At 40.3% G+C, this 144,179-nt stretch overlaps 1 protein-coding gene across 6 annotated transcripts; it reads left to right on the top strand.

Moving 5' to 3' along the window:
- Positions 1-30,830: 30,830 nt before the first annotated feature.
- SATB1 (SATB homeobox 1) lies at positions 30,831-124,499 on the top strand. Of its 6 annotated transcripts, XM_086742640.1 has the most exons (13): positions 49,644-49,929; positions 50,022-50,091; positions 52,846-53,081; positions 56,906-57,082; positions 57,942-58,068; positions 58,797-58,920; positions 76,761-76,872; positions 79,533-79,987; positions 88,473-88,685; positions 97,157-97,312; positions 119,351-119,554; positions 120,050-120,145; positions 122,790-124,499. In XM_086742640.1, exons 3-13 carry the CDS (start codon positions 52,871-52,873, stop codon positions 123,264-123,266), a joined length of 2,352 nt encoding a protein of 783 aa, XP_086598766.1. In that variant the 5' UTR covers positions 49,644-49,929; positions 50,022-50,091; positions 52,846-52,870; the 3' UTR covers positions 123,267-124,499. The 6 variants fall into 6 exon arrangements, with proteins under 6 accessions (XP_086598768.1, XP_086598766.1, XP_086598767.1 ...); XM_086742642.1 differs by lacking the exons at positions 49,644-49,929; positions 50,022-50,091 and adding an exon at positions 30,831-30,925; XM_086742641.1 differs by lacking the exon at positions 50,022-50,091 and having other exon boundaries at positions 49,645-49,929.
- Positions 124,500-144,179: the final 19,680 nt, after the last annotated feature.

Genomic DNA, 144,179 nt, shown 5'->3' with positions numbered 1-144,179 from the left:
GGTAGCTGGCTTTATGGATTTCCACAGTACTGTACTTTAAACAGTGGTTGGGTTGAATACTAGGGTAAGTTGGTGTGATTTATGCTTTCTTCAGCCCCAAACTGTTTTGCACTGTCTTGGCTCTCTTTTCATGTACTTAAAGACATTCAGACTTACTTAATTACCTAGTATCATTTTGATTCACAATCATTGACTAACGTGTGAGATACATTCTTGTCCCTTTACATGAATCATCTGCCCTTAGTCTGGTTTACTATAAAAAGCTTTGACAACATTATGGTGTGATTCACCAGATGTGCTGTTACACTAATGAACTCTTAGTGAATAGTGCAAATATTAAAGCATTGTTACTCTGTTGTAGCAATCAATTATAATTTCTTTTCTTTGCAAGTAGCGGTGGGTTTTGCAGCTCCTTCCGTAACACATTTCTTTCAAAGTGAAGACATACAAAAAACTGCTGGCAGAAAGTTACTTTCCTGTTGAAAGTTATTACAGCTCATCTGTGGCGAGAGAGATTTTCATTTAATCGAAGAAGTCAAAAAGATAAAGAGATATTGTAAATAAACAAAAGAAAACCACTATTTCATTGTAATATCCGTGGCCCTTAACTACAGCTGATCTAAAATTTGGGGAAAACTTTTCTTAACTGGCAAGAACAATGTAAATCAAGCCAGAAGCACAAGCCAGCCAAAACGTACACCAGCCACTGTTTCTAAGTGAAAGGAAAATTAGCACATTGAGAAAGGAAAAACACATCTTTTGTGTCAACCTTTCTGCAGACATCTCTGTAGCTGTAGCAGTTGCTTTCCCTGTTTTACAGAGACTCATGATGGACAACAAGGAATGAGAGAGTGCCTGGAGTAAGTGGTGCGTCTGTTTGAAGCTGCAGGGAGCAGCTGGGCTGGGTTCAAATGAGTTCGTTGATGGTAATTCTTGAAATGACTTATTCTTGGTGGTGTACTTTGATTATCTCTTTGAAAAAAGTTACATTTAGATTTTATGAAGCAGGAACTGACAGTCATTCTGCAATAGCGTGGAAGTTTATAGTTTACTCAGCAAAAGCCTGCATGCTAGTGTGTTTCAGAAATGTTGGTCACCTCAGTACTTGAGAATCCATTCTTGCTGGAATCTCTTAGTTCTCCGGAATGGAAATTAATTGCATAGTTTCAGAGTTTGAATTTCACTTATTATTTGTCGTATTCGTAGAACCATGACCTAAGCAAGGTCTCCACTGTGCAGTTAAGAACAGTTAGAACTCACAACAGGCTGTGTCCCTTGCCCAGCAAACTTGTTTAGTTTCCTGAGCGCTACCAGTGTAAACCGTGCACTGATAAATTCAAAGGATACCATCTTTGTCTTGAGGAACTGGCACAACTGATCCGGAGCCCTCTGATGCCAAGGGAAGACCCTTACTGACCACAGTAGACTGTGGATCAAGCTGTAGTTTCAGACATGCCAGAATAAGAGGGCTATGAAAAACAGGGATGGTCATTAGTACTGTAACCTTAACAGAACATATTAAACCCTTTTAGATGCATGGTGTAAAATCATTAAAAACCCATTTCTACACATACGTGTTCAGGATCAAATTTCAGTCATGGTCACCAAAGAAGTATAACCACTAGAAAAGACACACAGCGTGATCTTGGTCTGCAAGGAATCAAAAAGCTGCTTGCAACAGCATGTGTTAGAGAAGACCTTGTTGGTTTTATGAGGAAGAGAAGTGAAGCACTCTTGGAAATGGCTCAGTCACAGTCAGATTTTTCCTTGACCAGACTGCGTCTATATTCTCATTTCTGCCTGTCTCCTGTGTTATTTGGGCTGTACACATTTTTATTGGTGTTAAACTCACTCTCAAAGGCCTGCTCTGTGCATTGAGGAGCTAAGATTCCTTACGTGTCTTTTCCACTGTCTTTTGTGAATGTAGGAAGTGAACAATATTCTTTCCATGCTATGCCACATGCCCACATCCCTGTGTATGTCAGTTGGTGGTAGACACAGATCATTTAGCGCACCTGCCACAGGAGAACATGAATCCGGTTGAGCCACTTACGTCGCACTATGCTGGAAATGTCAGGCAGTGTATCTATATATATCGTATGTGTATACTATAGCAGTAGGAACCAGAACAGATCTAGCTGGTTTTGTTGCTATTGTGATAATGTTGCTAGCTTGTGAAAGTTACTATGGGAAAAATCTCTTTGAATAATTTTCATGGTGAATCACAACCACTACCTTTGGAAAATGATTAGGTGATGTAGACCAGCATTTCTCAGCATTGCAGTCAGTGGCCAGTAATACCGTTGCAACATTTAATTACCAATATTCATTTCCACTTATGTAAGGAAGGAATCAAACAAAGTAAGAGTAATACAAATAGTAAAGAAATATTCACAGTTAAGTCTAATTTTTATTTGGTTTTAAATGAAATGTGTGGCAGTGGTACAACACAAGGAAGTCCTTGGTTTCACAAAAAAAAAAAAAATGGTTAGGCTCTCTGTTGATTTAAAGAAGCTGAAAAACTCTAGGCTGAAAAATACTTGCAGAAAGTGAAGCAAATGCCTGAATGTTTGCGTATTTGTGAGGAGCTACTTAGTTGTCAAAATTAACTGATAGTCTGCCTTTTGAAAGTAATGAACTGTGTGCATATTTACATGCTCTTTTCATGAGAAACACAGACAGCATCTTGCAGTATTTGCTGCAAGAAGTTTTTAGTGTCATCAGCAATTGATAAAGTTTGTCCAGTGTTTTGCAGCTTCATTTAGAGCCATCCTACAGGATCTTTAAATGCAAACAAGTTTGTTAATTCTTCTACGGGGAGTAAATTTTGTGCTGAAATTCCCTTCTGAAAAGTTCTTTGTCTCCTATGCCTCCTATAAACAGTGGTAGTAAAAGTACTTCAGGTACCCAAAGTCATGTATGCCATTTAAAAGAAACAACCTACCAGGAAAAAAAAGGCAGTGTAACAGCCATCAGTTTGTGCCCACTGTGTGCAAAAACCCGAGATCCATAAGCAGACATTTTCCACTGTTTCACAGGTGGCTTGTTCTGTGATGCTCGTCACTGTTGCCGTACATGTTTTGGTTAAGCCATTCTTATGAGTTTTACTGTAAAATTTCTCCTCCTAATGTCTGTGAAGGACAAATAGTGATTAAATCAGTACCTGGATTAAAATCAGAGCTGGAAACCCTGGGGCCACATCAAAATTAGTCTTGGTGACCAAAACCCGACGACTCAGATTAAACTATGCTTTTCTGAGAACCACATTGCAAAACAACACAAAAGTGAAGGCTTTTCTTTCCTCCTTGTTCTTAGAGCTAAAAGTTATAGAGAAAAAATTATTTACAGTGTGATGAGCTGCCTACCTTGTGATTTGTTCCCAGTAACCAGAAAAAAAAAAAATTATCTGACCTTGTAGATGTGTGGGGAGAGCTGTGAAAAAGCACGTATCACTTGTGCTAGAGACTGCATCCTGACTGCAAATACACTAATGAAAGTAGAGCCCAGGCTCTAACCTGCCCTTCCTGGTTAATCCAGCTGGTTCTAAAAAGGGACCCTTGTTTTGGAGTAAAAGGAGTTTGGTGCAAAAATTTTAGGGAGGGATGCAAGTTGTCATTAATGATACAGAGGAGCTGGCAGTGAAGAAACTTTCTATTTCCTTCTTCCCACTCCCCACTTCACAGTTTGCCTCCTCCTGGCTGTGCCGACACAACTAGATGTTGGGCTGTGAGATAAACCAGATCCCTGAAATGATCCAAGTAAAAATAACCCTTCTGACTCTTATAACTGAAGTATTACTCTCGCACAGCTCTTGGAGACCAATTTTAATGCTATTTTATTTAAAATAAATAAGACAAAAATGACAAATTGTCTTATCAGAAAAACACTACTGTTAAGCATTATAAAGAGGTGCATCATGCCTTCTTCAATTCATTGATTTTTTACAGCCAGAAGGGACTAAAAATTATGAAGATGATTTCAAGTTCATGGAGAATAAATGAATCAAATTTTCAGTGAGAAGTAAAAATTGACACCCTAAACTTACAACTACATTGGCAGGATACCTAAAAATGCAAGATTGCTTGTTTTAAAAAGAGAAAGTGAGCAAGAGCTAACCTTCATAACAAGAAAAGATGCAAGACCAAGTGTAAGTTTTTGAAAGATAAATTTATCTCACTCACATATTACTGCTGCTTGCTAAAGCTGTCTCTACCTAGTTTAAGTAGATTGTTGAAAAAGCCTGCTAAATAATAGAAATGAAAAGTGTGCATTTCATACAAGTGAAGCAGGGAACAAGAGAATAAGCAGATTACCTAATAATCAATGTCTGTCTAAATGCTTTGTAGGGTAACCATAAAAGCCAGCGCTCAATGTCATGCAAAGAGAAGGGATGGAAGGGAGGGAAGGGACATGTCCTTCAGTAAAAAAGCAATGGCATTTTGGTTGCTGAATTATTTGTATAATGTGCACTGTATTGGAATTCAGCTACTTTCACAGAATGCACATTATGCTATTTATGCTAAAATACTTTTAAAAAAAGGTGTCTGCGAAAGAGGAGATCAGATTTTAGCAGAAAAAATCACTAAGGGCTGGCCCTTACCAGTGCCCTGATAGAAAGTGTAGTCTTAGAGGGAGGTTTGGCCCTTAATCTGAATGTTGCAACTTTCTGCTTTCAGTCTAGCATAGTTTCCTGGATCAGAGGGCACAGTTACAACACGCTTATTCAAGAAAATTTCATTTTGATTCCTGCAGCTGAGGAAGCTTCAGCATAATTTTCTCATCTGCTTCTCCATTTCAGTTACTTACTTGGACAACTTTCCTCTTCTTGTGTTGAAGCAACCTTTCACCGGCAACATTCCAACCATCTCTTTCTTTCGCCTTCATCGCTATCAGATGGCATGGTGTAGTACCAGGCTGTTTACATTTTAGAGCCTCTCCTCCCACACGGTAGGTAGCTGGGACTTCTTTGGCTGCAGAAACTTAGAGGTGGCAGAAACTCCACCATTTTCTAGTGAGATTTTAGAAGAAGAGTGAAATGCTCTCTGTCTTTCAAGATAGAAGATAAACCCAGATTTACTGAACCCTTCTAGATTGCAGGAGATTTTGTAAGCCTACCGGAGCTTAGAGTAAAAGAGGAGCAGAGAAGAGCTTATCTACAATGCAATATAGTAGCTAAGATGCTTCACTGTTTAAGATTATGACTGTTCATCCTTTTCTGGAAGAGAAATATAACTTTTGAAAATGTTAGTGCCATTTTAAAATCATTTATTGCTGAGCTATAATAATAACTTTTTCTTTAGAGTGTCATTTTACTCTTTGCATATTCATTAGGGTCTTGTTCTCAGCCATAACTTCTAAGACCTAATCTAATATGAACAAAATAATATTTAAATCTCAAAAAAATTTGAACTGAGATTAGAGCACTTGTGTCTTCTGCAAACTCTTTGCCTCAGTATATTTCTCCTTCTGACGTTAGTATGCACATGGTTTTACTAAGCTCTATGTGGCATATACTTTGGTAGTATTTCTTTCCCACATCCATACTTATCAAAAATCTTTACGAAATGCTAATATAATCTCAAATGTTATGATGGAAACATCAAATAAAGGAACAATTTGCACAGGGTCAATTTTCATTTCAGTTTACTGTTGGACTTTATTTTTTTAAAATGTTCAGTTTTAACACCTGTGATTTTAATCTGCATTCCAAGCCTTTTGTGGCCATTATTACAGTATGGGGAAAGGCAAGAGGACAGTGAAAGACTGGATGAAAAAGAAGATTTACAACACCTTCTCCCTCGTTAGTTACATCCATGTAATTATAGCAACGTGCTGAGTGGGTAGCACTTTGCCATGCACCTGAAGCATTTTTTGCTTGACAGTGCACTAATAGTTTAGTAACACAGCACCTACTGTGACTGACAGTTGGTTTTGGACATAAAATTGAACAGGAGATGGTGGCTATTGGCTAGTTCAGCCAAAGTCTATTTGGCAGAGTATATTAACCTTCATGAAGCTCTGCATTATTGCAGAGCTCCATGCAATGCTTCTGTCTGCAGCACAGGTTTACCCTTATCTTGGCTACTAAGAGTAGCCAAAGGCAGTGCTGTAGAAAAGCAGAGAACCACTGCAGAAGTTTTCTTTAGCTGCAACAAAGATTACATGTGTGACAAGTGCATCAATAGGGCAGATGACCTGACAGAACCAGTAGTTAAAGCAATTCAGTCTTCTTAGGAAAGGTGTTCCTGAAGTAAAAGCTCAAACCTCAGCTCACTCAGAAGAAAATTATTCTGGAGCATTGTTTTTCTCTTTAACATCTTAGGAAGGCAAAATGAGTAAATTAATACTGTTACTTCAACACTTTCCTCTGTTTTATTTAGTATTTTCCAAGAGCCAGTTCAATGCCATCTGAATCTGTAAATTACTGAAATGGAAAGTATTTCTGTTGACTGGAAAAGAAGCAAATACCATATTTCTATTGAAGAAGCCAAATCTGAGGGTGATCCAAGAAATTACATTGATGTGAGCGTCAGCCCAGAATAACAGATGAGACTAATCATCAATCACCAGGGAGAGACGAGAAAATAAAATAGGAGAAGAGTTTGTATGTAAACACGATGTAAGTCCTGCCATTTGACCTCCACCAGCAGTGCCCAGTGTTGAGCTCCTGCATGAGCTTTCCAAACCAAGTTTGTGCTCTTCCCAAGGGTGCCAGGACTGCAAGATTAGGGCTCCAAGCTGATCTACTCAGACCCCAGGGAGAAAGGAGATCGTCATACCACCTATATAGGTGTGCTAGGCATGCTTTACTCAAGGCTTCCCGACCAGTTGCAATTCAAGGTAATTAAAAGTAGGAGCCCAGTATTCAGTTACTTTGTTAAGAATTGAGCATCGAGTGCTTCGAATTATTACAGTAGCCAAGATATCAGCCCAAGGCTGACAGGTATCACACAGGCACTGCAGGAGAATTCTGCCCTTCTGCTGTAGCAGCTGCGGGCCAGTCAGGTGACATGAGGGTATCTCAAATGGCACTAGACTCCTACCTTCAGATAACTGATCCAAGAGCCTAATTTATCTATATAGCCCACAGGAAGATGTAGGCACCTGAAACAGCTAGTTCAGGGCACTGAAGTTAGACAACATGATTACAGCCATCGGAAAGCATTTACAGAGGCAGGCAGCCTTGCCCGTTCACCCTTGCAAATACGCATCCTCTCCTCAGTGTTAGCAGCCCATCACCCCTGCCATCAAGACTAAGATGGGATGGAGTCTACTTTTGGGGAATGGTGCAATCCTTTTCCCTCTGCTATCATCTATCCTTCCCCAGGAGGGAATTTCATTGAAGTCAGGCAGTGACAAAACTTTGCCTGATGCTGAGTCCGCAGCTTCAGACTGTCTTAATCCAGGCTGGTGTCTCCCACCTCTTGTGCTTGGCCTCTCTTCTGACGCCTAAACAATTCTGACAGGGTGGAGGATAGACTTGTGCAGAGAGGTGAGAAAAATCCCACCCTTGAAAAAATGCTAGGATGGTGAAAAGGGGACAGTTGTTGTACATGGCCTCTGGCAGGGTCAAATGTCCAATTTGAATGAAGCAAATCAGGGCTTGCAGCATGGGTCTCTGTCTTCCATGCAAGCATCCTAATAACCTTCCAGGTTACTGGCTTCTCCGGAGTCACCTTAGAACACTTGTTTCATCCTGATACAAAGAGAGAAATTTCTGAATTTTTGGCAGGATAGTAAAACCACCCAGCTACAGTCTCAAGGCATGCACCCTCTCTCCATGGGAGGTGAGCAATCACGCTCCACGCTGTTCCCTCAGGTACTGGCCCTGCTCCATGGGCTGATAAGGAGGGATAATAGGTCTATGGCCCCACCTCCTTCCTTTGCCTTTTTGACATCCTGCTCCCCAAATCCCAGTGACAACAAAGGCTAATGCCATAGTTCTGGGGCTGCCTAGGACACCCACAAGGCAGCTTGTCAGGTCCTGCGTGGATGCCAGGGCTCAGCTGGGAGCAGATCCTCCACAACACAAACAGCTTTGGAGAATCAAAAGCACTCACTTTCATTTCCAGCCACTTGCAACATCACCCTGGGTTACCTGAATTGCTCCAATGCCCAAAGTTTCCTTCCTACCCTGCCATTCCTCTCCTGCGTGACATGTCCCCTACGGGTACTGGCCAAACCTCACCTGTTGGAGGGTTAGGAAGGAGGGGGAAATTAAACGCAGAAGGCTCACGCAAAGCAGAAAGATAATGACTGCTTCAGCCAGTGCTGGCAATCGCTGTGCAAACTTCCCTGCGCGGCGCTGCCAATGTAGCTCGCTCCTGACTGTGACACACCTGCTTGCTGAGAGCTGCGCTCCTGCGTGCCAGGGCTGCCCACTGCACCAACTGCCTGCAACCACCCTGCTCCGCGCTCCAGAACAGTACGTGAGGCGGAGGGGAATCAAACAACCCCATTCACTCCACTTTTACATGCAAAGAGTCAAATTGAGACCTATAGCTCTCAGTCCCGGTACAGTGACCCACCCTTCACATCCTTACGGCGTGTATACGTGCTGTATACCAAACCAGGAAGTCACACTTTTCTGTCCACAGAATCCCCTACGTGATTTGCAGAACATCACTGAGCTCATTTTAGGAGAATTCATTGCTGGAAAATTATGTTCAGTGAATGTTTTATTAATCAACACATGCCAAATCATATCTGCGGGAAAAAAAATACTAAAAGAAATCCAAACAAAAATAATAGAACAATTATTGCTTGAAGATTCTGATTGCCTATAAATTATAACTCTATTCAGCTCCATGACAATTTATGTTTTCATTTATGAAACCATTCTTGTTATTAACTTTCAATCTTGTTTACTGGGGGAAGTAGGAATACACCAAGCAGGCAAATCATTTTAAACCATGTTTTGAAAACCTAGGGTTACAGCACACGGGACACGTTTATTACCACTGTTTTAGAGTGCATGATAAGTTTAAAATGGAGCCCTATTTCAAAAGGCAGGGGTTGGTTAGGACAAGGCAACTTACCATGACCGCAGTTCCTAATGTAAAAGTGTCAGTGTGCTTGGTATATTCATAATGTGTTTATTCTCATTACAGTTTTCAATTTGTCAGTGTTTTACTGGCATGCAACCACAGAGCATAGACTGCTATTGCTGGTTAACCTTGTTATTGCAGACAAGTTACAAGTCCTGACAAGAGTTTGATAACTGTGCCTACTTATTTTAAGCCATACATGAGGAAAGGGTAGGAGGTTCAAAGTAAGTTATGCTTTCCTGTGCGAGTCCCCATATGATCACTCAAAGTTACTGTAAATATAAAAGCAGAAGTGCCTGATTGCCATTTTTTCACTATGACACTAGACAAGAAGGTAATAAAAAAACAGAATCAAGCATGAGGCTGAAGTTACAAAAGCGTAAAACCCTGGAGCCTCAATCCTGTAAAGCAAATGTGTAGATTTAGTCACCTGTACAGGTGTTTGCAGGGTGGAGGACTCATTCACTTGCAAATAATCTTTCCTGGAATCTATATCCCAGAAGAAACAGTGACCAAACAGGTAAAGAGTGGAAATTACTATTTATTATGGAAAAAATATGCTTTTCTCCTCCTCCTCCTTTTTCTCTAGACGTGTTTACTGCCTATTTGTCTGCCTCAGCCCCTTGTTATATCCTGTTGTGGAGTTTGATTATAAACTTCCTGGGTCAGAAAAATCTTTTTTCCTATTAATTTGAAAACAAAACAGCTTGCAAAAAACCCATCAAGCCCTGATCCTTGACTGAGGACACGTATCACTGCTGTAAGTAAATATAATCTTACTATTTGACCAAATTCTCCACAGCAGTTAAATAATAAATATACAGTGGTGGGGAAAAAGAAAGAAATTAAAAGTTTAGGCAGTTCCTAGATGCGATTTCACAGATCATGGTAAATCAGCTAACGCTCTTACAGCTTCCTAAAAAGAGACACCTAAATAAAATTGTTTTGATATTCAGAGACGTTGGCCATGTGCTGTTCTTTAAAGGTGAGGATTGTGGACATGCAGCCCTACAATTAAAAGATTAATTTCCTATTTACATTTTGTTTTCTAAATTAGAAAGCCAACAAAGATTGAAAAAAAAACCAAAAAAAAAAACCCCCAAAAAAACCAAGTTAAAGGACTGAAAACCACGGGAAAAGATAAAAAAAATAAAGCGAAAGTCATCGATCTTTAACAAGCATCTGCCAATGGCCATTTGCACATCAATTTTGATTGTTGTCCTGCTGTGGAGAGGAGTGGTGCTGCCCCGTGCACACCTTTGGTTTGAGCAGAGCTTCCTTATCATTAAGGTCTATTAGTGTTCATTAGTGTCCTAGAACATGAGCAGCCGACATATGGGAAGCAGAGCAGAGAGAGGCAGGATTCTGTTCCCAAACAGCATCTGACGCAGCTTGGAAATCCTGCTTCTTTAGTCTAGGAGCACACTGCCTATGAAAAGAGAGCATCTCACACATTGCTTTATCTCAATGGAGGTCCATTTTACCAGAAAGTTTGTGGGTTTTGTTTTGGTTTTTTTTTTAAAAAAAAAAAGCAGCTAAAGTCAGAGAGCTGTGAAACTGCTGTAGAATTGAGAAAATCCTTTCCTCATTCCTCTTTTAATGTTCCCTCAAATTAGATGTAGAGGAAAGACAGTTACTGGCTTCACCCTCTCCCTTCTCCACCCTATCATTTAACCACAGAGAAGACTGATTTATAACAACAGTAACTTCTGTACTATCAGACATCTACAAGCTTTTCAGTCTGCAATTTTACCTCACATGAATAGATACTGCAAACTTAACACACTTCAAAAACTTAGACCCATTTCAATGAACTACTTCTAATGTGACTACACTTCTGAGAACATGCAGTTCTTTCAAATGTGCTTCCAAGTGAAATAACGCTTCTGAGATTTATTATAACATTTTCAAATGAAAATACAGTAGAATTATGCTTTAATTATTCTTAAGTATTTGAAAGCTGGTTATTTTCTTCTTTGAAATCTGTTTTGACCCAAGCTTAATTTTTGAAAAAAATTAAAACATTGAATGCAAAACTGTCCGTTTCTGTATTTGTCGTTTGCAGTCCTATGGATGTTCTGCTTTAGGATACTCCACCTCAGAGCAGAAATTTCCTACATAATTTCACAGAACTTCAAGGTGGAACACCTATACTTCTGACAAAATGTTTGTTTAGAAAAAAGACTCCTCTTTTAGTACAAGCTCCCTGGTGCCAATTTTGCCACCTTGGTAAAAATTTATAGATGAGTCACAAGCCTCTGAACAAAAGCTTTGGATTGGGAGCCTGATTGAAGGACTAATGGTAATATGCATATTCATGTTTCACTTGCTGACCTTGTATCTGCTACTTTTATGGGAAAATCAAATGCTTTTCATTATTACATTCAATTTCTGTCCTATATTTCAAGCCACATCTGAACTCTGCTTCTTGAGGCTCATGCTGATGTGTAAACAGAACGTTTCTTTATGAATCATACAGAGATGTCAGCACCATAGGTCTTGGGTAAAGTTCACACACTTGATAAACCTAAGCCTTAAGGGACTTTTTGTTGGGTCTGTGAGAGAGAAATGGCACATTTAAATCAATTCTGTTTATATCCAGTGCACAAAGGAGGCTTATTTTTATACTCCGATACACCTCTGTATCAGGAGGTGAAACATCAAGAGTAATAAGGAATAAAGGGGGTCACAGGCATTCCACCAAAACACATATACTTCATTGTACACAAGATGCCATGCCAGGGTTAATCCCATTTTTAGCTCCATGACTGGCAGTCCGTAGGGACTGTGGTGTCTTCACACAGCTATGTTACACAGACCGCCTGCGTAACTGTCATTGGGCCAGTAGATTTACATGGCAACACACTGTTTTGGAAAAACATTGGAGTTTAATTAAGGTTGGTTGTTGCTTTTTATTTTTTTTAATGAAGTCACAAGGAGAACTGACATAATAGCGTGAGACCCATCACCACATGATTCCTGCCCACCTATTTCATTCCGGTCATTCCCCACTTTGAAAGTGCAGACCAAGTCTTAGCCTGTTTCATCTGAGGATCAAAACAGGATTCAGACCAACAAGGTTCTCTGAAAGAAAAAAGTAATATAGTCTCAGTTGCAATCCTCATATTGCTCTTCAGGAGGCCAAGATCATTCCATATACACCAATCCCAATCCTCTCAATGCAACCAGAGAGCCAGAGAGGTCAGGCTGATTGCTTTGCACATCTCTGCAAATGAATGTTGGGGACATGAATCCCAAGAGAAGTTGCATTCACAAAATCAGCCTCCTACAGAAATGCAGGGAATATGCTGGAAAGAAAAAACCTTTCCCTCAATCATGCAACGTAAAACCACAGCAGGTATTATCATGCAGGTCTGTGCACTACCCAGACTCTTCAGGTGTCAGAATGATACACTTCCTTTACTCACAGCAGAACAAAAAGGAACAAGTTATAAAACAAAGAAAAACATTTATTCGATTTTGGTTTTCCAGGTTTTAAATTTGGGAAGATCATAGAATCATAGAATCATAGAATGGTTAGGGTTGGATGTGGCAGAGAAACCCTAAAGTTAGGGGAAGGCAAGGCAAGGGAAATCCTGGCTAAACAATTAATATTCTTATTGTTACAGTCACAATGACTGATGGACAGTGGGCTGGCTCCTCATAGTAAGGTGAGGTATATAGGACATGACAGAGAAGGGTTCGCGTGGACAGTAGTACAAGTGTTGCAGAGTAAAAAAGTGAGTTATATTCCTATCAGTGTGCAACCTGCTGACATGGTTTTAAACAGCACTACTCTTACTTAAAATGTGTTAAAACATGGTAATTAGCCTGGCTTGTAACATAGCTCATTTTCCTTGTGTTTATGATCAGGAATGCAGGAAGAAAAACTATGAAAAACATAAACTAAGTGCAGGCCAATATGGGAATACCTCCACCATTTGTGGACAGACTGCCCCATTTATTGCAGAGGCGTTAACTGTGACATCCTCTCATGGTGTTTGAAAGGGTAACACGATTATCCTTAGCAATATCACAGTTAAGAAAGTGTGCAAGAACAGGCTGATTATCAGAATTAGCATAAATATTTTATTTTCCTGACTGAAAATAGTTGAAAGCAATAGGAACAAGTATCTAGTGCCAAAAAAAAAATAAATAAATAGGAATAATATCACTCCAGCATGGGATTCATCAGCCAGCTCTCAAATTTGAGCCCAAACATTACTGACAATTCTAAAAAAAAAAATTCCAGTAACATGTTTTTTAAAAATTCAAATGCTTATGCAATTACTGTTTGCATCCAGATCACAAAGAAGAAGTATCAGAACGTGAAGGGAAAGGTCTGGCAGTCCTGCTGAGCAAGATGAAAACACAAGAGCTAGAAGACTCACGAAAACAAACAACCCCTCCCAACCCTGTTTTTTGGTGGTTTTTTGTTTTCCACATTTCCCCAAACAAGATCTTAGGAAGTGTTCAAATATTGAGGAGATTATCCCTACAGGATTTGAGAGATTCTTCTCAATACTGATTATTAGAATATTTTTTCTCCCTACTTGCTGAGAGAGTCATCTCAAACTCACTGAAATCAAAGCCACATTAAGGCAAACTTTCCTCCCCCCTGGTTTTCTGGGGCAGTCATGGAAAACTGTAAGAGTCCGTGGCGGCAGGATACACACCAGTCCCCGGTGGTGCCTTGGCCTGCTGTGTGGCTCCAGGGGGCAGCGAGGGTCCCAAGAGGTCGCACAGACATCTCCACCATCCTGGTACAGGGACCACAGAGATGCGGTGGTGTGTGGCTGAGCCCCTGGACTAGCTGGGGTGGACAGGCAGTGGCCCCTCACCGTTGTCCATGGAGAGGAGAGATGGAGGGAGATGCCTGAGCCGTTCCCGGGGCGAGATCTGAGAGTGGAGCAGGGGCTGGGGCTCTGGAGGCAGGCAGAGGCACAGGTGTCCGCAGTCGGAGCGCCGGAGGGAGGGTCACCTCGCCAGCGTGGACCCAGATGGCACTGCACATGGCTCTCGCTTTGACGGAGCCGTGTCCACTGAGGCAGCACCTAAGGTCACGGCAAGGCTTGGCAGAGACCTTACAGAGCTGCCTCTCCCCGCACAGTTCCTTGGATTTGGAAGGCCGGTGGGTTTGCAAACGACAAGCTGCTACCTGGTGACCTTCCAGAAGACAGTGCCCACCAGTCTTTGCCTTGGGATGGGTGACCTGCCTGCTCCAGGCAAAAAAAAAAGAAAAAGCAAAGCAAAACAAAACACAGTGGTGCTCTTCCATTTATCCCAAAATTACAGGCACAAAGTCAGTAGTTGCTTGCCTGGGAGTCCACCGCAGCATCGTTTGGCTTGTGATACGTACCCAGAGCAGCCGAGAAACGTCAGACCTGGGCTTGGAGGCAGCAGCTCTCATCAGCTAGGCGCTGCACACCAGGCATGGAGTTAACGACGGTGCTTGTCAGGGGGCCTTGGCCTGTAAATACGACGCCTGGTCAGCCTGTTTCGATGCTCCCAACAGAACTAGCACTTTCTACTTCATGTTTGAACATTATGTTCCTCCTCCCTGCCTTCCCCAACAGCACAAGTTGCCGCATACTGCAACATGTGTGCGTACTGGTAGGACCCACACATGGGACCAAGTGTTAGAAGGGCTTTGCCAGGGATACCACAGCCACTGTGGGAGTCAGGAGAAGTCCAACAGCACGTCACACAGTATGCCCCAGGTACAAAAACGGGACATTCAGGGATACCATAAGGGTACCTCTGTCACAAGGATATGACAGAATCAGAGCAGATGATCCTGTCTGGGTCACCTATAGTTAAGTAAGCCTTGAGAGTGATATGAAGTGGCAGGATAGTCAAACCCTTGCCCAGGACCACAGACTCCAGGAGTCTTGTGACTTATCTACAGTTGTTGTGTGGATTTTTTACAAGTTCCAAGAGCATGAGAACATGACCCAAATATAGTGAATACAGTTACAACTATACATCACTCAGCCTGAAGCAAGAGAGAGAGAGAGGATTGCACTATGCATCTCAGCAAAGTATTAATATAGTAGGAGGGGTACTAGCTCAGCTAATAAAACATTCCTCGTTCTCGCCCTTGAGTTTAATTTGTTGTTGAGGCACAGACTAAAGGTCGAGCATTTCAGCTCATTTAAGGAGTTATGACCCAGCACTGTACCAGGGCTCCCATATTCCAAAAGACTGAACATCGCTGTTAATCACAGCTTCCCAGCAGATCCAGAGAGGGAGTACCATAAAATTGTTTAGTAAACAACGCATCCATATTGAATAAAGACAAAAGCTCAATTTGAAATATTTGAAGTAACTCTTAAATTAAAAGAAAAGGTGTGAATTCTTATTACACATTTCCACAAAAGCCTTTTCTGCTGCTATTACCATGTACCTTCCTGGGATAAAAGTGAGGTTTACAGCAATCTACATTACAATGTATAACTTCTAGCACTCACACTTTATGCTGTAACACATGCACTCACACATTTTTTTTTCTCCTCGATCTTCTCCTGGCTTGTCTATTTCTTAAGGCTTGTCTACATGGGGGAAGTTAAGCAGCATAGCAATTCTGGGATAACTACTCTGTGATAGCTCCCTGTGGACACTTCATTGCAATAAAAAAAAAAAGACTTTATTCGGGAATAATTACCCTGTATTGTGAGTGGAATAATTATTCTAAAATAAAAATCAGTCTAATTCCAAGATAAAGTGTATACACCCATGCCAGAGTTTTTATCTGTTTGTTTGGGTTTTGGGTTTTTTACCCCAGAACATGAATACTGTACAAGAATAGCTGGAACACTTCTTTTTTTTTTCCCCTTGGAATAGCTATATTAGGTCATTTTTTTTCCTTATAGATAAAGTTATGGTATAAAGTTAAATAAAATGTCTGTCACCTGGATTCTTGTTAGTTTGAAGTGCAGTTTTTCTCAGTCAAAAATATTTTTGTTGGCAGCCAGTAACAGGCTGATGGGCCTTTCCTTGACATGGTTTTTCCATTCCTTGGCAACAGGGGTCTTGTCCTCCTCAGTGTATTCTTCAGGTAGGAAATTTGTAGCTGGAAGCCAAAGTGTTACAGATTTTATTTTGTGGGATCATGCTGGAAAGTATATTGTTTTTGTACATCTCTAGCAAAAGAGAGCAATTGTCTCTGTCCCATAAATCCAGAAGAGTCAAATTGTGACTGGCAAACTCTTATCTAATAGTGTTTTGTCCCTCCTTTCTCCCTAAAGGCCAACTGGCTATTTATATTAATAGTTAGGTAATAGACAAAGATCAGAGAAGGCCATGATGGTTTGCCTGCTAAGCAAAGCTGAAATAGCTCTCCACCTGGTCGAGATGCAGGCCAACCACAGACGTCTCTCCTGGTCTTTTATCACTGATCTTCCTCCAAGTTCACTCAAGCATCCCTTACCTCGGGTATTTATGACCTCTCCTGCCTTTGTATTTTAACTGGCCCTGCTCTCAGGCTGTGGGTGGAGAGAAATGCGTAAAACCACCTGCCTATGATGCTGTGTTTCCATTCAGCTTCAGGAAAAAAAGGTTTATGCAGTAATTAAAAACTCCTTTTTTGCCTTTAGATGTGTCTAAGTGTTTCTAGCAGAAACATAAGTCATGCAAACTAATCTATTCCTCAGTCATCTTGCTGGCCTGCCTTTCCCTTTGAAAGACATGTAATTCTGTTTGAAGGTGATCTTCAGGGTCCTTAGCCCTTCCATAATTTCTTTCTTTCTTTTCAAGATCTGGCAGCAAAGGCTGTTTCAGATACAGAATGTGTTCATGATACTAATAGCATTTAATGCATAGTCCAGTTGAGATATTTAAAGCATCACATGAACCATAAGGAGTTAAATTCAACTGACTTCAGTATGAATCAGCTTTATGTGCAGATAAATTGCCAGGCAAAGAGCAAACTGCAAATGTTGCTCCTGATTCTGTGTACACCAGCATTTTGGGTAATTTCTAAACACTCTATATTATCTTTTAAACAACAGATGGTGTTAATAAAATTATAAACCACACCCCATAAAATGCCAAACAGCAATAGCATTTACCACGGAAATAATACAAGGTATAATATTTCCACATTTATGAAAAGCTGAGCGTGAAAAACATTCACGTTGCAAAAGATAAGACCCAAAATACTCCTTTTCATTTCTTGTTAATGCAGCTTCAGCATTTTAATTAGTATCAATTACTGTGAACAGAGTTTTGGATGTGTTTTAACTTGTTCAAAAGTTTCCAAAAAGAAAGTTTTTATTTGTTTTGTGTTAGTCTGTCTCACTGCAAGTTCAGATGTGCAATGCAAAAAAAAGGATCTGCTTTAAGAAATGGAGTTTGCTTTGAATCAGTTAAAATGAAAGGGATGAATGACATGTTAAGTTTCCTGTGAGCTCTGAGTATTAAATTACTTAATAAAGAAAAGTTAAATTTGGCAACACTGACTAAGTAATCATAAAATCATGAAAACACTCTTAAATAGGTGACAAGTCAAAGCTCTATCTAGGGCCAATTCTTATTCCAGGAAAACTCCCATTAACTTTGATCGAAGTGAGAGCTTTTGGTGCTTCCACAGATGGAAAAGAATACCAACTACTTAACGTAGAGATCTTTATTCCACTGACATTTTTCAAAAGTTTATAAACTAGATGGGAACAGACTGGCTTTCCCTTTCAGACCAAACTTGCAGTCTGAATGTCACTCCACGAGAACACTGCAGTAGTTTCTCAGCTACAGGACAGAGACATGGACAAAACAAGTGCCTTCCATACACACAGGAGAATGCCACCAAGCCTGTCATTGCTTGGGTCATTCAGCACTTCCTCTGCCTCTTTTGAGCCCAGCCTGCTGCCTTATCGCATTGTGCTGGAGGGAGAGTCTGTTTCTTCTCTCCTTTTTGATATTCACAAGGCAGTCCTCTTCTCCCGGAGAAGCCCAACAATCATGGCAGCTCAGCTACTTATCTTAAACAAAGTGTGTTTGTCAAAGAACTGGGCAGAAGTCTGGTATTGAGAATCTGAGCATAGCTAGACTGGAGCACGATGAAGTGTGAACTCAGTCAGACTCTACACTTAATTACGGAAAATAGTGATTACGCAGGATGAAAGTCCCGTCTCAGCCAACTGCTGCCAGGTCTGCCTGTCTTAAGGTGTTCCAGCAAGGTGTGTGGCTACATCTTCATAGCTCCACCCTTCTTTCGCAGCCTCCTGTGGCAAGTGTGCATTTTCATTTTGTAGTCTTCAGGGCTAGTCCTCTGAGCGCAGTTTGTATGAGTCAAGAGACTCACGCTGGCGTTACCGAGATCAGAATCTAGCCATTTGTATGTCTGAGAACATATTCTCCTTGAAACAAGCTTGCGGTAGTACATTCAGGAATGTTTCACACTCGGGTTCAGATCTGGTTCCAGCTGGAGTTCCCTTGTAATGTTCCAAATCTCATTAAGTTAATGAGAGTTGGGTTTTTTTCCAGCAATTTCAACGGGATTCCCTGTTTCTGTGCCCACATGCTCGGCTCAGCCTTGCACACAGGAAGCCACGGCAAGTGTCGGGGACAAGAGGTCATGCTCCATCCCTGCCACACCCTTTGCAGCAGGACACTGAACGGGGCTGTCAGAGCGGACGTGCCAGGGGTAACCGGTAGCCACTCTCGCCTGCGTCCCTCATGCCTTGCCTTTCCCTGTTCCCCAGTTTTCTCTGTGTTCTGGTACGGTCAGAAATTTGGATTTAGGAATTGGAGCTAGGAAACTTGCACAAGTAAAGAAAGGAAAATTAAAGAGGAATTGTGTGTGTTACCAAGTTTGGGGAGTGTACACTGACATTACAGCGATGGGCAACGGTGTGACCCCCCCTCCAGGTCAAGTTCAATCATTTAACACATGCTCTTTTCCTTTCCAAGTGTGTTATTGAATTGACCTGTCACATCTGGCTGCCTTGCTGACCATCCCCACAAAAGAGGTTGCAGACAGAAGAGGTTGCCCTCAGATGAACTGTGGGGTGGCTGGAAACCTTGCACAGATGGTGACAAAGCTGACTTATTTTCATGGAAAGAAGACTGCAGCAATCAGGACAGTCAAACCAGTACCTTTAATGAGAACCAGATTCACCCACACAAACAAGTTGTATGGACTCTGAGATACGTATCTTCTCATATCCAAATCATATACTTCCTATTAGCACTACAATTATTTTACAGGCTCACTAAGAGAAGACAATCTTCCTAAATATTTATTTAGAGTTGATAGAATTGCTTACAAAACCTCTCTCTCATTCTGAGAATCTCTTACAAGACTCCCTTGTTCCCAAGTTCATTATAGCTACTTATATTATTACTGTAAATCTTTCTAATGCCTCAAATGTTTGGCTCTGAAGAACATTTTTATAATGAGGGTGGGGCAATGCAAAACTTTTCCTCTCCTAATTCATTGCTAAATTGTATTTGCAAGTTCAAATGCCAGAGTGATGAAATCACAATATTATTCATTGGATTTTGTTTGATTATTTGGTAGTGTTGTAGGGAACGTATCTGTAAAACAACATGAAAAGCAAAGCAACAGAGCTTTAGGGGTTTTCCGGAACTTCTCTTCCGCACACATCAATTTTACTGTATGACTGTCCTGAAAGATTTATGCTTTGTGTTTTGAGGGCCAGGTTTTAAATGGCTTCACAGAATAAAAATATTAAAATTTAAATGCAACTTTAAAAATGTGTGTTGGACCTTTGGGCCTTCTGAAGAGGTCAAGTTCAAGACACTTATAAAAAGACTATTCCCAGAGAGACTGCATGGGAAAGCCTATTAACATTACTGCCTTCCCTTTATTTCCCCTTTGATCATAAAATAAGGTTATGGGTGGCAAAAGCTGTAATGGTGGGAAGATCCCGCATAGGATAGTATGATTTAATCTAGTGAATACAAAAAAAACCCAAAACCAAACTGAAACACCAACAACAATATGGTAGGTTACCAAGCAAGGCTATGACTATGAAGTTCCTTGCTAAGGCAAAACAAAAACAAAAACAAAAATACAAACTAAAAAAGTCCTGTCAAAATCCACAATAGGAATTAATTTTTTTTTTTAAAAAAAAGGGAAGAAGAAAGACCATTTTCATTCTACTTCTTATTTAATTAAATCTCATTTTGTTCATATGACAACAAACATAACAATTATTACTTTAAAAGTTCCTAAATCCTGAGTAAAAATACAGAAATTCTGCATCTAGCATAATAAATAACAAATGACAATTATCTGTTTATGCTAAGGATATGCCTTAAAATCTCTGTATCCCATATGGAGAATATCAAAGCCCTCCTTTTGCTACTTCTGCAGGCCTGACAGGGACTGACTTAGGGGAAGAGAAGAATACACAAGTCTGCATGAGCACTTCTGGGCTCATTTTGATCCAAACAAACTGGCTTTTGACTTGTTATATATATGTTTTATTCTAAAAGCGGAGGACTTTTTCTTAATTTTAGTGTATGAGGTAAAATTGGGAAAAAATACTATATGAACTGTCTTCCATTCCTGCTAACGCCATTTTTCAATATGTGGGTATCAAAAGGTCCCTAGTGCAAAATAGACTCAAGCTCATTGATTTTAAATACTCTCATAAAAATAAAAGCAAAATTTGGCTCTGAACACCTCTAGCAGAAAACTCTGCTATTGTCATGAATATCTTAAGTGCAATCGTTTTTCTTTTAATTAACATTCTAAAGAGAAGAGGAAGTTGGAAATCCAGATAAATCTGTTATGAGTCAATTAAGAAGCCAGGATTAGCATATGCAATCAAGATGGGTGCAGCAAGATTTCATGGAAGAGTTCATGAGGAAGCAACCAGGATGTATCATTTGCATGGGCAACCTCCTTGGTTTGTGTTCTTCTCAACCTCAGTATTGTTGACCTGACTCACTGCATGAATACTGCCAAGCAGTAGCAAACCACAATTTCATTTTCCTGCTTGCACAGATACAACTTACCTGGACACGCAGTTTTAAAAAAGACAAATCATATGAACAGTAGCAAACAGTAGTGGTACTTTTCTTCCTTCTGCAGGTGTTCTTTTTTATAAAATCTCTTTCTAAACCTCGTTGTATAAGTAACATCAGTAGACACTGCAGACTATCCTACTCTTTCTTGATCAGATAGATCATATTGAATACCCCTCAGGGACTAAAAGTGGGATACTTCACACATAGGTCACCTGAGCAAGTGAAGCTTTTATCAGAGGGCGACTGATTGGTGGAAGATATAAAAGGAGTTGATGAACTCACACAAGTTCCTATCAAGATAAGCATTTAAATTCAAAAGCCAATGTCAAATTCACAAGAAAATGTATCTGTTCTTTTTTTTTTTTTTGCATAGTAAAACAGAAAAAAAATACATGGGCTTTATGGATACAAAGCCTGAAACCTTTAACATTTTTGAGCTGATTATTATAGTCAGGTCATCTTGCAGAATCTAAGTCCACTATCCATGGTGTATCTTTTCTATAGATAAATTGAAGGCCTGAGTCTCCTGGGATGAAAAGCAAATGTTTTCCTAACTTCACGTTTCACAGAAAGAAAAATTCAAGGCTTTTAAAATATGATACTCAATGGAAATTAAAATAATTGAATATATATCTATTATTTCAATTGTCCTGAGAAAAGCTGTCCGTGGCACTGCAGAACAATACAAATTTAGCACAGCTGCTGAAGGACAGTCACTACTGAGCTCATTTCCAACATATATAGTATGATTTTGTGTAGATCTACAGATTGAGGAATTTTGATGAAAACTAAACAATCATTCATAAATCTCAAGCCTCAGTTACCATTGTTTATGTGAAGTCATACACCTAATGCCAGTTAAGAAGGCTTTTAATAGTTTTGTCATTACTAGAACGAGAGTATGGAACGTGAAGAAGTAAGAAAAACTGAATTTCAGACACCAAAGATAAAGCTGTATTAGAAGCTCATGTCTGCTTTTGCTGAACTTCATATTCAGTAGTTACGATAGGCTTTGCAACATCATTTTTCCTCCTATTGACCAAGATTTATATTGATATTAGTTTAACACAAGATGTGATCCCTTCAAATTCAGTAATTATACTACTTCACAAATGTACTTTCCTAATTCAGAGTTTCCTGAAACAAAATACAATACTGGGGGTTTTTTTCTGTTTTTTTTTTTTTTTTTAAACATGCTGAACAACTGGAACGAAAGATAGCACGTCCCTGACATTGCAGTCAAGACTGACCACTATAATCATGGCAATGCTAAGGCCTTATTTTAAGACAGAAACTTCAAGGTATCAAAACAAACACATCTGCTGGACCTTTTTTTTTCCTTAGGGAATCTTGCTCCATTATATTTCTCTACATCTTAGTCAATCTAAAAGGGTAAGGAACCCTGCACATCAGAAATGCTCCACATGGACTACATTTTTAGAGGGTGTAAATACATTAGAATATATCAATGCATATGAACAAATTAGGGTAGAAGGGTGTGTTTCAGAGGCTTTTCAATGTGTGCACACTATTAAAATCTGTCTGAGATCTGTTTGGAGAAAGCAACAATTATATTTCTTATTAAAGAATATGCAATTACAGCCCTCTTTACACTTCCTGCTTCCTTCAACAATGAAGACCTGTCTGCACTGAAGATTATAAAGTCCTGCACTGTTTCACTAGGTCACCAGACTGAACAGGCCAATCCACTTTCATGGCAATTTATTCCAGATTTTCTCTTTTGGGCCAGCTTCTTGTCTAATAAAACTGGTCCTAGCTGGAGATTTACAGCATTGTCACTGCAGGAGAGTTAGCCCTTGTAACATTAAATAGAATGCTGTTTAAACTTAAACACCAAAAACTTTTGTGAGGTCCCTAATGTATTATTCTTGTGTCTATTATCTTTCAAAACTTCATCAGACACTGAAAAATATGTTCTTCAGAATTTCCAATTTTCCACAAAAGTTACCACAGCCATAGCTGGTGGAAATACTTTATGTACTAAACCATTATTTTAGTTCCTTTTTGTTTATGGTATTTGTCTGTCATCAGAAAAAACCAGAAAGTCTACAGTTCAAATTTCTCAGGATCATAAATGGTTTGATTAAACTACAGATGTTAATTAAGACTCAAATCTGTATCTTCATGCATAGCCAGAATAACCAGCTTGTTAGCTAGGGAAAGGCCATGATATTTAGAATATTCCATATTGTAGGATGCAGATCACAAGTGGAAGAGTTCCAGGATAGCTTTGTAACCTCCTCTTCAGTTGTATCAAGCAGGTTTGGGGAAGGAAACAGGCATGGGACAGACTGTCTGAACTGTGCCCATACGTCCTATATGTGACAGAAGTGGTCAGTTACACCATGGCAGCGGAAATCTGTGCACTGGACTGTCGTCATATTGTTAACTTTTTTTTTGAGGAATATATTGTCTCCTGATTTTGGAAGTTTGCAAGTAGGTAAAATGAAATTATTTTTAAAGGAGAAATAAGCATCTTTGAGTATCATTACGCTTTTCCTAAAAAAGGTCAAAATGTTAGTATGTAATTTCATTTTAATTTAGTTAAATTCCATAAAAATATAACCCTAACCTTGTATCCCACAGGACTCAAACCAATATAAGTGTTTAGCCATGCCAGCCATTACAGCTTCTAATGGGAAATACAGTGATAGTTTTAATTATAAATAATATGCAATCCAACAGTTTCCTGTGCCATCCTTTGTGATACAAACCAAAAATGGACCAGAAACTCTATTGAGAGAACAGTTACCAGCAGATACTAAGTATTGGTGTTAATATGAAGCCAACTGTTATTAATAAAGACATACTGATTTATATGGTTTGTGGCCTAATGCTATAAAGGATTCTGGTGCTCCGAAAACTTTGGTCCTCCAACATCTGATTTTTCAGCCCATGGTCCCCTACCCGGTATCCAGAATCATGTTTTAAAAGCGCGGTGGTGTACATGGAGAGACACTTGGGCGGCCTAGAAAACAGTCAGCACAGACTGCCTTGACCTCAACATAAGCTGATTGGAATTAACCAGGGGAAAAAATGAGGTTTGTCCCAAATATAAAACCTTGCCTTCCCTCTAAAGCCAGGCCTCTACCTGAGGGTTACCTCTAAAGACAGGGCTCTACCCAGGGCTGTCTGAGAGATGCCTCCATCCACTATCTACACCCTGACTCTTTTTATGAAAATAGGTTCCTGTGATCTTTCCTTCAAAACTTATGTTTTATTAAAACATAGCTGGAGGAGAAGCTCGCTTCCCATCTACCTCTATGCAACAACTCTGTGATTAGAGCACTCACGCAATCATGGGATTCATCTCTCCTGCCCTGAAAAGCCCCAATTCACAACTCCTCTCACCCCAGGGAGGACTCCGACCATCAGGCTGACGGTTATTTTAGAAAAGGCAGTCTCGACCCTTCTGCTGAAACAGTGCCCTTGAGCACAAACAAATTCAAGATTCCTTAGATCATAATCTAATGTTTAGGTTATTCCCAGGGCTGAGGCACACATTGAGTTTTCTCGGGATTATTTCTGTCTTCACTATGATAAATTGTTGTGGAATACACACAACACCCCCTTCAAAAAAAAAAAAAAAAGTCCTGGGAGTAAGTATAAGTACCATTACCACTGTGACCCTGCTGCATTTTGCCAAGAAGCCTGTCATGTCAGGGAGTCTAGAGCATGCTCCAGGAGTGGCTAGGAGGTTAAAGCCGACGAGGACACTTGGGTGGAGGAATGTCATGGTCCTGAGGTCCAGAGGACTTGGCCATGAGCACTCCTGAAAGGCCGCTCAGGAGTCCCAGGTGGAAAAGGCACTAACTCCAAGGCATGAATCATGAGAGGCAAACATTGTGCTTTGAGGTTTAGGCAACTCCTTAGCAGATGTTTTCTGAATTACACCTGTTTGTTCACATGCTTAAATTCCACCCGAGTCCCACATTTCACACCATTGAGACCCTCTTATTGACCGAAACACAAGTATTGACAGAGACATCTTTGTGCTCACCAAAATATCTTTTTATTTTATTAAAAAAACAGCAGCAGTTGCCGACAACAGTGAAGATTGAAAGCATTGAGTTGTTACCTTCACAGCATAATCCTTGTCATAGTGCAGCTGACAGATTGATTATTCCAGGTATGGTGCACCTATGGCTGGGAATCACATCGCAAGGCTTAGGGCTTTACACTGTTAACTGCTCTGTCTGTAGATAAACCCTGAAGGAATCCTATTTTCATTTCACAATATTCCTGAAGTGAAAATATATTTTTGCAGAAGTAAAAAGCTTATTTTGGCATTGTAACTGATGTCTCCCACTGCATGACAGAAGCATTAGTGGAAGGCCTTACTAACTAGATGCTGTAAACACCAGACCAAAGACACATTGCTTTAAAACTTCGTTATACTGAGCATGTTCTGCTTAGGCCTTTATAAAATCCCTAAGTTTCTAATAAGATATACTTCTGTCTCTCATCAGCTCAGTGGTGAAGTGTTTGTGTTACCACCTATAGCAAGAAAAGCCCCTCCACTGGACTTACCAGGAATGCAAGAAAAAAAAAAAGATTATTTTCTCTCATTTATTCTGTTTTCATAAGCCTATTTACTAAGATCTAGTGGCACACCTTGTAGGTCCTAGTTAGGTATTCAGAATAGCAACATGACTATAAGTTAAATATAATTTGTGAAATATATGCCATATTTGATAAAAAATGCATGTAGTCAGAATCATATGAAGATTTAATTTGCATAGATGTAAAACTTGAATTTATTATACACAACCTATATTTGTAAAAGTAGACAGTCACCTGGTTTCTGTTCACTGGTTTAATCTGGCAGTCCCTCACTAGAGGCAACAGAATTTTTAAAAGCAGCCAAGATGCACCAGACACCAAGGGAAGGAGAAGAGCAGACAACGTGCAGGAAAAGTGGTTCACACAAATAGTAACACATCTCCTTCAATCCTTTGAGAAATTAAAATTTTAGACTGACAGAAGGTGGAGAGGGCAGTCAGGCAAAGAGAAGTCAGTTTGAGATCACTGATGCACCTGCAAGAAGTTGATCTTCTCTTCCATAAAGCTGAAGTTTTAAGAGGAAATCTACAGGATGCAGTTTACTTTTTTAGGTAATCAAAAGATCTGTAACAGAGATGTAGAGCAGAAAATAGTTACCGTCTTGGTATGGACTGAGGTACTGCGTAGCATCAGGGTCTGGAACACCTTCAACAAATGACTGGAGGAAACTTAAGCCATTCTGGAGCCAGTGAGATGGATTTGTTATTATTAACATAATGCCCATTTCGGTGAACAAATTTTCAGGAGAGACATTCAGGTAGTGAGGTGGCATAGGCCTAAGCTCTGGAGATTGGTGTCTAACCAACAAAGAGTAGAATAATCAAAAGACTACAGAAATACACTGAACAGCAGCCACATTCAAAAAAAGTCATCTGAGTGTCTTCCAGTGAGCCACCAGCGAGATGAAACATCAGACAAGGTTATGATACAGCTGATAATGGCCACTTGCATCTAAAATACACACAGGTGGCCACTCCAGCATGGTTGTATTTGTTCACTGCCATTTTCATCTACGACAGGTAACGCTAATAGCGGTTGGAGCATAATTACTCAAACGAAGCCTTAACATTTCATCAAGCTGCTGAGACAGCTACGTGTAGACCATGCTAGTAAGCAGGGGTTTTTTGCTACATTTCACAAGCACTAACATACAAATAAATTACGAAACTTAGGCTGCTGGTTTTGTATGTTAAGAGGGAGAAAAGACTCAAACATTATTTTCAATTTCTGATGTGCTTAGCTTAAAGCAAACCATGAAGAAAGTAAGCAATCATAAGAAGTGCTCGGTGGCATGTGGTGTTTTTCACTGCTATAGCCTTAGCCGTATACCACAAGCTCGAGATAAACCATACCTGATATGGTACATATTACTTGGAAACAGCGAAAGTATCTGAGCATTCTGTTGATCATCTGTAATTTCGGGCAGAAGATGACCTTCTCTATCAACCATGGGTCAACATAACTCTCAAGTATGCACACGTTCATGCAGTATTTCTTCTTAATAATGAACATTTCATTTCAAGCCCCAGCTAACATCAGATACAGAAAAAAAACCGCATGTATTTATTTGGTTTCTGAATCTATGTGGACGCTTTTAACCCCACTCCACTCCTCGCTCTACTTTAGTTCCCACCCCTCTCTACTCATGTCTAAACAGAAAGATATTTACATGTCTGAAAGGAACTGGATGGCATCTGTAATATTTCCCAGAGGATCTGATAGCTCTTCTCACACAAAAGCCTATTTCTACATCATTATGTCACGGTAGCACTTTATAAGGGGCACCTCAGGAAGGACCTCTGACATAGTTTCAATTAGCAGATTTGCCACTTTCACGACCTCACTTGAAAGACTTGAACAGAAATATTTTCACTTAATATTGTCCTTTACTTAAATCAGTTCTGTCTGCAGTCTTTATAGGATGGATCATCAACAAGATGGTCTTGGGATAAATGTACTTTTACACATTGTTCAAAGTCCCTAAAACTCATGCGACTTTGAAATTATGTGGATTTCTGGTGTTCCTTGGCAGGCTCTAAATCCACAAATTCACGAGTGGCTTATTGTGATTCATATGCCACTTTCATTTTTGGCAGGTAATGCTAATGGTAGTGGAGAATGCTTATTTGAATGAGATCTGCACCCACTTCCCTCAAATCAGGACTTTAAAAAAGCTCAGAATGGAGCTGTCAGCATAAATACATAAAAATACATGTGAACACTTATTCTGCATAGAGTTTTGACTGTACAATTCCAGCCATCACGGACGAGCAGGATGAGCAGGACTTTCTACAGTTCCTGTAGAAGGCTGGGCGAGCAAACATCTGGAGGTGGACATTGAGGAAGAGGAAACATCTACGTGTCAGTAATAGGAAAGTTATATTGTACACCTGCTTTTTAGGCATGCCATCTGCGCTCAGTCATAACATCATATAGCTTTGATGACAAGCCACAGCTAAAGGGCAGGCAATATATGTCTTGCTTCATTGACATGAATGACACAACTTGGTAGAACTCACTGCTTAATGACACAAACCTTAACTCTCAAACACACTATATCCTTGTCCTGTCTGTTTTTCAGTGCTTAGACCCATGCTAAGTATTTTGATGCTGAAAGCACCGAAGGAGCATTACGGTGAAAACCAATGCACCCTAGGTAAGCAACAGCCCCTTATCTATACTAACGTCGGACTTCTCATTATATTTTGTTGGCCTGTAACTACACCATAACATCCAGGGAACATTGTTTACAGTAACCTAATAACGAGCAATTCTGTTCCCATTACTGCTCACAATCTCACATTAAACATTTCTTGTTTCCAAAGCAAACTGCCCTACATAGCTGAAAGGTAGCGCTACATTTTTTAAAAAGCTGGATAAATCTTTGGGAAAGGAAATGTGATCTAAGAAGAAGTGTGTGCATTTTGAATTATATATGAAATTGATGAAAAATAAGGTTTATATTGCACTTCTTTTTTAAAGAAGCATTTTCCATAGTGCACTTGAGGATCTTTAAGAGGGAGCTTGTAAATTCAGTTCCAGTCCTGGATCTACTCTTAAATCCATGTGTGGCCTCAGGCAAATGTGTTAATTTTCCTGTTTCAGTTTCCCTGCCTTTAAAGTGGGGATAACGCGACTAACCCAAATAGCTTAGCTGCAAATTATAAGAACAAGTAACTTGATTGTTAGATTTCTGCGACATGAAACACTACTATTATTATTAGGGCTTACTGACCAGCCAGTCAGAAGAGTGTGATACAAATAAAGGAGATGGGTTCTGACAATAGAAGGGTGCTGGTTAGTCAGTCAGTCAGTCTGAGTAGCTGCGTGAGGAGGTAGCTCTAGGGAGCGGAGAGCTGGACTCACAAAAGTGAGCATGCACCTCTTGTACTGACTTTCTATTTATTACCCCGTGGTACCTGAAGATCATAAAAAACTAAGTCCTCTCTGAGAAATGAACAGGCCCAAAGCACCACAACAAATCAGCTGCAGGCAAACAAATTTTTATCTGTATAAAAGAGCTCAATGTTATTTTCTAGGGGAAATGTCAGAATTGATTAAAGACTTAGCATTTCTATTTAAGATGAGAGAGTAGTGGATGATACATTTTAAAGGGAGAAAAAGTCAGAGGCCTGATAACATGAAGATAATGGGGTAAATTAATTTTTTGTGTTGCTGCAGTAATTTGGTACTCAGCATATTGGGTCCAAATTTACACCACTGTAGATAGTATAAATAGCAGCGCCTTTTAATAACGATGACAAAACCACTGTCCCCGCTGGCAAGGTCAATATTATTAATTGTTATTCCTATTATTAACCTTTGGGCTTGTGTATCCTCCACGGATTAATGATTATTCAATAACTGTGCTACAAGGTTGCACTTTCTAATAGCAATTAATAGAAGGGCGTACCACTGGTTAACTAGGAAAGCACCGACGTACCAACTTCACCGTCTGGGTCTTGTTTCTGAGACGTGCAAAGGTCCCTACAGGAGTTGTACCTGTCAGTTCCCACAGCTGAAAGAGGAAATATGCCTTAAAGTCAAAACACATAAAAAAACGGAGATTGGGCTGACATCCAGGGTCCCCTCTCTTCTCAGTCTCCTAGGGAATAAGCAACAGCCTCAGCTTTCCGGGAAACCTGTGCTTATTGCCAGGTTCACTCTCCAGGAACTCCACTTCCAAATCCTTCATCAGCGAAGATGGGGAGGAAGAAGGTCTTAAAAACAAAAGAAGAGAGAAGGAGTCCCTCCCCAAGGAGAAGTGACACGAATAAAGGCAGAGTGCTCAAACCGCGTTCCTGAGGAGCACATGGTGCCAGGTGAAACACCGGGCGGCACAACCGGGGGTGCGGAGCGGCGAGACTCGGCCCCGACGGGGAGCGGGGCTGCCAGGCGGCGACGGGCGGGGGGGCGGGAAGCGACCCCCGGGGACGCCTGCCCGCACCCCGGGGACCCCCCACCGCGGCCCGCGGAGCTGCTGCCTCATCCGCCCTAAATGGTCGCGGCCGTGGGGCGCGGGGAGCGACAGCGGGGCCCGGGGTGGGGATAAAGGAGCGGCGGAAAGTATGGAGGGAGCGGGGGGCGCGGGGAAGGCAACGCGGGAGCGGAGGAGGGGTTCTGGCCTCTCTCGCGGGGCGGGGGGCAGCAGGGATGGACACACATCACACACACGCACGCAGCCGCCGCTCGGTGCCGTGTCCCCGCCACGTCCCCCAGCCGACCCCTGCCGCCGCGCAGGCTGGAGGGCGCGGAGACCTCCCCCCGCTCCCGGCCGTAAGCGGCCCTCCCGCCGCCGCGCCGCCCCGACGGCACCACCGCCCCCTCCCCGCGGGCAGCGCGCACCTCCCCGCCCGAGGGGGCCGTGCGCGGCAGCGGGCGGGGAAGGGGGGGGCACAAGCAGACACCGGCACACGCACACACACAGACACGCGCACAGAGGCAGGGCTGCCCCACGCCGGTACCTCCGCTGCCCTGGTGTTTTCCGTCCGGGCTCCTCCTTGCTGAGGCAGCTCGGGAGCTGAGCCGAGCGGGCGGGAGTGTGTGTGTGCGTGTGCGTGTGTGTGCGCGTGCACGCGTGTGCGTGTGTGTGTGTCTGTGCGAGAGCGAGCCAGCGCGAGAGCGACTCTCCCCCCTCCTTTCCCCCTCCCCCCCATCCTCCTCCTCCTCCTCGCTCTCCTTCCTTTAAACGCCCACTCCTGATGGGTGAAAAGACAACTTGAACTTCAGTGCAATTAACTTCGCCGGCGCCTCGGAAGCCGGAGGTGTCGCCGGCCTCGCCCGCCGCGCTCCCATGAGTGAGTCGGTCCCGCTCCTTCGGCGTCGCTCCTCGGGGACGGGGTGGGGTGGGGGGAGGACAGGGACACACGACACGACGACAAGGGGCCGTGCCGGGGGCACCCGCCGACGTGATTTAGCGAGGCCAGCGGTGCCGACCCGGGAGGGCGGGTGGAGGGGAGACAGACTCGTCGGGGGGTGGAAGGTGGAAGAGCTGCGCTTGGCGCTGCCGGAGCCTCCCGGCCGGCGCGGGCTCGCACCTGCCGCCGCGCCGCTCCCCTGCCCGCCGCCGCCTCGCCCGCCGCCGGCACGGGGGGAGCGGGGAAGGGGGGCGGGCGGGCAGAGGGGGAGGAAAAAAAAAAAACCCAAAACAAACAAAACAAACAAAAAAACCTTCAAAGTTTGGCAAACTTCTTCCCCGGCCCCGCGCGCCTCCCGGCAGCGGCGGGTGCCGGGGCGGCGGTACCTCCGACGGCGGGGGGCGCGGGAACGGGGGTTGAGGTGGGGGGAGGGGGGTCGTGGGGTGGCGCTTCCGCAGACCGCGGGGGTTGCGCGGGCAGGCGGCGTGGATGTCCCCGCCGCCCCGTGGCGCTGGGTGGCCCGGTGGTCCCGGCCCCCTACCCCACCCCCGCACGGCTCGGCGCGGCCGCTGTCACGGGGAGCCGTGCCAAGAACTCGCCTCTGTGCTCCAGGATTTTGTTTTTGATTTTTCCGCTCCTTCTCCAAACCCGCCACCCGAGGTTTTGCCCGAACCGTCCTCCTTTTGTCGCCGATCCGCGCTGGGTCCCCGAGGGGGGGGGGAGCGTTCCTGGCAGGCACCTGCCTGGTCCGGAGTCCCCCCTCTGACAGTCCCCGGGCTCCTCTGACTGCCAGAGAAACTTCGTTAAAATGCAAGTTTGATGAAATACTTTGCGCCGGCTCCTCAGCCGAAGTGAGTTCAAACTGAGGAAAGCTCTCCGCTGGTTTTAGTCAGCCCAACGGAAGGCAGCGCTTCTGTGAAAATACTTCCCAGATTCGGATGCAGAGACTCCCGGGCGCTTGGTCTGGTCGTGCCCTTTCCTGCTGGTCCAGGCTACTTGGGTGGGAGTTAGCAGCCGTCCCTTCTTTCTACTTTATATTATTTTGGTACAGTGCGTTCGTATATTTGTCTGCTGTAGTCTGCTGGCAAACATTAGCATTCAAGCTTACATTTTTGACAAATGTGCAGACAGGAATAGCATGAATAGGCATCTTAAATATTAACAACCTAAGCATCTGTTGTGAAACAAATTTAATATATTTACTCTGTTTTTCTCACATTGTTAGAAAAGGTTACAATAAGTGTAAAATTTCAGCTGTAGTTAGCACAAGGAATGCTTGGATCTTTCACTACCTCTTCAAGCATTTAACACAATCACCAGATAGAAATGTGTCAAATCAGGCGCACTATTCAAAAACAACTTGAAACAGTACGCATAGAGTGTAAAGACATGAATGTAGGATGTTCACTGCAATTTGTGTCTTCTAATTACTCGGCAGCACTATTTGTAGAATTTCAGAGTGCTCTTTTCAGTCCCATATTCCTATATGCTCTTTAATACATTTATAACATACGCTTATTTTCTAATTAATTTTCTACCTGAGATTGTTATTGGTATTGTCTCGCTTTTCAAGTCGAAGCAATGGCTTGCGCAGAAATGCGTAATAACATAGAGTAGGTAGCAAAACGAACAGGCAGAAAATGTAACGTGTTCACGTATAAGCATGTGTCTAAACGGATAGCACGCACACATAGCAAGGCAATAGAAGAGAAATTAAAATCACTGGCTAGTGTGCTGTGTATGCCCACTCTTGAATACAAACAGCTAGTGGAGAAGAAACAACTGACTCCGAGGAATTCCTCCGTCCCTGGAATAAAACTATTCTGAGTAGAACAAGAGAAGTGAAGTCTCCAAAAAGACTGGAGAGTTATTTCAGGAATCAGTGCATTCCTTGCCTTTTTCCCACAAGTTCAAATATGTAATAAATAAGTCCTTTGTATGCAAAAGAGTTTACTGGAACAAAAAATATTTAAATGGAATGCTTCTTGGGCGTACATTTTGAAAAAAATGGCCGTTTCCTTTTTATGTTCTTTGCTCTTAGTACTTTAAATAGGAAAGTAACCCCGGTGGTTGCTCCTCTCCTGTTATTCTAGTGATACGCGTGAATCCTAACCTGCCGCTGCGCACTCCGGAGAAACAGTGTAAAGCAAAGTCCGACTGTGACTCACTGATGGGACGCAATGCTATGGCAGAAGGAGAAGCAGAGGGTCTGCCACGAGAGCCCGGGGTTTGTCCGGGAGCAGGGCATCTTTTTGGTTTGCAGCGCAGGCCCCTTGGGTCAGCTGACAAGCACCTGCCCTCTGTTGCTCTGTTTCCCAAGGCAGCGCCAGCCCTGCCAGCATCCCTGCCTGCAGCCCTGCCTGCAGCCCTGCCAGCATCCCACCGGCACTGCCACGTTCAGTCCTGCGGGGGACACAGGCACATCCACCCCTTCAGCACAAAAACCTCTGTAGGGTAGGAAAGTCCTGAATAAGCACTAACGCATCCTACATTTCAGGTTTGGGATAGAGAGGGGTTTAAATGTGTGCGGCTGCTGTTTAGATGATGAGCAGCTGAAGTCTGTTGTTCTTGAAGAAAAAAAATCCCAAATCTTTTAATTGTATCAACTGCTCGGGTTTTTGTTTTTAAATACTGTCACCTTTTTAGTGTCATCTATTTTTTAATCAAAGCATTGTCAGATAAATTTGAAGTCCCTCTTAAGGTTTCCAGCTGCATTTGAAAAAAAAATCAAGGAGATTATTTTATTAATAGAATAGCTTGCAATATATATAAAAATATATTAAAAGTAGATTTCTGAATTAAAACTGGAGGAAATAAGACTTCTGAAATGTTTTAGTCATATTTCTAGGAACTACACTATTTTAACATAGATACTACGGAAGCATTTTATTGCCTTCTTGTACATAACTGCTGTTGCTCTCTCTAGATATATTGAATATATATGCAGTGAAGCCACAAACTTTCCTTCTACAACAGTTTAAACACATCTGGAACATTTTACTTTCTTATAATTTATGTTAATAGATGTAGAGTGTATATACAATCTTCTCAGAAATCATTGCTTTTTCCAAAGGGGATTTTTTTTACTTTCAGTCAGGGAATATATTTATAAGAACAGAATACCTCAAAGTATAGGCAATTCTATATATCATTTTATTTTCTGTTATATTAGGTTGATTATATAAAGCTTTCATTTAGAGCGATGGGATGATGAAATTACAGAGGAGTGATTGGCTTTTGTTTTTTCAAATGGTTCAAGTTGAGGGCTGCAGGAATGAATGTTTTTGGTAAAGTTCTTTCAGTACGTAATATTTTTCATAGAATTCTGACAAATTAAGTTAATAGAAAAGCCACAAGTCCCTTGGCACGGGAGGATATATTTTCAGGTAAAATGGAAGTTCTGCTTTTGCCATTATAGGCATCAGGCTTCAGTAATCTGCTCCTCTTGTGGAATGAACACTTTCTACTTAAAGCTATCATGCACCTACTGTTTATTTACGCTGCATTAAACTGACAGCACGGCAATCAGAGGAAAAATATGACTTACTTTCCTCAAGTAAACACCGGTTTATAGGTTAGTGCATGTATTTATATTCCTGTCGCCACTAAATAATGGCTGTCTCCATTTTAATATCTACCTGTGGTGTCATCCAGGGCAGCTGACTCTTCCTTGTTTAAAATGAGGGGAAAAGGAAGGTTGAGGTGAGGAAGAAGAGAAAGTTTTGTTATCATTCCATTCCAAGAGGAACTTACTAGAAAAGCGATTCGGTATTCCTTTCTGTGGCACGCAGAAGCCAGTTTTAAAGACATAGTATTCGGTTTTACTTGGTGTATTTGAATTGCATCTCAAACAGGGAAAACAGAATTCCTTAACAGTATTTGTCTATCCAAGTCACTGAAATTGTATATTCAGGCAACGGCAGATTAAGGGCAGAAGCATTTTATTAATAACTGAAAGCACATATGTGTGTGTGATGAAAAATGTTCTGCAAATCTGTCACTATGCAATCAAGTGCATTTTTTAAACTTTAGTTGTCACAAAGTTGCTACTGATTCTAAAAAAAAAAAAAAAAGTAAAACAGTTTGACGGTTAAAGAGTAACTTACGGTTCTTATTGCTTGTTATACTGAAATTTTGCAACTTCATAAAGTCCATGTCAGAAAACCCTATTGATGTTACTTTTAATCTTGGACTAATGCATCCAAGTAGCTGGCATTTGAAGTGAAGATAACTGCAGTCAGAATAACCCACGGTTTGCAGGCTTCCCTAAATTCTCCGTCGGAGGATTCCATTAATAACCTCTACCTGAGAAGTCCATTTTTTCCCTCAGATTGTGAAGTTATCGTATTTAACATTAAGCTAGCTTGTATGTCAGTTCCCATGGGAGCAATATCATGAACTCTCAACAGCCCTGACTGCGACTTTTAACTGTTACTTCAAAAAGGCTATACTCTAATGTTCCCTTCAGAAATGTAGGTGTTTTCGAACATTTGGCATCCTGTGACATCTAAGCTTACCACAGTTCTCACCAGCACTTCATTACTTAATTGATATCCGTTTTATTGCTTTGCACATGTCGACTTCCTGATGGTTTCTGCACTGCATTGCTCTCAGTAGGTGTAAATCTTGATAGAGATTAATTTTAAAGAGACTTGCCCATTCTGATCTTGTTCACAGGTTCTGATCTGGTCCTCGTGCTCTGTATCAGCTCTCATTTACCTTTAATCTGTGTAATCTGATGCAGTGTAGTACGAATGGCATAGTAATAGTAACGTATAGTAGTAGAGTGTAGTAACATACCTCAGGCACTGTCTGAATTGTAAATATCTCCTTTTAAACTCGCTGGGCCTGACTTTCCTCCCATGCACACTGGTGTATCACTGCAGGTAGACCCTCGCTTGCACAGTTCTCGTAGGGGACCAGTGCCAGGGGCTCAGAGGGGCTGAGGGACACACTGACACTTCAGTATTTATGCCAAGGTCACCTTTTAGCTATTTATTTAGAATACCAATATGCAGCGATCCCTTTGGAGATCAATTTTCCTGTGAGACCATGTGTGTTTGGGATTAGGACAGGCTCTTAAGAAGGCTTCCTTTCACCTGAGCATAGGCTGGCTCCTCTCTCCGAGCTGCTGCGAAGCATGGTTGGAAACACGTCTCCGCAGCTGTAGGTTGACAGGAGTTGGCTCTTGCCGCCTCATGCTTTGCTGTTGTGAATGGCAGGTTAGATGGGCAGAAGAGCCTGCTTGCCTGCAGATGGACTTCGGCCACCTCAGGGTGCAGAACATCAGGATGGGCCACGTCTGTCAGCTGCGTTGGCCTTGCGTAACTCCTCACAACTATGTGCTCTATCTCTTTCCCTTGGCACATTATGACACGATATGACCTGAGGAGATGAGGGAGGTGCTTTAAACCTCGAGTGCATCTCATCTTCCCAGGATCCTGCTCTGACAGGATTTATTTGGCCAGCAGCAATCGTTTGTGTGTCGTTCCACTTGCTGCTCACTAGAAGAAGTGGTGATGCGCTCGGCTCATGTATACCTGGAGGATTGTCTTGTGATCTTTTCCAGTGTCTGGAGTCCTGGTTCTGGTTTCAGCCCTGACAAAAATGTGTGATCTTGGGGAAATAACTGACTGTGCCGTGTTTGCAATCCTGAATGCCATAAGCCTGATTTTGAAAATGCTTAGCGCTCGCAACTTCATGTGGAAGAGAAGGAAGCTGCAGCACACAATCCCTCCATAAATGCAGCCTTAATATGCCCCTGGTTTATTTACCCAGCTGTAAAATCAGTAATAAGTATGTTTCATAGAACACGGAAGGATTAATTAATTCTTTATATTTGTAAATCGGTCCTAGACTGGAAAACATTGTACAGCACAAGTGCAAAGAATTGCTGCTCTGAACTCAAACCCACATGCAAAGGTACGACAAAGGTGTTTCCTTTTCAGCAGCTGCACTTAGAGTGTATGTCTGTTTGTAACAGCCAGGTAATTAAAAACATTTGCAATGAACAGGATAAAAATTCTAAATACCATACACGCCCTGTATTCCCAATTCTAACACATGAAATGAAAGACAGAAAGAGAGGAGAGGAGGGAGTGTGAGCGTGCACGCGAACTCACAGAAGGACCAAAGGCAAAAAAAATGAAGTGGAGAAAAATTGCAGAGTGAGTTTTAAAATGTTTATAATCAAAGATTAATATTTTTGTGGAGAGCTGTATTAGAAAGACTTTAAATCATTAATGCTTTTCATCATAGGTGGGCTTCCTTGATAAATGTAAGAAGTTTCAAGAATAATTAAAGGCATCTTAAAACTTAAAAAAAGGACAGTTTCAGCTTCTAAGGATTCATTGTAATATAATAATACTGTATGCTTTTTAGTGTTACTTCTGCACTAGACATTTAATTACAGTCTTTGAGAGACATGCTATCTGTAAAGTAACCAGTGCATAAAAGGAGTGATGTATACTTTTACATACAAGGTCTTGATTGCCAGCTTTCTTCTTAAGATTATAGAGTAAGATCTCCAATCCCGAATGTTCATGTCATGTCTTCAATGAAAACAATTTTACACAATTTTGGGGAGGAATGGGGCATTTATTATAATAGTATTTCTTCTGTAGTTATACTTCTTTTTGCAGTAATACTTGAACTGTTGTTTAGCAAGGTTGGTTGTTTTTTTTTCCGGTCCAAGGGCCCAAGTTCAGTGTTTCTTTGCATGTTGAAAGGATAGATTTTAGAATACCAAATGCAAAAGCATGTTTAATTTGTATATTGAGAAGTAAGATTAGGAAAAAAATCTAAGAGTAGTTTGGTAGATACTTCACACGTACAGCTTAATGTTTAGAGGAAATTTGGAGCTTGCCTTTCCCATGTCGGATATTGAATATTGTCTGAACAAGTGCTGGATAATGTAAATTTATGAGATTTGTAACTTGGTCTGCACATTGCTGTGGAAAAGTGAATACATTTGCAAAGAAGATCAGGAGCATAAAATGTGTTTTTCCTGTGATACATTTGCAGATTCCTATAATTGTGCAGGTTGTGAAAAGTGCTCCTCCACATACTGAACTTCCCACCGTTCCTCCTCATGTTTTGCACCATGGTCATTGCAGGACGAGGCACGATGGGAACTGCATCCAACCATTACAGAGCAGAGCTTTTCCATTGATCATATGTGTGTCCTCTTTCAGGTTTTGTTTCTCGCGTCTTAACTAGTAGTACTGTGCAGGAACGGTACAATGTTGGTGTTGAGTCCCTAGTTTCGGTATGCTTTGTAAGAACATCTCACAGTAAAATCAATCAATCCAAATCAATCTCTATCCCATTGACTGTATTTTATTGACTTTCTTTTTCTGTCTTTTTTTCTTCACTTGACTTGCTGAATACTGTAACCCTTTTTGCCATTCCTGAACAATTTTGTTAGAATCTTTTTAAGATAAAGGATGCAATAATTTTATAATAACATTTTTATATTTGAAACTTGTGATTCCAATACTTTCTTTATTTGGACTGCATGTCCTGCGAGAAGCTGACTTCTGCATTGCCACTTAAAATGACAATTAGGATAGTCATAGGTGTAGTTATTAATTTCTAAGCACTCCAGAAGAATTTTGTAGGTACCATGCAAGAAAGTTGAACCAGTAGAATTTTTTAATATGTGTAGAATAATGACAGATATGCCTTGAGAAGCGTTATGCTGTCTGATACATTGCATTTTCAAGCACTATTTCATATAGGTTCTGTGTCTTTAAAAATGCAGTCTCCTCTATTTGCCCTATTAATTGTTGATATGTTGCCATCCACGAGACAAAAATTAGAGCTGTAATTAAATAATCATGTGATGCTCCTTAGTGCCAGTGAGAGCAAACTCATTTTTCCAGGCCCTGATGGTCACTGATTATTGTATTACTACTGGCTTGCTTTATTTTGTTTTAATGGCTCTATATTGCTGGGTTACCTAACCACTGCCCTTCCTTTCAAAATTAAAGGAATTGAGGAACATTAAGTCACTTAATTGGCTAGTGGTCTACAGGGACACAAAGTAGTCATACCTTCTCTGCTTTTTGGTCACTCAATTGGTTCTACTGGGAGAACTACATCAGTGGTGTGGTTGTGTGCCATTTAATTTACACTGGTGTTTTGGCTGGGACGGATGCATATAGGGAATGCCAGGAGAATTACAAAAGGAGCAGGGTATTAAAATTCAGAAATGATTAAAATTGAAATAAAAGGATGCTGCTTCTTTGCCAGTACCCTGGCAGTCATAATGACACATAGAGATTAGTTTCCACCTTCATCTTTTCCTTCTTTCTCATTTCCTCTTGTTTATTGTTGACACATTTTCCTTATGTCTCTGCTTCTCAGCGCTTTTTTTCACTGTTACATATTCCTACTTTTTCTCTTTCCTTAAGCATGGAGAAGCTTACTTAACCTTATTATAACAATAACAGAATAGGTTATTAATATTTAATATGCACATGATTAAAATTTCTCTCTTAAACATAGGTCAGCTCTATTATTAACTGACATGTTATTTTTCATTAAAAAATTTTTATTCTGCCCTTACGGTTTCTCAAACACCCTTTACTTTGGTGGTGATTTAACACATAATGTTTAGAAAACTGTGTTAGGCTAGTGAAAAAAAAGAACTTACCAGTCATGGATAATCAATTATGCATGAATTCAGATATAACAGATGGAAACTGGTGAGTTAAAGTTTCTCTTTAGCTTCGTGATTTTTTTTGTTTTGTTTTTGTGACACCTGTCTCTTATGTATAGATAAACATCTAACATAGCATACTGCTTTTCATGCATCTTTGTGTTTTTTGCTTTTTGAGTTTGGGCTTTTTTTTCTTTCTTTTTGGTTTTGTCGGTGTGGCATAAACTCATTTTCCCCTGTTTATAACTTACTATTTTTAATTTGTTTGTCTGCTAGCATTTCTATACTGCCGTCCTTTTCTAGGGCTAAATTGTCCTGTGATTAAGCCAGCATTTAATCTTCTAATAAATGACACAATGTCATTTAACCTAAAAATTGTGTCAGCACGATATTTTAAATTGTATGAGCTCACTTCTGCCTTCAGCTCCTCATGGCCTGTAGTGTTAGGACATTAAAGCAACAGGGTAGACTGTGTCTCTGCATATGTATTCTTATATGCATATACGCACATTCTTGTGATTGTGATACTTATATAGGCGTTCCCTCCAAAGGCATTAATTGCATTTCTTTCAATCCTTTGACAATGAAGCAGATTGCTTTACTGTTTTTTTTATTTAAGAGTTCAGTATGGAGTGGGCATTGTATTTCTTTTGGTCATGGAAAGATTTTCACAGACCTAAATCAAGCAAAAAGAGATGATAAACCTTTGCGATATGCCCACAGCAACAACCAATTGGTATAAGTAAAAGAAGAGCTAAAGATGTTTCCTCTTTCTTTACTTACAAAAAAAAAAAAATCTGAAAGACCTTTAAGTAAGCGTGGGCTTGGATATGAGATCATGAGGGGTTTGTGTAGGTCATTCATAGCAGTGTATTCAAGGATTCTTGTATTTGAAGGTGTCCCATGTTTCAGAAACATGAGGGTAAGTTGATTAGGACATTACTTTTCTATGACTGCAATAATTTGGAGCATTTCTTCACCTGGCTCCACCTACCTTTGAAGCTGCACATTTTCAGATGTGGCGCAGAGAGATTTTCCATCTGTATACCTATAAAAGAAAAATCAGTTGAGAAGATGCACTGCATCTTTTTCATGAGTAGAATATTTCAAAATTTCTCATGAGCATCTTACCGCCGTTTCTGAAGAAAAAAAATGTAATACAGGAAGGAGTTTGTAGTATAAGCTGCCAGAAGCAAGTTATATGGAAAAGAGATCCTAAGGAAATGAACACAGACACTGTGAAAATAATTACTTTCAAATGTTATTTCTACTATTGCAGCTGAAGCTGTGCTAGGAAACTTCATGGGCGTGCCTCAGTTTCTTCTTACTCAGCTATTCTTATGTCAACATAAAATACAAACTTTTCCCCCAAATTTTTGTATTTAATGCAGGAACTAATTTTTACACTCTTATTCAGGCATTTCCTTCTAGTGCTTGCATGAGTATAAACGAACTATCATAAATATTAACCTAATTTTGCCCTAAAATTATTGTATTTTAGTGGGTTCCCAACGGCTGCTCTCCATCTCAGTTTGTTTCGATTGTAGCCACTTAGCAGGACATCTAGAAATTCAGTTGTTTTAGCAAACAAATACATTAAATACTTTTGAATATATTGTTGTTAATTTATCCCTTTTTTTTTGCCGTTTTTCTAAATCAGGACAAGTATTTTAAAAATTTACAGGGTACGTGGAGTAACATTTTGAAGTGACTTGATTTTGCCTCGTGTTGTTTGCATTTAAACTCAGCATACTCTGACACGCGTATAAATGACCTTTATCTTAGTGACACTGCATACGCTAAACCTTTTTTATGTTAGCGCCTGAATATTGATGGATACCTTGAATACTGACAGCTAATTGTTCCTGAAAAGAACTGTGAGAAACTCATTCATTTAGTCTTATTGTAGAATCATCTGAGCTTGAGAGTCGAACGAACCCTAGAAGAAAAAACTAATTCGGCCAAAACCACCAACTTTCAATTTGTTTTACACCAAAACCACACATTTTGCATGTATTTTATGCACAATGAATATTGACTCCTGTCAAGTTTGGCCATAATTAGATGCACAGTTTTACTTAAAGAGTTTTGAACCTTAGAAAAAGTGTAGCAGAACCTGGGCAGAGTTCTGAGTTAACAACGAAACTGGAAACAGGACATTTCATGTGGTTTTGGGTTTCATAATGAAAGTTTGACATAGTTCAAGTCATCAATCAGTTCTAACCATTTTCTTAGACTTAAACTCTTCCATGTTTTCAATTTTTGTCAGTAGATTTTATTCATACTACCAGGGCAAAGACAAAGATGATTGCTTTTCCTGTTGATGAAGTATTCCTATGTAACAAGTCGTTGTGGTTTGAGCTCAACAGCGCGAGCATCTAAGCTCTAGCTAATAATGCTTAAATAATCCTTCTGTAGTGCTAACCGCAGTGGTTCAGGCTGCTTTCTGCCATAGTGTGCAGCTTTGCTTGGGCTGTGTGAAATTCATCTTCACTCAGAGCTGTTGGATTAAAACTTCTGTATTCCTAAAAGCCTCCTTTTTTTTTTTTTTTTTTTTTTTTTCTGACTGAGAAAGAAATGCAGTGGTTGGAAGGAATCAGAAAAGGGAAGAGAAGCAGAATCAGTTAATATTGAAAAACACTTTGGAGATAACTTGGTGTGACTTCTCTTTCGACAAGTAAAAATGACTGAAACTAGAGCTTCTATTTGGGCACATCTTCAGAAGTAGCTGCTTGTCACCCAACTCTTCTTTCAGGTTACACACCCGTCTCACACATAGAAGTTACCTAGTGCTGTCGTGATCAGGTTTTTAACAGGAACCACTCCTTTTTCATCTCCCCATGTCCCACATGAAACCATTAAACATCTCCCCATGATAGGCCTAAAAACTATACCTCTGGGGAGAAACCTTGAAATTAGTGACCTGCTGAACATACATTTACGACATAGGTAACTTGGCCGATCCTAAGATGCAGCTTTCTTCCTTTCTTCCAGCTGCCTAATCGCATTAAATATTATCATATAAAGTTCTATGGCATTTGTTTGGTTTTTTTGTTCTTTGTGAAAGTAGTTGGCTGTAGCTGCCACATGGAAATTATGAGCATGACTCATCAAGGATCTAGTCTACTGTTACGGATGGAAGAGGATATGGCCCACAAAATACTTTTTTATTTTAGGTTGAAGCTTTTTACTTGAAGTAGTTCTGTAATTCATAGTCAGAAAAAATGTTGGCTTATATTACATAACGTACAGTTTGTGGAAGTTGCAATGCTGATACACGTAGGAAGTGAACTCGGCTTGTCCCCATAGCATGTAGAGACTGGGCAACTGCAGAGTAAGAGTTATGTGATGAATTCATTCATATTCATTGCTGTGGGCTTTTCTGGGGAAGTGGACAGCTGTCTTACAATTTCAACCAGTTGGGATTTCTTGTGGCAACCAGAGGTGAAAGACTCTCAATTCTCATTAGCTGTCGTGTTCACCCTTCAGTTCCTCCATCGTGCCAAATGCTTCTGTTGGTTTTTGCTCCGTAATTTTCTTCCAGCATTTTGCCTCTCTGTGACTCATCTGGTACTAAGGGGCAAACTGAAATGACTGTCAGGGGCACATCAGCACTTACTTCAGTTGTAAAAGCATCTTAAGTCAAAATAGACATGCAGCTATGAAAGGGACTTACGCAAAATGGTGCAGAAGTTTGGCTAAAAGTAACCTGTTTTATCCAAAACCACATTTTGCATATTCTCATTCGACTCTATTTTTAAAAGAAGATTCCATGATTGAAATACACTGCAGAAAATGTTTGCAGGAGTAAACGAGCCTCGTCACAGAGGCAATCAATAGGGAGATGTCTGTTTGTATATGATTTTACATATCTGCAAGCTAGCTGAAACATCCAGCTACAAAATGCTGCACCATGGGACCCTGTGTAGATATCTAATACTTTCCAAGGGATTTGGGGTCCGTAAACTAATGAGTGCACTACATGTAGCCGTATCTGTAGGTTTTTCACCTCTGACGAATATGTTAAGGATAATTTACTTCACTTAATAAGCAATTAAGTGCAGTTCAATACAGCTGACTATCGTAAGTTAAATATTCATTTTACGTAACTGTTTGAGGACATCGTGTGTGAGAGAACACAAACGAGCAGAAATTGCTCATGCAAAATGTGAGAGGGGACGACAGCTTGTGTGCGATGCCTTTCAGTGCTATGAATTTCATTTCCTAGCACTTTTGCTTTTTGACAGGCATCCTATCCAGGCTGGGGCAGGTTGCAGTCAGAAAAAAAAAATCTAGGTTGGTATGTAACTTTTGAGTTCAGCGTGGGGGATGTCGCAGAATGCTGTGATTCACATCGGCGCGCATCGAATTCTTGGGTCGTATGTAAATCGCGGTTGCCGCAGTCAGGTTGGTTAAAGTGTTTGAGCAGTGTCAGGCAACTGTTGTTGATCAGGGCAAAGCGGAGGGGAAGTCAGTCTGAAAAACAACTTCAATCACAGGTGCAAAACTTACAGGGCTGCCGGACTGCGTCCGCACCGCAGTGGTAGCTGTGCCGAGGCTTGCACAGATGGACGTGGGAAAAGAGAGCAGGGCGCATACTTCCCCTTAACCCACATTTCTGTCCAACTCATGCAGCAACTGGGCGCAAGGCTACTGGGAAGCCATCCGCCTTTTGGCCGTAGATGTTTACCTTCAGAAAGCCACGGATTGGTATTTTCATTGCCTTGCTGTTACCGTTAGCCGTAGACGTGTGCGCATCACTGGGGAAAACGCTATTCAGAGTTTCCTGGCAGTCCCGCTGCCGCTGCACAGCCCTGCATCACCTCCAGCACGGGCTGGTGCTTCCGAGCTACCCAAACGGCTGCAGACTTGTCAGCAGTATGTATGTGTAAAACCCAATCAGCCTGATCTCCCCAAAGAAATCTGATAAAAGAGAACACACAGCCATGCTGGTTTTGCTCTGCTGCCAGGCCATTTCTGTTTGCATTGCACAAGAGCCAAGCCTCAAGATTTGGGCCCGTATTTCCTAATTTATTTTGAACGAGAAAAAATTGGAAGAAAGGCCTTAGGAGGCACCGAGGCAGCATGCCACACTGGAGAATTTGTGGTGTTTTGCAGCTACTGAGACTGCTGCTCATTGTAAAAACGCTGTCCAACTTTTTAAGTATTTCTCTTATTTCAACACAACCTAGTGCAACATGCGCTTATATATCATAAACAGTGCAACAACTTTATTAAGGATTAATAAACTTTATTAAGCATACATTTGTCTGCTCTATGTCGACTAGAAGCTATGAAAAATGTGATGTTACTATTGCTGCGTGTTTAAATGATTGCCTGCGTACGTATCCATGACAATATCTATTCATCTCTTCTTTATATATGTTTTTATTATAAATATCTTTATTCTAGTGGAACATCTGAATATCAAAGTTGACACAGCGAAGTGCAAATTGGAATGGGTCAAATGAAAATCAGACATCTGTATCTTGAATTTATTCCAAGTAGTTTGGTATTGATAAGAGAAATCTGATTGTTGTCTGTGTAGCAGCCCTCAGTAACTCGTGATTTCTAGTCGAAGCGAGGGTTCCACGCTCAGCCTTCCAAGTCTGTAGTAAATACTTCACCAGGCATAAGCGATGTACGGGAATTAGATTAATCCATGTTGTAGGGAGTTTATAAGGTTTACTACATATATGCAGTTTCAAGAAGAGAGTTATTTTCCATAATCATTTATCTCAGGAATAGGAAGCATATGCATGATTATACAATTAACAGAATATTTGTTTGTCAGTGTTTGGTTAGTGTGCATAATAATATCATTATTAGGCCTTCTGTGCTCCTGTATTATCAGATTGTTATCTCCCTGCTCCTTTAATTCACTGTCTCTGCTTTCTAGATTAATCACTTTGTTTTAATCTGAGCATTTTAAGGTTTTTTTGACCATTAAGGGAATGGTTTGTAAACACCAAAGCAAAAGTTATTTTAGAACAGATTTTAACTTTTTTTTTTTTTTTTTGGTGGTTGTTGTCATATCTGGTAATTATTTTTTTAAGGTGGTGTTTTAGTCCCAAATCGTGTTCCAAATTGTATTTTTAAATATCTGCTCTACTCTAATCAGCTCTGCATCTCTCAAATTATCTTCACTGTCCTTTTCCTCCATCATACTGCAGGCAGCACACTGCCAGCTGAAACTCCCTCATCCTTCATGATTTTCTTCTTTAGCGGTCAGTCTTGCTCAGTGCTAAAGTTTACTGTAGCAGGCTTTCCTGAAAAGGATGAAAAATGATACAACATTGATATTTTCCATTGTGCTCGCAAAGTTTGAATTCAACTAGTTAACACCATTTTTCCTCCAGATATTCAAACGTGTTGGGAAATAATAATTCTCTCATTCTTTCACCTTTTGTTTTGTTTTTCTTTTTTAGAGGGACTCAATACTACTCAATCTATCTTATTGGAAAAAGAATGGTTTCTAAATAAACAACCTGCTAGACAGTTATCCCTTGATCATATGTTATGGAAGATGTCATCTACATTTTCCCTTGTTTTTCTTTGTGAAACATGTTGCTTGGTTTTTTTTTTGTTCTTTTCAGCACTCTCAGTAACAATCTTAGTAACCTTTTTCAGGACATGCAACACACATACAACTTTTCATGTTTCCTATGTGTTCCACCTCCACTTGCTCCGCTCTGAGTAACAGCATTATGTAACAGCACGTTCATTTTCGAGCATTGCATTTCTTTGCTTCTGAGATTATCTTTGTGCATTGCTGAATATGATATATATTTCATGTATTTCACCCTGTTACCATGTGCTTTTTCCGGCTATGCCCTGTATGCTTTTTGCGCTTATTTCAGTAAACGTCAGCTTGTTTCTTTACCTAGTCTCTCTTCTTTTATAGTATAGCAGTGTAGTGATAATTTTGCTCATCATAGACTTATTGATTCACTTTTTCTTTATTCAGAGGCCATGCTATTTTGTGTATTCCAGAACTGATATTAGCCTTCCCACTTCCCTACCTTTGCTGCTGTTTCAAGTTTGTACGTGCAGTTCAGTATGGGGATTTTTGTTGGTTGCTTTTTTTTTTTTTTAAAGTTACTACCCTAAACATTTTGGCTAGGAATCTGCCTGTGCAATAATTCACGTTTTCTTTGGTCGATGATGCAACTTTCCCTTTAGACACAGTATATTCAAACATTATGCATTTTATCAATAAATAAGTTTAATTTTTCTCTTATCTCGTAGCTTGTACAAACTTGTTGCTTTCAAGTTTGTCTAGTTGGGTTACTTTTCTCCCCAAGTGCATGACGGGAAAAAAAATTAGGTCTGTCTTGCAGTTATTTATTTTGTCAATAGGTTACCACCACCTTTCAGTTTTCAACTTTTAGGGGTGGCTTTCAGTGCCGGCCTGCCGCCACGATACGGGGACGCTTTTGGAAGGTCCCGCGCGGGGCTGGGGCTGGGGCTGGAGCGTTTCGCCGCTGTGAGCTGGCAGTGATTTCTTACGGGTACGCTGCGTGTGCCGTGGGAGGCCCGCGCGCCCACCGCCCCACCTGCGCCACAGCCACCCGTGGGCTGTTGCGCGGCTGATGCCCTCCACTGAACGGGGGCTCCTTTCCCCAACCTCTGCCGTCTCCCAAAAACATGCCCGCTGCTTTTCTTTCACCTCTGTCGATATTAAGTTGGGCGGCGAGGAAGGGGGGGAAGAGAGGAAAAACTTCTTTCTCCCCACGCGGCTCCCCGGGGGCTGCCCCCACCTGCGGGTGCGCGGGACCGAGCCCCCCCAGCTACCCCGCCTTCTCCCAAACCCCGCTCCCCGGCGCCCGAGCTCCGCTCCGTCTCCGCCGTGCACCTGCCCGGCCCGCGCAGCCTTCGCGCAGAGAGGGGCGTGGGCTGCGCTGGCGCGGCGCGCCCGGCGGCGCCGGCAGGATATTGTTCAGCCTTCACCCCTGCCCCTCCTCCTCTTCCTCTTCCTCGTCCCCCCCCTCCCCTCGCCCCGTTCCCCCCACGTCGAGCTCCCACCGCCTCCCCCCCCCCCCCGCTCCCCGCCGCAGGCCCCCATCTGCCATGTGCGGGCGGGCGCGCAGGGGGCGCGCGGCCTGCGCGGCGCGGCGGGCATTGTGCGCGGCGCAGGCAGGGCCGCCTCACCCGCACCCAGCTGCCTGCAAATTCGTGCGCGCCCGGAAGCCGCACACCCTCTTCCCCCCGGCTCCCCCCCCCCCCCCCCCAACCCCCGCTCACCTACCGCCGGCAGCCCACTCCCAATCCCGTTTTCCCCGGCCTGGCGCCCCCTCCCCGCTCCTCATTGCGGTCCCGCTCTGCTCTTCTCCCGACACCCCCGCCGGCCTCCCCTCCCCCACGCCTCTCTCCTTCACCGCCTCCTCCTCCTCCTCTGCCACTTTCTCTCTCTTTCTCTCTCTCTCTCTCCCAGGACGCGTCGGATGATCCGGGGCCGCCGGGGAAGGGCTCTGGGCAGCAGCAGGGAGGCTGCGTCCTCCTCCCGTCTCGGGCTGTAAAAAAAAAAAAAAAAAAAAAAAAAAAAAAAAGCCAGCCGGTGGCCTCGGTGTTATTTTGTATTAAAATGAGGAGGAGGAAGAAGAAGCAGCGGCAGCGGCAGCAGCGAGCGGTAGCGGAGAGGAGGCTCTGAGCAGGGGACGGCGGCGGCAGCAGCAGGAGGAGGAGGAGTAGTGATGAGTCAACTAATAATTTAATGGGGACAGAAACAGAGAGAGGGGGAGAGAGGGAGAGGAGGGGGGGGAAGAGAGCGAGCAGAGCAAGGCAGCTCCGTCCGGGGACACACACACACAGATATATCCATGTAACGTCCAGCAACAACCACCAAACCGGCCTAAATAACAACCCTACTCAGCCAGCCCGGGGAAACCAGAATTAAAAAAAAAAAAAAAAAAAAAAGGAGAAAAAACCCAAAGCCTACCGTTATTATTGTTTTTTTTTTTTTCAATTATTATTGTCTTTTTGCTGGCTTGGTTTTTGTTGTTGTTGGCTTTTTGCAACCTTTCTATTTTATATTTTTTTACCCCTTCTTGCGAGTAACTCTTCTCGGAGTTCCCAGATTTTTTTTTATCTCCTTTGCAGAAGCAGAACCAGGTTTTTTGTTGCGCTTTTTTTCTTCTTTTTTTTTTTTTTTTTAATAGGGTTGGTTTTTTTTTAATTATAATTTCTCTCGGGTTTGGACTCGGAGGTAGTGAAACCTCGTCACTTTTTGTAGTGGTGGTGGTGTGCCTTGTTGTGTGTGTTTCCTTCCTCCCCTCTGTTCCTTTTCTCTCTCCCCTCCTCTCTCGCTCCCTCTCCCCCCCCCCTCACTCGCACGACAGCCCCCGGTAAATGAGAGGAGACAAGTCCTCTCTGCCTTTTTTTTTTTTTTTTTTTTTTTTCCCTCCCCGGACCGCAAAGGCGAGATTAAAAGTGGCATTTTAGTGCCTTTTCCTGCAATTTTCTCTACACTTTTCTTTTTTGTCTTTTTTTTTTTTTTTTTTTTTTTTTTGTAATCTCCAGTAGCGATCTCTGGGGCTGAGGTTTCCGCAGAAAGTTTGGGGGCTGTTACGGTGTGTATTTTGGCGGAGGGGGAGGGGAGCGGGCTCCTTCTGTGTGTGCTGCTCCTCTGGGTGCCTATTGGAGAATAATAGTGTAAGTGACAACCTAGAAGTAGACTTTCTGCTCTTCACACTGGATAGAAAAGCTGCCTTTTTTTTTTTTCTCTCATTTGCTTTTTTTTTTTTTTAATAACCCCCTTTCTCACTTGCTGCTGTACGCATCGGTTTTATTTTTTTAAAGGATAGCTAGACTTAAGTCACCCTCCACCTCAATTTAAACCTGCTACTTTATATTTTTTTGTTATTATGAATTCCTCGTTTTGAGCGTTACACTTGTCTGATCAATTTGATCTTGAGCTCCTTCTTCCGTTGCTAAACCTCGAAAACAGGCTCTCTCAAAAGACATTTAATCTGTTGGTTTTTGTTTTTTTTTTTTTTGTCCATTGCCGTTTTTTGCTCATGGCTACTCTGTTTCTCGCTATCTATTTTTGCCCCTCCTCGCCTAGGGGAAAATAGCAACAAGGGGAAAAAGAAAAAAAAAGAGAAAATAAGAGAATTATTAGGGGAAGTAGTCCTCAGGTCTGCTGTCCCCCCCTTCCCCCCCAAAAATAGGGGGGGGGGGGCCTAGAAAACACCAGTCTTGAACTTCTTCCTCTTCAAGAGCTCGGGCTGCAAAGGAAACCTCCTTTGTTTTTGTTATTTATATGCTGTCAAGTTTTGAAGTGGTGAGTTTCGGGTCGGTTTTGCTAATTTCACTCAGAAAACTGCAGTGTTTCTGTTTCTAGATAAGTACTTTGCTTCTTTGTCTCTTTAAAAGGTCACAGGGAAAGCTTGGCCTGGATTGTGAGAGCCATATGGAACGGATAAGTGCGGAGCCTCTCTCAAATGTGATTATGGGTTTTTTTTTTTTTTATGGGGGAGGGAGGGAAGAGGAGGGGAAAGGCATGGGGAGGGGGCTGATTCAGGAGGAGAGAAAGAAATAATATAATACCGGCGGCGTTACATCGCGACAAAAGGAGATACCGCACCGACTCTCATTCAGAAATTGCGCGGTGTTGCCCGTACGTGTGCGCTGGCTCTGGGAAACTGTGCCTTGAAATTGTGCTCTTCTCCTCTCAATTGCCTTGTGCTGAAAACTTGTAGTTGTGAGAGATGCTTAAATGCGAAACCCGGGGAAACTCTTGGCCTGGAACCGGCGGAGCGGATGGTTCTTCCCTGCAACCCTCTCTCCCTGGGCAGGCCACGCTGGTTCTTGCTCATCACTATTCCCAAACTGAGGTTTCAGTGAACTTTAGCCTTGGGCATGGAGTTTAAATGAGTAAATTAGGTGTTTTATGTGCATGTAATTTTGCTTTGTAACATAAAGCTTTTTACAAGATGACTAAGCGGTGAAGGGATGCCGATGGGTGGGTATTCTCAGGCCAAGCGAAAATGACCCATTTGGTGTTTTGGTTGTAGTCAGTGTATTAACTAAACTGCGATCTATCACTTTTATTCACTGTACATGATGTACTGCGATTCTGACTCATGATGACTAGATACTTTTTCTAGCAAAGAACCTCGGTGCCTTAGAGTACTTCTGAAGTTGCCAAAAGTGACAAGGATTTTCTTGTTCGAGGCTTTTTTTTTTGTTTTGTTTTACTCTCCCCTCCCTTTTTTTTTCCTTTTTTTTTTTTTTTGTTAATCCTCTTATTCTTGAGAGAGACCGGTCTCAGCAAAGCAGCCGTTATAGTGTGTTAGCATCGTCAGAAGCATCGGAAGATGTTAACGGTTTGAGTCTGTAATTCTTTGCTTAGGCTGCAGTTAACGCAGTAAAAAAAAAAAAAAAAAAAAAAACCAAAGAAAACCAGAAATCTTTTTGAAAAGTGGCTAAAATAGGCACGTTTGCTGTTAATGAGACACATGACCTAAAACAGATGGGATCAAGATGAATGGTAAACCTTAGCCTGTCACCTTACAGCATAAGGAGAAATAATGATTTTCTGAACTTCAGCTATTCAGTGGCATTCTTGAGGTTGCTTGTAAATGTTCAGATTAATATATTGCCTTTCTTCACCGTATCGGGAAAAACAGCGTGGTGTTCAAACAAGAAAAAAATAGTTTGTGGAATTGTCATTGGCATATATACCAGCGGCATGGAAGTATGTAAAAAAAAAAATCCCAAGATGTTTAGGTTTTAATAGCTTTGCTATGAAATGTGCAGAAAATGTATTGAATTACTAGGCAACTGAGAGAAAGTAGCAATTTTCAGATTCGCACCAGTGTTAGTATTTGGACTTGCTAATGTAAATACTGGTTCTTAAATTAATGTCTAGCCACCTGTCCTTAGTGATTGTATTCTATACGTGAGATAATAGTCTGTGACACCTTTCTCAGTCAAAGAAAGGTAGGGTAAAATCCTTAACAATCACAACAGTATTGATGAATGAAATCATAACCAGAAAGATGTGTCTCTTCCCAGCAACTGGTTTTTAATTTTTTTTAAATATACTTGGCAAAACAGATGCTGATGAGTGACAAAATTCTTTGAAACTTACTCGGTTATGTTCTAGGCTTGGGAGATTTTTAATGATTTGTCTGAAACTCTTACTCATGGATGGACGTTTCAAAAGTTTAGAAAAAGGGAAATATAAGCATGCCAACGTATACCTTTTCTTAATTTGCTAATTTGAAATTACTTCTGGTTTTTGGTTTCAAATAGCTGTGCCAGCACGTAATTTAGCATCACCCGGGTTTTAAAAAAATATTTAAGGGCTTCAAAAGTACTGTAGAAATTGGGAGGGTTTTTTCCAGCATTATGTATTGTCAGATGCTACCTTCTCGATTATTTTTCTTAATTCAGTAAACTACTCCATTTAACACTTTAAGCTTAACATCTGAAAAATGTCATATGCATATTTTGAACTTTGTGAAAGTTGATAAACTCTTGGTATAATATTGGTTAGGAAACTCAAAAGCAACCATCTCCCGCCACTGCTTTCCAAAGTTAAATGTTAAATTCTCTTCTAACTTTTATTTTTAAGGGGAGGAGGAAGCATAAGTGGACAATATTCTACATTTCTAATAAATCTGTTGCTCCCTAAACTAAAGTTTTAACAATCTCTCAATTGTTATCTGCTTTTTAAATCACGTAGATCAAGCAATGTTTCACTAGAATCTTTTTTTCTTTCTCTAGCTGTGTGTGTCTCTCTCTCTCTCAACACAATAAAACCACCCAGGATTAATAATAAACCTCTCTGTGAGATTTGTAACAATAGCTGTGTTGGAGCACATACCTTGACAATCATCATCATTTATATGAGTCTTAGTCTCTCTTAGGTTTGGTAGAATATCTCTGAAGTTGTTTTTGGTTTGTTTTTTTTTTTTTTAAAGGGGTACTCTAGTTGACTTTTAAAAAAAAAATTCCACCAGATTATGATGCGATCTCTCTGTAAACTGGGGTATGAGGTCATTTTTGGAGAGTAAGTTTGCTTCTTTTGAAAAAGACGTCTTCTTCCAGTTAAAATAGTTACTTATTCTTCTTTACGAGCTTATGATACATATTTATCTCTCTCTGTACATGTGCAAGCTGTGTACGTATACATATGCGCACACGTGTACAACATATATATATACTTTTTTTTTTTTTTGAATCATGGCAGGTGATCTTTAGAGGCGGGACTGAGTATGGATCATTTGAACGAGGCAACTCAGGGGAAAGAACACTCAGAAATGTCTAACAATGTAAGCGATCCGAAGGGTCCACCAGCCAAAATTGCGCGCTTGGAACAGAATGGGAGCCCATTAGGAAGAGGAAGACTTGGAAGTACAGGAACTAAAATGCAAGGAGTGCCTTTAAAACACTCTGGACACCTGATGAAAACTAATATTAGAAAAGGTAACACTTTTCATAATTCTGCATTAGAGAAATATTATAATATTTGGGGGGGGGGAAGCATACTTCTGCAGACGCTACTTCATTTATATTTCAGAATTAAATCTCCATTGTAAAATACTATATATTCCCAACTCTGATATAAATCACATTTGGGAAATGTAAGCTTCATGCTTGGGTGGAGCATCTTGCTTTACAGGGTGGAGTCTGATTTTTGTTAAGGTAAAGGCTAGCTGCCCTGATTAAAGCAAATTCTTACATTTAAATAGAAGTTATATAATGCATTAATTCTTTGAGTGAGTGTTGGGCTAAGAAACACAAAAATATGTAAGAGTAAATACCGAACCCCCAAAACAAATTCTCGCCTTTCCTCTTAATGATGGTCCAAGATTGGAAGGGCAGGAGTATTTCCATAGCAGTCGCAAGTTAGTTTGAAGGAGAAAGTGTAAATCTTTAGGTATCACATTGGAAAAGTCATTTATGATGTCAATCTTCGCAGTTTATTTTCTTAAGTACAATTCATTATTGAACAATGAACAACTTGGGTGTCATATTTTTCAGTGACTGGTTTGCTGTAATTAGACATTTACACAAGGAAAAGGCACATTTAGAATCATTGATGTTTGTATATGGATGGCTTTTGTTTGCATTGAAAATACTTTTCGTGGACAAAAATCTATACATGTTGCTTATCAAAACGTGTAAGTCTTTTTGACCATGTCCCGCAGGCTTGCTAATTTAAATCAAAATATGCTGCATATAATTTGTCATTTGTTTTAAAACAGCCTCTACTTTTCTCAGTGTAATCGGTGTATATTTATAACCCAGATTTTTGTTGCATTTGCTAAGCAAAGTGCAAAATGCAACCAAGAGTCTTAAATGCACAAAGTTAGAAGGCAGAGGAATTTCATTGTGTCTGATGCATAACATTTATCGTACAATCATTTATTTTTTTCCTCGGTTTGGCGAAAACAAAGAATATATTGATCCTGAAATGAACAGACACAGCAGTCCGTATTGTTAGATCTTTATCTATTAAAAATGGAAAAACAGCACTTCAGCAAATTCTTTGGCCTCTGCTCATGATTACCCTATTTATTGATTGTTTGCCAAGAATGTATGCATCTTAAGAAAGCTAGGGTAAGAGCATTAAAAATATAATTTATTACGGCTTTTCAAGCAGAGTGCATTAATATTGTACAGTGAAGCAGTGGGGCTATATAAAAAGGACTTTCTGACGCCTGCAAACATATAAGTTCCATAAATTCCTAAATAGGAGATTTCAGCTGTCTCTGGTATTATGTGATATTTGCACAGCAAACTTTAATGCCAGGACAGTTTTAGACAAGGATTCTACAGACTTCACTGCTCCTTATGGCAGACGTACTGTTTACACAGACTCGTAAACCTTCAGCAAAAGCTCTAACACTGCCTTCAGGTTTAAATCATGCTGTATTTTTAGCAACGAGCACTGACCAATGCTCTCCCCTTTAATACTAGAAGGTTATGAAGTTGCTGCACTTGGAGGTCTTGCCAAGTACTAGCAGGAGTGATCAGCCAGCTGAGATTGTGCCCTCCTGTGTAACATTTTTCACATTAACAGAAGGACACTTGTGACAGTTTGCTAAAAGATTTAGTGGCTTGATTTGTAGTCAGATGATACCTGTGTCGCGCTACCAGGAGCCACCTCTGATAATGTGCGCTGCACATCAGAATTTGGCCGGGAGGTTCTCTCTCCTGTGTTGTTTAAAGTACCACATTGCCCAGAAGCCTGCAACTCGTGAGACCGTGTACCTGGCAAAAAAGTGTGCTGACATGCAGCAAAGTACCTGTGCGTTGCTAGTTTTTGTGTCTGATCATAGCTCAATTTGTAGGAACTGATGGGGGGGGGGGGGGGGGAACAAATAGGCTTGGCTGTCTTTGAGTGTATCTGCACTGTTTGTTAAAATGAAGCTCTGTTTACGTTTTATCTTCAGGTATTAATGGTGAAACTACTTAAGAATTTCGAGCCCTTACTCTGAGTCAGACGGTAGTAGGTCAAACATCAATTGTGAGAGCCTGGAAAGGAAAACAAACCCACTACCTTTTTGCAGATGAAGCGTGCGTGTGTGTGTGTGTGTGTGTGTTTTAGAAAGCTCTCCACAGCTTAATTAAAACCAACGAAGAAATCGCCAATTTGCATGTACTGCTTTTGCTTTGGTTTTCTCTCCCTTCCTGAACCAGTCTCACTTAGATTTAAAAAAAAACCAAGACCAAAAGGAAAAAAAAAAAAAAAAGGTCCTTCCTGCACTACATAAATATTGGCAAGCTTTTAGTCTTGCCTTTCGTGCTGAGCCTATTGGGCAGACTGGAGTGAGTTTGTGAGCTTTTACCAAGCGAGCCTGGAGGGGTTTGTTTGCCAGAGACTGGCTCTCTGGTGAACAGATGCAGTTTAAATATACGTGCTTAAGAGGTATCTTTTTTATTGTGATTTCTTGCTATACGTTAGAGCAGAAATCAGCAGACACGGTCTTAAAGCGTCTCTCTATTGTCAAGAGTAAATCTTCTTTTTCGACTGCGGTATGTCTGGTGCACCTTAGCAGGTTAGGAGGTTTCTGTAAGTCTAGAGGGCAGTGGTTATAGAGGCATTAACATTGTAGGACTAATTGGAGTTCCTGGGTGCCCTGTTAAAATAACCCTTGTCATCATTTATGCTAAAGATGATACCCCTCTGGCAGGCTGCCATAAGACCGTTCTGTACATCTGCTTTTAACCCTTTTGCTTTCTGTCATTAAGAGATCCTGTACCTGCGCCGCTGGAGACAGCGGGACAGGACGGGGGCCTAAAAGCAGGAGTCCGAGGTCATTGTGTCACCCGCATCCGTCTGGGAGGCCAGGAGGGGTTTTTCACAAAGTGTAGAAATCTGATTGCTGGGAGAGACTTTGTCCCTAAAACAGCTTGAGTCATTTGTTACCTCTCTGTCTGTTGTCAAAAGGGAGAAAAAAATTAATGAAAAAAAAGAGGTAGAAGGAAAGGGAAAAAGGTTGTTTGCTTAATTTTCTGTGCAGGGTTTGTAGTATGATGCTACAAAACTGGAAATTAGTAATTACTTTCAGGCATACCAAAAAAGCAATGAATACCAGAAATCTGGAATTTAAAGTGCAGGAGGCAACAAAAAAAAAAAAAGAAAAAAAGCCCAAACTGCAGGTACACTTCATAAAATAGCATTGAAATCATGATTTGTTTCTTAAAGATGTGAGAGAAAGTAGTGCTCAAGTGCACTCAGGGAATGAAGCACGAATTAATGTTAACTTTTGCCTTGTTTCTCTGTGTACTCCTTTCAGAGCGAACGTATAACGTGCAAGGTGATCTGCTGTTCATGTTGAAGGCAATTAGATATTTTTGGCAGGACTAAGAAAGTTTTAGTGTTAACGAACAAAATTATGTAGCTGGTACTAAAACGGCTTACAGTGAAGACATCTGCAGTGTGTATTTAGGTTCTCATGCTGGCTGCTACTCACAACAAATCAGGCAGGACAGGGAGAATCAACTTCTCTTCAGTCAACCTTGTTATTTCTATAGAAGGTAATTCTTCAATCTGTATCCGATCAAGCGAGGTACATTTGCATTTCTGCTTTTCAGAGAGATGTATGTTTTGTAGAACTTTCTCTTTTTTTGGGGCAGAGTGAGAGGAAAGGACTTGGGGAATATGTTTATCAAATATTTGCGATGATTCTTGATGGCTTCTCTGCCTGTTCGTACAGGTTTTATTTACGTAACGCTGTATAGACCCACCTACTCTACTAGAACTCAAGTTTAATATGTTAAATTTATTTTTTTTTTAATAGGAAGTATGCTTCCAGTTTTCTGTGTAGTGGAACATTATGAAAATGCCATTGAGTACGATTCTAAGGAGGAGCATGCAGAATTTGTATTGGTGAGGAAGGATATGCTTTTCAACCAGCTGATTGAAATGGCATTGCTATCACTTGGATATTCTCACAGCTCTGCTGCCCAAGCAAAAGGTAAATAAGATTATGAAATTGTATGATGAATTATGTTTGTTTGTGGGGTCTTGGGGGAGGGGCAGGATTTCTTTCGGGAGTGTGATGCAGGTTTTACCACTTAAACTTCTTGCAGATTCTGTCTCTGTAGGTTTTTTTTCTTAATATATTTTTGTTTAGTTAGTGCACGTTTTTGTTCGTGGGGAATGTGGAGGTAGATTCTTTCTGTCTTTCTTTTTTTTTTTTTTTTTTTTTTTTTTTTAAGAAAAAAAAAAAGACTTCAACTGAATCATTAGTATGCTTATTGACCTTAATAATCTACTCCACTGAGGATCCACAAGGAAGTGTAAAGCATATTTGAGCAGATGGACTGTTGAGAGTCAACTTGCATTTATGACTGAATATCCAGCTCTGTTTCTTTTATTTTGTTCCTGATGGTTTAATATACTGCAAAGTGTTTTGAGGTTTTTTGTTGCTTTTTTTTTTTTTTTTTTTTTTCCACTCAGTCCTTGCATTGCAGGATCCTTTCTAATTTACTGAGAGGAATGCTAACTATTATTTCATGTCCTGTTGAGTTCATGGGAACTTAGGAAAATACACTTCTATACGTATTAAAAATTCTCTACTGTAATGCATTTGTATAACTTCATAATCTAGATAAAGTATATCCTTAGTGGTGTGTGGGTAAGGTTTTTTTGGGGGGGAGGGGTGTTCTTCTGTTTTGCCAGGTTTAAGAGGCTAGAAACAAAGGTGCTGATCTTGTTAAAATAAAATATTTCTTTTGCCCCTAGGTATTAACAGGTAAATTATTTTCTTTCGTTTTTTTTTTCTTGCCCTTCTTGCCCATTCCCCCTCCCCTCAAAAAATAAAAATCCCACAGGGCTTATCCAGGTTGGGAAGTGGAATCCAGTTCCACTCTCCTATGTGACGGATGCCCCTGATGCTACAGTAGCAGACATGCTGCAAGACGTGTATCATGTGGTCACACTGAAAATCCAGTTACACAGGTACGATGCAGAGCAGTTCTGGGATGTGAACTGTTACTTGTCTGCTCTTACTGTTAATATTGCTTGTATTTAATTCCCACTGTGCTGCGTGCTCAGAGTACAAAGGCTTAGCTAAATTCCTTTTTAGTTACTCTGATTCTTCTTTAACTTACAGTATAGTATTGCAGAAAACTTTTATAGCTCTGATACATAGATTTTTCTTTGGATATCTCATTAAAACTATATTGCATTTTAGTCAATTAAATGATGCATTACAAGAAGGCATTTTACATAAAGTTTACTTAAGAGAAAAATATTTTTGCATATCATGAACAGTACCATCTGTGTGCATTTTGTAAAAGAATGACTTGCTCACACTTATTGTTGCTGTCTAGGTTCTTAAATTTCACGGTAACAAAAAAGAAAAAACCGGTTAATATATTAATGCTTTTCATGATCAGTCGTGAGAAAGCATTACACCTTAAATTGTTTTACCAAGCGCATCAGAGCAGGAAGGTAGAAGTAACATGAAAAAATAGTCGCCACATGCAGCTGATGTATAATTCATGCATCAATACAGCAGATGTGTTGTATAAAGTAATTAACTAATCGGAACAATCAGGAGACCGAGAGCAATCTCCAGATGCATCTGCTTGATGCGCAAAATGAAATCTGTCTGTCTTAAAGGAATGTTCTGCAGCAGGATGCAATCTTGTAATAATCCCTTTTCTAATCTGTGTTTCAAATAGTTGCCCTAAACTAGAAGACTTGCCTCCTGAACAATGGTCTCACACAACAGTAAGAAATGCTCTGAAGGACTTACTGAAGGATATGAACCAGAGTTCATTGGCCAAGGAATGTCCCCTTTCACAGGTACTTAGCATAACATGTAATAAATAATAAAGCACTATAGGCAACGCTGATGTGAGATTTGAGATTTCCACAGACTGTAGCAAGTAGTACGCGTGGAGAGAATCTGCCAAAAATGCAAATTCATTTGACCACTTCATGATCTTTATAAATACGCCTGATTCATTTTGAACATCATCTTACAACATTTCCCATGGGGAGTCGTGAAAGGTTGTTTACACCACAGTAAAATTGTCTCACAGCAAACTGGATTTTAACTGGTTTTTGTCTTCAGTCTTTGAACTGCTTTGATGTATCTACTTTTTTCAAGCACATGTGTTCGAGGTGTTAAAAGGCTCTCTACTTACTGCTGTCAAAAGTACTGTTGAATCTGAATGCTTGTTAGATAACCTACAGTAGTTTTAAATGCTAATTCATAAAATGAGACAGTCTTTGGCATGCTATATGAGAAGGGAATAAAGAATAAAGCTCTTCGGATGATATGTTGTTGTTGCAAACAACCAAAGGAAAATCAGCCGTTTATTAGTTCTAATCAAAATATACCTAAACAAAAATGAAGCCTCAGTTTGTACATTGCTAAGTATTGAACTGATGCTTTCCTCAAGCCTTAGTCGTATTGGTTTTTTTGCCATTCTTTTTGTCATTCTTTTGTCAAATTACTCTGAAGGCGCGACTTATTTGTCTATGCAGTATGATGCCCAGTGATGCTGTGGTGGGAACATCCTGTTTATTTTTACCTTTTAAATTTTAAAATTTATTGTGTTGTGGTGCAGTGGAGACAAATTGAGTATACAAATAAATGATGCTAGTTTTGGTAGGGAGGGGAAAAAGAAAATTAAGGAAGTCAAGGTATTTTTATGGGGTTTTTATTTCTCTTGCTCAGAATATTGGAGTCTCTGAAAGACTTAAGTTAATCTATAGAGGACTGCTCTCTTTCTCTGTCTGTCTTTCCAGCGGATATATTAGCAGGCTGTTTTCCCATCACTTTTTTTTCCCCTATGGTTTGACTGTTTTCAGTGATGTGGCTCCAATATAGGAAGTTTTGAAGTGGAAATAATCAAAATTATCTTCACTGGTTGCAAACCATTCCAGTAATATATCTGCAAAGTTATCTTGTACTTACCTACTGTAAAAGCATGTGAGCTTTTGCATTGCTGGCTTATGCAGGCTGCAGATAACTTGGGATTTTTCTCCATTTTAATCTAATAGTTTTTACTTGATACTGATGGAAAGAAGTGCATTCTATTGAGATGGAATATTTCATTTCTATTTGGACATTGTATTTCACATAGCAGCTTCTGTATATATATGTAGATGATGCAATGATAAAGCAGAAAAAAAGTTTTTAAAAGGAGTGCTTCACTAGAGATGGTATCATGGTACTGCAGAAAATTTAATAATTATACTCTTTTAAAAAGATGTTTTTAAACTATGTTGATTTTTTTATATAATAATTTTAATGGACAAAAACCATCTTGCCTAGTAACAACTCTTGAAGTTAGCGCTTGAAATTACCAAAACCCAAAATTACAGAACCCTTGATTTGGGGCTGTTTGTTTCCCGTTTTGCACTTCGTTATTTGTAAAAGAATATACTTAAAGCCGTAGGCTTCTTTCTGCTGTTAAAAGCATGCTTATTACTTTTGTCACCTTTGTCTTCACCACTGCTGCGGTAGTTGGGTAGCAAGAATTTAAATAGCTTCTGCTTGTCTTTTTTTTTTCTTTAAAGACCAAATCACATTAAGCTGAAAATACATTTATTTATTCTTAACTTTTGGAAAAACAAACCGTTAGAGCGGTTGATTGAGAGCCCATCAGTCAGACTAAATCTTCCCGTTTCCCTCCGGGAGCTTGAGGAGAGGATGCGTTGATTTGATGGTGTCCTTTTCACATGACTAAATCGATCAGAATGCTTCCCATATTTGCCTAATAACTCATTGTATATCACTCCTATGGAAAGGACACTGATTTAAGAGTGTCTGTGTTCTGTTAAACACATTAAATTTGGAGAATTGCCCTGCAGTGGTGTGCTGCTGCAACGGGGGTGAGAAGTAGGAACAAGGCGGAGGTCGGGAGGCAGTGTTTCTTTAGAGGGTCTGTCAAAATGCCAGCATGGGAGACTCTTCCAAGGGCAAAGAAGTGGTCTCTTCTGTTACGTACTTCCACGAGCATAGGTAATGCCATATGAAGCGCTTCATCACAAATGCAAACTAATGCAGTGACACCATACCGTAACTTATTAACACTATTATGGATATAATTTATTAACCGCAGAAAAATGACTCAAAGTGGAAACGAGAGTAGTTATCGTTTTCTGTCACTGTCATTAGCAGTGCTCTGTTTTGTGTAGGTATGGAAGGATTTGTTGTAAAGTGTTTAAGTTGCTGTGTTCAATGCATGGCATCTCCAAAGCCCCATTTAAGCAGGGAAAACTGAGAATCATTCTCCTCACGGAGAATTTACTGTATTTTCTTAATTAATCTTGCCTTTTGTATATTAAAAAAATGCTCATATTTATTCAGAATACTGACATTCTGTGTACTGCAAAAAAAACCTCAAGCAAATTATTTTTATAGTATAGATATATTTAAGGGCTGGAAAGTACGTGAGCAAACAAACTTTGAGATCCAGTTTGTCTTCGTTATAGAGTCTTGTAAACCTAACAACATCATCATTTTTTTTTTCTTTTAATTTTTTTTGCTATTTGCTTTCTTGTCCAACTAAAACCTTGGGGCATATAAGTATGAACTCTTGATGCCTTTCTCAGTGAAATGCCACTGTGACTCTTGCTCTCATTAGGAGAGTTGAATACGTGGTCTTTTTTGGAGCTATTGCAGTTGTCTCACTCTGTGACCGCTGTGGCCGCCCCCAAAGGCCAGGTTTATCAGTTGCTGTAGGAGCCGGCATCACGGGGAATCCCCGTTGGCATGACTTGGAGCCAGGGAATCGCAAGCATCCATCCAGAGGTTTAGGCTCGAATTTTTTTATGTCAAGCAGGCAAGGTAAAAAGACATTGCAAATTTCACATGGAAAAGCGAAATCTTTTCTGAATTACGTGCTGCAGTGTGTATTTTCGTGCTTTACCTCAGGTTTGCAGATCTTATGGCTAGAGACTATCAGCATATGCAGATGCCGGGTGAAAGACTTCTCGCGTTTGATATGCGCGGCTTGCTTCATTTCTGCTTCCTCTCCAGACCTCTTTTGACGGGGAAGGCAACTTGGAATTTAATCTAGGGCTCAATTTTGGGCCATCTAGTGCATTCCATTAAATTGGTGCATCTTGCAAGTGGCCTAGATCTAATATCCCTCCTGTTCTGGCTCTTCAGTCTCCAAAGGGTTGTAAAGAAATTGTTCTACCATCAATTCTTATTTCCAACCCTTTGCACAGAAGCTCTACTCTACCTCAGTCTGTTGGGAGCTGCTCTAAAGTGATGAGGCAGGCAGACAGGCCTGTTGCATTTATTTATTTAATGTTAATCCTTTGGTCTCTCTACTCAGCCTTAGTCCTAGCATTTGCATACTTCACTTTCACAGTTTTGCTCTGTTTTGGTTTTTAGTGCAGAAGTCTCTTATTACTTCCACAGTTGAGATAACGGAAATACTACAGACTGTGTTTATACTGATATTAATTAGGGTTTTTTTGTTTTGTCCCTATTGAATTTCTTTCTCTCTCTCTCTCTCTCTGTGTGTGTGTATATATATATGTGTTTGAGTGTATGTGTATATATATATATATATAGTCACATAGGCTTTTATAAGGGAGAGGAGAGCAACATAGGCTATTGGTTTGAGAAGAGGCTGTAAATTCTTTCGATAATTCTGGAACAAACTCACTGTGTGCTTTTGAACATTTAGATGTACCCCTTATCTTGAGTTCCTGTAACCTTTTCCATGAAAGGAAGATAACAAGTCACCTACCAAACGAAGAGATTGTAGAGATTAATTAATATCTAGGTACTGTTTGAAAACATGTCAGTGATCAAATGACATTGACTTTTCTACTAGTATTATCTCACTTGGTTTGTTTTTTTTTTTTCCTACAAAAAAAGATTTTCTAAATGATTGTTGTTAGTATTCACAAACAGGCTCGAATTTCTTGTTGGCTTTTTTTTTTTTTCTTTCATTTCATCAAACCACTGCAAAAGCACTTCTGAAGGACGTTCATTCTTTCTCTTCCCCCATAGTATAGCTAGCCGAAGTCTCAGGACAACCAATAGCCAGCGCATTATAGATGAGAAAATCCAGGCCTGATGTGTAGTAGAATCTTGAATCTCATGGTTTATTATGTTTTAAAATATTTTGTAGGGGACATGCAATATTTCCATGGAATATATCCAGAGTCTGTGATACTTACGGACATAGTAATTTATGTGCATTTTATTACTATTTTGAATTTTTTTTAAAGATAGTTGTGTGCACCATCCCCTGCCCCCCCCCGCTCCATGTCTGTAATGTCTTTTACATAATTTTACTCTTGACTCTGATTTTTTCAGTTAGAGGCATATACGCTTGCATTCCGTAAAACGTATGCGCACACAGAAAAAATGCTGGTATGATACTGAAATGTGAATAGCTTTGCACTTGCGATAAATATAGCCATCCTGACTGTATTTGGATCAAACTTCCATGCTGTACTGAATGACTGCTTGCGTCTGACATGGGCACAATATAGATCATATACTTCCCTTTTTGTTCAGATACCCTGCCCTGAATTTGCATGCTGTTTTATGCAGGCATCGTGCAGGCTTTATGTGATCTGGCAGAGGCGCCAGACAGAAAGCTTGCTCGGAACATCGGTGTTTCTCAGTTCACCTGATTGAAAGGCACCTGGCCATCGTAGCAAATAAGCAGCACATCCTCAGTTGTCTGGCATTTCCTCACTGCTGTTCTGAACCCCCACTGCTCCAAATCCCAACAAAAAAAAATGGCACTTGCTAAAATTAAAATTTCCAGACCTATAAATAACTGAGGAATGAGCTATTAAGAGTTGCCAAAATGCATACTTTGTATGAGCAATTTAAAATTTGTGCTTTACAGAGCTGAAAGGTGTTTTTTTGCCTTCCCCTTTCAGTTTTACCTGCCTAGACCTGAGATCGAGTCCTTGGATTTCTTTGATTGGGATTCTCTTCTCCCCTCCTCCTCCCCTTCCCCAATAATTGATAACTTGAGTAAGGAATGCAACTCCCTTTTCTACTTAGAAGTTACTCTACTTTAGATTTTAAAGATGTTATTAATTATTCCAGAGAAGTAAATCCTTGAGGGCCTGGGCTCAGGTTTTGGCAGGCAGGGCCTTTCAACCCCACCACTCAGTTGCTCAAGAGCATTCACCCTGATGTCTCTTTGAGCTGACGTGGTACCTGGATTTTTAAAACGTTTTCAATTAACTATTAAAACTTGTGCCCCTGATTTTTAGTCATCCAGATAGAACGGGTGGTACAGAGCCTGTTGCTGGTGGAATGGGGAGGATGAAACGCGCGTGTTGGAAGGGCTGTGAGAGGGCATTTGCAGAATACTCAGATTGCCAGATCTTTTGGTCACCGATTTCTGCACTTTAGATGAGTCTAAACACTCGCAGTGTTAAAGCTATGTCAGACTACAACTGTTTTATCTTGGTAGCACTCTATTAAAGGAGAAAATATATAGCTGTTTTTTTCTGCCTCTTCATTAGAATTAACTATGATGAGGATGTCAAAGTCACTTTCCAAAACAGTTATAGGGCTTGGACTTATTGTGGGGAGGAGGTGGGGAACATACCTTGTTTCTGAAATAAATGCCGTTTCTGATTTCAGAGGACTCTGTAAGGTGTCAGTGTGTCCCTTAGTATCTGTTCTGAGGTCTTGTGTTTCTGCTTCTGAAAAAGTGGAGAATAGTCCAATAGAGGGATGGTGCTAATGTAGATTCCCCCCCCCCCCCCCCACCTCTGAAGTCAGCTGTATGGACTTGTAAGCAGCTGTCTTCTGCCAAGCTCTCCCATGAACAAAGTACAAAATTAATGCTTTTTAAGGGAATAAGATTTCTGGGACTGTCTTCCCCACTTTGTGTGCTAACCACTTGGGTTTTTATCTCAGCAGTTTTGAGAACTTTCATGTGAATTATTATCATATGGACATCAAGTTTTAGGGAAGTGACAGAACAAAAAAGGAACACAGCACATTTTCTTCTGATACGTTTTCCTTCTGAAATGTGCACGTGTTGTAGGACTGAGCACTACTCGACTTCTGTTTTCGCTCAGTGGTCCTGAGAATGGTATACAGCATAACTCACATTTTAAGTATTAGCAGTGATTGGGTTCATGTATAGACAGACAGAGAAAATGCTTTTTTTCCTTTTTACATTTAGTGGGTCAAGAGGCAGTCAAGTAATGCAGTGCTACAAAATTCTGTATTAATTCATTCATGTTTCTCACATACTTCTTAACACAGTCATGGCCAAGTACTAACCCTGATATATTTTTTTTTTTTCCATAACTTTATTAGAGGGTTAACAAGCCACTCCTCCAGTGTTCTTTACAGCGAGATTGCAAATAAGTCTTTTTTTTTTTCTTTCTTTTTTTTTTTTTTTTCCTTCTTATTGGCAAATTGTTGGCTGTGGAGTATTGCACAAGTATAAACAACATGAGAGATCTTTTAACATAACATGAGAGAGCCTTTAGTCGCTTTGCTCCCTAGCTTTGGAACTCATTGCCAATTGAAGTAAGGAAAGCTCTGGCTGTTGGGACTTTTAAATCTAGACTTAAAAGTTATTTGTTCTGTTTAGCATTTTTAAAATTATTCTCTTAGGAATTGTATGTGCTTCAGTTTTAATTTTAACTCATAATGATTGTAAAGCACCCTGGGATGCTTGCATGAAGGGCGCTACAGAAACCCAAGATTGCATTGTACTGTGTTGTAATGTATTGTATTATTACATGGTGCTGGAGTTGGACCACGGACAATTCGTATAGAAAGCATTTGAATACTTAGCTAAAGATAAGGAGTGCGTGTGGGGGGGGTGCTGTCTTTTCTTGCTTCTTTTCCCCCTTTTCTGTCAGTTATTTTATTAAACTAAATTAACATGGCAGTTATTCCCTAAGAAATGCTGGCATAATTTACTGCTGCAAAGGGGCTCAAAATGTAAACCAGATGATAAACTAAAAATAAAAAAGTCCACATTAAGATTTAATTGCACTTCCCTTTCTATATTACGTTCTTATGTAAAATACATTACAAAACAGTACTTTCTTTATCACTTCCTTCACTTTTAACTGAATTTCATTAACAATAAAGAAATATATTGTCTCTGTTTCAGTAATGTCACTTGACAGTTAATCCCTTAACTTGATGTACATGTCTTTAAGAATTTTTTTTTTTTTTTTTTTTTTTTTTTTAATAAAGAACATGATAGCACTGACTGGAGCCAAGTATTGCACAACCATGTGATTTGCAAGTTTCCCAGCTCGCAGCTTTGCCAGTGCAGGTCAATTCACACCTGCCACACTTATGCCATTCTGGTCCTCATGTTGCTTTTCCTCAGTGATTGTCAGAGGTAGAGAGAGTTGTGTGTGCGGCTCCTTCCTTCCCCCCTCCCTCCCCACTCCAAATGTGTGGTAAACCTTGTGCATTGGAAGTGTCTGCTCAGGAATTAAATGGAGTTTAATTTCTGTCCATTAGGAAGCTGCTATCCACATCGCCAATTAAGCCTTCTATTTAAAGGGCGAGGAGATACGTATGTCTACATCTTAATCACTGCTGCGACTGGTTTGCAGAGACCTTCCCTGACTGGTTCAGTTATTACTAGCGGTGGTGGGAGGCACAGAGATCAGCGTGGTTATAAAACCTACCCAAAAGCTGAGCAAATCCTGTAGGTGCGGTAGCGTCACTGTTAGCAGATTTAAAGCTGAGGTGTATGTCTGTGTTAGGGGACGCAGGGGTGTAGGCATAAAGATGTGTCTGGAGAGAATTACTTGAATTGGTAATAATCTTTTACCTGACAGGAATGAAAGCAAAGCAGGACCCACTTACTGAGAGGCAGTGTTAAGAGACCAGCTCCTCTCACCTTTTTCGGAGCAGACTCATTGCAGTTCTTGACTCTAATTGTCACTTAGAAGAAGAGAGATGTGTTTCTCAAACAGACTCCCTTCGCCCTCCATCCCCCTTTTATTCTTTTTTAAATCAATAATTAAGTTCTTCATTTTTATTTCCAAGAAACATGGTAAGAAAACCTAAAGTGAGGGTGAGCTTTGTCTCTCTTTCCTTGGACAGCATACATAGTATCAGACTCTCCGGGTGCCTCACTGCAGTGAGCAGAAGGCAGATTTTTCAGGAGAGCAGCAACCTCAGACCTGCCTCACTCCAAGCCATGGAATAAACTCCTCAAAAGGGAAAACTTCTTTTCCCCAGGGGGGAAGATGGGGGATTCTCCTCATATGCACTTGTTTCTTAATTATTTTTATTTTGTTTTTTAAGTACTAAGACTTCCTACGATGAGAGTTGCAGTTCTTTGGTAAGCTTGCGCCAGAAGAGAGGGGGAAACTGTGCTAAAGCATAACCTGTGCCTGGCTTTGCCGCCTTTCCAAAAGATTTGATACATTTTAGTAAACTCTTATGGAGAAAGGATGTGTTTTGTGATGATGAAAAACAGAGGCACATGTGAAGGATGTTGATGTCAACAGCCTTTCTAGAGGCAGAGAGGAGATTTCAGCTCCCAAATATTTAACAAGTATGTTTGCATTTGAATCAGTGTATCTAGGCTCTCTCAGAATTGTGTTGGGTTTTTTTAAAATATATGTTTATATACATGCATGTATATATATATGTATTGCAATAAAATCCCACCAAAATATACTTACCAGCTAGTATGCCCCCAAGCTCTTAAAGCTCTGCTCCCTGTTCTGCACTTTTTTGTAAGGAGGGGCTTTGTGTGCTTAACCTCATCTAGCTACATTTTATTTATTGATTTGTTTATTTAAATATGAGGGATAACAAAGAACAATTTTTGAATAAATAGACCCTCAAAGTGCATGTGCATATTCCATATGGAAAGCTAGCTGGAACATTTCTCTTTTGAGATACTTTCACTGAGCTTTGCATCTTTTCTTGAATTCTTCAGAGCATCTATACTTTTCACAAACTCTTGTCAGTGAAAGGCAGGAACACAGAGGAGAAACTAGTAACTTGCCTAACATAGCTGCTTAAAATTTTAGCTTCTTAGGATTTTCCTTAGCAGAAGTTAAGAATTCATAGCAAGTGTCATGCTGTAACTCCTTTTTCTGCTAGCAAATTTTAATATTTTTCTTAGGACAGAAAGAAGTTTGTTCATGTGATTTTAGCAGCCTAAATGTCCTAATAGAATCTGGGTCTGTATGATTATTCTTAATCAGAGGTACAGGTGGTACATAAAGAGGCACGTGGCCTGAAACAATAGATCTGACAGAACCATTTTAGCAAAGGATAGGCAGAGGATGTTACATTTGGCACTAGAGTGGTGTTTAAGCAAGCGATCAGAGGCATGAGAGGTGCACTGACTGGGAGCGGAAATCAATGAAGTTCAAACTAAAAGTTTGTCATACAGTTAAAAAAAAAAAAAAGTATCAGAGATTACCATGGGATGTGGTGAAAGATCCAGCACAAGGAGTCTTCAGATCAAGATCAGATGTTTGCTCTAGCTCAGTCACAGGTAACTTGGCTAAGTTCAGAAATTGCTAGGTGAACTTCCAGGATGTCTTTTTATGTAGAGTCCAAACAGATGCTCAAAATTGTCCCTTTTGGTTTAAAAATCTGCAAAAACTTGTGTAGGAAGCGAGATCAAAGAAAGGGTTTATCCTAAACACCAAAAGAAATTCAGCAAGACAACTGTTAGTGCTACTGAGTCTGATGACTTCTTGTCTGGACATTGTGCCTTAGGGCTCAACTTCATGCCAGACATCTGATGCTTTGCCTAGCAGAACAGTGGAATCCGAGAAGAGACTTGCTGAAAATTATGTCCTATTTCCCAGCAAGGAAATCTTCCTTAACGTGGTGGATAATGCTAAGCAATTTTGAAGAGCCTTTTGCAAAAACTGTAGTGGAAAACAACCATTGCAGTTGGATGAAGATAGAACAATTGGCAACATATATACTTCATTCAACGTATGTACTTCATTTATGTGGAAAAGTTTTATGTGCCTGAAGCTGCATTTGTATTAATGCATTAATACATCTAAAGTGTTCCCTCTCACACAGAGCATTTGCATTAGGATAGCATTTGGAAGCATGTGCATTAGGATTAGCATTTCCAGATAAGAAACAAGTTAGAAGCATTCTGACCTGGCTAGAACAGAGTGCTTGAAAATAAAAGCACTCCACCTGTGAGGAAGGCTGAAGGTGTCTCTTATACCAGATTTTCACCAGACCAGTCTGTGAGATCTTCAAGGCCTCACCTACCCCAACCATTTTCCTGTACAAGAAATGCTGGTTTGCCCTGTCCAAATCCATTGTGCATGATCTGGATTGTCCTCCTGGGCTCCAGCTTCCTCTAGTCTTGTTCCTTGTGTCCCAAGGAGAAGAGGTGAGCGTAGGCACACTGGTTTCATATAGTGCGTTGCCTAGCGTAGGAGCAGCAGCCTGGAGAGGGAAATGGTTGGGGCTGAGGACCTTGTCTCTACATTATCGGACTGAGAAGGAGGGATGTAGCTTACCCTGGAGAAGCTCAGCTCTGGTCCCATGGATTTGAAGTCCAGGCACGGGTGGAGCACAGCTTCTGTGTTTGGCTTCATCCAGCAGAAATTCTGCCTGTGTGACCCAAGATGGCTTTGTGATGGGCACTGAAGTAGGAGCGATGAGAGTCCCTGAAAACGTGTATTCCTAATTCAAGCTAAAAAAGCAGTGCAATCTAGTTACTTCCTAACAGCTTTTTCAAGCAGATTCCTAGTTAAAATGGATAGTACCTTCCTTACCTGTGAACCAATCTGGTTTCAGAGCTTTTCTGGCAAAGGCAGTTGCAGAATCAAAATATAGGACAACTTTCATTCCTTGAAGTAAACTAAGAATTAACTTATTAAATATTGGTTATTTTACATTTTATGTTTTATCCAGGTTGACTTTAGGAAGCGTTTAGCCATTACTTATAAGTACCTGCCATTCACAAATAGTGTGTGGTATAAATCAGAATTCTTAAAAAGATTCATGTCGGACATCAGACAATGAAGACAAAAATGTCTTCTGTCTCCTTATCTTTTATAGGCTCAGGTTGTGACTTCTTTTCCTTTCCTTTTTTTTAAGTCTAAGGCACTATGCCATAAAGCTTGTAAAGCAGTTACGAAGTTCTTCAAATCTGAATTAATATTTCCCACCTACCTATCTTTCTCTCTTTTAAGCTTTTAACCTTTGTAGATATAAGACTAGTGTCTTGGGAAGCAGCTTTTTATTTGAGCTTTATTTATATCCATCAGTGGGAGATGCTCGGAAAACATGGAGAGAATGCTGCTCTGTCATGCAGCAACTGGGAATTTACATTACACAATGGTAAAAATAGTGCAAGGATCAGTTCCTTCAGATGCTGAATCCTTATTTCTGATTTTCAAATTCTTCTCATGTGTGGGTATATTTCTATACATATATAAATATATAGAGTTATTTTTGGTTTATATCTTCCCTCGTTACATTCAATGCAGCTTTACGTTAATATGTACCTTTATAATCCTTAAAGACAACATACAGCAGAAAAGGAGGAGTTAATTTAGGCTATAGAGAGACAGGAGAAAGGAGGAAATACATGCTCATATATTGGAAGAAAAGCTTGCACCGTCATTTTAAATCTGCCTTTAGGTGGGTTTAGCTTATATGACCAGCATTTGCCATGCAGATCCGTACTTCTTCTGACCCTGGCAACCGTATGGAGGTCAGATAGCCATCCAAGTGCAATGCCAAAGGCACAAACAAAAGTTTTTTTTTCTTCTCTGTCCATCTGCAGATTTTTTCCCTTATCCTATGTGTTTATAGGGCATATGACGACAAATTCTACTGCATTACTTGCTACAGTTCAAGGTAATGGACCAAGGAATTTAACATAATTCTTCATATGCAATTAAACTGTCCATTTCATGATTCCTTGTCCAAAAAACAGCTAGTGGCTGGATATATTTGGTCTGTTTTTATTCGGAGTGACAGATGATAATTCTCTGCCATACCAGAACACTAGGAACAACATTTTGCCCTGGTTGGGTTTTTGCAGTACGTGGGCTGGCGTAGGCTCAGGCAGGCTAAAATCTTTTGATATGGGGATAATCTTGTGTTATCCGGTTGGGGCTTGAATGTTCTCTTCTCATTTGAAAAATGTTAACGTAGAGCCTCCTGAGAAATAAGCACTTCTAAGAGTTCGGCTTGTATTAAAACTGATGCTTGTGGTTTCTACGCAAACAAAACCCCACTGATAGTGGCTAGGATCAGGGAAACAAAGTTCCTCTGTCCTTTATGAAAAGATCTCTCCCTGCCCCCCACTCCCAAATCTTTAAGTTCTGTTCTATTCCACAACTTTATCACTATTCAAATTAGGTCTAGGGACAAAGGCTCATAGCTTTTCTCTTTTCTTTTTTTTTTTTTTAATTCTTTTTTTTTAAAAGGCATGTTAGAGTTGCAGCATTGGAACATGCTACCCTGTGTCTAGGGGTGTAAAGTGGAGGATTTATGGAAAAGAAAATAGAATAGAGCCTTAAAAGTTTGGCTTTAAAAAATGGAGCCAGTAGTTTGACAGATTGTTCAGTAAATGTTCATTTTATTGAGAATTATAAAAAAGGTGCTTAACGCCTCTGTGCCATTAATATAATACATTAAAAGGTTACTGTCAAGATTAGTGTTTCAGCTCTGAAAATTGACTGTAGGGTTTATGGGCAGCACTGTTCATATTTGCTTGAAGATGAGGTATCTTCTACTTACCACTTGACAAAACCATTATGTTGTTACAAGGCTTTGTACTGAAAATCTTGATAAATAGTAAAACATAAATAAAATCTAATTTGAAAAGGGAGAGAATAGTTCCTATTTAGTCTTATAGCCAGATTTAGCAGATGCGCGTTTGAATGTAAAACAGTTGTGGAAATAGCCAGTGTCAAACTAGTGCAAAATTAAACTTGTGGGGTGTTCTGTTTTCAGTGTCTGTTATTGTTAAAGTACTCCATTTCGAAAGCATGCATTCCTTCCTACAGAAAAAAAAAATAAGATTCCTTAGTTGAAATTAATTAGCATTCAGAAACCAGATAGCATGTTTTTGGGTATTCATGAGATCTCTGTTTGAAAAAATGTTTTTAACTTGTAGAAATGTGTTGCAACACACAGATGGGAAGAAAAAGAAAAAAAAAATCTCTTTAGCAAGCACTGTGTGTAAAAGGAATATTACATTTTGCACGCTCCTGATTACCCTGTGTAAACAGTTTTTGACATCTGTCTTTATAGTTTTCGAGGAGAGGAAGACTTTGTTAAAAGAACCATTTTTATACAGCAGTCACCATTTCAGTCTTGCTTTACCTGTATTATGAAAGCAGATGGTCTGCATGTCTTTTGAATATTTATAACTATCAAAAACAATCTCTTGCTATTCACCCTTAGGCTTATGAGATGTCAGGACTGTTCTGGTTGAAAAAAAATCATCTTGGGTGTTTACAGAAAGAGGATTACATTAAGCTGAAATGACTATACATTTTCCAGTTTAATATTTGTCCATCAGCTGTTTAATCGTATTTAGATAATTGTGTAAATAAGTTGTTGCAGCCCTTGCCCCTTCCACTGAGCAGGCTTGGAGCTTTAAACACCGATGAATGAGTTGCAAAAAGCTTGGATATTTTTTTTTTTTTCCTAGTTAAACAACCTGGAAGGCCCAAATAAGTTTTGGTTACAGTGCTCCTTTTGAGGGAAATGTTTCATTTGCAAAGGAATCCCGGACACCCGATTCAGCAGAGTTGTTTTAGGAAGCTGCTGTGTATGTAGCTCTCTGCTAAGTCTGTTCGTATGTATTTATTCTGTGCAAATACTGCAGCCCAACTGCCCCTTCATGAGGCATGAAAACAACCTCATTCTGCCTATATAAAAATAGTTTTAAGGTTATTTAGGGGAAGTTTTGGGACTGTGGGGGTTAAAAGCTTTTTTGACTGGAAGCTGAGCAATCACTGATAACAGATTTTGCTGTGGTTGGTTGATTTGGCAGAAAAGCATGAACAGTTTTGGTTTAGATGATTGAATTAACCTGATTAACATTGTTTTTGTTGTTTTGCAAAAAGGACAACAGTATACTTTTAACGATGGTCGAACAATACTTCACCTGGTTGGAGAGCAGTGTTTGAGGCGATGACTCAGAAATGCCTCCCTTGTAGCACCTGCAGCGGTGGCATGAAGGGCGCAGGTCCTTCCTGTGTCTTGCAGGACGCACCTCGCATTCGATGCTGGCACAATACGCAATATGTCTGATGCTGCCGTTTTGTCAGGTTTTATTTGATGGGCATATGAAGAGAGTGCTGGTTGAGATTTAAGGTATTTCCCCAGAGAGTTCCCCAACTTCTTTGAGGAATGATGGTGTCTGGTTTTCAAATCTATGGTATTTAATCTTCCTGAGAGAATGGGATTTAGTTCAGACTACACTGGGTGAACCTCAGCTGAACTTCAGAACAAATTCTACCCCTCCCTCCACACAGTTGTTGGATGCCTAATGATAATTAACTTATTTGGCTAAAAAAGAGCACTTGGGCTGCAGCAGATGGTATCATTCCAGAATAGTGGGATTTCTGTGAAGGTGGCACCATTTCAGATGAGATCTTCTGATTCTTGGAACAGGATTGCAGGTGATGTGGTTGAGGGGGGTAGGGATGGAGAGAGAGGAAAAAGGGACATTTGGGATCTAGAAGTCTTGCAATTTACTTTCAAGGACAGGCATCTAGGAGGTAGGTTAAGACTGCGGATCTGTGACTGGTTTTTGCGTTCTATCAATTTTCTTTGTGACACGTGAAAAATAAATCAGATTATGAGTGATGAATGTGATGCATTGAATATGCCTGGTATTTGTATGATATATTTATATTTATTTTCCTTGTACATGGAAAGTATCTGCCTCTGTGCCTCACAGATAAGACATGCCTATGTACCTGAATATGATGTGCTTCAAAGACAAGAATTTTTTTTGTAATTATTATTGATAAGTATAACCCAAGACATTGCAAGCTCCTCACATGTAATGGCCCAGGAAATAAGAAAAACTTTACTATGCTTCCAGTCTAGATCATGGATCTCTGAAGACCACTAACTCATAGGGTTAACCTTCAGTTTTAGGTCCTAAGCGTAGTGGGCATTTGTATTTGTGAATTGCCATTAAAACATATAGGAATTCTACAGCAGTAGGAATTACGTAGGAATTTCTATAGCAAAGTGCATCTCTCTGTGCTGACATGACTGCAGGTTTGATGACAACATAATAAATAAAGCATAGAAACAATGAAATTCAATGTTGTCAAGTTATTTTCTGAGTTAACAAGGTAGTAATATTTTATCTGGCTTGTAAAATTTTGCCTTCAGTGAATTAGTAAATAAATCATTGATTCCTCCTGATGAGGATTCTTAGTGTAGGTAATATCACTTCAATGTTTGCATGAAGTGTTCTTGAAGAAAAAGCAGGATAATTTTCATTTGAAAATGTGTTGATAGTGTCTGTGGGGTTTTCTTATCTGCTTTGAAGAGCTAGAGTAAAATCCCAATATTAGCCATCAGAGCCTGAAATTCACATTGTGTCAAAGAAGCTAACGTTCCTAGCTGTGTTATTTAAACAGACCAGTCCCCTATTTGATTGTAAAATAAATTAACGGCATTAAATTTATTCCAGAAGAAGCAAGGGATGTCACAAACTGCCATGTCATTGGCATATCTTCTTTGTAAAATGACATGGAAAGGAGGACTAGGAAATCCTAGACAAAATCCTCATCAGTAATGGGTGATTTACTAAAAGTATTGTTAACATAGATGTTTTTTCTGCTTACTAAAGTTATTTGGGCAGAAGATATCTGAAAGGTGCAAAGTAAAATGGGAGAAAACTAAGTGACATCCACAAAATATGCACAAGCTAGTATGGGAAAGCGGCCTGTGATGTCTGCAGTTCTCCACTTTGCACATGCAGATCTTCAAGTGTTGCATGTACAGTAACTCTGCATTCGTACAATTTGCCAGTTGAGATTCAGAGGACTTTTTAAACCGCAACTTATCTATCACCTGCCCATATTTAAAATGATTTAATCTGTAAAAGAGCTTAAACAATAATTTTGTAAGTATTAAACATTAGTGGTAGTGCTATTACATCGGAAATTGAAATTGGGTTCAGCTGAGCTTGGTTCGGGTCAGTCAGACTATAGTTGCCGTAGCCTATTAAGATTTCACTCTCCTTTTATATCACTGACAAAAGGCTTCTAGCTAATTTCAGAAATGTGGGATTAGTATCAAGGAGTGGTAAGAATTTGGGTGATTCAGAGAAATATTAAAATAGCTGCCTGGTGAGTAGAGGGTATCCACATTTGGCATAAATAACACTGCCTCGCTCTAGCAGTTCGGAGCCTCCACAAATAGCATGTTACTGAGTAATACGTTGGAAAATGGTTCTAATAAACTTCACTGAGATCAATAATCCAGGTACTTTTACTCAGAACCTGAACCAGCCTGATAAAAGAAGACTTAGAGTAGTATTTATTGCGTTTTTACTCCAAACTCTGTCTTCCAGTGGTTATTGCCGTTTGTGTAACAAAGGGTTGATGCCGTACATCGACTTTATGACAGCACAAATACAGCTAAATCTTACAGGCTGAATAGGGAAGAAACGTAATAATCAGGGCTTTGTCAGCTTGACTGCTGTTGTTTTCTCCATATGCTGGACAATTTCTGTAGTTAAGCTAAACATAACTACTTTCCACATAGAAATCTAAACGGTAACAAGGTTCAGTCTATTGGAATTGCATTTGCTAATTTTGTTGTTCATACATCATATACTGAGTATAATTTTCAAGTTGGAGCATTATCTCATTTTGCAAGTCTTAATTGATTTTGTAAAAGACTGTACTGGAACTGAAAGTTTTATGCATTGTAAATTCCACTATTTTAAAATTGGTCAAAACTGAGCAGAAGGTAAATTTCTCACTGTAGCTATCTGATATCTCGAGAACCTTTGAGAAAAAATAATCTCTATCATCCTTTGGTCTATTTTACAGCTATTATTCAGTTACAGAATTAGACATGGCAATAAGAGCTTTTCATAAGTGTTTCTGTGAGTCACTTAAAACACCTTGTTTAGGAAAAGCAAGTCTGGGTTTGTTTTGTGTTGTTACATACATATTTTGTTCTACTATAAATCTCTGTATTTTATCCTACTAATAGATCATTCAGATAAACTTTCATCCTATGATTTTATGGGGTCTGCCCTGTAAGAAGTGGCACAAAGGGAATGGGCATGGGTAGCTTGAGGTATCACTTGCTTTTCTGGAGTCAGCGTAGGATTTGTGTGCCTGTAAACTTGTGTGGGTACATAAGGGGCAGTCAAATTCAAAGGCAGAAATAGCACGAACAAAATTCACTTCCAAGATTAACATCTTCTATCTAGAGCCCATCCCATTGCCTGATGATTCTTGGTCAATAACTTTGTTCTTCCTTTAGTACATCTGCTTTTTTTGTTCCCATTTACTATATACTTTGATTTGGTTTTATGCTCAATTAATGAGTTTTTTTAAAAGGCTTTGGACAATAGGATTAAAAATGCAATGTGGTTCTCAAACTCTAAAAATATAATGGTTTCAACGATTGAAATAATTTGTACTTTGACTTCTACTGCTCTATATTACAGATTTTTTTTTCTTCTCCCCTTTTCACACAGAGTATGATTTCTTCCATTGTGAACAGCACTTACTATGCAAATGTCTCAGCAGCAAAATGTCAGGAATTTGGAAGGTGGTATAAACATTTCAAGAAGGCAAAAGATATGATGGGTAAGCAAAAAAAAAAAAAGAAAAAAAAGAAAAAAAAAGCCATGATGGTGGATACATACCATGACGTGTCATGCTGAGGTCTGTCACAGTCATATAAGAAGCCAGGTCCCTTCACAGTAAGTTTAGGATGCTTTTGATGAGTAGATGTAGAAAGTACATATATAGTGAAAGAATTCATTTAAATAAATATTTGCTATTGAAACAGCCAAACTGACTTGGGTTGCCAGAGATCTAAAGCTGTCATTCTGTAAATCTAGAGATCTTCTACCACCCAGAATAATTCTTTAAAAAATCTATTCCTGGAACTGTGACGAACGGATTTTTTAAATGTATGTATTTTTTCTTGGTCTAGCTAATGTATATTTAAAGAAACAGGCTTCTATAACTATCACTGCCTTCCAGCAAGAATGCTATGATTTTATAAATTCATATATTTCTCTAACTTTGGGACCATGATGTCAATTCATTTTAACAAATAGTTGTTGTGGCAATTGTTTGCTTGTTATAGTAAGCACAAGTAAATTACTGGAGAAAAAAAATCCAGCGTTGGGACGTATTAACCCTCTAATACCTTTTATCTTTCTGTATTGTCCCATTTAAAAACTATTTCTTAAACTTGTAAGATAATTTTGAACACTTTCTATCAGAAAAATTCTAGATAGTTTTCAACAGAATGAAGAAATGCGACCTCAATTTGGATTGAATTTTGAGCTTGATTTAGCTTTCCGTATTTGAAGCAAAATCATTCATCTACCAAAACGGGTTCCTTGCCTTTTATAGCTTAAGGCTGTAATGAAGACAATGCATCACTTTTGTGATAATTGCTTGAATTACTATTCCAAGTGAATGGCCCACTTGGGTTGATCTCTACTTTCTGCTAGTGATAAAAGGCAGCTTCTTTCCTTTATCTACTTTGTACCTGCTGTACAATGCCAAACCCTTGTTCTGAGACCACTGAAGTCGGCGGTAAGACTTCACTTGGTTTCAGGTGGTCCGTGTGCGAAGCAGCACAGGACCTGCATGAGCGAGTGACCTTTTCGCAGCATCCTCTCCCACCTCCATTGCTGCAGCGCACTTGTGTGGGGCAACCCCTGCAAAATTTACCTTGGATGACCTGCAAAGATAGGTTCACCATCCATTCATTTGGGGACAGTGAAGCCAGTGCATAGGAAACACACGTGTGTGTCTATTCCTGTGTAACCCAGTGTTTGGGGGGAGAGGCAGCATTGCCCCCAAATCCACACGGATGAGGAGCAGTGGGTGCTCTGCTGAGGGACTGATTCAGGCTGTGGGCACCAGACCTCTCTGCAGAGCAACCAGCTTGCTTCATATTTTATAAATTTCTGCCCATGATAGGACAGAGCGGGGAAGGCAGGGCTGCGGGTGGGAATCCATGTGCCAATTTCTTCTTCCAGCTCTCATCCCAGCAGAGGAAAAGGTGGTCTTGTACTGAATGACTGTTAGTGAGGATCATAATTACTATGAAAAGCTGACACTGTCTTTAAAAAAAAAAAAAAAAAAAAAAAAAAAAGCTTTACTAGTGTAACAAAAAAGTGCTATAACACTTCTGTGAAGGTACTGGAGTATTGTTTTTTAAATAAAGTGTATTTTCTTAAGGCTATTTCCAGACCAGCATTGCTAAAGCTCTAGAACTGAGATTATTTAAAATGAAAAAGTGACACACATTGATAAGAAGGAGACTCCTTTGCATCAGCCCATAGTTATTTTCTATTGTCTTATCATGCACGAGAGGGGAGCTGGAAGAACTCTTGTAGTTTAAAAAACTGTGTGGTTAATTAAAAAGGAGGGTGTGTCAAGGCAGATGAGTTAATATACGAAAAAAAATTCAACCATGTTGCAAGTCACTAAAAAAAACCATGCATACATGGTTGCAAGATAAGCAGCCCATCTGTGTAATTTACATAAATTATACTAGTTCCTAGCAGTCCCATACAATTGATGCAGCATCTAGAAATCAGCAGAGCGTGGGGAGGTCCACACCTCACCCTGCTTGTTACAGATTGCCAGTGGCTGGGATCTGCAAATGTCATGGCGGAGACACCATGGGAGGAGCAAAACCAGTCACCGGGGGCTTCTCTCTCTGGTCCGGGTGTGCTTTCCTGTAACAGCCCTCCACACCCTTTGCACAGATGCACTTAGCTTTTCACCCATATCTTCTGCAGTGCAGAAGAGTGGTTTCCCGTCTCTCATCTTTGCCCCCTCTCTAGTTGCTTGCTGCTGTGTCTGAAGTCCCCCGCATCCATTGCTGCAGGGATGCCCCCTGCAGCCACACGCTTATGATTCGGTTGCATTGCACGTTTGCAAAACTCTCAGGAAGTTTGTCATATATGGTTTCCAGCCCGTGGTTTTGCCTCTGGTGTTCTGATGATTCCTCCAAGGGCCCAGTGATGATGATGGGCAGCTTGTTGGATGTTTTTTTAAAGAAATATTCACTATACTGTTATTGCCATGTACATTTTGAAGGCAAATAGCCACAACAGTGATGTTATGGGCCTGCCAATCTAGACTGGAGTGTACAGAAAACTTGAACCTGAATGCACCATTTAACGTTTATTTTTATTAGCACATCTTGTGAGGAGCGTGAGGTTTGTGATTTTCAGTCTGATGTTGGCTTTTTTAATGTTTCTTTTCCACCGTAGTTGAGATGGATAGCCTTTCTGAACTATCGCAGCAAGGTGCCAACCATGTCAACTTCGGTCAGCAGCCGGTCCCAGGGAACACAGCCGAACAGCCTCCATCCCCTGTTCAGCTTTCTCATGGTAGTCAACCATCAGTTCGGACCCCGCTTCCAAACCTGCACCCTGGACTTGTATCTACTCCCATTAGCCCTCAGCTGGTAAATCAGCAGCTGGTAATGGCCCAGTTGCTGAACCAGCAGTATGCAGTGAACAGACTTCTAGCCCAGCAGTCCTTAAACCAACAGTACTTGAACCACCCTCCTCCTGTCAGTAGATCCATGAACAAGCCGTTGGAGCAGCAGGTCTCAACAAACACAGAGGTGTCTTCCGAAATCTACCAGTGGGTCCGTGATGAACTGAAACGAGCAGGAATCTCACAGGCAGTATTTGCACGTGTGGCTTTTAACCGAACTCAGGTCAGTCATCTTTTTTGTCTTTTATTTTAAATCTGTGTGTCCCTTCTTTCTCTCGGTATTTAGTAATTATCACCTTTTAAGTCTCTCTCCTCATTTCTGCCTTGCCACTGTGAAGGAGCCGCTCTTCCTTGCAGGACCAGTGTCCATGTTGATGTGGTACAGAAATCTTCAGTGATTGGTTTGTGGCAATACCACTCTTACAGACGCCTTGGTTCCTCTCCAGTTGCAATGGTTTATCTTAAACCTAAACTTCCCTGGAAAGGACGTGAGCAGCTTTATGCAGAAGCGTTCACAAAGTCACCCAACAGATTGCCTTTTGCGTTGCAAATGTACTGACCACATGCATGCACTGAACAACCTGTCTTCTTTCACAGGTGTACCTGAGATGGTCTTTCATTCTTGTTTGCATTTATTTTTATTATTTTCTAGTGAAAGACATAATAACATCTTTTGAGGTTTTTGAAAAGATTAAAAAAGAAAAGCTTTATTTTTAGGTCATCTAGTCTTTTCATGTATTTTTGTAGTTTGTTTGAAAAACAGTAGTTGTTGAGATTATCGATGTCCACATCAGAACATATACTTCAGCTCTTAAATGCATAAAAAACTAGCCCTAGCAAAGCTGATAAGTAACACTAAAATGTGTTATTTTTTACACCTGTTTTAGAAGCTAACCCTGTTATAATTTATTCTGCTCTATGAATTTAACGTAATGCCATGTTGCATGGAATTTAATCAAGCAGAAATTATGGAAGAAATGTCAGTATATCCAATGCGAATAATAACATCTCAGAATTTTGGAAGTCTGTTTTAATAGAAAATAAAATAGAAATTTTTTTAAAAGGGAATACTTAAAAAAGCCATAGATAAATTTGCTTTGATTCCACATTTTTAAATTTAAGGAACAAGTATTTGTCCATTGTAGAATATAGTAGAAAAAAATAATTTGGACTTCTCTTGAAATGTTGATGTTTCTCCCTGTATAGCTTAGAGAATAAAAATTCTATTTCAAATGCACTGGTACCAGCTTTGAATCAGCATGTCATTTGTAATTGTTCTGAATTATTATTGCCTTAAAAATTTTTACACCCTCCTTTAGCTAAAAGAAAGTAGAATCTTGGTGTGAGTTCTCTGAACAGCTCTGTCTATGTGTGTCTTTCCTCTTAACAGCAGAGATTTTCAAGATCTGGGTCTTCGTACCGATTTCATGGCATACATGAACTCATTCAAGGATTACTTACCTAAGTTAGATTCAGGTAGTGTCAATTGTTATATTGACAAATAAGTGACATAGTGTTTTGTTTGATACAATGTTTAATACTTCAACTATTGATACTATAAAGTATTTAAATAATAACAGTAGCTTCAACTTACTGTGGTTTGCAGCTGTCGTCTTACCTGGGCAAAAAGTCGAGCAAATAATTCAGAAAATAAATAGTTTATTAGAAATTTACTTCTTTCTCAGACTTGCCTAAAAGCAGTTTTCTCTCAGCTTCCCACCCACTCTGAAGTAAGTTCTATTTTTTTATCAGCTAGTTTTGCATATAACTTTTGATTGCTATTGGTTGTGAATGGACAATATTTGTTACCTGAAATACAAGGACAATTGGTTCTGACTGGACATTGAATTTATATGACACAGTATAGGAAGATACTCTTGAGATGTGATGAATGCAACTGTAGAACCAGATTTCTAGTGCAAATACTGATTCCTGATAACTATATATTTTCCTTACTACAAACGTTATTAAATATTTGTTTAAAGTTCAATTCTTCCACAGATGTTGTGGTTAACCAGTTTGGTAAAATGTGTTCAAAGTGACCCAAAACTGGGAGGAAACCCCAAAATGAACGTTGAAAACAAATCTCATGAAGAAATACAAAATATTGTTGACAATTGTTCAACCAAATCTACTTGAAAGAGCACAGAGTAGTATCCCTATATCCTACAAATGGAGTTAGCTAGTCAAATTAATGTTTGCAGTTAGCTATGTAACATTTTGCAGTATTTGGTATGTACTGTGGCAAACGTAGGGAGCAGAAAGGAAAAATACTAGGAGCCTAGGCAATATTAGCCTCAGTGTTGCCAAGAAATATCTCAGCATACTTTTAATATGAAGCAGAGTCCCATTGAAATCCCGAGGAGTTTATTGTAAGCACGTTTCACCTTAGCAAAACTGAAAATTGTTAATTGTACCCGCAGTAACAGCTAATGTCCAAGTATAAATACAGGTACAGATACCTGTGATTCTTACAGGAAAGCGTTTAGATTTGTTTTGCTTGTTGTACTTCAGAATTTATCTCAGGTTATTCAAGGATACAGCAGTTTAATAACTGATGGTATTTAGATATTATTTTCTAATATTTTTGTAATATCTTTTGTGTCTTTTTTTTTTGTGGCTAAAGCAAGTGAAAATGCTTGTTTAAATTAATCTACTGTTTTCTGAGATAAAAAGCTAGCTCAGACTTACCACTGACATTTTTGAAACTGTCATAAGCATATTTGAGTTGTGTCCAGGAACCATATCATGCCATCAGTTTCTAAAGGCAGAAGATCTCACTGAAATGGGTTTAGAAGTTCTGTGTAAAAAAAACCCTAATGTTGAGATACGGTCTCAGATGAGAAGAGAGATTTGTTTTCAGTGTAAAAGTTAAGAAAGGAAGTGAATTATAAACTAAGAGTAATTGAGCTTAATGTTTTGACAACAAAAATGGACTTTGGTGGAATTGGCTGAAGATGTTGGCACCTCTTGTTTTACAGACTTTTACTTTACAATATGAATAGAGAATTTGGTGGCATTTTTGGGTGGGAAGGAGGGATTCTACCAGCTTGGTGTGGTAATTCAACACTTGGCCCTAATTTTCAAGAATTTTTCATTTGGGGGCAAAAATGTTGACTAGAAATATTTCTGCTTCTTCCCAGCTCAAAGGAAAGAATTTGGTAAAATTACTTCTGAAAACTTGGATGTCTTTTTTTATTATTGTCATCTATTTGTAAGTCAGAAAAAAACCCTCAGCCGTACCTAAGAAAATTGAAAGAGTGTTCTTAGTTTCTCCTTGGATAACTTCCCCCTTACCCTTAACTTCAAAATGATAGTTTCAAAAATGTGTCATTCTCAGGAATGTACTTTGCAAAGCTGAATCAAAGAGGAGTCCAAAAAGCTGTAACTTGAATGAAAATTAGCATCTATGTGTCCCCAGTAGGACAGTTGTTACAGGGAGCAGAAGTGGTTTTGGAAGATGGAGCACCTCTCCCCACAAGAAATTTCACAGTGGTCCTTCTAGGAAGGATTCAGAGCTCAGTGGGGTCTGAAGTTTTATTTGTGCTTCACCGGTTGCAATTCCAGCTCCCTGGCTGCCAAGAAACAGATTGAAGCCTGTTAGCACTGCTTTGTACTGCACAGTGGAAAAGTTTCTTGATCAAGATTTGTGCTAGCAGATCCAAGTTTCATCTCAAGTGTGGCTACCAAACACATCTCCTGCTCTCTCTGTTTGCTAGGGTAATTTTGGTAAATCGAATTGCCTATGTTTCAGTTGCCATTTGACCAAATGAATAAACAATATTTTTTCCACCTGATGTCAGAGCACTGCGCAGACACCTCTGCTGTCTTGAAAGAGCAAGTTCAGTATTTTCCTGCACTTTGCTGGTCGGAAAATGGCATTTGCCATCATCTCGCTGGTCCAGGTGGCACCAAGCTGCTGCAGGGTGACGATGCTGATGCATCGGGCCATTGTCCCGAAGTGCGGTGCCCCACGCCAGCCTCTGCTGCAGCCTCCCATCAGCAGAGCACCTCAGCCTGCCCCTGCAAATTTGCAGTTGAACGGGGAGGTTCTCTACTGTGGTTTGTAGAGAGAGAGCTGGAGTGGAGCATCAGGGTTCCTTGGGCTGAACCACCTTCGAGCCCTAAACAAATAAACAGACTCCTCTGCCATGTCTGTCTTGCGTTTGTACATGTAAACATGAGTCAGGAAACGGAAAGCTTGGTTTCCCACAGGCAAAGCTGACATTTGACTTGAAGGCGTAGCTTTAACCTGGTGCACGATAGGGTGATGTGTACGCGCTGCGCGAGCAAGGAATCATGTTAGTCATGGTTGTGGTTGGAACTGTAACTCGGGGCTGCCTGTCTCTGTTTGTGTACACTTTCAAGCATAAAATTTGCTGCGTGAACTCGGGTGCTGCTGAACGGAGGTGACCTCTGGGCTCCATCTTCATGAAAGGAGAGGGAGTGCTTTTTGCTGCTTTTGCCATGTCTCGCTATTGTAATTTTTCTTCTTTCCACCAGTGACAGTTTTTAATCTCAAGGTTTTTGAGTACTTCCCCGTGTTTCTGCCAGATACCTTTTCTCTCCCTCTCCTTTCTCCTTCACCCCCATGCTCGTTTAAAATATTAGCTGCCAGGATTCATTGCCTTTCATTCATATATAATGCCTTTTCTCATACGTGAAAACTTCTGTGTATTTAGGACTGTGCTCATGCTAATTCTGGGCAATTGCTATTTCGAGGGAGAGCACTTGGATGCAGTAAACGACTCCATGTAATTTTAAAACAAAATCTAAGTTTACGCAAACCACTTTCTCAGGCACTTTTTTTTTTCTTCCACTTTGTCTTTGGCACACTTTATTTTCCAGTAAAATGAAAAATGAAGATGGATTATTCAAAATTGATAACAGTAATGGACCATCATGTAATGTTTTATTGAATTTGAGTTCTGTAAATTATGTGGTAGGGAGAAATTTGCCTGCTTAAGTATAACAGAAATTGCCACTGTATTCATATAATTCTTCGTAGTGTAATTTAAGAAAAAGCACACTATCCATATCACTATTGAATAAAAGGTAAAAAGGTGCTATTACACTATCATGACAGCTCTCCTCTTGCTCCTAAGCGACACAGATAAATGTGTCTGCTTATAACTGACTTGGCGGGGATCCAGGCTTGTGGGTGGAGTTTGGGAATCGTCTTCCACCTGGACACGGGATGGGAGCACCCTGCAGTGGAGGGGGATAGCGTTCAGGGATGTGCTGCGTGTTTCGGGGAGGTTTGGGCAAATTGCGTTTTTCTTCTGGGAGCTTTGAAGTTCTATCAGGCTGATAAAATCTGTTTGAATCTGTGATTACGTTCAAAGAGGAGACAAACTGGGGGCCAGACAGGCAGTGTTTTTGTTCATATTGGCAGACACTTTGGTTTATCTCCATTTTAAAGAATTCATAATTAGCTTTTGAAAGCCCTGATAATATTTATTGAACATTTTTGTGCAATTAGTAATGAATTATACTTGTGATTACATGTAAACTTCCTTTAATTCAATGGGACCTGGTAGCATTTTAAGAAAATCCATTTCCAGTACGAAAAGAATACAAGGGAGGAACAGTGAAGAGGACTCTGAGCCTAACAGTGTTTATAATCTCTAGGCAAAACAGCATTTAGCTTTTATGAAACCTGAGGTACGGTACCAGGAGATCACACCAAGACTTGTCTCTTGGCAAACCAGTTCAAGCCTGGTAAAACGAGCAGTAAATCTCTGCGCATCGGCGTGGGGCAGGATGTGAGAGCTGATGTTTTCTTTCTAGGATTTTCCCAGTTTACATCTTGTCTGACAATCTTTAGCTGAAGTTTTGTGCTCAGAAAATTAAGCAGTAGCGATGAAGTAATATTTGAAGGAGGCAAACTGTGTTGTAAGACTTTGCCTGCACCTGGTACTACACCTTATTTTTCATGTTATTTCTTCACATGTTCTGACCTTTAGGTTCAAAGCTCGTAGAAGTAAACACCTTCTTTTTGCCTTCTCCCTGTTCTCTCATCTCCCCTCCTCTCTCTGCATCTGTGTGCTCTGCTCTGCTCCCAGCTCAAGCAAAGAGTAATGGTAGTAATGGGGGAAGGAGAGGGGAATGAATACTTAATGGCATTTCTAATTACCAAGAGGTGTCCTGCAGCAATGGTTGTACTGACAAACACAGGAAAAATAAAAAAAAAAACAGTTTTCTTTGTTTACTTATTTCACTGAAGGAGGGGAAGTTATACAAGAAAAACAACCTTTTCTGCTTTTTTTAGCTGCCCACTGTGTAGCAAGGGCTTATAAGAGCAAATATTTTCTATTATGGGCTAAAGTATTTTTCAAGGACATTTCCTGTGTCTGACAGTGGGCTGGCTGTTACTAAGAAGTCTCCTCACCTGCCAGTGATCATACCACTTGAGTTTAGTTTTTCTTCTTTTTAATCCTGGTGCGGTTGTTTTCAGCACAGTGGCAGTCAGAAATCGCATGTGTTTACACCTCCATTATACATCCTGTGCTCGGCAGACAGATTTGCCTTGTCTCCAGTGACACAAAGTAATTTTTTGCCTCCCTTGGAGGATGGGTTGTGTTACACTACCACTGACAAACAATAGCAACTGCGAGTCTGAGTTCTTAGAAATAGAAAAAAATTGGTAGACAAGAATGTAATTCCCATATTTGCTAATAAGTAAATTTTTTTTAGACTAATCATTAAGAAAAAATTTAAAACTTATAGTCCACCCAGATGCCACTTTTGTCTGTAATTCATTTATTTGCCTTCTGAGTAATTTCTGACTGGATATAAGAAAATAGGAGGGATGAATAATACTGGTAAGAAAGCATCTGCCAGTATTATTAATTTTTTTTAATCCTTGTCCAAAGTATTTTTCATGCTTAGTGCTGGAAACACTGTATTTTCCATCCCATTGCCCTCTTATGTGTGCAGGCACAGACAGGGCCATGAGGACCACACTGGCCCTGGTGTAGAGGTTTTCACCTCCATCCTCATTGTCCCTGAGAGATGGAGGGGCAACGGGGCAGATGTAGAGCTCAGAGCCACACAAGGTGGGCTCTCACTCTGCCTAAGCAGAGTGAGTCTGCTGCAGCACCTTCATAGGGTGCTTTTGCCCAATGGGATAGGACCTTTGGGAGAGGTGACAACTTCTGTAGGTGCTGTGAGTATCAGACTTCCCTACAGAAGTGGCAGGAGCTGGTGCTTGGGCAGTAGCTTTCTGTAGCACTCCCTTAGGAATGGGTAACTTCAGTCAGGATTGCCTCTCTCAGTTTTAACTCTTTTATTGCCTCCCTCCTCCACCACCCTTCACCCCTCCGTTACTCCAAATAACTTATGGCAGTTCTTTAGGAAGAGGAACACTGGGTTTTGTTGCTTCTTTAAAATCACATCCACGTTCCCTCGTTACGCTAGCGATAAAAGCATGTCATACCAACCCTCTCCTTGTCCCAGCATGGCAACAGCATTTATTCTAAAAAGAAGTTCACGTTTGCTTTTGCAAAAGTTAGTTTTCTTATCACCACCTTGTTACTTCAAGACAGTAAAGCATTTTGTATGCCTGACATGTTTAAAAGGAGAATTTGGCATGGGGGGGAGATTTGAAGAACCTGTTGACACTGAAGTTCTAGTTGCACTCTCAGGTTCATAAATATTTCATCTTTCAGAGTAATTAGATGTCCCAGGCCGCCAGGCCTGCTCCATTGCTGAGAACCAAGATGAAGTGATTACGTAGGTAACCTGGTGTGGCCTGTACAAGCTACTCACAGCGTGATATCGTCTGCAGTCTGCCCATCTTTGGCTCACTGCTAGGGATGCCCTGTGCGTTGTTTTCCCTTGTTCCCCAGTGCTCACTTTTATCTGTCCTTGCTGGACTCAAAAAGTGGTCAAAGGATGGCAATGGTAAATGGACTTAGGAAACGGGACCTGCACAGCAGGTGCTCAAATAAATAGCCCAGGCGATGGACTGGGTAAGGGTAGGGTTGTCCTGGTGAGAGGATAGGAGTGGTGGAAGGAGGAGGAGAGGAAGCATCCAACAGTGAGTTTCCTCACTTGTTAAACTCAAATATACAACTCTCAAAATAAAATATTGACTTATACAAAATACAGACCCGAGTCAGTTAAGCAGTACTTAGGAACATTGTGAGTTTATCGTCTCAGACTGGTTGTGAAATATCACTTCCTTTCAAAGAGCTGTTTAAGTTGCTAGAAATGTGGAAAGCCATTTTTTTTTAGGTTGGCTATTGTCGTAGTTCAGCCCCGATCAGGACCAGACTACGCAGTCTCTCTCTCACTCCCCCCACAGTTTTGTCTGGGAAGCCTGAGAACCCCCCAGTGTCATGCCTCTGGATTACCTATATTTCACTTATTCTTAACATCTTTTGATTGTCGACTGAGAAAGATTTCATGGCAAGTTAAGCCAGTAAAAGGAAGGAGAGCTATTAGGCAGATTCAGTTTATGTTGTATATAAAGCAGATGCTCAATGAAATTAAGGGGACAACTGAGGCTTTCTTCTCTGCTACCTAAAATGCCATTAATCTATATGTATGTGGAGTGAATACCGCACTCGCTGCTCTTGTTCTCAGCTCAGTGGAAAGAAGAAACAGGACTTGAGAAGCAGTGGCTTTGCAGGGCACAGTTCTCCAGGCGCTCACTTAGGCTCACTCTCCAGCTTATTTTTTTTTTTTTTTTCCCCTCCCTCCAGGGCTTGCTCTCAGAAATCCTCCGAAAGGAAGAGGATCCCAAGACTGCCTCGCAGTCCTTGCTGGTAAACCTTCGGGCTATGCAGAACTTCTTGCAGCTGCCAGAAGCCGAACGAGATCGAATTTACCAGGACGAAAGGGAAAGGAGCTTGAACGCAGCCTCTGCGATGGGCCCCGCGCCTCTCATAAGCACACCGCCTAGCCGGCCTCCACAAGTAAACTGCTCTCTCTGTCTTTGAGATTTGCTCCTTGTGCCTTCTCACTATCCTGCTGGGTGATACCTTTCTTAAAAAGAGGAAAGCTTTTACTGCTGCGTTTTTCGAACGCTCGTAGAATCATTATTTGCAGTGCATATCGCAAATTAAATTTAAAAAATATAATGGATGATAGTAGCAGTTTATTACTACCTATTTTCTAATTTTGAGATAAATTCTATCCATTATGGCCTGTACAGTGTTTTTGCTCATTTTATTGAGATACAAGCTTTACTTGGCCTGGAAGATGCTGGCTTTTTTTTTTCCTGTAATTCTTGGATGTTGGTTTTAGTGTTAGAGGTTCAAATAGGGATTTTGAAGGATTTGGACTACTAAACTGAGTGGGAATAAAAGCAGAAGTATGAGTACATCGTATTACCTTAAAAACTATCTTCCAGAAAACAAACAGATAAAACTAAAGGGATAGGGGAAAGAGGACTCCATCCCAAAATGCTGGGCACACTTTCACCAGGTCAGGCTACTGACAATTGAATAACATAACAGACTTGCTGTAGCTATCACTCTGAAAGATTTGGATATGTTCATTAAAGCTTCATTCAGTATTTGTTCAAATGAAACTTCTTTTGATTTCTCTAAAATCTAGTGGGGCTATTAGTTTAATTCTCCCCAAATTATGAAGTTTGATAGAGTTGGATCCAGAAATTCAATGGGATAGTCCTTGTGTCTATCAAGGAAACTCTGATGCTGGTTTTAGGGTACGTGAAAAATACAGGTGTAAGCCATAGGAATGCATAGGGTTTCCACAAAGAAGAAACGTGGTCGTGAATGAAACACTCCAAGAAACTGTATCTTTTCTGAAAGACTCTGCATTGCTGTGGCTCAAGGTTGTACCAATGCGAGGACAAAACAAACTGATAGGCAGATATGTGGGAATCATGCTGTATACACAGTCCAGATTTGCTATACAAAGCAAGGCTTTGGGATGGTGGGAATTTTGTGATGGCTGGTTTTATAAACACAGAGCAGTTTTTTGCTAGCTAGGCTTAGATTTGTGTCTATGACTATATTCCATACCCATTCTGAATGCTATAAATTCCTCAAGATTATTTTTCTAATTTTTCTGCAGCTAATGGGTACTAAGTACCCCACTGAAGTAATGAATAACAAAATTGTAGGAAAAGGGAGGACAGAAGATCACTTTGACCTGCTGCAGTACTTTTCACAAGAAGATAAAACATTTTTAGCAGAAAGAACAGACTGTGCTAATGGTCTAGTTTTGTTATCATTAACTGAGTTTAGTCTGTGAAATCCACTATAGATACTCTTCAAGATAAAGGATGAGAACCTATTTACATAGTAATGCTTTAGTGGGAAATAGTTAAATATAGATAACTGTGTTTAAAGTAACATTTGAGTTTGGTTTAATATCTGTACCTGCTCCCACAGCCCAGGTAATTCAGAGCAAAGGGTAACCCTCCTTCTTAACTTATCTCTTTCTGCCAAGGTAATGTCTCACTCTGTCTCAAGTGGTCTTGGGCAATTTCACAGCTAAAGAACAGAGTTAATTACAGGACCTTCCAGAAGGATGTCAAGTCAGAGGTAGTCCTCATATTGGTTTTAATTTACGCTTTAAACTGTATAAATTCCTTGCAGCCAGAAAGAAAGTGAGACTTAGGGATTTTCTTAACCAGCAAAACAAACTGTAAGTCCAAATTTAGGGGTTGGAGGCAGGGGGATCTATCTGTCTCTACTATGCTCTTGTTCATGATTAGATTTCATTTTTTTTAAATGGGAGTCAGGAGTATAGTTAACCTAATGGTGACAGTTCAAAGTGGAAACAGCATGCAGTTTTGTTTTGATCCTTTTCAAAAGGAAAACATGTTAACAGGGAAGCCTTACAGACTAATACTTGAGGTCTACAGAACAAACCAGTTATTTTTCTAGTTGTTATGTTGTTCTTTGTCATTCAGCGAAACATACACACTTTACCTAATGGATGGACCGAGGATGTAGAAACCTCTGAGCTGGGATTCTGTGCGACCTTTTCACGTGTTGCCAGAATTACCCACCTATAAACACATGTAGCACTTTTCAGCTGCTACGAGTGTGCAGGGCCCTAAGTTTGAAAATTGAAATATCTGTGTTGGTAACATAAGTACAATACTTAATGCTAGAAATAATAATGAAATTATTTTAGTTGTTGCACTGGCAAGTATAACTTTACAAATTGTAGCAGAAATAAGTTGTAGTCAGGATACTGAAAATTATTAATGCAAACTACTACTCTGATACCCCCTCAAATGTCCACAGTTTGTCAAATATTTCATGCTGAGGAAATAAAACGACGAGTCTCCTTACTACTAAATTTATTATAAGCAATTATTTAAAGTTCACTATACAGGAATAGAGCATAATATTTTTCTAGCTTAGCTGTGAGCTGCTTGGATAACTATTGAAAGACAAAACAGACCGTTTATCCTGACAACAGAATTTACGCAAGAGCCAACATATTTAATATTAAATCTTTAGACCAGCGTAAGATTTGAAACAATTAAACTATGAAACCATGAAAAATGGGAGCTAATATGCCACACATGAAGGTTTATTTTGCAATTGCACGTTATCAGTTTCGGAAGGATGTGAAAATAAACATCCTGAAAAGGATCTATTTTGCATTTTTGTGTTGCCAACTGGTGGCCAGACAGTAGAGCAGACTTAACCATTTAGCAGCTGAGCTTATTCTGTGTGAATTTTGCGTACTGTTGCATGCAAAAACAGAAAGCGTGACCTTGGAGGTCTGATAGGATAGTAGGAACTTACCAAGCATAAACCCTGGTGCCTGAGTTAGAAGGAACTGTGTTGAATTTATCTCATTTTTACAGCATTCTTACATTAGCTCAAGTAGCAACTAGTATCTGGATTGTTTCCAATTCTTTTTTGAAATCCTTTAAGAAGTCCTTTGTCCCCCTTACTTCTCCCTTTCTCTCTGACTTAAACAAAAAAGCAAAATCTTACTTTTTGTTTTTTGGTTTTTTTTCTTTTTTTTTTTTGTAAATTGAAATCATTAGCCTCTAATGCATGAGCTTTTGGGGTACATGTGTAGCCATCTAAGGTGGTCAAGTTGTAAAAGTCTGCTACTATCTTCCACGCTGGTGGACTGAGCACAAGAAGACAGCATGCACAAGAGTTTTTCCCTTGGACGTTGGTCATCTTGCCACCTCCTGGGGCAAAAGCCTGTCTGTCAGGCTCTTTCCTGGGGCAGTGGAGTTCATAAACAATAGCATCTCCATCAGGTAGGTACTGCATGGAGGCATAGTTTAACCTCTCCAACCTAGAAGGAAGGTAAAAAGCTCTTTTCTTGTTCTATTTCTCTTATTATTTTTTTTTCCCTTTTCAACACCTTCATCTTGTAGATCAGCCCACAGAGGTCCTTTCTGATTCTCCCTAAGTCAAATTCAGAGCATGAGTTTATTTTACACATTGTGTGAGGACCAGAGGATGTGGGGATACTTCAGAGGATGCTGGGTGTGGAGCTACGTTCAGGGTGGATGGAGTTCTCCAGGGAGGTGCTAGGGATGGCGTCTCCCTCTCATTGGGGCAGTTCAGGGTGTGGGGTGAAGAGGACTCCCTCCTCCTTAGTACAGCTTGAAGGGAGGGTGGAGACAGGTGTCCCAGATTTTATTTTCCAAAATATTCTGGTTAAAAGTTGTTAGCCATTCTGCAGTTATGAACACTTCCTTCTCAGGACAAGTAGTCTCCGTTTCAGCAGAGCTGGGGAAGAAATCCTTCTTGCCCCCCCTATTCCCCAAATAAAATTTGTCCTAAATCTTGAGGCCCATCATCATCCTATGTAAAAACAGAATACATGTAACATCAAGAGCAGAACATAATTTTAACATGGCAGTGTTTTTAAGAAGTGTCCACAAATCCTTGGTGAGTCATGGTTCTGGGTACTCAGTTGACAAAAACCTTCATTTTCATAAATATAATCCTGGCCTCCCTCTGACTGCAGATAAATTACAGTTCCTTCATGCTAAAACAATTTCTGCTCGGGTCCCAGAGATGGGATATCACTCTTGAAAGATTACTCTTGAGGAGGACACTGCTTTGCTGGTGTTTGAGGACCAGTGAACCTCCATTGCAAGGAACCCTGGATAACACCAGCTCCCATGAAGCTTGGTGGTGGAGCCCTGGAATTCAAATACATGTGCATGCCCTACGTCACCACCAGCAAAATTTCTGGTTTTAAGTCTGCAAAATTTGAGATTTAGGTTGACGGTCTTTGTGCCAAGTTGCATTTTAATGAAAGTAAAAATGCACAAAATAATAAATGCAAGCCACTCACCCACCCTCCCCCCCCCCCACCCCCCCCCCCCCCCCCCCGCAAAAACCACCATGGAGGAGAGTTAATGGAAACCCTGACACTTAACTATAACTGCACTTCCAGGCGCCACTGTAATAATGGAGTAGTAAACCTTGTCCCGATAAAAGCTGTTCTGAAAGCAACAGCATTTATTGTACCTCCTGTGCTATTTGCAGAGCAGAACTGAAAAGTAGTTTGTTTTGCCTGGAATGAACTACTTTATGAATTTTAATGTACGATGTAATATTAAAAGCTAAACCGGGATTAAAGAAGATTTTTGTTCCCAAGCTAAAACAGTACTTATGAGAATGTGTTATAAAAGATTTTTTTTTTTTTTTGTTTCAGTTTCAGTGGGGAAGAAATGAGCTTCCATGTTTGTGAAAACCTTTTCAGATTTGGTTATTCCTTCTGTAACAACCCATCCTCTGTTTAGGAAAATTGAATTAATCCAGAACTTCTTGCTACTGTAATCAGTCTTGATGAGAAGATATATCTGGGCAGGCCAAGAGGGGATGGATGTAGGGGGTGGGTTTTAAAGTATTTTTGAAAGACTAAATTGATTGGTGATAGGAAGATGGCCAAAAGAATTTCTGATTCTCAGTGTGTTACATTTGTAAAATAATGCTCCCCTGTTCAGTTAGTGTTTGCAAAATTTTGTTACTGTAAAAAAAAAAAAAAAAAAACCAAAAAAACTGATCTGTGGTTTCTTTCCTAAACAGAAAATGTGGCTGTAAGTGTGGGTGGGGTGGGAGGTTGTGCTTAAGTGTGGATGAGATGAGAGATTATGTTTTGTTTTGTTTTTCTCTCCAAAATGAATACTTTTTCCACCTCCTCTCCCAAGTCCTGAAGTTTCACCATTGAGGGCTTTTTTGTTTTCTGTTGGATTTTTTTGAGGAGGAGGGTGTTTTTTCAACCTAGCTTCAAACAGCCTCTGTCTTGAACTCAATTCTAAATTCAACACAACAGCCTAGATGCTTGCTATGTATAAATTATGAAACAATTTTATGTATGGATATTCTCCAAGAGGTTAATTAGCATTATTGCATGGAATTCATCAGACCAGAGCAGACCAATAGTCCATGTAGTCCAGCAACCGTCTATACCTGATCTTTGAAGAGAAATTATTAAGAGGCGGGGGAAAAATTTTTATACTTGGCCAATGATGTAAATTGGAGAGGGTATATGGCTGTGAACAACAACTCTTGATAATCCCCAAACCCGTTATTTTAGAGCTTTAAAACATTTATTCTTTTGAAGCTCTTTGGGTTAACATGGCTTTTTGATGCAGATATTAGTGTTTTCTATTGTTCACTTCCTAATTTAGTATCAACAGAAGACAATAGGAGTTTGTTTGCTTGTTTTAACTTTCGTGACATATTGGATGCTGTTGAGTTTGTTGCACCTATATAAAGAAAGATAGATGTGATTTGCCAACCAAAATGAGGATTTTCAGTAATTCCCTTGGGTTAAATGCATATCCATATTGAATTGGACATTGAAAAGTGTGGACCAAGATACACAGTTTATATTATGCCTCCGATGTGGTGTATGAGTCTTGGTTTTTGATGATCTGGGTGTTCACAGCTCAGTTCGGTGTTCTATGAAGTACTGATACAACATGAGGCTGTCTTTGGAAGCTGAGTAGCAGTCAAAAAGGCAGAGGAGAGGAGAGATATTTCAATCAGGATTGCAAAAGCAGTTTCCTTCCTTGGATTTGTGTATGCTACCTGAAAACTTTCATCTTCTTATCTTCCTTTCAGGATCCTCAAAGATTAGTTACATCAGAAATATTTCTTTGGGAAGGACGGAAATAACTTTGCCAAAATGTAAACCGGAGGTCCAAGAAGATGTGTTGACAAAGACATTACTTTTTAATTTTCTACTTTAGCTTAGCCTGATTTTTACATGCAAGCAGAAAAGGCTGTCTCCAGTTGTATATTTAACATCTCCATTGGTTGTCAGTTATCTTTTACCAAGTTCTTTCCATTTAAAGGTTATAAAATTACCACTGATTTTGTAATTTTCAAATGATTTCACTGTATGATGTTCAGGAGATGCACCTGCTCTTGTGGCCCCATGCTGATTTGGCCAGCATGAGGCATGCGTTTTCCTGCTCTGCGGTGGGAAGAAGGGAGGTTCATGGTGCTGCTCTTCACACTACCCACTGCCAGATGTCCCAAATGTTTCTGAGGAGCCGTTGGCCCAGGCTTGGCCATCCTCTGCTGCAGTGTCGCCGGTAAAATGTCGCACTGCAGAAAAGGAAACACCTCACTCCAGGTCATGGCTGCAAACTACCCATTGTTTCCAGATGAAAGCAAATTACATAATGAACTGTATGCCACATTCTGGACTTTTTCTTCATTTTCCTTTTCATTTAGGACTCCTGTTTTCAGACACCAGAAAGTGCAAAATGCCTACCAGAAGGAGGCAGGTGGACACCTTGTTCTTGCTGGTGTTTCACCCCTTCCAGCTGATCGGCATGTACTAGCACAGCTCCTGAAAAGCCTGATAGACAAATCAGACTCAGCAAAAGCAGCATGCACTCCCTGTTTCTGGGCTAGATTATTTTATCTTAAAAGCTTTGTGGAGGATAGTTAACACAAATTGAGCGTGACATTTCTAGGAAAAAATGGGCTGATGAATTGCCTAAGTACATCTCTCACCCAAACCCTTTGACTCTCATATCATGAGACCTGTGACATATGAAAGCACATAGAGAGTGAGATTAGAAGATGAATTATCGTGTTGTCATAATTTCCCTTTGAACCTCAAGGGACTTTAGAGCACAGGAAGATGCTGACTTGCACTGGATTAAACTGATAGTGAAAGTGTGGTTTTAGACACATTCTTAAGAGCAGGCTGAATCACCCTCTGGAAATGCCAAGCTCTGTCCATTAGATTTAGAGGTAGCCTGAATGACTAACCTAGGCTAGATGTGTAACTTCTGAATGGCTAAATTAATTCAGCTCTCAACAGCCTCAGTATGAACCAGTAGGTTTGAATTGAAATCAAAAGGTTTGATTTTGCATCGTCATCTTGTGAGTTCTTGGCAGAAATCCAGTCTTTCCTTTCCTCAGGTCCACTTTAGAATTAGTGGTCCGTTAGGTCCACTAAGCTTGGGCAAGCATTGCAAGAGTAGCTGCTAAAGAAAGATGTCATCCTTAACTATTGAGACTATTGTAGGATAAGCTGAGTAACCTACGTGCTGATTTTTCTGTACCGCTCAACTGACATTGCAGAAACTGCACTGTAGCCTCAGTGGGATGATTCTTGGTGTTGAAACATCACTTCCATCATTTCCAGAGGGTGAAGGAAAGGATAGTATTCTGCACATCATGTCACTAGTAATGTATTTTTTGTTGTTTTCCTTAGTGCTCCAGATACAGCATAGAGGTGGTAGTGTAATCATTCTGTCTTGTAATCATTCTGTCTTGTTTTCATGGTTTTTTTTAACCTAGACTGCAAGAAGAATAAATATTTGATGTATGTAAGTGAAATACAACTAGAATTAATAATTTTTGGAAAGCTCTATCTTGATTTTATGAAAGAGTGGTTAAAATATGTCTTATTCTAAGTTATCATTTTCTTTGAAAAGGCTTGAGAATTAAACTGATAAAATAATATTTTTAAAAGTTAAACCTAAAGCCACAACTTTTCTACATTATCATGGATTTGAGTGTACTGGACATAAGGCATGAATCAAGATGTATCTGTCAGGTTTCTATTTCATTAGAGACTCTTTTATGCTGCACTTAAAATTTTCACTTAATTTGCGTGGGGCAAAGAAGTCATGTAAGGACTCACAAGTCTCTACAAGACTGTTTGACAGGTTTCCACCTAATTTGTTTTATTACATTGAAATTCACAGTGGTCAGTTAATGGTAACTCGTATTTCAGATGCACTCACCTGTTACAATGTGCTGAATTTTCTTGTTTCCCGGTTGCCTGCACCATGGATAACCTGTAATGTTAAGTCTGAAAAGCTGAAAGAATATCAGAGCAAAATTGAATAAAAGGAATAAAATGCAAAAGGGAACTACTCAGGGAGGGAAAGAGAGGAAAATAACTTTTTTATAATGAAAAAGGTCTCATGAAATGTATTTTCTAGGTCAAAACTGCTACTATTGCTACGGAGAGGAATGGAAAAACAGAAAATAATTCCATGAACATTAATGCTTCCATTTACGATGAGATTCAGCAGGAAATGAAGAGAGCTAAGGTGTCTCAAGCACTCTTTGCAAAGGTTGCGGCAACCAAAAGCCAGGTAAAGTTCCCAGGGTGCGACAGCCTCCCTGTCCTGTGTGATTTTTTTTTTCCCCTTCCTCAGTTTTGATCTCTTGCTGTGTGAGTTATGACGAGTGGCTGGTTAGCCAACCAGCCCGGTACCACAACTTGGAGCTCCTTGCTGAGTTCGAAGGTAACCTCTGGTTACCCTTGGCCAGGCAAGGTTGAGAAGCAGCTTCCTGAGAGGCCTCCCTCCCCCTTGCCCACCAGCAAGATGCCTTCTCTGCGTGCCTGAGGGTCTTGCGTGGCTCAGAAGGCATCAGGTTCATTAGTTCCTTCCTGGTGTGGACCTGCAAAAGCTATGTGAGAGCTATATGTATTGCTGCCAAATTAATCTCAAGGCTTTGGTGTTTGGCAGTTACATGCACTGGAAGGAGGAGTGTTGGGGTTCTGTTTTTTGCAAAAATATTTAGTCAGAAACAGGCCTGGGTGCAGCAGACCTGCTGGTGAGGCTCTGTATGGGAGGTGGGGCAGCACTGTCCGTGTCAAAACCAGAAAAAAACTCCAACAAATTACAGTTAAACAAGTTACATCTGAGAAAACATGTATAATCTTTGTGGAATGTGATGGCTGCTTGGTTACCTGTGTGTGTGCATACATATTTATCGCATATTCAGTTTTAAACTTCTGTTGTGTGGGCTTCCTATTCTGTTTTCTTCAACTGAAGAATTTCTGTCAAGCTTAGTGGCAAGAGAGGGAAATCAGCAAGCACTTGTTGGGTGTGATTATTATAAGTGACATGTCTTCTGAGAAAGATCACTGGAGTATGCAAAAACGTTGATTTAAGTGAGAATGCACTCAAAAAGTAAGTAAAGGAAAAACACAGAGAAAAATGGGAAAGACTAGAACCACGATTATACCAACGCTTGAAAGAAATGGTAAAAGGCACCAGTGCTTGCAATGTTGGATTTTCATGTTAGATTAAATGTTAAGTCCACTTAGTCACTATTTCTTTATTTTTCTGAAATTGCTTCATAGAAAAATACGGCATCTTCCATTGAAAGCTGATAATGATCAGTTAGATCAGTCTTTCTTGGGCCGTCAGCATTTTAGTGCTGGTTTTGTTTTTAACAGTCTTTAACTTTTGACTTCTGCATTATTCACGTTTTGGAGTTTACTCCATTTCATTGTACAGAAAGGATGTTATCTCTTAAGTTCTATGCTGTAAGGAGCATTTCAAGGGATATTTTGGAAATGTTATATCAAAGTGATTATACTCAAGCTGTGGACTGTAAAAATTATAGCTTTATAGGCCACATGCCTGTCTACCCTTCAATCACTGTCAAAGTGATAATTTCTACAATAATATGTTTCTTTTATTGTGGGATTCTAAACACCAAGTGCTGTTTAAACATTAAACTGAATTGTTTATGTTAGTGCTGTACTCAGTGTGTCATACATCAGGCCACTATAATCTCCCATGGAATGTAAAAATTCTGTCATGAATCATGGCTTGTATATCAGAAATTACTGTAATTTTGATTGGAAATTACAGGGCTCTTGAAATGTTTCTAATTATGATAGAATGTTACAGCAGATTCCAACCTGCGTGCTCCTCAGATGTCTTTATTTACATGTCAAGACTCTGGGTTAGAAAACTGTCCGTTTTCTACACCTTCCCCTTTCCATTGCAATTCTCTGCAAAACTAAGGTCTGAAGCCAATCTATTGGTCCATGTAACTTTGATCTAATCTGATTTGTGTGATAGTATATTTATTTAAGTGCGTAGTCTTAAGATTTCTAGGTGGGACAGTTCTTCCAATGCTGACTTTAAAAGGGACAGGTAATCAAAGTGAAGCACAAAAGCTTCTAGAGGATGCAATGCGGTCTTTTTAAAGTATTGATATAAGATTTAGGTTCTTGTACAAACTTTACTACCAAGTATAGAAAACCACCAAACATGTAGTTATTTTTCCTTTTATTGTGGAGATTATGCCTATATTCTCAGAGGTTATTTTTCTCCATAATTTAAGCAATGCAATGTTAATTTATGTGTTAAGCAAGCTTTCAGGTCTGTAGTTAGCCAAAGTGCCATTTGTAGTAGAAAGCTGCTTCACACAAGTAACCCCTTAGGTAAATTGGATGTGTTGGGTCTTCTCTAACCGGTTGACTACTAGTCAGCCAATTAATAAGCTTTAAATGTGTAGGAAAGCTATGTATATTAAAGGAAATATATGTATTGTAAAAAAATTCTGCATTGGAACTTCTCAACAGTACAGAGAAATATTGCTTAGGGCAAGAAGTCTCCCTTGCACAAAAAAGAGACTTATTCAAACATATTCTTTAAGAGAACCTCTCTTGAGAGAGGTCCATTGTTTTTTTTTTTTTTTTTAATTTGAGGATATTGATTTCCAGCTCAGAACTGGAAATCCTGGGATAATCACTTCCAGTTACAGCAAAAAGTCTGGAGGACACATATTAGAAAATGATGTGTTGGTTAACAGTTCTATTTTTAAAATCACGAAAGTTGGATATTGCTGCTCTTATGTTATTTTCAGTATAAAAAGTTGATTAACTCCTGAGTGTAGTCAGGAGTTATGGTATAAAACAGTACGTGACTTAAAACAGCTCTGCCAGTAGACAAAGACAGTTGTTTGCTGGAGGGCCTTTTTATTTATGGTTTTTTTAAGGAACTGATTTGGGTCATTGTTAGACTGGGTGTCCAAGCAGCCAGCATCTGCAAGGTGGCTGGGCTTGCCTGAGTCAGGAGACTGCAGATAATGTTCTGCTGACTAGAGCACTTTGTACAGAAGAGCTATTAAATGATGCGCTAGAGAAGTTTCTATTTAGGTAGCGCTGAAGTGAAAAACAAGCGTCTTCCTTTGCGCTGTGTTAGTGCCTTTGGCAAGAGTTACCTGGTTGACAGGGGACTGCAGCTGGACCTGATGCTCAGCGAGCCGGCTGGCTGCAGGGGCTCCGTGCAGCAGAGGTCATAGCGCAGGGCAAGGAAGGGGTGATGGGAGAAGGAAGAGATGGCAGTGATATCAGTGAGACTATGCTGTGGCTTAGGCGAGTGATGATTTGCGTACTTGTAGTTTCACGGTGTGCTTTGCGGGCGGCTTGTTGGCTTTCCCAAAGGAAAGGGACTATCTGGCGCATGGGCTTGAATGAGTTTGGGGGGTCAACTAGAAGATGCCTTCAGGTGTTGAATTCTTTTCCCTTATAGGAAAGTATACATTCTGTATATTTTTAAAATTGCCATGTTTTTAAGTATCAATATATTATCTGCAGAATAAATTCAAATTCTGTTAAATTCAAAAGATATACTTTAAAAGTTACTATGGTTATACTGAGGAAGATATTATTATTCAAATTGCTTGAATACGTCCTATCTTTGGGGAGTTTTAGAATTGTAATTGGCAAAACACCTAACGTCAGTATTTAAAATCTTGCATTTTTATTGCAAGTTGTCTGCCTAATAGGTCTATGTATTTTTTGTTAGGTTATGTTGAAAAGAGAGCTTTAGAAAAATACATGCAAACAAAAGATAGAAAGGCTTACCAAGTGCTTTGTGTTTCCTTCCATGTTGTTTTTTAATGTTAGAACGGCAATACTAACAATATCGTTTACTAAAATTTAATCAGCACACCTGAATAAGTCAAAATGAAAAGAATCCACACATACATAAATTGTGTGATATGCATTACTTTTACAATTTAATCATATTGGGTTTTTATTAAATTTATAACCTGACAGTCTGATTCAAGTAATTATGAAACCACATTCTTAATTTCATTATTTCAAACAAAAAAAAAAAAGTTGATTTGTGTACTGATCATTAAGGCATCATGGTTCAGTAACTGTGCATTGGTTACAATGTTTTCTTGTGGGAGCCAGGGATGAGGTTTTTTCCTTGATGGTGACAGATGCTGAAATCTAATTTTATTCCATAAAAACAAACAAACAAAAAACCCAAACCTGTAAGCCCCAAGAGATGAGGCAAGTAGAGATTTGTAGTGCTCCTGTATGTTTGCTGTATTTTGAGAAGTTACATTTACATTAATGGCTTATCCTGAAAAGCTGCGGCCTGCACGTGCTAATATGAAGTAGGGAAGAAGGCAAAACTTTGCTGAAAAACAGCTTACGTTGCTAAAGTTTTCTTAAATTTAGGAAATTACAGTTTGCAAAAACTGAAGTAATATTGACTTCCGTACCTCTGAGAGTCCCATGTGCTACAGTGGGAGGCTGTTAGCCTGCATTATTATACCTAAGTAAGTTTGCTTTGTGATAGAGTAAGTAGGTAAAATCGATACTTTTCTGAAGCACCAACTGATGTTGCTACAGCTTTCTTAAATTTAGGAAATTACAGTTTGCAAAAACTGAAGTAATATCAATTTCTGTACCTCTGAGTGTCCCAAGTGCTACAGCGTGAGATCGTTAGCCTGACTTATTATACCTAAATAAGTTAACTTTATGATAGAATAAATAGGTAAAATCGATACTTTTCTGAAGCATCAATCCTGCCCGTTGCTGTGTATGGCCAGGCAGGTGGCCGAGGTCCTCCCTTCTCACTGAATCAGAATGCCTGTTACGTTGAAGGAGAGACACTTAGTGCTCACAGAATCAAGCTCCGATTTAAATTTTAATATAAAACTAATGGAGTACTGCTCATACCTCCAGAAACCTCATCTAATTACAGAGACTTTTGACCCGTTACTTCTGAGCTGTTGCAGTGTGTTGCCCAATTTCCTGTCCTTCTGTCCCCATCTTTCACTTTGGTTAGGCAGTTAGGCCCCATGGAAATGAGTAGTTCCACATGCAAAGCTTGGAGGTAAAACCAGTGGTTCAGACCATTGCTAGACACTCCATCCTGAGCCATCAGGTAAGTATTTTGTGCAGTGGCATTTCATTAGGAGTGTTTGACTTTTTGCCTTAGCATGCACCTGGAGTGTCCTCCTCCGAAAGGCTGCGTGAGTCAGCCCAACGGGTAGGCGCTAGGCAGAGCATCTAACACTTGTGAGCAGATGCGAAAGAGTTAAATGGGAAGGGAATGCTGAACATTGGCACTAAAATTGCTTTTGGCATGCAAATACCATGCTTTTCCTGACATAAATATTTTCAGAATAGGCCATTAGAGTTCAGGTATATAAAACCCTGCTTTTACTGGAAATTTTAATGTTGTAGTAAACCCAGAGATTTATAGTGAAAAATTGATGTCTGTTATCTCACTTTTATCTTTTTAACCAGCAGTTTTATAAATGCTATATCTTTGATCTGGCTTTTTCCATCTAGAGACTAAGCTATATACACTAATAGGAAAGTCATTTTTAAACAGCTTCCCACACTGAACAAGCACGGTATTGTGGATCTGGCACGAAGATGTAACATGCCATTACCGCAGATATAGAACGATCTATTCAACAATTTTCCAGCGGGGGGAAAAGAAACCTTTTTATCACCAAGAGTAACCCTCTGGTAACAATGTGGCTTTAAGAGGGGGGTCTTGCAATTTATTTCCAAAGCTGTTTCCTTGGGGCATTGCACCTCAGGCTGCCCTGGCGGGGTCCAGCCTGGGGGGCAGGCGGGGGCTCGGTCCTTCGCCCATCATCCTGCTTCTCCATCAAGTAATCTCCTGTCTTTGTCTCCCTCAGAGCAGCTGAGTCACTTCCTGGGTTTAAATCTTGGGTTAAAAATCTTCTTTCTGCACCCCCCCCCCCGGGCACACACACATACAATGGATTCTCTGTGGAGCAGGGTAGGATATTGCATGGGGAGACGCGAGGTGGAAATAAAGTGTGCTCTGAGGTCTGCCATCATTTCATGGGTCCACCTGGAAATAAGCACCTCACCCTCACGGGAAGGTGAGATACAGTAGTTAGAAAACATTAGCTGCAGAAGTACACCACACAACAGCCTCTATTTTTTTTTTTATTATTATTTTTATTTTCCTCCCCTCCTTTGCTACCCAGCGGTGATCACTCTGGCAGTTGAAGGGGTGCCATGAGCAGCAGAAGTCAGGACAGGATTGGGTGTGAACAGAGAAGGCAAGATGAGCTTCTGTGCGTGAGCAAGAATTGCCCCATAAAGCGGCATGTCATTCAGCGAAACTGTGAAACTTGGCAGATAGAGCTGATTTGTTTCTTTCACAAAATATCGTGTTGCAGAGTCATCGTGTGTTCTGTCTCTCCCAGGTTGGAGGGAAAGAGATCTTTGGTTTTCTGTTGTGAGAAGAAAATGAATGTTTAGAGCACCTCAGGTCCTTCCTCTGCCCCGTGTCTTAATTTCTTTTACATTTCTTCTCAGAAATAAAGGGTAAAACCTCAGGAAATTTCCTTAGGAATTTTAAAAAAAATAATTATCAGAAAGGAAGTAGAAAAATAGAGATAACTCTGTCTTGCTTATCGCTTGATCTGGGTAGACTTTGAGAAGGGCCGGTATTGATCCTGACCATATCCCACATTATTGGTATGACCTTGGTGGAGTGGGTTGACTTCAGCAAGTCTTGGGTTCTTGCTAGTAAAAGGTAGACAGCAACTTCCTGAATCAACAAAGATGCACTGAAGAGAAACTGCCTTAAAATCTCCGGGGTGGTTCATATCAGCGTGCAATTGTCCATGGAAATCTGCATAGAGGGAAAAAAAAAACATTAAAACCTGAAATAGCTCAAGCTAAAGGAAAAGGTACAGAATGGAAAATACTTAACTGGTAAGAGGATTATATTGACCTCTTCAAACAGCTCCTTGGGGCCGGGCAGCCTTTTCAACACGTAAGGCAAAGGCTGGATTTGTTGACACGCCGATGAAAAAGCGTGCTTCCTGAGCGTGCTTTACATGTGGGGTCAAATCAGCTCCAGCTAGAGGTTCCCAGCCAGGCGGGTGGCAACCCAAGCTGTTCAGACGCCACTTACAATCCGCGTAGAGGCTGTTTAAAGAACTGGTAGCAGCTTCAGGAAACGCTGTATATTTGAGCCCTAAGGAGAGCTTCCCTGGAGGGACACGGTGCACATCTGCCCTACTTTGGTTGGGAGTGTAATGCTTAAAGCCTTCACGTCCTCAGCCTGCAGCCACGTCCCTGGGAGGCGCTGGGGCTGGGACCGCTGAGCACCTGGCAGGATGCCGCCCCACAGGTGGCCAGAAAGAGCAAAAGGGGGGTTCTTGGTCGGTTAATTTTGGTCTGGTGGAAGGAGCACGGGTGTGTGGGAGAAGCTAGGAGAAGTACAAGTTTAAGTCATTAAATGTACAAATGGAAAAAGAGAGCCAAGTAGACAAAGCTCTTTACAAAATATAAAATTATGTTAAAGCAGCAAGACGGCACAACATAAGGAATGTTTGGTACATGTTACTGAAACTGAAAAATCAGAGTATGGAATGATTTATAATTTAGCATAATCCTTAATTTTACAGTTTTCATTTTGAATTATTTATCTTATATGATTTGATTAAAGATAAAAGTGACTGGCAAGATCTTGAACATCTCTGCATGTCTTAATGACAAACGAAAAAAGCCCTTCACCATTTAAAAATGTTTACTTGTATTGTTTCTATATAGCTCCCTTTTATTTTTAAAGCATATTTCAGATACGCATTGTGTACACGCGATTCCATAACCCATCAGGCTTCAGTGTTGCCTCAGTACCTCTGATTCAGTAAATCAGATCATAGGCAGCATGCTGTCATATAATAAGGTGTCTGATCCTTATTACCAGTTTGTTGATGCACAGACTCCTTCAAATTGACCATTGCAACACATGGTTTCCCCTGAAACTAGCTGTGATAATTAGCGTGGCTCTAATGAGACAGAATGTCACTGATCTTGTGCTGAACTGTCGAGTATCGACGCTACGGATGGGAACTGTCAAAGCTTGCCATCTGTGACAGAGCTTGGCATATTCCATTTGCAAGGTAGAGCATGCTCAATAGACTGTTTTTAAACAAATGGTCCATTTCTTGATTAGGGCTCTGTGTTCTGTTACCGTGGAAGACTTTATATCATAGTTTAACTTTTTTCTTTTTTTTTTTCTTTGCTGGGGTAAGCTCATTTGGAAATGAAAACGTTACTAATTCTCAAACTAGTGCCTTCAATGTTCTGTTAGCTTTTTGGGGAGAGGTGGGGGGTTACTGATCACCCCATTTATTCTTCTTCCTTCCCCCAGTTATCTTAATGCAGTTCTTCTAAAGCTAGCACTTCCACAAGGCTTTTATCTGTTTGTTTGGTTGGTTGTTTTTTTTAAGCAACGAGGGATAGAGACAGCGTAGTTTTGAAGGATAGAGGAGGAAAAATTAAAAAGTCTTAGATGACACGCAGCAGGAGCACGTGTGCCTGGGATGAAAGATTGGATCGGTCAGGAGAGTCGGGCACCCAGGCTCTCGAGACCGGCCCTGCAAAATGCCGTGCAAAAAGTCCAGCGCTGCTTATCATTCCAAAATATGCTTTGTTGCTTTTTATTTCCTCCTTCTCTGGCAGACCACACAGGGCTTGTTCTGAAGAACATTTTCACTAATCTGATCAGGCAGCCAAATACGCCGGGAAAACTGCTTTAATGATCCCACTAATTACCTCAAGTCAATATGAACTGTATTATTAGACTGAGGGAAAATATTCCATTAGGTCTCCCCCTTGGGAGTTTCTCCGCTTTGTGATGTCACCGAAGCCTTCGCCCTCTCGCTTGTAATTAATTTTATTTACACACGCAGGCACGCACAAGGTCACACCTGCACAACCGGAGCTGGCCAGGGAGCTAGTGGCACTCAGGCTTAATCAGATCTGTCATAATTACCATTCTGCATGTTTCTGACACACGCTGTGAAATATTTCAATTTAACTGCCGCTACCAGCACAACCAGATGTAGTGTGAGTGTGGCTGCATTGGAAATATTATTCCTCAGGATAAACTCTCTCCTCCTCCTTTTTCCTCCCACCCCCTCTCCCTTTTACAGCTAATGTGGCACAGAAGCTGATGTATCCTGTAAATCTTGAATGCAGTGCTAGATTGATAACAGCAGATTAGACAGTTTAACCACAAACAGCTTGTTCATTTTTCACAAATGAAAACCACATGTGGTGTAACTAAAATTTCAGGCTCCTTCCCCCCCCACCCCCCCCCCCCGCCTTGGTTGTTGTTTCCTTTTGTGTGTGCATGTGTGTGCGTGCGTGTGAAGATCTGCCTTTCACTGTAAAGGAGTGAAATAAAAGAGTAAACATACAGGGGGAAAGAGACACCGCCGTCTTTGGAGACTATTTCTCCATGACCTTTATTAAAAAACCTTCGTCGCCTTGGCAAAGAAATCATATCACATGGGGGTTTTTTTGCTCACTCTGAGACTTTCTAATCTCTGGGTTTTATGCCCACTTATTAAAGAAGTCATCCTACGGTGCTGTTTTTCAAAATAAGATGCCAGCAAACACCTTGGTTTAAGAAGAGCTTCTAACCAAAAATGAAAAATGTAGTCTTCACTGCTACCTGAATTTAGCAGAAATGAAATTTTCTGCCAAAGTTTTTCACCACAAATTTTGTCTCTTTGCTAATTCTTCCCTTTGGGGAAAAGATTCTTTATTAAAAAGAATCCTTGAAGTGTCTAGAATTTTGGTAAAGGGAAAAATGATTTTTTTTTTTTCTGTGAAAACATTCCAGTATTTCTTATTAAAACAGATTATGGTTAGTTTTTAGGAAACTAAATGTTTTCTGTAACTTGTTTTGCCTTTTTTTTTATAAATCAGTTTTTTCAGTTAAATTGTTCAGCTTGCCCTAATTAAATAGCCTTCAATACTTAGTAAGGGGTTTTTTTGAAGCCATCTACTCTTCAGTAGAAAACTTTCCCTAGAAAGAGAAAAAAATAAATGCAATTTTTTAGAAAGTTTTAATTAAAAGGTTCTATAGCAGTTCTTACAGCAAGGAAAAAAAAAATGTAGGTGTGCAGAATGCAACTGAGCAGATTCCCCAAAAGCTGTTTGCAGGTACTGTCAGGCAAGAGGAGTGGTGCAGTGCATCTGATAGAAATTCATCAAATCTAATTTGTTATGAGGCTTCCAGGGGAGGGGTTTTTTTTTAAAAAAAAAAGTAGCTTCAGTAAGAGATTTTATTATCCATTGCCACTGATTTGGGATGCAGTGGCAATACTGAAAGTGCAGGAGACAGGGAACCAAGACTCAATGTTCAACGTCAATCAGAAGATAGTCAACAGGATAGTTTTTGAAAGCTGCTGAAGGCACAGTTTGTAACAGAAAATTTGGCAACATAGATGGTCCCCCGGGCTGCTGAGAGAGGGTTAAAGACTGGTGCTTGTACCACTTGGCTGGCAGTTACTGATGGTATTACTGGTGCCCCAGAGACAGGCTGGAATAGGTCAGTCATCAGTGTCACCTCTGTTACTGACTCCCCCGGGGTCTGTGCAGACCCTGCCCAAAGCGGAAATCTCATCCTGGAGGTGCAGCCGAAGCCCTGGAGGTGCCCTGGCTGCAGATGACTCAACAACGAGTCTGGAGTAAGGCGAAGACGAGGGCAGGAAGGGCTCGAGTGGAGAGAGATAATGCTGAAATGAACCGTCACGGTTCTTGCAAGGCTCCGGAAATCCAGCTTTCGTTTCTTTGCAAAACTATTCAAAAAATGTCATGCAGTCGGGAAGCACGGGATTGCTGAAAGAAAAAAAAGCACGGCACCCTCTCCCACCTCCTTTGAGTCTTTTATTTTTAGTTTTTCTTTCTTAGGTAGAGAAGTGTTTCAGTTCCTACACTCCAGATGCGTGAATCAGCTCTTCCTCAGGCAGCACCTGCTGTCTGCCTGACAAGAGGTGCTGTTTCTGGCAGGATGGATTTTCTTAATCTCTCTTCCTGCTTTCTGCATCCTCACCTTCTGTTTTGTTTTCCTCTAGCCACCTTCACTAATTCCTTTCATTATAGCTCTCCTCTTAGCGCTTCTTTGACTTTTTCCCCGCCCCGTTCCTCACCGTGTACACCCTCACCATTCACCCTCGCTCCATCTGCCCCTTTTGTCCTGTCCCCTGCATGGCGGAGCTGTGCCTAGGACATCCCACCCCAGGTGCGTCTCCCACCACCCGGTTGCTTTTCCCAAGCACCAGCTTGTGCATGGGGCACAACATGGGCACCCTACGCCTTTGGGCTTTGCTGGGTGGTGGGGAGCTGAGGGCTGGTCGCCAGCACTGCCGGCTTCGTGGGTGAAACATCATTCCTTTTCCCGCATGGCAACATGGAGATATCTGGGAAAAGAGCCCCGTTCTTGATTTCTCAGGCTTCTTGTGCCTGGGCATTGCTGATTCAGGCTTTTGAAGATTCAGGTTATCAGTGTTACAACATGAAGAATCTACAGCATTTAAAAAAAAAAAAAAAGAGGAGGGGAAGAGTCTGAGCAAGCTGTATGAGAGTTAATGACGTACGGAAATGAAAACAAAGCTGTAGTGCCAGCACCGCGAGGGAGGCTGAGGGGTTAGCGAGCTGCTCGTGGTTCCCGGCAATGAGGGAAGCAGGGTACCGAGTAAACAGCGCAGACAACAAAAGCGAGCTCAACCCGTAACTAAACAGGAAACGAGGGGGTAAAATTCCTCCTGAAGAACAGAGAGCTGCTAAGCGCGTTACTGCAAAGAGTAAGGCGTCTTATGCAAACACAAATATACAGTAACGGTCCGAGACGCGGTTTTTTAAAGGAGCAACCGATTACAATTCAGGTGAAAGGTTGTTGGGCGGAGGAAGGAGTAAGAAATAATGCATAAGTGTTTTCTCCCTAAATGTTAAACTGAGTAATTCAAAACACACAACACCTGAAAGAATATTACAGGATTTCTAGGTGCAAGGTGAGAAAGGAGACAATGTTTTGTTCCAGATAGTTTTTAATTTTACCATTCATAGTAATTTCTCATTGTGTCCATTTTTCTTTATTTTCTTCAGATTTAACCTCTAAGTCAAACTTTAGATGTTTGGTTACGAATTACCCCAAACTGTTGGCATATAATGAATAGACTAGTGAAAGCACACAGCTAGCTAAGTGGGGAAAAATTCCAATTTGCAAATATTTATCTAATTCCAAATCTGCCAGATTTTATGTGAATCGACATTGTTCTTTAGCGGTCATCTCACTTTTATTCCTATGCAATGTCACGTTCCCTTACTTCAGGGTGGCTTTTGAGAAGCAAGTGAAAATAGTTTTCAGGATCTTTATGAAGTAAAGGTGCCTGGACTGAGTGGTCCTTAGCAGAATTCCCTGAAGTTTTGGATCTCAACTGAGGAAGATTTGCAGACATATCAGTTACGTCTGTGGGTTTGCTTAGGTGACTAGGTGTTTTGCTGAGCCTGGTGCTTAGCACCTGTAGTATATGTAACATGCAAGAGAAAGTTCTACAGATATAGGAACTTTTCACTGTTTATATAAAACCAGTTGTTTTTTTTTTAAAAAAAAGCTAAGAAGCGGTGAAATGAGTTTCTTTTTGTTTTTGCTTTGGAGTGGCCAGTTTGCTTCACTTCTAAGGAATCGTTTGCTACTCTTGTTGAATATGAGAAGAGAGGCTAACTAAAGATTGATCCTTTTCACCTGGGGAAAGGGGATGGGGTGGAGGGATCAGGGCAGGAAGAAGTGTGCCTGCTCCATGCAGCACCTGATTTAAAGGGCAGAAGCTGCTGCCTGGAAATACAGCTGAGGCTGGGCAGTTTTCTTGGTGGGTGAGGAAAGGTCTAATGCCAAGCACTGCTCTCTTTGATCCAGCTTTCCTATTCTTTCAAGCCCATGCCCGAAGCAACCATGCTGTAAGTAAGGCTATTTTAGCTTTCTAAGGGCTTCGCTGCCTTTATTTTTCCATGGGTGAGATACATGCTTCTCACTGCTCCCTTTTCATTTGCTGGGAGGTGTCTCCCTTTCACAGGTATGGATTTTAAAGATTTTTTGAAACTGCATTGAGGTAATGGGCATTATTAATTTTCTGACTGTTTCTGTTGTTAGCAAAATCTGGAGGAAAGTTAGGGAAAAGTTTCTTCTGAATTTCCTTTAGACTCCTCTCACCCTTGGCATTACCAGAGCGTTAAACATTCTTCACTGTGAAACTGAGAGCCGCTGAAGCCAACTGAACTGCAAGAGACAAGTTAAAAGACATTTTCTCAGAATATTTAAATTTCTGATTCTAATCTATATGAAAACATTTAGTTAGGCCGTAAAAATGTGAAGGGATGTCTGAGAACGGATTTGAGCTGTGCATGTTTTGGAATGATGTCTCCTGTTGGAACATCTTGTCAGCTGAACTGAATTTACAATGAAGTCCAAATATCTAAGAGCCTGTGATTCTTCAGTGTGTGGTAGATCTTCCCCTCATCCAAAATGAATTCTGGAAGGAAAAAAACTTATGACAAGGTGCCACGGATTTAGATTACTCCTTCTGGGAGATTATAATCTTTTTAAAAAAAAATAAATCTAACAACATGGTATACACATGTATAAGTAATTACAGAAGTGACACTTTTGCCCTATGGCCTTTTTACTGGAGGACTTTCCCCCAAAGCAAATGTTAAATCTCTAAGTAACATGATAATAAACATTTGCTGTTCACTTGTAAATTGATAGTAGTAAAAAAGATTTTTAAAATTGCTGGGCTCTGTCTATTAAAGACTCTTCTCTAACTAAACTGCAGATATAGCTGCCATACAAAAATTGATTGCATATTTAAGAATAAATAAACATGGGCTCTTAAGGGTCTTGGTTGGATTTAGGGTTGTATTTACTTTTAAGGGAAGCATTGGTATTGCAGTGAAATCAGTACTTTGCTCTACTTAAATAAAAGATAAAGGGCCATATATTACCAGTCACCCTCTGTGAAACCCACTGACCCATTTTATATGCCTGTACTATAAAAAGTAATGCACCAGACTAAGACTGACTTATTTAATAATTAGCAGTTGTTTTTTCTTGTTTAGCTTTTTTTTTATATTGTTAAGTCCATTTTTGTCATGCGCATCTCGCAGTTACAACACCAATTGAATCGTGTGTGTGAAAGACACAGGATCTGGAGTAGAGGAAGGCAGAATAAAGCTTCACCCACTGTTTTTTTGCATTTATTACTTTTTTTTCCCTTTTTACATATGAATGTAGTTGCATTTTATGTAAGATTTTCAAAGGCATGCATATTATGTTTTTGATGAGGGCTTGTGCCTATCTATCACTGCTAGGCAATTGAAGGCAACACTGTAAAAAAGATATATTTGAACAAGGGAAAGGAAAGGTGGAGGAGGCTGAGAGCAGGGAAACCAAGCCTGGGAGAAGCCCTTCATTTAGATTATTCCATTCCCTCTGTACTCAATTAGAAAGTAACGATACTTACATTTTCAATTTTAGCGTTACGGGTTAGGTTTTTCTTTCCATGAGCTGGTGGTATGTCTCAAGTATTCAAACACAGGGAACGTACCCACTGGTTTTGCTACAGCCTCAGACTTTAATCCAACAAGTTTTTCAGGAGCGCTGGGTCTGAGCCACCCACCGTGGCTCCAGGTAGAGGGAGAGGGCTGATACAGCAGGCAAGGCTGTGGGAGCAGGGCCACAGCTCTTTGGGTCCTTTTGGTTTCATACTTGTTTGCTGCTTGACATTGAATTTTACAGGTTGTTTTAGCAAGCTGCTTTTTCCTATTTATTTGTTTGCATGTTTACAAAAATAGAAATACATATTTAATTTTTAAGTGCTGCAGCTAGAGAGGAAAAAAAGGTAAAGGGAAGAAGAGACATTGGGAATCCTTTCCCCCTAAAATATCACCAAAATATTGCAATGAAATTCTATCAATACCACTGCTAGCAGTTTGGTCATTTTTATTTTTTTTTCACAGCCCAGAGAAGAGGTGGAGGTAATATTGAGACAGATGGTGCAGCTGAATAATAGGTTGGATAAGAAATTTAAGGAAGTGGCATAATCTGTTTCAGTATTCTTCAAAGGAAGTTTTTCCTGCTAGTGAAGTTTACCTTTCTTCTGAAAAGCCCTGTGAGGTTGTGGGGTTTTCAGTTTGTTTGTTTTGCTAAATCTCATCTATTATGATGGCAGATACAGATTTACTTAAAATTCACATCTGGCTTCCCCTTTCAATATTCTAGTAATGAAAGCCAGTCAAATAGATAAACCAGAAATTATCTGGAGATAAAGGACAGCTTCAGGTTTCAAGCTTTCTCTGATTTAGGGGAATGCTCAAAGGCAAAGCCTGAAACTTAAGGCTGATTAGTGTAAATAAAATACTAAGGCAACCGTCTTTTTGGGGACATTTATTATCACTTTAGGCCACATCTCAAGAAGAGGCATTTGTATTCTGGTATCTCTACTCATCTTCTGGAACAGGCTGAAAACCAGCTTTTGTTTCCTGAAGTAAAGACACAGTTTTGTGAGAAAAATAGGGAAATACCTAAGTACTGAGCATTCGCAGCAGTTTTAAAAATTACTCAAAAGTATGTGCCTCTCAGAAGTTATTGCTTAAAATTACTTGAAAACCTAAGCTAAGTTGAAAAGATTTTCACTAACAAATGTGTTGGTCAGTATCGAAAACTACTAAGTCTGGTAGATTACAAGTTTTCCTAGAATTTCATAAAAGCGGCCCTTTGTCGAGTGGCCCTTCTTTTAGTAGATTTCAATTCTTCTGCATTTAGGTCTATGCAGCTTTGCATAGGAGATAACCAGGATGATACACGTATTTTAGGAAAGATAAACCTGCAGTCAGGATATATTTTCCTGCGGTCAGGAAATTCCAGAAGAACCTGTAAGGTTAAAAAAGACGGCTCTCATCATCTAGGCTTGTTCCCATGTCTGAACCCACAGGTATTTTGCCCAGAAAGAAGTCAGATTTAAGTAGTCTCAGCCCAGAAAGGAATTTTGAAATAAATGTGCCGTTCTTACCCTGTGGTGGGTGTTCCCTCCTGTATTTTTCCAAATAATGCAAATGTAATGCAAACTGCATTTCCCAGGTAAATTAAAGCCGTGTCCATTGCTACTTATTTTGTTTCTGCTGAAGTGACATTTGTTTACTTTGCTTCTCGATGCCATGTGCGTGAGTTCACTGATTCCGAACTCTCTGAATTTCCAGTCCTGTTGCACGCTGAGAGAAATCTCAGTTGAAGGGTTTAATGCGTTTTCCAATCAATGTGTAAGGGAAATTTGGCCTTATCAATTTAAATGCTGGAGATCCTTTCATTGCATTATGGAAGAATCTTCTCTAAGCAGAGATTATTCTTAAGAACTTCATAACATTTAAAGGTTAATATGTTAGGTAAAGAACAATATCTTAAGACAAACATTTTTATTGCAGGACATGAAGGGATAGTTCTGATTAAATTACATGATTATTTGAATGGGAAAGAAGACAAAGTGCATCATTTCTTGCCCTCAACTTTAATGCCTTTAATCAAATAATGACCTTCTGGAAATAGTTAATTTTAAGCATTTGGAAAGATCAATACCACTTTGCCACCAAAAAATGGCCCAGATGATGAAATTTGATGTATTTAAAGTACCATTTCACCCTTTTAACCTAGTAAATAATTTAAAATGCTTTCAGTACTCCTTTGCTACCATTATGTATCTCGTTCAAAGTATTATGACTTCTGCAAAAGCAACCTTTCTGTACAATGAGCATCTTTAGAAGTTTAATACTAAAGATCAAGACTATATGCATATACTGTAGCAGTGATGTCAGCCTTTTTTCTTCTCTTTTTACATGTGGATTCTGTTTTGAAAAGAAATGGAAATATCTATGATGAACACAGCCATTTGGAACAAAAATGAGATTTGTAAAGCGAGTTCGATGGCTTTTGAAGGGGAAAAAGTCAATATTTAAAGTTTAGTTCATGAGTTCTTTTCCTTTGTTTTGTCTATAAGCTTTTGTGTTAAAGGTGAAGGATTTGGGTTGCTCAGACAATTAAGAGCCCATTTTACCAAGTGTAATTTCATATCTGTGTTCTATAAACTGGAGTGCCTTCAGCGTTGTAAAAAAAAAAAAAAATTGCCCTCTATTAGCATGTTTGTGGGCAGATTAGAAACAGTCTTCATTAGCATAAGTAACACTTACAGATTCTTTTAAAAGTAGAAAATTATTTGCTGAATGATAAATTGCTAGCTTTATAGTTAGTTGCTGAAAATGTGCTCATTCAAAATGCCTAGTTTAGTTTAGTCTACAATACTGAATTTTTTTTAGTTAGAAGTACTGTTTAATGGATTATGTACTTAGGCTTTGTTCACAGTAGATGCTGAAATGCAATTCACACTTTCTGCTAAAATGTTTGTATCAAATACCTCCCTATTTAGACTGATTTCTTTTAACCCATATACTTTTATTATACTATATGCCCCAGAGAATGATACAAAATAATCTTAGATATACTATACCAAAGAAAAACTGTTCGTATCTTAGCATTGATACTCTAAAATATTGTACCTTCTTAGATTCAAATTACAGCTCTTCTAAAAAATGTTGGAGTCTTTGTTAGTTATTCTGTAAGAAATATTCATCATTTCGCAAAGGATAATCACTGTAACAAATTCACCAAACAAAAGAGTTCAGTTGCTCCACCTTGAAGCCCTTTCTTCCCAGACTAGATGTGTTTGTTGCTGATTTGGAAAGCTCTGCCCAGAGAACATCTTTCATGACTGTAATGCTGCCTACCTTCAGGTTGGTATTTACACCTTAAGTGCAGATTTCAATTATCTTTTTTTTTTCTTTTAATAAGAAAGATGCCAGAATGCAAGGATAGTTTGTTAGAAACTCTACGTGAAAGAGCAGAAGATTTTGTTTAAGCACAGCACAGGTCAGACTGAATGAAATAGCATTTGGATACACAGCTAAAATGCGTAGATGCTTTCTTTAAAATAAGCATGCTCCTGGGTCTTGCAGAGTCTAATGTTTGGCAGTTATTCTCTTTGCGCTTTTCCTGCAATAGTTTGGCAGTTCGACTTTCACAGGTTTTTTTCCTCTGATGTCTTATGTTTCTTTACTAAAGCCCTATCAGAAAACCAGACAGAAGACTCTTATTTATTTTAAATATCTTAGGTTTAGCATCTTTTTTTTCCCAGCATTTTCTTGCTTACTGTAGCAAGACCTTTGCAGATGGTACTTGGTTACTTGAAAGTGCATAACAGTATTTTCTTTGTAGCAGATGGATTTAAGACTTTTAGTTCCCAATAAATGTAGGTTTACAATACATAACTTTACAGGATTTGTGTTGTATATAACAGGTTTGAACATATTATCTCAGAATTCATCTGCATGGCATTTTCAGCTTATCCAGGGCCCATGCCAGTATTTTAAGTAATAGGGAGAGCATAGTGATTGATAGCAGCTAAAGGCGTGATTTTGAATAGAAACAAAGGTTTTAGAACAGAAGGTGTCAAATTAAACTTTGTCAGTTTGAAAAGTAGTAACATCCTGAAAGTTCTCCAAACATATTTACATGTGGCTAATGTTTATATTTTGCTTTGTACTCTCTTTATATTCAGTGTAATGTTGCCTGGCAAATTTGCTCTGTTTTAAAATGAAGGTTGTTCCTAATGTCATTGCAGAGTTTTGGGGGGTTTGCCTGGCTGCATAGATATAGTGGCTTAATTATTTTAAGGCTGTTTTTTAAACGATGTACTATGTATGCTGTATAAACCAGTTGTGATCTAATCTGAGTTACAAATATTTCCTTATTATTTTGTGGTCCTTTCCACTTCCTGTAAGACTATAAAGAGATAAAAAACAGTGGTCTAAGCCCTCCTTCAGAATAAATTGCTTGCACTAGACAGAAATTGCCGTAGACTTAAATTTGACTGTAAGAGGAGAAAAATCAGCCTTGTTAGGTTCGCTTGGAAATTCAACTGCATTCACTACAGCACTTTGTACTTCTTTAGTTGGAAACAAAACTTATGAATTTTACAGAACTTAAATTTCACCATTAGAAAAGTCTATATGATTACTTTTCCTAAAATTTACAAAAACATTTAGTACATCCTCATTTAGCTAACTTTTGTGAATGAGTTTTATGTTGTATGCAGAATTCCAAACCTCAAACCAACGGAAATACTTACGGTTTTGTTTGCATGTTTTGAACCAAAAGAAGGCATATTAGTGTGAAGTTTTTAGTCTCCTTACAAAGTAAACTCCTACAGCCTCTGTTACTGCCCTTTCACTATCTCTTCTGAAAATATTTATGAGATCGCCTTCAATAAATATTTTCAGAAATAAACTGTGAAGACCAAAAATTTGTTTCTATCCTTGTAATTTTAGAAGAATTCAGTTGACTGTTTCCATGTTACCCTTCGTATGTTTCATCAGAGTATGTCTACTTCTTTAAAAACGTGATGAACCCAGCAGAAAAGAGATATTTTGGTAGAATAGCAATCTATTCTGTGTACCGTGTCAGAAACATCTGATTTCAGTATCTCCAAATCGCTGCTTCTCTGAAAGGCTAGCAATTCATCAAATCATTTTTAGATAAGGAATTAGAAGTATTATTTCACTGTAAAAGTTGGTAGAAAAATACTAGTAATACAATGTTAGACATCAGTAATTAATAAAAATAAGGTCTGATCTAGTAAATATAGAAAGAGAAAAGACAAGGGAGAAGGAATTCCTTAGTTAACAAAAACTGTTGTTGTGAAATACGTTTAATCAGCACAAAATGTGATTGCTTAGGACTGATTTTTACTGCTGGACATTTTAAAAGAGTTTATACTGTCTTTTTCAAAAAAAAAAATTATGTGATTCACATGGTCACCAGACAAAATATCTGCAGCTTCTAAATGCGTGGTGCAGTTTCTTTTTCAGTCTACCTTAGGGAGCTGCCATGGGAAGGGACAGCTTGTCTTTTTTTACTTTCACCGAACTGCCATGATGGTCAGCTCTGCTCTCTCTTTCACCACCAGTAGAATGAGGACCAGCAGTTTCAGCGTGAAGCAGTGCAGGCTCCAGGCAACCAAAGGACAATTTTTATGCTTCAGGGCAGGCTCTTGGTTTTGGTTTTTTAATTAAAAATTTTATAACTGCATTTAAATTTAAAAACATCTAGATTTGTTTCTCTTAATCTTCTTCTCCCCTCCATCCCCAACAAACTACCTATGTTTTCTGATTGCACATCTTTTAACTTGCTGCAGAAAACTAATGCTGCTGTTGATCATGATCCAGCACGTATCGCTGTGGAAGCAAGGTGGGCAGAGAACCACGAGCAACGTGTTGATTTTGTTAGGGGCAGAGAGTTCATACGTTAACCTGTGAACGCATCGCAGGGCACCTTATGATGGGGACGGAGAATTCACAGACCTTTGCTGTGTTCTAAAAACATGCCAGACGATTCCAGCTGGGACAGGCTGTATGTTACGTGCTTTATGTGAGGACGTGTGGCCCAGCTTGCCAAGCCCTGGCATCCACCCCTAGCGTGTGGTCAAGGAATGGGGTGCGCTCCGTCCCTCGGGTGGAAGGGGGACCTTCTGCTGCTGCCGCTCTCCTCCCTCTCCCCTCCCTCCCTAGCACACCTAAGTGAGCACCCAGCAGATTTTGGCCCCATTTAAATTTTTGTTTTCTCAGCTCCACTACCACTGTCTCTGTAACATTTGTCACTTTGATTAGTTCTGTTTCTCGGGGGCATTTTCTCCTGTGTCATTTGTTCAGTTTTCTACTTATGTCCAAGAGAATATACTTCACATTTTTATACACACCTCACTAAATATTTTCTTATACAATATGAATGCATTAAGATTATTTGTTTACTTTCACCTCTTCCCATTGTGGCAATATCATTATGTTGCATTTATTAACTATTAGCTAAAGTCTTCAAGAAAATAAATATCTATGTTGTATCTATGTATCTATTGTATCTAGTAGTAAAGTAGTCTGTATAAACCATTTTTCAACTACCAGTATATATAAAAAGGATCTAAAAGCTTCTGTACATTTATATTATTTGTTGATTCAATAAAATGTCGTATTATCTTTCCTACAGCATTAAGAAATAAAATTGCATGGACCTAGTTTTGAAAACAGATCCTTGAAGCCAGAAGAAAGGAAGTATGCATGTTTTATACATGTAATATTTTGTTTCTAAATTTTAATATAAAAAAAAAGTTGCTACTGATGCACACTGTGCTACCGGTGCACAATTAAGAAAAAAATCCTCAATTAAATTTTAAGAAGATGTAAGAAAACAATTGTTAAATTTTCAAGATGAACTTGTATGTCTCTTTTAGAAGCAAATTAGCAACTGCTGCAGTTCTTGCAGGGGATTCTGTAGCTGGCTTCATAGTGTGTATCCCAAAACCACATCTGAGTTAGAGTAGGTGAGCTCTTAGGCAACTTGCTGTCCTGTGATGTGGAAATGGTGTGAAGGGTAAATCAGAAGCTTGAGCATATCTTGCTCCCCGCTCCAAGCCCTGTTAGTGTACATAAAACTGAGAGACTGCTTTTTTTCTGAGTCTAGGAGAAGAATCCTGAAACAGATAATCATTACTTGAAATAAGTTCACCTGCAAGCACACCTCTACTTGTAGGAGATAGGAAGAAGATACTACTTGACTGCATCTAGTCAAAGGAAGAAGCATTCTTTTGAAGAAGCATTAGGGAGTTCTTCTACTGCTATGATTTACATTAGGCAGCCCTGCAGTCAAGGCAGATATTTTAAGTGCTGTCTTGATTTGAGTAGTAGTACCGAGAAAATTGCTCAGCAGACAGTCTGCCGGTTCCTGAAACACAGTGTCAATGCTCTCGGATGGGTGTAGCCTTGCGTAAAAGAAAATAGGCAGCAGAGAGATGTCGTGGTGTCGGTGAAACCTCTTGTCCTGCGGAGGGGAACGTGTAAGGGATTCTGCCTTCATCAACTGGCTTGTTCCTAAGCAGGCAAACAGCAGCACTGCTCTGCAGGATGAAGGGGAAGGTGCTTTCCAAAATGCTGGCGGCTGGTGAGGGTCTGTGAAATAGCGTGGCAGCCCCTCGGTGTCTTGGTGTTGCCTGAAGCCCAGCCTGTACAGTGGAAGCCTTTCTTACTGGGGGAGAGCATGAGAGAATGCAGTGCTGCTGAAGTATGCGTTTCGCCCTCATTTTGCCCCTCATGAAGTGAGGAAAAAAACTAATGTTTTGCTGGTGTTATCTTCAAGGGGTGGCTCTGTGAGCTGTTACGTTGGAAAGAAGATCCCTCACCAGAGAACAGGACCCTCTGGGAGAATCTCTCCATGATCCGAAGGTTCCTCAGTCTTCCTCAGCCTGAACGCGATGCCATTTATGAACAAGAAAGCAATGCAGTTCATCACCATGGTGACAGGCCTTCCCACATTATCCATGTGCCAGCAGAACAGATTCAGGTTAGTTTACCTTGGCCAATCCCACAGAGCACTAAGTAAATAAAGCTTTAAACGGAGCAAAGGAAATTAGTGTTTCTTTCCTCCTGGCCAGGCTAAATGCAGGTCTCCCGGCACAAGATAAGAGTGCGCTGCCCTCCGCTGCCGCAGTTCAAAGGAGAGCGGGTGACCACCCACGTTTTTTGTTTCCATTTGGTGGGTTTTTTCATAGACGTGGTGGCGCAGAGGCAGCTGCGTGCTGGGCAGGGCGAGCCTTCGTGCTGGCTGTCCCTGCATAGACAGGCATCAGGACCGAGAGGCAGAGGCGTTTGGCACTGGTTGTCTAATGCCCTGCCAGCAAAGTGGGAGGAACTTGTTACGCTCTTGTTCAAAAGCTAAGCTGGAACTCTTAACAGCGACGGCTCACACTGGGTAGGACTGAAGGGAAGGGGATTCCTCATCCCACTTTAACCCCAGTGGAGGCTGGGGTGAGTCAATGTCTGTCTGTTTTTCCTTCAGAGCCCCTCTCCCACCACCCTTGGGAAAGGAGAGCATAGAGGCGCTTTCTTACCAGGCCTGCTGACCGCTGGACCTTGGCTGGGTGCTGCTCCGCAGGTGAGCTGGCACAAGGGCACCGTGTCAGGGAGAGAGAGGAGGGGATGCAGGACCCATGCCGTGGGGCTTGGAAATGGCTGCCCTCCACTCCAGGGCAGCCCCAGTGGTGCCATTTCCTCTGGGGGCTGCGCCGCCCCTTTGCTCGAACGGGCACTGCAAAGTGGGAGCATGGCTGGCTGTTTTGTCAAATATTCTAGCCCAGGTCGGCAGTGCAGACCGCTGCCTCTCTGAGCTGGGGACTCTTTAATCCCTTCTCACGAAAGACCTGAGGTCAGCCTTTCAACTGCTCCCTCATAAAGGGCAGATACTAGCCTGTGCTTTCCCATCCTCAGCTGAGACCCAGTGTATCATTTGTATCACCTATACAGAAAAATATGTACAAAGCTAAGGAAGGATAGAGTTCTCTTGCAGCCAGAAACAACATGAGTGTATATTAAGATAAAGCAAACTGAATAAGACAGTCCTTTAGGATATCAAGTACTAAAATAATTGTGAAAGCCTGGAAACTTGCCGTTTGATTTAGCAAAAAAGAGAGAGAAAGATCTATATTAAGTAATAAAACAGCACTTGTTTGAAAATGTACATTGTTTTTAATAAAATTACTTCTTAAGGGGATAAAAGGAGAAGCTTATGCACAGTATAAACATTCAACCACTACGCCATTTACTTAGATTTTCTTGCCTTGTTGATAAAAGTTGTGTGTTTGATCTTGCAAATGTTATTCACATAAGCAGTTGCATTGTCATCTCTTAATATGACTTGCAAGAGTCAGGAGTGGGAGATTGGGCCTGAGTTTTGTCTCTGCTCTTCTCCACGGCAATTGTTGTAGATGCAGTAATACGTAGCTGAGACACAAGTTTTCAAACTGTATATACAAAGCCTCCAGTCTTGCGAGAATTTAATGTGCTGGGAGTAGTCTGGAATCTCTTTGGGATTGAAGCCTTGAATGGGACTGCTCACAGACCATAAAACATGAAAGGATGTGAACAGGGTTGAGGCAAGAGCCCTAATTCCACTAGCATTTGTGTCAGATCCTACAATAAGATCACTTAAAGCGGTGGCTTCTGAACCGGGTGTTGAGACCTATGCAAAGTCTCCATGAGTGGCCCTGCGAAGTGGACAGAACTGTAATTCCTCCAGTATTTATGCTATCCGTACAGTATTCTCGTGCTTCCCGGGGTCTGCAAGTGAGCTACAACTGAGAAGCCTGGAAACCACTACGGGCACACAAAAAATTGTCGAGGGGAGACTCACAAAGAGAAATGAAATGTAGTGATAGCAACTGCTTGTTTTGCTGCTGCTGTTTTTTAATAATAACTGGTGGTTTGTACCATATGACAAGAAATTTGCTGATCCAAAATATCTTACTAACCAGTGCTTCCTGTGTTGTGAAGCAAAAGAATTGTCAACAAAAACAGTAGCTGATAAATTTACTTCTGATTTTAAACATCATCTTATAGTGTGCTGTATTCTGGTGGTAGATAAGAAAAACAGTTCTGTCCCTAGGGCTCAGTGCCTCACCTTTTAAGAATGCTTCTGAATCCATGCTTGCAAAACTTCATTTTAAGCTCTTGTTAATTATTTACATCATGATTTGCTTTATCTTATTCTTCTGATGTGCACACTGGCTCATTTTTATTGCCTGAGTTTTTGGAATGCAGCATGTTCCCTTCTAATAATAATAGTGCAACTTATTCAGAGCTTTGCATCTTCGTGCTTTATAAATATTAACTAAATAATCCCCAGCACAAACACAGAAGCAGGTAAATATGTTTGTTCCCTGTGTATACGTTGGGATACTTGAACATAGGCAAGACAGAACCCTCTCCGAGACCACAGGCAAGTGAGGTGAGAGCCAGAAGGGGAAATACAGATTTCCTACCTCCAGATCTCTTTGTCCTTGCTGAGGCTGGGTTTGGCAGCGTGACGTAAGGCGCTTCCAGCTAACGCATTCTGTCATAACGTTTGCGAGTTTGACGAGACTTCAGCGCATGCTAAGGTCAGATCAGCAGCGCGATAGTTCTGCGCTGAGCTAAAATGCTCTCCTCCCTGCCTCCCCCCATAGTCTAGCTATGGCTAGAGATTTGCAGCCCTTGTTTTTGGGCAGCAGCTGCTGTTGCTGGCAGAGCTCCTGTGCGTTTGCCCTCATCTGGCACTTTTCTCACTTTGCCCTTGCTATAGTTCTGGCTAAGCTGGTCAAGTTAATCCTATACTATGTCACCTACTTAGCATTTTGTCTTGTCTGCACTTGACTCGTGGTGCACATTCATTAAAATTTGTCAGTTACACCACGTCGGTGTCTCGTCATCGGCGCTTTCAGTCAGACAAAGCCAGAGTGTTCCTTCCCCCTCTCTGTGGAAGGAATCCCACTGTCCCTTTATCCTCCATGTCTGCTCGCACATATACAGACACATGCAAGGTACTCAGGGAGTAACAAACTCATATTTTAATTCTGGTTCAGCAATAATGGGCCTTTTTTTTCTTTTTTTTTTTTTCTTTTTTTCCTTTTTGTTGTCTAAACTTACTAAGCCTTTGTTTATAGCTTTGCAATTCGCACCCCCCCACAACTCCTGTATTTTCTTAGTAACAAAAATATGAGCAAGAATATACGTACAAAAAAAAAATGCTATGCTTTGTCTTGCAGCAGCAGCAGCAGCAGCAGCAACAACAACAGCAGCAACAGCAACCAGGTCCCAGACTACCCCCAAGGCAACCAACAGTAGCATCACCAGCCGAATCCGAGGATGAAAATCGTCAGAAACCCCGGCCGCGAACAAAGATTTCTGTTGAAGCCCTAGGGATCCTACAGAGTTTCATACAAGACGTAGGCCTGTATCCAGATGAAGAAGCAATCCAGACTCTCTCCGCTCAGCTTGACCTGCCCAAGTACACCATTATCAAGTTCTTTCAGAACCAGCGATACTATCTCAAGCACCACGGGAAGCTGAAGGACAATTCTGGTTTGGAGGTGGATGTTGCAGAGTACAAGGAAGAAGAGTTGCTCAAGGATTTAGAAGACAGCATCCAAGACAAAAACGCAAACACGCTTTTTTCAGTTAAACTAGAAGAAGAGTTATCAGTAGAAGGGAACACAGAGATTAATGCTGAATTGAAAGACTGATCTAAAAGTATTATTTTCTTTCAACAGTGCCACTGGTATTTACTAATGAAATGAAAATTCCATCTTGCGTTCTGTCAAAACCGTTTATTATTCATTGTTTGGCCAATGAATCTTCCAAAACTTGCACAAAAGTTGAAAAAAAGGATAATGCAGACTGCACTAGATGTTTTACTCTGATTTACAAACTGCTTCGCAGCAACAGATGAAGCGTTGAGGATTGTTTGATATTAATTTGTGTTCACTGGATACACTGTGAGTGTACCCAATAAGCATGATACCAGTGATTTTGATTCTGGAGCCTTCAGACAAGCATTACAACTTTTGTGATTTACTGTTTTTCGTTTCTGTTTTGTTCTTGTTTTTTAATTATTACTGTAGCACTCCACACTTGATCTTTGGAAACTCACATTTATTTAAAAAAATAAAATAAAAAGAGTTTGTTACTCTTGTTCTATTGTATGTTACAAAAGAACTATAGACTGTGGAATGCAGTTTAAAGATAACATATGCCAACAAATGCCTTGTATTATATGGCACTGCCGTAATTCAGATTTGTTTTCTTTTGGAAATAAAGGTCACTGTTTTTTTTTTTTCCATTCTCATTGTTACATGGTTTTAAAGAAAATGAAAAAGAAAATGTGAAACACAATTTAGTCCTCATTATTTATTTGTAGATCCTGCAGCATCATGTTGTAATTAATTTTTTTGGAAGTTTCCGTTAAATGTAATATTGCTTCTCTTGTTATCATACTGATTTTTTTTTCTATTTATAAATGTATTTTGATGGGCAGTAAAACAAAGTGTCTTAAAAGTTTTAAATAGAGAAAATGTGCTTTACACAGTTGCCTATAAAAAGTGCTCTATGTTATCCAAGCAATTCATACTATAAGCTTCACTCTTATTGTTGTATGCAATTTTTACTATCATGCAAATAAGCTTAGGTAAATAAAACTAATAGATCACCTTAGAAACTTATGCAATTAATGTGAAAATAATTGATGTTTGCAATGTGTCTTCCTTTGGTTTACAATCAATTTTAAAGCTACAGCTGTATAAATTTTCTGTATAAAGGTGTATTTCTTTTTTATGAGTTTATTGCTATGAAAACACCAGTTATTTTGTTACAGCTGGCTGTTTTTATAAGTGTATCACAATTTTCTTTATGCAGAAATGTTCTGACTAGGAGTGGTTATTGACTGTAACTACACAATTAAAATTGTTTGTATGGTATGATATGGCAGGGTTTGTCTGCGTATGTGTGTATCTGGGAGAAATAACTTGTTCTTGGTGCACGTTGTGTACCTTCTTGCCACCACTTTGAAGATGACATTTCAATTGTTCTCCTTGAAAATCACAGGCAGATTTTTTTAATGACCTTCTTAAAATTTGAATTTAGATAACATACTTCAAAAAGAAGCACAGTTTGGTTATGAAAATCATAACCTGTCTTTTCTTGGTTTAAAAACTTGCCTGCCCAACAGAGATAGCAGGATATTATTGAGTCAAAAGGCTATCAGGCATAAACATATTTACAGTTCCTGGCAGTAATACACTTATAATGGTTACAGCTGGTTTTATTTTACACTAGAATTATGCGAACACTGTTCCTTGCACTAATGTATAAACATTAAAAAACCACATTAATACTCACAAAGTAAATAGGAAAGATGGGCTTTGCACATAGCAGTCTCCTTCTAAGCAAGATTATTTTTAGTGATCGCTAATAAGGTTCTTGATAAAGCCATAGTAATTGGTGAGCTCTGAATTTATGCAAGACTCATGTCTAGGCTAGAGAGAAGTCTGCAGCTGAAAGTTGTGAAGTGGACACCATTGTTCTCTTTTCCTAAGAGAGAAACAGCTTGAATGCTGCGATTCAGGATTCAGATTCAGCTTGGTTCTTCCAAAATGACTAAAAGTTTGTGAAACTCCGAGTTGCAAAGGCACAAATTACTCTTAGGTTGCAGCAAATTTCTCCTTTTAGTTCCATGAAGTTCCTTGGGAAGATACGTATTAGGCAACAAAGCAGGTTTTCATTCCACATGTTTAAAACCAACACAAGTTGCCCAGGTCTTTGTCTCAGTGCCCTTGGGGTTCATGGAGCAGCACCCAGCTGTGGCACCTCTTGGCTGCTCTCAGGACTGTGCTGGGCCTGCCCCATGATTTGGGCTTGGGATCCAATCCACTTAAAAGAAGAGAGCATTAGTCCTGCTCTGGGAGGGAAACAAGCCTTAGGAGGGACATGGATGTGTAATTTAGCATTGCATTCCAAGGGAGGGACAGTCAAACTATGCCCTTGCTTAAGGGACTTCTAGTAGCTGTTAAGCCCAAAGCTATGCCGGTTGCAAAAGGTCAAAACCTAAGCCTAGTCCAGGGAAGCCACTGTGGTCACCATTGGATTTCTTCCCTTATTTCAAATGAGATCATTGCTTTCCACAGCCACACCGCTGCTTGGAGCTGGGTCAGATCCCTGTTCACAGCCATGGGACAGGATGAAACGTAGCTCGGGCAACACAAGCTGGTTTGACGTGCAGGACAATACCGCTGGCACCTTTGGGCTGGCCGAAGCACCAAGTGACCATTACAATAGGGCTGCTTAAGGAAAGATAACAAACAAAACAACCACTTTTAAACTAATACGTGTGCATATACAGCATAGAGGGGAAAGTGAAGGAAAGACTTTCCTGGAATATACCTCTCTTCACGCAGAATGCTAATACATCTAGCACACCTAATAACAGAAACAGGGCAACAAGTCCAACACGCTATAAAAGCATAAGAAGAAATGTTTATAAAATTGTCTTTGCTATTTTGAAAGCAATTTCCTTTTGTTTTGTCCTTTTAAGTTTTATGTGTGCTGAAGTAGAGGCCACGTGCACTTGCAGACAGTTATAGCTGTTTCTTTTCCATTATCTTCATTTTTCTTTCTCCTAGACTAGCTGAGGTTATCTTCCAAGTAGTTCAGCCTCTGTAGTCACATATTACCTGCAGAGGTCTGAAGCAGGGCATTTTTGTGTCCCAGTGGGAGGGCTGAGAGTACTCTCTTTTAACTTGGCCTAAGGGATCAAAAGCATTTTTGTTAAATCCGTGGCAGCGTTTTCAAAGGTGATATGGGCATTAAGGATCCCAACTTTATGTGGATGCAGGAGATTTATACTATTAGGGGTTAAGCTGCTACAAGCATGTGCCACCTTGACTCATGGACCAGTTAGACTACCTAGAAAATTACCTTATGGCCTTTCCTGTTCTTTTTTCTCACCATCTGGCCTAATGCTACAAAAAAAAAAATCCAAACCCTTTCTATTTCTGCAAAGGTCAAGCAATCAGACTGGACTTCTGTAACAAAAAACACCAATTGAGTCGTCAAAATACGATTAGTTGGGAAGTTGTTAGTAAAACTCACAGAGTAGGACTTCTCTGAGAGTGTATGGAATGAGTCTTTTGTATATACTGAGGGAGGTATGGGAAAAGAATATTGCTTACTAGGAATAAAATTTAAGCTGCAAATGAAGCCAAATGCCTAAAAAAAGATAGAACTGAGTGCTGGGTGGGGATGGAAGGACTTAGTTTTTGCTATAAAACTGAAGTTAAGTATTTACTATGTTTTATGGCATTTACCATAAAAAAGTGGAGTATTTTTACTCCCTGCTGATTCCCATTAATCTATATTTAACTGACAAGATTTATGTGTATATGCTAGAGTTCCCAGTGTGTGTTTTTCAAGCCTGAAAGAAAACCAAAGAGGCCACAGATTCCAGGATGTCCATGAGTTGGGAACAGCCTCAAGCCCCGGTCACACATAAAAAGGTTACTTAAGACTCCCTACCTTACAATGCAGGATTTAAATTTGTGTTTTCTATAGCTACTTCAAATTGATCAAATTATGCAGAAAAAAAATGTGCAGGTTTTAAAGTAAATTATTCCACTTATTTTTTTATTTAAGTTGGGAAGGTTCGGCAAATGGAGAAAGAAGGGAAGGTTCCCCGAAACCAGTGATTCTGTTTCAATTATTTACTTGATTCTGTACTTTTTTGTGTGTGTGCTGGGTAAGCACCAAACATTGCTAAGTTCATTTGCCAAAGCAAATACCCCATATGTTAAAAGCAGTATAAATTAGAAGATCTGCTTGAGCATCAAGTATTAGCAATTCTGCTTAACTTATTGAACTGGTGCTTTGATGGCAGGTACATTGCAGAGACCAAAGGTATTTTGATTTTTGCATAATGATTTATATTGTGCTTTGAGTAAGAGTCCCGAAGCAAAGCAGGGATATAAATATACTCCCAGGCCTTTTTTTTGCACACAGATGTAATTTTAATTTGGTCTCCTCACAGTGCCTTGCGTCCACACAGTCTTTTACTGCAACAAATGAGCTAATAATTCAAACTGCAATAAGTGATCCTCCTTGGAGCAGGAGTAGCACTACTTGGCAGTGAGTTTGTTTGCTTTCGGGTTCATACGGGAGTCCTCCTGCCCGCTCTGCTGCTGGCAGTCCTCCCACTATCCCACACCGCACATTGTTTCACATTGGCCTGCCCCCGGGTGCCCTTCCTCCTCTGGGTCATCTTGCTCAAATGTCATCTCTCCTGGTTACATGGCACCACTCAGGTGTATATGCCACAGTTTAATATGAGGCAGCAAGGAGTGTGTGTATCTGATGTCACCTACCCTTTGTCATCACCATTCATGCTGTGAGCCCTGCAGAGCTGCTAGAACAGGCCACTTGTATCAGAAAGAGAGTGACACATCCACCAGCAGGCAAGTAGTTTCTGAGCTGATGGAGTAGAGGGGGCAAAGGGACCTGCATCCAGAGGGGAGTAGGAAAAGGAAAGAGGAAGGTGCCAGAGAAAGATGGGAGCATCAGTAGAGTCACATTAGCTACCCTTGCATGGAGGAATGGGCTCCTTTTGCAAGCCGTGCTACAGTGATACCCAGAAACACTTCAAGATTCTGCCAAGACACCATAGAAAATGTTCCTGACCTGAAATGTACTATGATCTCCAATCATGGGATTTGCCTTGGCAGGCAATATGTAGGATAACGCAAAAGCCTCCTTAGCTGTCTGTGGCAAAAGAGGGCCCATAACGGTTTGGCCTCTGGTACTGTTCCTGCGTGTAGGGTGTGCTGGATTCTTTTCATCAGCTGCAGACTGACAGCTACCATAGCAGCTGCAGTTAGGACTCTCTTTCCAGATTACTTGCTTACCCACATAATATGCTAAAGCAACATCTAGGCTGTAAAACCTCTAATTGTCCTCTGAGATCACATCCAACCACAAGCAGTATGTTTGCAGCCTCCAATCTACTTTTCTGAGCTGTCTCCTACAGCCCAGCTCCTCTTTGGGCCAAATGTATCACAGGAGTTAAAAAAATCAAATGTGTTATATGGCCCAGATATTTATCATAGTGCAAGAGAAGAGAAAAAACATTAACTCTGTGGGCTCACAGAGTTATATAAGCACACACAGTTCTGAAGTTTTGGGGCAAATATGTTGTCCCAAGGGGCTTCAGAGAGAGACTTCGTACTGCTGTAGTCATCGGTTGCAATGATTTGAAATTTTGGGGCCAGAAAAATTCATGCAGAATCCTACTGATTTTGCAGAGGAGTTTCTCCCAGAACAGAATTTATATCAAAGAGTGCTCTATTTTGCTATTCTTATTACAAAATCAATGGCCTTCGCAGGAGCAGCCTTACAGATGTTGTTGCCCTTCCACATCCACATTAAAGCAGGACACCATCCTGGTAAACCAGCAGCACTGCTTGCAGCTGTCAGTCCCTTCTTGCCCCATCATGAGGGAGCAACCCTGCATGCAGCGTGCCCCGAAGTGGCTCAACTCTTCCTTACTCTCCCGTCATCAAGTTAAACACAGCCCTTTATCCACAGTCGGTGTTTTCACTTGGAGAAAACAATTTAGAAAAAAAACCTTACCTTAAAGAAAGCCACGGCAGGGAAAGGTAAGCCAGGATGTCCCTTCGTAAGTGTAGGAAAAGTGATTCTTTATCATTATCAATCAGCATGACAGCTTGGACTGGGAAATAAGTACAGGTGTTGTTGTTGGCTTGCCTTAGTAGACAAAATGCTATATCCCCAGCCTAATAAGGATTTAATGTCAACTGTGAGACTGAAGGAGACAGAAAAGGAGGAAAGGTGATAAGAACTATCTAGATAAAAACTTACTGGGGACAGTCATGCCTAGAGATGACTGGAGAATTGCAAGGCTGGTTTAAATTGAAGGAGGTCTGAGTTAGCCACCAGGAAAAACTGAGGAACACTTGTAGTTCACAACCAGGATGTCCTGGAAAAGTGCAGAAAGAGCAAACACAGAAACGGAGCTGTTTCAGAGGAAAGATTAAATAGAAAAGGCTTGCAAAATGGTAGTGGCACCTCGCTTCTTTAGCAAATACCTGCAAAATCATAAGTGATGTATGGAAGGTGAATACAGAAAGACAATTCAAAATTTATTGTAACACAACTAGAGACAATGTTTTAAATTATCAACAAGGAGGATTAAAAAACAGCAAAAGGGAGCAGTTTTCCGCAACTTCTGAACTCACTGCTACAGACCCCATTTCATACCAAGAACACAAATGGCTTAAAAAAAGTTCAAAGAATTTGTGAAAGAAAAGCGTTGATCTGACCTTCTTTTAAAGAGGCCAAAGACTGCTTTCTGCTCTGTAGTGCTGGACAACATGTGAAGATTATGCTGTACTGTTTTATTCTGTGACCCAGTGATGGCATCTATGTGAACATTGTCCAGCATCCAGCCAGGGAAATGGTTGCTTTGAGTCCTCTATAAGTCACAAGTGAGAAGAGTTTGAGCGGGTTGAAATTTACACTGTGTTCTTGGTCAAGTATGCTAAATGCAGTTTGTTTACTTTATTTCCTATCTTGTTCATAACCAGATTTAAAAAAAAAAAAAACTGATCTGAATAATTTCATTGAGGAGTAGGTCACCTCATATTTACAAAACATTCCCTCCCACACACTCCAGCCTTATATAAATTTATACCCAAATCATTTTGGTTATTGCCATGACACCAGTGCAGTCACTATTCACAACTGTGCTCTAACTGCAGCAAGAGTAAAGTAAGACTCCTTTGACCACATTCACCTACAAAACTAGGCCATTTTTTCATCATATACCACCTTTCTTTCAGCCTCCCCTGTGCACATCCCACTTTCATTCAGGTTTAGCTGACCTCTTCCTTTCTCTTCTTCAAAAGCCCACTGGAAAGGTTCACACTGGGGAAAGATAAGTGACGGCTTTCAGAATGACTGAAAAAAAAATAGATGTGTATATTTGCATCATCCCCTCATGAGATATGGCTCCCAAGCTTTTCAGGGTGCATTATGGGATGGCCAGGAGAAGAATCACTGGAATGTACTGGTTTGATCCCAGGTCTTCTCCAGTTGTCCCTGGGTTTTCTGCAACACACTCTGGGGAGCAGAGGGACGGTCAATGCAGCTGGGGGTACCTCCACAGGGCATCACATGGCTCATGAGCGCGACACCGCTTGCAAGCGCACTGTTGGACGAAAAAGCACCGTGGGAAAGCAGATGAAAGCAATGTGATTGCATTTCACGTTTGATACAGCTCATTCCTGAAGCCAGGGTGAATAGCCTAATCCAATGTATCATTCCTGTGCAGGCAGACCCTCGGGCTGGCATCATGTCCTGTGGAGCACTGCTCCAGCGTGCAGCATCTGCCACTGTCTGCCCAAGGGCTTGGCTTCAGACTGCCCTCCTCCTTTCCACCTCCTTTTGGAAGATGCTTTGCACAAACTTTGAAGGCCAAAACTCAAGCTGTTTCAGGCCCTTCAGGCCATTTATTCCCCTGACACTTCCTGCACAACTTGATCTTTGATCCACAAGCCTGACCTTTAAAGATTGAAAGGGCCAGATTTCCAGGGATTTAGCTTCAATTTTGCGTGCTCTTATTTTTTCAAATCTAGGTCTATCTGCTTACCCATTGTCTCCCCTGTTTAATCAATATGTCAGCTGTTGATGACAATTGCTGCCAGACAGCTAGTAGATGGGACAATTATTCTCACAAGGACTTTTAAGTCCAGACTTTTAACCCACTGGGTCCAGCATGGAGCAGCTGCAAGAGCTCTGAGTAGCAGCTGCCCCTTTTCTACTCCGGCTGCTGAGCTGCTCTCCTGATGGTCTCTGGCTACTTTGCTAGGACAAGAGGAAAAGCTGCTTTCTTTTCTAGACATCATAATGTAAAGGCTTAAGTCACTGTTGCTGTAAGAAAGGAGGTCAAATGCCACAGCCAGCTCGCACCCAGTGTGGTCATGATGCAGAGCACCCTAGGACAGCTCTACTTTGCACCCAGCCAGCAGATGAGTAAGAGATGCAAAACAGTCAGGAAAGCTCTGCCTGCCTGTTGCTTTTCACACCTCAGGTTGTTCTTAAAGAGGCATTGGGGCAGGTATTTCTACAACTTAGAAGATAACTGGAGCAGTCTCAGACTCAGGATCCTGCAGCCCCTGACTTTTGAATTGTCTCCTGAGCAAGGGTCTACGGCAGGCTCTTTCAAACCTGCCTCCTGCAGTGGCTGCTTTGGGGCATGGCTTTGCCAAACCCATCAGAATAACATCAAGAAGCAAAAAAAAAGGAGCCAATGTTCCACGTCATAAGCAGTTATTCTACTGAGGAAGATCAAGTAATTTGATACTAACTTTCACCCTTTCTAAAACATACTCATGGCCACTGGATTGTACCTCTTCACCTCACTTCCGAAGGATAAGATTGTGTTTGGGAAAAAAAAAAAAGTGTGTGGCTGATGCATTGACTCATCCATCTGAGCCTCACAGAAGTCACAGGCCACCAAGCAAAACTTGAAACAGTCTTTATGTTGCTCTGACTTATGGTAGGAATGGGCCTTATATTCACCTGACACTGAAACTGGGGCTAAAAAAAAAAATGATGTAAGGCCATACTACCCCACACCTCTTTCATTTTGCTGCAAGCACTGCTCATCAGTATCAAACCATCTGTACTGCCATCGTTTAGGGCTATGAAGTTATAACTGCAAAGTGTTACCGCTGCTAGTAGGACATTATATACAATATGCAAGATGAGCAGCTGTAACTGCAGTTTTCTGCCTGGACTGGTGGTCTTTTATCCACTTCTTCAGCTCTGGGGTCTGGCAGGTAGGCTGTAGGGCATTCCCGACATCAATGAAATTCCCTCCTTCTGCTGATTTCTCCTTCCTGGGCTCTGCCAGAGCCCAACTCATGTGATTCATTAAGGGTAAGCAAGACACAAAGTGAATTCATATCTGCACCTCCAGACCTTCCACAACACTCGAATGTGAGCTATAGGGCTGTCTACAGGGGCAGGAAATTGTTCCAGGGGATTTGCGCTGGCTTCTCTCAAATGTTGACATCCAGCTGTGCAATCAACTGTTATATCAAGGCACCTTGCTGCCCCGTGGAGGGATCCCTTCCAGCGGGCAGATGAGAGGGGTCCTTCAGCAGACCGTAATGATCCAGTCCGTGGGGAATATATAACAGCATGTTAATGGCCCACCACTGAAAGTGCAGTAGAACAGCATCAGAGACAACTGAGGAACAGCACAGGGGAGAAAGCATGTGAATGGGAAGGATTGCCTCGATACGAAAAAAAAAAAACAAATGAAGGAAAAATAAAGTGAAGAGGGAAGAAAGGAACTAAAAGACAAATAGATGATTGAAATATATACTAATGGCATTAAGATGTCCCACCCCTCATCTATACTCATTTTATTCCAGTATTTCCTCCCATTTCTCACAGATTTGCCAGTTTTTCAGTCAGCTAGTAGAAACCAAATAGAAGCTATATTCTCCCCAGCGAAGGGAGTGTTTTAAACTTTGCTGGACCTGGATTCTTCTAAGCTCTTTTTTATTACTGTTCTTTCTTTTGAGCTCATAGGCATGATGTTTATCTCATCCATGCTTGGGAAAAGGGAGAGGAATGGGTAGGCTTGACTTGTGCTAACTGTTGGCAACAGTTGTTTAATTTTTTTGCAACAGGCACCCAAGTATCATGAAACTAAGTAAAACATAAATAAATATGCTCTTTGGAAACCCCATACATCTTTATGGCCTACAATACCTTCAAATCATGGAAAAACACATGTTTGTTTGTTTGGGGTTTTTTTTTTTAAAAAAATGCTACCTCCCATTGCTGTAAACAAGGTCAGGAGGCCAAAATTAGTCTGTCCTATTTTGCACAAAATAGTCAACAACTTAAGATGTTTTTGCAATAATCAGAAAATTATTGACCGGTGTCAACACCCCCTTTCTGATAAACTGTTGAAATGTTAATATTCTTGGCAAAATTGTTTTTGCTCTAATTACTGTATCCATCTGCTCTATAAGATTGATTATACTGTGTGAGTGTTCGTTCTCTTGTCTCCTGCAATGATGGGCCTCTCCTTGGCGCAGAAACAGTCCTGCCTCATCTTTACACAGAGACGAATGTGCAACAGAAATCAAACCAACACTCAGCCCCAGTAAAGCCAAATAAAAATTTCTTGAAGGAGTTATGCAATAGATATTAACTGGCCCTTGGATGGACCACCCCTTGGAAAACTATTGCCCTGGCCCGGATGAAGATAGCTGGCCTTCATCCAGCATGGGGTATCAGTGACCAGGAAGGCCACCAAAATCCTAGAAGCCCACAAATGCTGGCATATCAGCAGTGTTACTGATTCAGCTGAGGAGAAGTTTGGCTAGTTGGCAACTCCAGGACCCCTCTGCACCAGCTCCTTGGCAATGAGCAGCCAGGTTGTCCGAGGAGCAGAGCATTTCCTGTCCTACCTTCTGTCAGCACCTGCAAAGGCTAATGTTACCTGGATTGGATTGTTTCATTTTTGGAGCCAACATATAATATACGTCCTGTCTGTGGTGTGTGCCAAAAAAGACTTGGTATAAAGTGATGTCTGGTATTAATCATTATTGAACTGATTAAAACAAAACACAACACAACAAAAACCTCATACATTTTCTCATACAAAAAAATCAGTGGAAAAATAATTGTTTTACTAGAAAAAAAAGGGTTTTTTTCCCATGGCAAGTCTGAAGGAAATTCAAAATTGCATTTCATTTTTGAACTGGTATTTCAAAATATATGCTCAAAAAATGATGCAAACCAATAAAAAAACCTTCTTTTTCTTCAAGCATTCTTGCATAGCAGATGAAATTTTTCATTCGAAAAATGATGGTTTGTTTTTTTTTTCTCACACACACAAAATCAAATTCAACAAAAGCATTTATTTCAGAAATACAATTTTGAGTTAAAAAAAAAAAAGCTGCTATTATTTTCCAAATACTGAACTGTGTAGACACGTCTAAAGCATTCAAAAGCCATTGAGACTTGGACTGAGATTGCTTTCAGGTTTTTCATTTTGAAAAAGATTTAAGGTCTTTGTAAAAATCTTCCAAGTTCTTGACTCCATAGGGTGCACTCAGTGCATATGCTTATCTTTGCAGAAAGAAGCTTTCAGGGTAGAAACTTCCAAAAAGGAAGAAGGACTTTCTAGATGTTGAAGGGATGGCTTTTTCAGAGTTTTAAATTCACAACATATGTGTACATACAAATTTTCCTGGACTGTAATGCAGCCTAAAGAGCCTTTGCCTGATATTCATTCCTACCTTCATGTCAACCCTTTATTTGTGCCAGCAGGGAATATTAAGCTGTGCTTAGCTAACACAGGCTGTTTCCAGTGCCTCAGCTAATGTACCATGCAGGAACACTTTCAGAAGAGTTTAAAAAAGAAGGGGTAGAAGACTAACAAAAATATTGTTACTAGATTTATTGGAGATGGTGTGGGAGAATGAGGTTTTTTAAAAAAAAATTCTCCTTTGGAAAAGATTTTGTATGCCCACCTAGTGTGCTATTACACTGCTTAGTAATTTATTCTTTTTAAACCTGAGAAAAGTTTCAGTGGGGAGAAGGTGCTTGCAGTTCAGCCTTGACATAAGACCTCTCTCATCTTCTTCTGGGCATAACTTCTCCCATTTCTCACAGCAGTTCCCAGCCTTAAGAGCCGTATTCCTGCTCCCATTGCCCAGAGCAGGAGAAATGCAGGAGGACTTTCTGTAAGAGAAATGTAATAGAAGTTTCTGCAGGCTTCTTGCTTCAAATAGAGATTCTCAGGCCTCGGCATCTAGCACCCAAGACATCAATTCTGCCATCACTCCCAAAAGGCCCTTGTGTCCTTGTGTCTGGTGACCACTATTCAAAGGACTTTCCACCTCGAAAAGACGGATTTTGGCTATTGCCAAAGCCAGGGAGTGACAAGATCCCTTTCAAAATGAGGAAAGTTGCAGTTAGGTACCTGGGAGACATAAGCCCAGGGTAACTTCTGCAGAAATCAGTAGGGATTTTCAATCAGCTTTTGAGCTGACAACTACTTTTAAATTACTTTTCAAAATATTTTTCAAGCTATTTTTCATCATACACTTGTTTAGTCATACCAGCCCTAAAAGGCCAGATAGGATTCTGGCAAACATCATGGGAAATCCATTATGGAAGGAAAGTGTCAGCATAAAGATCTCTAAATCTCAGAAAGGAGAAGGACTGAAAGTTACAGTTTTTACCTAGGACAAATACAAATACTTCAGAAAAGGAAAGTGACAACAGTAAAGACCCCACACTCCACAAAGAGCCACTGGGAAATCCATAAGTCTGAAGAGAAACTAGGGTTTCTCTAAACATTCAACTGCTGTGGTTACTGTTTCTGCAGGGACCTGAGCACTTTCTCATCGTCCTCCAGCACAAAACACGTGGAGGGTTGCCATGACTGAATTAAGCTTGATAATTTTATGTCTGCCTGCAGACTCAGACTGACATCCTGACGTTGTCCTACACTGGAGGACTATTTTAAAAGCTGCCTTTACAGGCACACTGGATGTAATGCGGTTTTATTTCTAAATGAAATCTTTGATTATGGAGAACAGTCCCATGGCTAGGGATGCATGCTGCAGAACCACAGAGTCTGTGGGGGACCATGCTTATCGCAGCAAAATCGCCTTCTCAACTGTTCAACATTGCTGCCGTGTCATGTTACAGTAATAACTGCAGATGAAGAGCTTTTAATTCATTGATAAAAGCAGAAGGCTGGAGTAGCTGGCTAGCTGTAATGAAGCTTATTATTCTGCAGCTAATTTGCCGATTATATTAGAGTTTTATTTCTGAGCACTTGTACCAGAAGACAGCATTATCAACACAACATCTAAACATAGAAGGTCCTGGGAAGAATGTTAATGAGCTATCACCTACCTCTGCAAAGGTCCCGATTATTAATAGTGAGTATCCTAAGTATAGATCAAAAACTCTCCCTGAAGAGTGTGCAACCTGTGTAAAATATGATTACTCATTTGGAACATAACCAGAAAGTAATGGCTAAGTCATGTCTCATTTAAAAGATTGTGGTTTCTTTAACGATGGTAAGTGGATGAGGACTCAGATGAAGCCCCCTGGTCCGGCAGCAGGATTCCCACACACCCCCAGCAGCCCCAGCCATGGGCTGGCAACTGATCCTGGGAGAAAAGCTGTGCATTAAGAAGCACTCTGTTGCTCCCTATCCTCTGCCTTGTTTAACTCTCGCACTTCCTTTTTGCACTGTCTGGAGGCCAGGAGCCCCTGAAGACTACTAAAACACACAATCTACTCCTTCCCGCTACCCCTGCCACTGAGGTCCTCCAAAAGCCTGAAGGAGGATACTGGCACATCTCTTTCTGTGCCACGGAATAAAAGCAACATCATGATAGATGCACGGGTAAAGGGGAATAAAGGATATCACATCTGGGTACCCACTCAGCACTACGATTCAAGCAAACCTTCAGTCAATCACATACCCTGGCATCTTCCTGGAAGTATTGAGATTGTTTTTTGTTTTCCTAAAATTCCTTCAAAATTTCACTGGGAAAAGGAATTCTCCATGTTCTCTTGTTATGCTCTTGTTATGCTCTTGCTGATCTCCTGCCGTATCCAGACACAGGTCCAGCTCCTTCTGGGTGCTTGTGAGAACATAACATCATACTAAAACAATGTCTCCTTGTGTTCCCTTGCAGGAAAAAACAGCATCACTGAGCTGCCTTGTGCCTTAGGAGTGAGGAAGAGCAAGCATTGCTTTAGTTGTATGGAAATTTTGTAAATATGTCTATTGCTAAGCTTACGAGAATGTCATATATTGAGTTAGTCTTTGGCAGGTTCAAGCTAGACCAAAGCACAGCAGAGATTGCTGTAGGATATACTTTGGTTTTGTATGTAGCAACACCGCAGTTCAGAGAGGTTATTTATCCTAATCCACAGAAGCCCATAATTGCTTTGCAAGCTCACTGCCTATTCGAGGGAATTCCAAGCCTGAGACTTTCTCTCCTGTGTTGTGTCCAGCCAGAAAAATTGATCTTCTACTACTGAGAAAAAAAAAAAAAAAAAAGAGGAATGCAATAAAACTCCTGCTTTCTTTAAAACATGATACAAACTACTCAGCAAAAGGTACAGCAGGTAGAGTCTGTTTCTCTTTCCTATTCATTAAAATATTGCTGTCAAAAAAAACTTGCTTTAATTTCCTAGTGGCAGTGTGCTCTGGTTGTTAAAATAAATTTAAAACTGCAGTTCATGACTGATTTGTGAAAGCACTAATTGCTGGAGATATTAATGTCAAACTGATACAGCTGACATCAGATAAACGTCCGCTGTCCCCAGAGACGAAGCTGGGGTAAGCAGGCAGGCTGAGGGGTGAGCGTGGTTTATCTCGTAGGCTTGCCACCCCACCGGCTAGCCCAGACAGGCTGTGGACAAGGGTGGCATGGCCATGGGTGCTGGCTGCTGGGGGGGTGTCTAAAGCCGATCTTACCCTTCTCTTTAGGCAGTCTCCCAGCTGGTCTTTGCCATGCTAGAGGCTGCCTGGAGCCAGGAGCAAGAATGAAGAGAGCTTTCACCTTGGTCATGAGATTTGCTTTAATCTGACCCTTGCTTTTTTTCTAAAAAGGGACATTTGGGGGTCAGTTCCACTCCAAACTGTGCTGTCTGTGCTCCAGCACATGCTGATTAGCCATGAAACACCAGGCTGCCAAGCGCAGCAGGCACACTGCATGCCAAGTAGCTTTCCAGGGTGATGCCTGAGCCACATTGTCCCGGATCCCATGTCAGGGTACAGAGTTTCCACATCCCAGGACAGGACAGTGGCCGCACGCCCGCAGAGGATAGAGGCCTGCCTCTGTGGGAGGAGAGGGGCTAATATACGGGACCCACAACCTTTGCAGAAGGGATAAAAATGGCCTGTAAAACAGCTGAGGAGATGGACAGTGATGGCAAATTCCCCTCCCCAAGCAAATGTCAATGCACCAGCACGACCTCATCTGCATATAGGATATTTTGTCTATTAGAGACCAATCCACGTAGCCACAGGCAATCTAGACTCCTTAGGGAAACAGAAGGTTGCCTACTTAGACTTATTAGGATGGTAAATGGCTGAGCAGCTGGATGAACAGGCAAAAATAAACTACCTGATATTCTTCCAAGTGCTGTACAGAAACCATCCCCATTACTCTTCAGTCCTCTTAGCTTTGCAAGGCCAAAGGGATTTAGATGCTTAACAGTCAAGACTTAGAAATCCAAATCATCAAAATGTAAACAGGCAGCTTTGAAAATCTGTGTCTTAGGAGTCACAGTCCCACTGATTTTCCATTGGATTTTCAAAAACAGAGGTGCCGGTGTCTGGCAAGGTCAAGCGGAATTGCCAAGACATTTTGAAGAAGGTCACATTCACAACAACCTGGCAATGGAGAATATAGAACTCACACTCAAAACCTGGTAAGATCCAGGTGGATCACAAAACCTTTCCTAACAAGATCTACTCCCATAAGGAAAGAAACTCCACTGCTTAAATCACAGGGCATTAAATATCAAACCACAACTAACAGAAGAATAATTATTGTGTCATGTGCCATTCACCCAAGAGTGACAAAATTTTAGTGACTTATCCATATACAATAGGACCAGCTCACATTACTGTATAGTTAATTTTTCTGTATTTTTTTCACCAAAACAATATTTCAACAAACCTCTTTTTCCGATATTGATGGCTTTGTGTAGAGCTTTTCTCTAGAGCAGTTACAAAAGCTTTGGACAGAGCATTATGTTGAATAGTTGAAATAGTTTATTCTTTTAATTGTGCATTACCTTGAACTCATATCCCACAAATTCCTTCTATACTGTGGAATAAGTCACTATTGATTTCCTTTTCTATCATTTCAATCCTTTTTTTTTTTTTTCACTGAAAGACAGAAATTCTACCAAGCTATATATGCTGTAGTTTACTAAGGGTCTCTATACTGGTAGGAGGCTAAGAAAGACCCTATTTGATTGTCAGTCCCTCTCTGAAGTCTCTTATTCTGTGGTCCTTGAGCATGGAGGCCAACATTTTCCAACAGATTGTGTAGTGTTGGGCATTTGAATCCATATCTATACACCTAAATAAAGTTAGCCCTGCTTTTCAGAGGACTCTTAGATCCCATCAGTGGGAGTTTTTATGGACAGAAGACTGAATAAGCATTGCAGGATTTAATTAGCACTATTACCCAAAGGAGTGCTTTAAAGATGGCTATATCAGAGGACGCTGATACAGTTCAGCAGATAACTGTTCTTTTTTTCTGTGTATAAGCTTTCAGCAATGCTTAAGAGAGGAGAATATTCTTCCTTAAAAATTAAGTTCAGCTACGCACTGCTCAAAGTACTATTTATTCTATTAACATGTCATGCATTAAGAATGTCAATATTAAAAAAAAAAAAAAGAAGCATGGAAAACTAGAGTCTAGTTTTCTAGTCTTACTAGAGTAAGAAAACTGTGTCTCTTCAGAGCTATGCTTAACTGCTGACTTGGTAGAAGAACAATCAAGGACAGTTAAAAACACCTTTAGGAGTTACATGTAGCACAAACCCACACAGCTTCTCAAAAGGAAAGGCGTAGAGCACTTGTCTATGGTCTACAAGAGATACTTCATCACACATATCCTTGAAAAAGGAGGAAGTCTAAAGTCAAAAACCACTACAAAATTTACGACCCTCTTCAGCTGGTGCCTCAGCTGGTGTAAATCAGTATAGCTCTACTTGTTTGGCTGGAGTGACACTGATTTACACAGGCTGTATTGGACTGCTGTGCAAATGTGCTTCTTACGTACCTAAAGAAAAAAAATGTGAAAAAAATAAGGAGGAGGGAAGTTTTCTAGATCTATAGCAGAAAACGAGCCAAGAAATTTGTACCTATGTTTCTTATATAAACACATGGGTATTTTACTGCTTAACAGTCCCAAAATGAAAGACTGAAATTTCGATTTAGAAAGTGGCACAATGACATTTAAAAATATTTGTATATCAGGATTAAATTACATGCATGTATATTCCTGTAATGGTTTGGGGTATCTGTCTTCATACAAGAATGAGTACAGTTGGACATTATGACCTCTGCTTACACTCTTGATCTTGCTACATTCTTAGTTTTTACTGTATTACGTATTTACTTGCAGTGGAGCTATGAAGCCTGATGCCTGGATGTCTGCCTGTGAATGGGTCAGGTATTACATTGCTCATAAACTGAATAAAATAAATAATTTGAACAGATTAGCCCTAACAAATAGTAGGATGGCTCCAGCTCAGCTTTACGTAGAATAAGGTTTGGTGCAGTGGGTTTTCTTCTCTCAGAAAAAAAAAAAAGACAAAGATATGTAGAATAGGAATTTTTAAAGAATTCATGTAATGATAAAGAGCAAAAAAGGAACAGAATACGTGCCATTTCATGTTCAAGAAAAGCAATTTGAGCTTGTAAAGGTTAAGAAGTTACAAAAAGGAATCTTTTAAGGTCCCAAAAGGACATCACTCAAAGTCCAAAGATCTGTCAGGAGAAATGCAAGAAACACTGAAAAATAGCTGAATTAATTTTGCATTGAATTCAGTATTTCCTGCCGTGACCATAGTATAGAGCAGTACTTGGGAAACATTCTGCAAAGTGTACAGCATTTTTATTTAGATGAGTATTTCTTCATGAAAGGTTAAGCCAGAAAAAACAGGACAGCAGAATTCTTTGGAGGAGGCACTTGGCCTTTGTGGTGAGCCATTGGAGGATGGGATCTTGCAGGGCACAGTGGCAGAACAGAGCAGAGCACTGAGCATCCCTGCCAGGATGAGGCAGGGACAGAGGATGGGGAAAGTGGGGGTCTGCTCACCAGAGGAGCTGCTTGCCCTACAGTGGGGGGCATGTGTCCAGGGCCAAAATCTGTGCAGTGAGCTGCAAAGACTAGATACCGTCTCAGGATTCCCAGAGCTACTTCTCTCTATGACCTTCAGCCACATTCAGAGAGGGCTTGAGCTGGTTTAAAGGCAGCAATTTTCTCGTTATGATAAATCTCACACCTTGCCGATAGCTCAGCCAGTGGGATAATTTCTCAGTTTCTACAGATTTATTTACTCATACTCACTTCACTCAGCTCTCACATTACAGCCCTTCTTTTTCATCACAAGGCAGTCTCCATGCACCGAGTTCGTAACAGAAAAATACGGCAAGAAAAACAGCCAACAGAGGAATACAGAGGTTTACGCTGAAGAATTTTATCAGCCCTACCTATCTTTTCAATTTTTTCTAAGTTTTGGGGAGTTGGACTAGACTGAAGTGTCTGGCACGTGATGAAGTGTGGATGGCAGTGAGAGTCTTACTAAGAATGAGAAAACTGATTTGAGTAGAAGGCGACTGAATTTGGAGTAATTTGAAAAAGATCTTCCTGACTCTGGCAAACGCAGCGGTGAGGAAAACTCAAGCCAGGAAGTATTGCAGCCATAACTAGTGATCGCAGCGTGTCTGCATGTGTGCAAGAGACAGGCAAAAGATTTAGTAGATAGATGGCAAAACAGGTGACACGACTTCTGATTCTGACTTATGGAAATTGATACCTCTGCTGAAGTACAACCTGTTCTCCAAATCCTGTCATTAAGACGAATAGCAGCCAAACGGCAACCTCTAGCATTTGGTATTTGCAAGAGCTCAAATATTGATTGCACTACTTATTAATGAGTTTCATTCATAATAAATACATGGTATGTTTGCACAGAGGAGGTGTTTTCTAGGGGAGGCATTACATGCTGTATTAAACAATGAATAATTTCTTAATCTTAAATGTGAGTAAACAGCAGGATAGTGTGTGTCATGGTTAAAGGCAATTTCAGGAAGGTGCAAGTGTAGCAAGTGCTTCAGCACACCTGATGAGGCATCTCTCACTCCAGATGAAGATCTTCTTGATAGCGGTTTCTATGTGAGGTGTTGTGAGTTAGAAATTACTGTCATAATGTATAACAGGTAAAGGGTTTGCCTTTTTAGGTACTAAATTCCATGTTGTTTCATTGAAACTTTGTGACTGTACTTGTTATAGTAACTTTCTGTGTTGCCCTTTCAGAGCTCCTGCTACTTGAAGTATAGTTACTTCTACAATGTCTGGTCTTGGCTAAAACCCCATTTAATTTTAATTTAAATTCTCCATTTAGATCTATTTCAAAGGAAGCGTTTCCTTCATAAGACAGCTGACATTTGAAATTCAGAGAAAATAAAAAATGCACAGAATGGACTTTTTAAAAAGGGACGTTTAACACTGCATTTCATAAGTACTGTATTCCCCAAATTGCTGATCAAGTTGCCGTTTATTGTAATGAAATAGAAGATGAGGTCTTGTGTTTAGAAACTGAAACTTCAGAGCCCTCAGTACTCCTTCTTTTTTTGCCCCTATTTTTTTTTCCACTACATTGCTAGGTGTTTCATTTCTGTGATCAGCCTTTGACATAAAAAAAAATCAGTAAGTATGGATAAGCGGAACATCCAACCAACAATAAAAATTATCACTTTTATACCAAATATGCAATTTTTCTTGCACAAATGTTCTCTCAGCATACAGATTGTTGCAATTGAGCTCCTTGAAAAAGGTAGTGGGAAACTACTGCAGAATATCTTCTTTCCTTCACAGCTAATTCCCATAGGCCTCTGTTTGCCTAGGTCTCCAGAGGTCCATTCCAAGGTTCACTGAAAGAAAAGGGAATTCAGCCAACATGGACTTATCTACACTGTCCTGCCAGCTTGGTACTCCAGACTCTCCACCTGTCCAGCCTGCCTAACTCCTTGGCTGAGACAAACCACCCTTGTGCTTGGGGAAACCTCACCCCCAGAGAGGATAGAATATTGGGCTGAGCTGAAACATCAGCCACAGCCATGCAATGGGGTAGGTACATCTCTTTGAAACTACACAGAAAAGCAGCTCCCGTCTGCAGACAGGCACGGAGAAGAGTACAGAGCTCGACAAAGCTGATCCGCTCCCTGCTGTTGAGGGAGGAAGACTTATATCCTGAATGTTTATGCATAATGGAACAAACAGATAAAACTCTTCCAAAGTTTGATTGGTCACGTGATTCACAGAACAAACTGTAGGCTGTTAAAGTATTTGCAGAATAGGTGTAATAATGTAACATTTTACTGTTACTGTAGGCACCCTATTTCCCTACCAAAATTCCCATCAAATACTAGCAAGCAACATGGTTCTCAAGAGGAACAGACAGCAGCTCTCACACTTGTGACTGCAGCACTCTCTAAGTCTCCGGTACACAAACATTAGGCTGTATCTGTGAAGTGCCAGCTTCAAAGTTACATCGCTGGCTGCAATGCAGATCCGCTGACACCCTAAACTCTTTTATTAGCTTCTTGACAGTGGTGGCAGGCTTTTGGATAGGAGCAGCATCACTTATTTTTGAGAAACAACATATGGTACTTAGAATCCAGTGGTTGCCAGCTTTTGATGTAATTAGCCATGATCCCTGAACATCTGCACTCACCAGTTAGCCTTTAAGTTGGTGATCTATTGTTCTACATCGGAACTGAGATTACT

This window comes from Chlamydotis macqueenii, chromosome 2 (assembly GCF_036417535.1).
Source record: "Chlamydotis macqueenii isolate bChlMac1 chromosome 2, bChlMac1.mat, whole genome shotgun sequence".
Taxonomy (NCBI): Eukaryota; Metazoa; Chordata; class Aves; order Otidiformes; family Otididae; genus Chlamydotis; species Chlamydotis macqueenii.
This window is presented reverse-complemented; position numbering and strand designations above follow the sequence as displayed.

Coding starts and splice junctions, on each gene's coding strand:
- SATB1 (XM_086742642.1), top strand. CDS start 52,871: ATGGATCATTTGAACGAGGCAACTCAGGGGAAAGAACACTCAGAAATG. Junction 53,082..56,905: donor GAAAACTAATATTAGAAAAG/GTAACACTTTTC, acceptor TTTTTTTAATAG/GAAGTATGCTTCCAGTTTTC. Junction 119,555..120,049: donor TGCCAGCAGAACAGATTCAG/GTTAGTTTACCT, acceptor TTTTTCCTTCAG/AGCCCCTCTCCCACCACCCT.